General features: G+C 41.5%; 3 protein-coding genes across 13 annotated transcripts; 2 read left to right on the forward strand and 1 right to left on the reverse strand.

The window, feature by feature from the left end:
• Nucleotides 1-694: 694 nt before the first annotated feature.
• LOC136298674 (microtubule nucleation factor SSNA1-like) lies at nucleotides 695-41816 on the reverse strand. 9 transcript variants are annotated; one of them, XR_010723352.1, is made up of 4 exons: nucleotides 41708-41816; nucleotides 40309-40737; nucleotides 32567-32694; nucleotides 26502-27577 (listed from the first exon to the last, which is right to left on the reverse strand). XR_010723352.1 is itself a non-coding variant. In XM_066199630.1 (3 exons), the coding sequence occupies exon 2, from the start codon at nucleotides 40694-40696 to the stop codon at nucleotides 40352-40354; it is 345 nt and encodes a 114-aa protein (XP_066055727.1). In that variant the 5' UTR covers nucleotides 40697-40737; nucleotides 41708-41816; the 3' UTR covers nucleotides 26502-27574; nucleotides 40309-40351. The 9 variants fall into 9 exon arrangements, 6 of the variants coding, with proteins under 6 accessions (XP_066055727.1, XP_066055718.1, XP_066055682.1 ...); XR_010723351.1 differs by having other exon boundaries at nucleotides 32567-32698; XR_010723349.1 differs by lacking the exons at nucleotides 26502-27577; nucleotides 32567-32694 and adding an exon at nucleotides 695-970 and having other exon boundaries at nucleotides 40236-40737; nucleotides 41708-41815.
• A 404-nt stretch (nucleotides 41817-42220) lies between these two features.
• WAC (WW domain containing adaptor with coiled-coil) lies at nucleotides 42221-98783 on the forward strand. Of its 3 annotated transcripts, none has more exons than XM_066199555.1 (14): nucleotides 42221-42522; nucleotides 42657-42693; nucleotides 44075-44270; nucleotides 62120-62226; nucleotides 62983-63098; nucleotides 63682-63794; nucleotides 65224-65532; nucleotides 81227-81472; nucleotides 83402-83524; nucleotides 84497-84645; nucleotides 87988-88106; nucleotides 92818-93004; nucleotides 96151-96278; nucleotides 98615-98783. In XM_066199555.1, exons 1-14 carry the CDS (start codon nucleotides 42482-42484, stop codon nucleotides 98682-98684), a joined length of 1941 nt encoding a protein of 646 aa, XP_066055652.1. In that variant the 5' UTR covers nucleotides 42221-42481; the 3' UTR covers nucleotides 98685-98783. The 3 variants fall into 3 exon arrangements, with proteins under 3 accessions (XP_066055652.1, XP_066055662.1, XP_066055671.1); XM_066199565.1 differs by having other exon boundaries at nucleotides 92821-93004; XM_066199574.1 differs by lacking the exon at nucleotides 81227-81472.
• Nucleotides 98784-128354: 29571 nt separating this feature from the next.
• On the forward strand, nucleotides 128355-132937 carry BAMBI (BMP and activin membrane bound inhibitor). Its single transcript, XM_066199653.1, has 3 exons — nucleotides 128355-128651; nucleotides 131452-131742; nucleotides 132194-132937. Exons 1-3 carry the CDS (start codon nucleotides 128576-128578, stop codon nucleotides 132610-132612), a joined length of 786 nt encoding a protein of 261 aa, XP_066055750.1. The 5' UTR covers nucleotides 128355-128575; the 3' UTR covers nucleotides 132613-132937.
• The last annotated feature ends 10879 nt before the right edge of the window (nucleotides 132938-143816 follow it).

A 143816-nucleotide genomic window follows, 5' to 3' on the forward strand; every position in this document is an offset into this window, starting at 1 on the left:
TCCTACTGGGTTTTGTTTCCTCCTGTTTTGTTTCACTCTGAATCCTCAATGTTAAACCACACACGACCCCTCACGCTGGGTCCGCGTGCCTCCGCTGTGCTCCCAGCCCTGCTGTGGGACCTCCCGACGCTGCGTGGCCGGGGGACACCGCGCTGCTCCAGGAGAGAGCCAGGGCGAGGGGCTGGACAGGTAAGGCTGTCGGTATGCGGTTGAGAGATGGACAGGGCTTGGCAGCTGGCAAGCTGGGGGGCTTCCCCAGGAGAGGCTGCAGTCCTATCTGTGCGTGAAAGAAAGATACTTTACTCGTTCAGTGAGTCTATTCTTAATGAGTTTGCTTTTCATATAATAAAATATGACAAGGATTCTTTCCATCTTTTCCAAGCAAAGGAATACACTGGTATTATAAATAAGCATGTTTGCAACAGCAGTGCTGTCCAACACAATTCAGCATTTAGTGCACTGGACTGCTAGCCTGCAGCAGTACTCCCTAGAGTCTACAGCATGCTGTACTGATAGTAGTTCCTGGCTAATCTCTTCAAAATGTGTCATTACAGGTGGTTTTGGACAGCTGTAATTCTCCTGCGCTGAGAGGGGCCTTTCAGCATTGTCTTCAATCAGCGTTTTGAATGAAGTGCTTAATTGTGCCAAAAATTCATTGCAAGATGTAAGCAGTTCCAGAAGACTAGTTTCGTACAGTTTCCTCTCATGTCTTTTATTACTAGACATATGGTTCTCTAGTGTATAATGCAACTACTCTCAGTCAGCTTCCTTTGACATTTGTTCCTATTCAGTTTAAAATTGCAGTATTCAGCACACTACACGATTACAGGATTTCATTATGTTGTCAATCATTTTTTGTTTAGATGAGCAAATCATCAACAATTACTTCCTTTTATCCATATCTTCAAAGACAGGACATGGTCCTTCCTTTTGTGATCCATCAGCAGCTGAAGCATTCCTGAAAGGAAACCTGTTAAACATACATGGTTATTTTTTGAATAAGTTATTCTCAAAGTCAGTAGAGTAATTACAGTGCCTAGAAAAGCTAGACACATCAAATGTAGCTCAGTTCCTGGATGAATACATATTTTTTGTGGGTTTTGAGATCACATTTTAAATATTCATCTCACTGTCCTTTTAAAGAAATGTTTCACAAGATTAAACAAATGTCAAGCTAATAATTTCCTTCTTGTTATGCTGAGTACCACCCAAGTACTTTTTCGTATCTTAAGACTTAACCTCACTTGGAAAATTAATTTTAAAATAAATGGTTCTGAGTTTTGATACTTTATATGCAAACTTTTAGTTGCGGTCAGGCTGTTGTTGGAGAAATTTAAATTCTCCAGGATGAAAGTGCTGACAGACACTAAGCAACAAAACCCCAAAACACAGCTTCCAGCCAGAAAAATGAATTGCCATTGTGCTCATCCATGTATTTTCCTTCCTTTCCTATTGTAGGGTTTGGAGAGAGTGAGTTGAGCTCTCTGTTCATTTTGAAAAAGGGTGTATTCTCCACAAACCCAAAGCGAAGCAGCTCCTGTAAGCTGAACACTCAGTAAAAGCAAATGTGATTTAACTAAGGAGAAAATGAAGAACTTTCCACAGGTCACTGCTTTTTCCAAACCCAGGGGCTTTCCAAACCTTCTTCAAAGAACATTTTTCGGAATGACTTTGGTTAAGAGCTAAGCATCTCAAAATCGTTAAATCAGTCCAAGTCTGAAAGTCTAAGAGCCAGACTAGAAAAAAATGGTTAGGGAGGTAAATTTAGGCAGGTTGGATGACCTGCTCCTTTTAATCTCTTCCCAGAGGTTTTTCTGGTGGAAAATGGCAGGAAGAAATAAGACACTTGAGAAGCTGTTGAGACACACTTTTCCCCAAAACTCTTTAGATATGAATGATATGTCTGGGGTATTTTCTTCTGTCTTGCTGACATGGTTGGAAATCTGCAAAGGCAGCATCCTACATCTCTCTCAGGGGGCTGCAACAGTAGAAAGACATCTCAAGTGGTACCATGTCTGCTATCACTGTACACATTCCACCCACAGAATCTTCCTGGTTGCCTCTAAAGATTTAGCCCATCACAAGGTGTTGGCATCTCTCTTTTCAGTTGCTAAGTTGTTGTTACAAGGCAGTTAAAAACATATTAAATACTTTCCTAAAATTATTTTTCCATGCAGGCAGTTGCTGTATTTGGCATAAAGATATTATATGATCATTAATGGGAAGTGAAACTGAGCCAGTTTCTCTTCAAAGTGTGGCCAACCCTATGAGACAATTTGAGAACTCCTGCTTCAAATATGTTTAGCTGTGTGTGTTTAGAAACTGCTTTGGTGTTATTCACCTCCTGACACTGACACTTTTGCTCTGCATAGCTGAGATTCTTGCATAATTTAACAGAGCCATCTCAGGTGTCTCCCACTCTGTTCCCAGCGTTCAAGCTGTGTTCTCTGGATTGTGTCGCACAGTTTGTGATACATTACATTTACTGAGGAGTTTGCCAGATGTGCTTATTTAGAAAATTTTCTAGAAAACAGGTTGGGTGGGGGTTTTTTTTCAATCACATCTATTTGATTTGCTCCAAAAATACTTATGACAGCTGTCTCCAGCCAAGTTTATTTCCTTGATTTTTCTCTGAGTATAAACAGTATTATTCTATTTTTATCTTAAATTCCAACATTGTTGGTGCAAGTGAAATAAATAGTCACAGACTTTTTTTTTTCTATTGCATTTTAAATACTTGCTTATTTTTTTGTGTTACTGTTTCATCTTCATAGCATTCCAGCAGACAGGCTTGTGTATAGCAGAAAGGACTGGGTGAACAGAACTGGAACAGCAAAATATCTGTTTCAGTCATTGCAAACTGAGGATACTGGAAAATATAATGTTTCAGTCATTGCAAATCAAGGATACTGGAAAATATGTTAAAATGGTTTCATTTATTTAAGGCATATTTAGTTTGTTTTCTCACTTGTTCCTATTATAATTGCAAAACCTTCTGAATTTTTTTTTTTGTTCAGCAATACTCTGAAGTATTGCTGTCTAGGTATAGTAAATGAATTATGCAAATTATTTTACTGAAAGAGCATGCACATTCATGTGTACACATTATTTGCCTGATCTTCCTATTATAAATGCAACTTGTAGTAACATCCTAGTTTGTTAAATCAAAAAAATGCTCTAGAGATTCCAGATTTCTGACTGATACAGTAGAAATCTGTCATGCTTGTGTACAGCATGTGGAGCTTGAATACAGCAATATGAATAAATATTGAAATATGTTGAACATTATTTTTTGTTGGTTTAGGTTGAGAAATTTTTCTACCTGCTCATAAAGTAATTTTAACTTTCTTCTTTCATTATATTTATAAAAGTCTCAAAATATATCACTTTCTTCCCCTTCACCTTGTAAAGTTTTTTTGTCTATAGTGTTAGTCATGGAATACTAGGTTGGAAGGGACCTGAAAGATTATCTGGTCCAACCTTTCTTGGCAAAAGCATCGTCCAGACCAGATGGTTCAGCACCCTGCCCAGACTAATCTTAAAAACTATCCAAAGTTGGGAAATCCACCACTTTTTTTGGGAGATTATTCCAGTGGTTGGTTGTTCTTGTGAAGAATATTCCTCTTGTGTCCAATTGGAATCTCTGTGGCTGTAACTTGTACTCATTACCCTGTGTCTTTTCTATGTGTCTCATTTTAAAAATTGACTATCTTCCTTGTAGCCACCCCTTAAATACTAGAACCTTTACCTCCATCAGGTCTCCCCTGAGCCTTCTTATCTCAAGGCTGAGCAAGCCCAGTTCTCTCAGCCTTTCCTCACGTAGCAGGCTTTGAGCCCTTGGATCATCTTTGTTGCCCTTCTCTGGACCCTCTCCAGCTGCCCACCTATTTTTTGCGTAGCAGGGACAAAAACTGAATTCACCATTCCAAGTGTCATCTGGCAAGTGCTGAGTAGAGCAGGATAATGACATATTTATCTCTGCTGGTAATGCCCTTGTTGATTCAGCCCAGGATCCTGTTGGCTTATTTGCCACAGTAGCAGACTGTGGACTCATTCAACTGCTTGCCCACCCGGGCCAGGTTCCTTCCTACAGAGCTTCTCCCCAGCACCTGGTAGATCCCAACCTGTGCTGCACTCATGGATTACTTTCCCAGGTGCAAGATCTTACACTTGTCCTTGTTAACTTCGTAAGGTTCTTAGTAGCTCACTCTTCCAGCCTATCTAGGTCTTCCTGCAGAGTGGCTCTTCATCCCAAAGTGTCCAGTCTCCCACTCAGCTTAGGAGAAGCACAATTCATCAGGGTCAACTTGACCCCATCATCCAGATTGCTTTTGAAAATACTAAACAGTGCTGGGCCTAATGTTGATCCCTGGGAGGCCCGTCTTGTGGCAGGTTGCCAGTTTGAAAAGGAGCTCTTTGTCACCCTGCTCTGGGTGCAGTCTCTCAGCCAGCTCCCCACTCACCGTGTGGACTCTTGTCTAGACTGTAACACCTCAGTTCTCTAGGAGGAGCCTGATGGAAACTCTATCCAGAGCCTTGGAGAAAGGCATGTAGATGATGTACACTGCTCTTCCCACATCAACTTAGCAGGTTACTTTGTTGGAGAAGGTGATCAGGTTTATCAAATACTATTTATCTTTGGTGAGCCTGTGCTGGCTTTTCCTAACTACATGCTTCATCTGATAGGCCCAGGAGGATTCATTCCGTAATTTTCCCAGAGACTGAAGAAAGACTGATTGGCCTAGAATTTCCTGGAGCCTCCTTTAAGCTGTTTGTATAGATGGGTGTAACATTAGTCTTCTGGGTTGACCCCAGTCTCCACAACTTTTCAAAGCTTGAGGAGAGTGGCCTCTTAACAACATGGACCAGCCTCAACACCCTTGGGTGGATATTGTCAGGCTCCATTGATTTGTAGGGGTCAAGTTCCTGTAGAGTTCATCTACCAACTCTGGATTTTTGTTCCCAAGGCCTGGGGTCCAATAGTGCTGGTAAAGAGAGGAGAAGAAAACCTTGAGCCTTTAAAGTGTTGTTTGTAACTAATTCACCTCTCCTGTGTAATAATAGGCCAGTGTTTCCCTTCTGTTTCTGCTTGTTGATTACACACCTGAAGAACCCTTCCCTGTGGTTTTTGATATCTCTGGCCCATTTCAACTCAAGCTTTTGCTTTCCTGACTGCATCTCTGCAAACCCTGGTAGTTCTCAATGAGTATCCATTCACTTTTCTATCTCTGGTACATATCTCTTTTAGTTTTGAGCAGACACAGGAGCTCTCAGTTAAGCCAAGGGGGTCTCTTGCTCCACCTACTTTCCTTGCCTTTAATGGGGATGAACATTTGTGCTTTCAGGAGAGTATTCATGAAAACTTCCCAGTGCTCACTAAGTCCTTTATCCTCTAGGGAATCCCTCCCATCTGAGCTCTGAGTGAGGTAAGTTTGCTCTTCTATGATCTCAAACCTTTGTCTTAGTACTAACCTCCAGTGTACTCAGCCAGAACCCAGTGTTTTTCTGTGGACCCACCTTTAGGATTTCTAGTATATGATAGTTTCTCCTCAGAATCCAGCTATCATAGAGGTACACACATCTTCAAATCTGACCTTTTTATTTTGCATGCTTGGTGAGCTTACCATGAATGTTTTTGTTGTGCATAAGTGGTTTTAAATATTCATGGCATTTTGATAAATAATGAAGCTCAATTTTGTCCCTACTCCAAACATGTCTTGTTCTTCTTGCTCAGTGTTAAAGTTTTCCTTACTGCAAAACACGTTGATATCTTCTCTGCCATTCATACCACCAAGTTCTCACTTATGAAGTAGAAACTAAATAAGTTGAGCAGAAATACAACAGTTTGTCTCACAATAATTTACCTGTCAGGTTGAGACTTCGAATTTTGTTTTACTTTGAATCCTTTCCAGGGTGTTTTCCTCAGGAACATGCTTCCAAACCATATCAGATAAGCTGTTCTCTTTTTATATATATATATATATGTATGTATGTATATAAACTTGACCAATCATAAGACTGTCCAATTTGCTGAGCTTTGCAAAACATTGATGCTACTCCATCCAGCTTGAAAAGTTCTGTCAGAGCCTTCTTCAACTTGGAGTCTTCCTGTTGTGAAAAGTTACAGTTATTAGGTTATTACATTAATTATTAATACTATTTCAGGTTTAATGGTGGCTGGTATTCAATTCACAAAATTGAATGGTTTTTCATACAACTCCTCATTGCATGATCAGTGTCTGGCCACCTCTTGTTTTTCTTACTAGAATTTTACATGCTTTATCAGTCCTGGTTTGCAGTTAAAGTACCTTCATTATTGACATGCAGAAAGTGAACTTCTCCTCAGAGTTTTGCTGCCACCTCCTGATCCCTCACACACCTACTGGTATCTTATTTAATATTGTTTAATGGTTTGGATTTGTTTTAACTGAGCCACCTAGCACCACCAAACTGCTCTGTACCAAAAGCAGAAATGTCCTTCATACTTCCTTAATGTTAATATTATATTTTAAAAAGGTATTTGGAGAGGAGAAAATATACAGTTGTTTGCAATAGTTAAAAAACAGGGTATATTTATGAGTTAAATGCTGATGCTAAAGTTTCTTACAAAACAACTTCAGGATTTGAGGGGGAGTTGTGAAAGAATTAAAGACATAATGAATGCAAAATTTGGAATGTATCATCCCTAATTAAGCTTCCACTTTACTTTGCTGAACTCCTGGGAGGGCAAACTGTTTGCATCACAAGATAGCTAAAATGTCACTGCTTTCTTTATCTTTCCTGGCAGTTATAGAAAACTACTATTATTAATGAATTTGGATGTGGCTGCAAGCCAAGAATGTGCTGTTCCATGAGTGTGATCCTGCATCTGCATTTTAGTCTTCCCCTCACAGACTAAAGAGAAGTCTGATGCTCAGAGATCAAAGTCAGAAACTGGGGACTGGGATCCACTGTATTTTTGAATGGCAGGCAGAAGAAGTATGAAGAAAAATAGAATATAGTCAGATAAACAGTTATCGTTTAATTTTAATTTGCTATCTGATTGCCTGACCTCATTTGCCTACATTTTCTCCACAAAGTCCTATCTAATCCTCCCCAGTGCAAAAGGTAAGGAGCAGAGTTTGCTGCTCCATTCCCTTTGGGCAGTGCATGGAACTGAACAGAAAACAGATTTCCTTTTAGTATATCCTAAATTATCATCATGTATGGCTGAAGTACTGAGCTAAACTTTTAGGAAATGCAGAAGAAAAGAGGCAACTGCTCATGTACAGACATGACACCAAGACTAACAGTAAATATGCAACTGCAGTCCCACAAAAGCACATTAACTAATAAAGAGGAGGGAGCCAGATGCAATTTTTCATAAATTGGCATACACTTCTGGCATGTTTTGAGTTTAAAATTCTCTCATGGGGCAACTGATGCTGAGTGCTTCTGGCAAACAGTCTATTCCAGAGGGAAAGAGGGTTGCTGTAGAGCTAACCTTGCCCTCCCAGTTCCCAGATGTTGCTATGTATCTGGCTGCAAACTGGGGAATATCAGAACAAGAGCCACAGTGCCTGAGATCCACCACCAGCATTTGTGCATTTACTGAGTAGTAGAGAGAATTTTCTAGACTAAAAAATGAGTACCTATTACTGATAAGTAATGTAAGATGAAATATACTCATTATCTATCCAGCTATTACCAGTCATGATTAAGCATACTTACTCTCTATCAGATAGTTAAACTACTCTTTACTAGGCTTGTGTGACAAAAACTGAGAGCCATGTACTCCTCCAGATACCACTAAGGACAACAGAATTTAACATAAATTTTCCTCCAGGACACAGCAAGATCTACACCTTTCTCTTGCACCTAAAAATGTATGGTAAAACCTACCCTTAATATCAGGATTGCACCCAGCTATAATGTTCTTAGTCTTCACCAAAGTGCCTCAACAGCATAAGATTTGAAGCATCCTGATGAGTGCCAGATACTGTAGATCTGTGCTCATTCATTGTCTCTGGATGATTCAAGCACAGGCAAATTCCTTGCAGGCAGTTGTGAGATTGGTCTCAGATTTACCTCTTCCTAAGTAGAAGATGAAGCAGAGATGCTTTGAGTTCAGGCTGCAGCAAAGGTCACATCCTGAAAGAAGTGTGTCTTTTGGATAAATCCACTGGCAAACAGTTCTTCCTTTCTGGGTGAAGCAGTCGTTGCTTCTCAGCCTTCTAGAACTCCTCCTCTATGCTTGGGCACAAGTTCCTGCCTGTGAAAGGCATTTTAGACCCAACAGGACCACAAGCTGCTCAGGATCAGCAGAAATAGGGACCATGAGTCTGACCAAAGCTGGTGAATGCCATGCTCTTCTGTGCTCACACTCCTCTCTGCCTGCTCTGAAGAAGGCTGAATTGGGAGCTCTACTCTTTCTGCAAGTGCAAGATTAGTGCTTTCTGAATCTGACTGAGAGAAAGGCAAGTGGCTGCAACTTAGAGCCGTCACTTTGTCTGAGAGTGGTGGTCTTTTCAAGTCAACATTTTTACCTCCCTAGGCTGGATAACAGATTGTGGCTCTTTGGTTTCTATTTTTGCTTATCTCATCTAGAGTGAATTGTAAACAGGCTGGCTGTGCTTGTTGCCTGCCAGCACAAGCCAGCCAATCTAGTGCAAAATCTCATTATAAGTCTTTTATTTTCAACTCACTTAAACTCTAGTACTGTCCAGGTCTGCCAGAAATGCTGCTCTGTCTCTATACGGGATTGGTCTTTCCTGCCTGGAGAATACCTTTATTCTGCTCTTTTTTTTTTTTTTTTTTTGGTGTATGGATGTGCACATATAAGGGAGCTATGGGAGGAAGGAACAGCTCCCCTAAGAGACAAACATCCATTTCTCTCCCTAAGCTGGAAACCTATTTAAATCTGCTTGATGGGAATCAGCCCTTCAGCTGATTCCCAACACATGCACAAGGTAGGATGAGCAGCTCTGCTGAGTTTTTAAAGAGCCCATACAGCCTGTTAAACAGGGTTTGACATTTCCAGCTTTCAGCTGTTTGTGCCAGGCTACCCTGATTCACACTGGAAAAGTCGATACTGGTTGTCTGCATCACATGGGTATTCTTCTTGCCTGGGGAAAATACCAGCCAAAGGGTTTAGTAATTTTTGAAATTAAATTTAGGAGGGGTATATTGGTTTTCAATAGGATAAAAAATAAACCTTTTATGGAGAAAGTTTTTGTGTGGGTTTTTTTTTTTGTTTGTTTTTTTAATTGAGCAAGGGAGGCCTTTGTCAGATGCTTTTTCATGCCCCAAAGAAAATCTACTCTCATTTGCCCAAATTTTAGGATATTTCAAATCTCAGTTTATGAAGAGACTTGCTACTACTTAAGGGTTAAGGTTGTCCCCAAGCAAGCTCTTGACTCTCACAGTTACAGTCCTGTTTGTGCATCATTCCCACAGTTCAAATAAGGCTCTCCAGCCCCTCTCAGCTCCTGGCCTGGGTATGCACTCCCTGTACAAAGCCACTACACATGGTGCAGCCCAGGATTACATGATGGAGACAGAATTTCCCAATAATGGTTGTTGCCAGATGCCACATGCTGAGCTGGAGCCAAGCAAGGAATGGAGAGCAGGGACACTTTCCTGCACTTTCAGTGACCTCTCTGCTGGCATCTAGGCAATGTGAAGGAAGAAACTGTCTGATTCAGAGGCAAGCAGTGCAAGAGACAGATCTGAGGCCTTCCTGTGGAGAATCAGCAGGCTGAACTGGAAGTAGGGGCGTGTGGGGTGAAAACTGGGACTTGCAGAGAGGGCAAAAACTCAAGATTGGCAGGACAAAAATACTGTTTTGAAGCCATTAGAGAAAATGACAATTGGCAGAGACTGAAGATCCAGAAGAATATTTGGGTTGCAGGCTGAAGAGATGCAAGATGGGGGGAAAAAACTGCCCAGGAAACTGAGGCACAAGAAAAGGAAACTGATAGAGAAGTTGCTATGTAGAGGGGAGTTGTTCAGAGAATGCAGTCCCAAGAAAGACACTGGCCCTAAAAACCAATGGATGTGGGTGGGATTGGCAAGTGGACAGAGTGAGCAGTCCCTAATGAGAGAGAGCTGGGACAAAGAGTCAGGAGCGAGTTCAGAATACCTGGGCAAGGAGATGGGGTGTAAAGGCTTGGCTTGGAGTTTGAATACAAGTGCTTGTTTTTAATGAGTGTTGGGGAACAAAACAAATAAGGCAACAGTTTCAATAAAACAAAAAGTAGCTAAATTATCATCTTCTTGTCAAAGACCTGTAAATGTGCACTCCCCAGAGGACAAGAGGGAGCCCAGGACATGAGCAGCTGCCTTGTTTGGACACAGGATCCACCCTTGCACTACTTGCATGCTGAACTGGCCACTGCCAGAGGGGACCATGCCATGCCCACTCAACCAGCTGGCTCTAGCAGGGATGTGGGAGCCCATGGTGGGTAGATTTACTGACTCTGGGCATTCCTGGAAACGACACTCTTGCAGGCAGGGCAAGTCAAGAGTGTCACTTGCTATCTGCATCTTTTCCAGGGTGGACCCTCTAGATCTTTTAATGTGATTTTAACTTGCTCTCTGCTTGCCACCATTTGGTGGTCAGGCTGTTGGCTGCATTCTAACTCCAGATAATAGCAGCAAATGTTCTGGCTATCTCAAGTAACAATATGGCTTTTAATGATTTTAATCTATCAATCATATTAATTATGGTAAGATAAAAATGGTGAAATCTGCTGTAGATAAAATGTACTCTAATATTCATCAAATGAATAGCAGATAATGATTTTTGTACTTAGTGTTTCTTTCTTGAATAGACCCTTGCACTTATTTTGGAAATAGTTCCTGATCTTCCTACTCTGACCAAGGTGTAGGGGCATAAATGTGAGTGTTCAAGGTAGGTTGATCCTCATACTTGGGGCTGTGTTTAATAAAAACTCCATCTGTCCCCAGGTTTCTGTGTGCAGAAGGTTGTAATGCCACACAGATGGCACACAGGTCCATGCATTGTGCTGGTCTTAATTTCTCTCTGCAGCAACATCATCATTTGAGTTGAGCCAGAACAGACATGGGTAACACTTCTTTTCCAGTTTCTATAGCACAGCATCACATTTTAAAACCTACATACTAAGACAGATTAAAAATATCCTGTAATTTCAGTTTGTGATTTTTATGATCTTTTTCCTGGTAATACCAAATGCTATATATCACTTTGTATGTTCAAAGCACATTTTCTGCATCCTCGGCAATATTTACCTTCAGCATGTCTACAAATCAAATCCTAGGTTATCAAGTCAGCACCCAAAACAAAGGATGTGAAATTGATGAGTAGCACAATAGGAACTCCTCTACTGAAACCTTCTAGCAGAAGCAGATTCCATTCCCCAAGTATCAGAGTTCTGCCACTGTAGTTGTAAAGCAATCCTATTTCTTCATGCAATTGCCTGTGTTATCATTCACCATTCATTTTCCATCTTCTGCAACAATGGGAACAAAGGTCTGGCAGACAACAGATACTTTTGGTTCAGAAATTGTTTCATACCCACACCAGGCCCAAAAAATAAATATGCAGTGTTGTAAGTAAAAACTATGCTAAAAGTTAGAATTACAAAATTAGCTTTGTCAAATTTTAGTGGTTGATTGTGCAATATTAATACTATTGGAATGTATTTTTTTCTGAATACAGATCCATTTATGTATTCTACCTGTTTAGCAGCTAGTAGTCTTTCTCCTCACAGTGGGTGCCGAGAAAAAATCACAGAAGATAAGAAAAACAGGGAAGTTAATTTGGACTAGTCCAAGCAAGCAGCTGGAACATGCGAGTCCAAGCAAGCAGCTGGAACTTTACTGCTATTTAGAAAGAGAAAGGCCAACAGAAAGGGTTGCAGACAAACTCCTGGAAGCAATTATGTTGGGATAAGCATCAGCCTACACGTATGCTGTTTTATATGAAACCTTATAGTCCCTCTATAAAAGGCTTCTGCACCAGAAAATATTATTTGTTTTTATAAAAAATATCTGAAAAGTAGACAAAGTAAGTAATTGACTTTTATTTAACTTCATGATCCATGTGTAGTTCTGGAAATACCATATCTAATCTTGCAGCAAATAATGTGGTAGTTTCTACCACTGAACAGACCAGAGAGAAAGAGAGAAGTAGGACTATCTGGTTCCAGGTCGTTTATGCTGTACATGTGGCAGCACTTTGTGTGCAATCTGTTCCACTGTGTGCAGGGGGCCTTTAGTATATTCTGTGTAAGGGACTATCTTGGGGAGTTCCAGCTTTTTGCCCATTGATCAAGTGGGAACTCAGAACCATTCTTCCCTCTGGAGCACTCTCCAGAGACAGCACGAGAACTGCAGTGTTACTAAATACACAAATAAAATGCAAAAATATTGAGGGAAAACTTGTGGACCAAGTATGATGCTTACTAAGCCTGTTTGTCTTTCTAGACACCAGCAAAGGGTGATGAAAAGGACTCTTCTATTAAAAAAAAAAAAAAACCAACCCAGCCTGTTTGTGATATGTAATGTTATTTCCTTTCAGAATCAGATTGGTGATGTCTCTTTAATGTGCGGCACTGTGAACTTAAAAGAAATCTCATTATCAGCCTTTCTAGCCTTAAGCACTTCATTAAGTATTCCATGACTGCTGGCTTGCAGATGCTGCAGTTAAGGTGCTGGGTGGTGGGGTTTTGTTTGTGTTTCCTTAGGTCTTTTTCTTGTTTTTGTATGTGGCTATAAATATCTTACTCCTGAGAAAAGACATGAAAGTACTTATATAGACATTAATTAGACACCATATGATTTTCCCCCTCAAATTCTGGAGTCATAAAGCATAACTTTTAATTACCTGGTTTTGTTTGGGGAATAGTAGTTTCTTCTTCAGGCATATATCAAGATGATCAGAAACATGTATAATTTCTTCTCCAGAATTCTTGGTTTCCCCTGGCCAACTTTTAATAAATAAGAAAACATTCATGCCTGAATCAAAGAGTTATGCACCCCTGAGTAAAAGTTCCCGTTCTTCTGTTGTGGGTCTCAGCACAGTGCATCTATCATGTATTGTTCACAGAGATCCCTGAGATAGAGATCAAAAATGAGTATAGTTCATTTCAGTTAATTTCTTAATATCTAAATTAAAGACAGAAAACTTAATTCCAATGTAGTCCTATACAACTGGCTAGGTAAGTAACTTCTTTAATCTTTCCCTGCCCTAAAACAGTTAGTAAATGAAACCATATCACTTACTTTAGACAATATCCAGAGAATATTACATGCTCATGCTGTATATCCAGGCATGAAGAAGAAGACTCTTTTTTTTGCAAAATCCAAGCATGTGAATTTAGGTCGACTGGTGTGGTATTTTTGGGAGGTAGCTTCCATTGCAGTTGAAGCTTGTAATGATCCACTGGTGTCAGAAACAGCTACAAATTGCTGAGACAGGGCTTTCAGACAGATGATCCATTGAAGCCATGATTCACTGTTTGCAGTACTTCAGACTTCAAAACTACTTGCAGTTCCACTCCCATCAGCATGCAGGAAACAAATGCGGGGCACAGGACACACTCCACAGCTGCAGAACCTCCTCTGTGCTGAAGCTTTTGAAACAGCTATGCGGAGGAGGAGGATTTTGCAGAGACATCTGAAGGTATCCTAATGACTTTTAGCTTTTGATGTGCTTAGGTTAACCCAATTCAGACTCTCAGTACATACAAAATATTAGGAGATCTTTTAATGTTTAGTTTCTTTGGTTTCTTTTATTCCCTTTTTTTCCCCTCTGTTTTTTTTTTTTCTTTTCTTTTCTTTCTGCTTAGTTTCTAAAGAGTCAAGGCTTAGATATCTGTGTCTCCCCAATAATTAGTTGATTTGCTACCAAGTTTGAATTTGTTAAAATTTACTCAGGTCTCAAATATATTTGACTTTACTCAGAGGTGAGTTCAATTTTGTGAAAACAGGCAGCTGAAAGAAGAAAGAAATCAAAATTTGTGACCTCACACTAAAAAACTACAAGAGCTTAGCTCTTATTAGGTGTCAGGGAGTCTGTTCAGGGAAGAGAGCAATGTCTGTCAGCACCTGAACCATGATAGAAGCTTCTATCAAAATTCTGTATGGATAAAAAAGGGGCAATTACAGACATTTGGCATAGAGAGAATTGTATCATTGTCATTTCTTCGTCCAGTGTGAAAGCAGGGATGAACCATTATATATGACTTGTGCCCTTCTTTCCTTTCCATCTTGTGCTGTCCCAATGTCCCCCAAGCCACATCCCTGAAATTTAATTCCTGCCTCCCAACTAACACAACAGAAGTTTATGAATTCAGATTTGAATTTTGTGTATTTGCCATCCAAACCAGCATTTCAACTGCCTGCTCTGCCAAATACATACTGTAAAGAGACTTGTCCTGTGGTCATATGCTATTTGCTATTTTAATTTCATTGCAGATGTTCCTGCACTCCCCTAAGGGTGGCTGTGTCTCTTTCACACTTGGCTTTCATTTGCCTTTCCAGCCTGTATTCATATCAGGAAGACTTTGTCTGAATTAGTGGCACACCCATCCTATGACTGTAAATTGGCATTCTCACTAGTTCTTAGCTTAAATTAAAAGTTCTCTGTTTCTCATAAATATTCTAAACCTGCTTTTCTAAGCTTTACGTATTTATAGAAACATAACTCTGAATTGGGATGAATGGGTTTTGGAATCCTTAACACACAATGATCTGGCTGTCATAAAACCTGGAAGAAGAGTATTTATAGCAATATGTTGAAGTTAGAAACTACTACTATTAACACTCCCAGATTACTAAAGAATGTGGTTCAATCTGAAGGAACAGGTGCCTCTTGGCAGTGAACGCCACACAAATGACTCAGTTTTAGGCTGCTTTAGTGATCAGAGAATAAGCCATTGTCCTCAGAGAGAGAACTGGTGGTCACTCAGTGCGCACTCTGTTTTTCCTCTTTCTAATTTTGCAAATGATGTGAAAGTAGATATAGAATGCTGGAGAGGTATGACAAATACATGTATGATTGTGGAAGTGCTGGCTACTCTGGTCACCGATGTCTGTCTTAGGGAAAGGCCAGCATTTAAAGCCATATTAAAGGCATCTCAGTGAGTATTTGAATTTCCAAAGTATTGAGGACCAATATGTCCCACCTGTGAAGAAAGAGCAAGAACATCACTGACCAAGTGGCTGTTTTCAGGTGCAGAGTCATATTTTTATGGAACTAAAGGGCCAGTCATCCATTTCCCTTTTTTTTTTTTTTTAATATGCCTATGCCTTGAAAGTCCAACTCTTCCATGACTGAAACTGAGCTTGAGCCATGCATTCTGTGACTCTCAAAACTGTGTTATTCTAAATGCTCTGTCAGTGCTTCTGTCAGATCCTGTCAGCTGATCCCTGTCAGCAAAGAAAACTACCTCTATCTTATCCTATGGCACATGTGTTGGTCATTGACTGTGGGTACAGTGGCCACAGACCCTCTGATCACTTTCCTCTGTCCAGCATCTCTTTTGCTACACTCCTGTCTTGCACCAGCTGTCCTATATCACCGTCTTTGGCTTCTCATCCCAACCTTCTCCCTTGCCCCATGCTCTCTGACCAGACACCTCTCCCTCTAATGCTTGTTCCTTCCTTGGATGATTATTTCTTCTGGGTTTCCCAAAGCAGCAACAGGATCCAAAATAGTAAATGAGAAAGTTGCTGAAGAAAACCACCTCAGTCAGCCTTAGAGTAGCACAGAATCACTAAAGGCAGGATCTTTGAAACACCAAGCTATGAAATTCTATCAAGACTAAACTGATCTTGCTAAGGCTCATAATTTATCCAGGCTGAGCTGGATTTCCAGGGTGGCTAAAGCACTCCTGCCAAATTTCATGCTTTTCCTCCAAAGTACGGGGCCTTTGGGACTGTCTAAAGAGGAGGTTGCCGTTCTTTTTAATGTGAGGGAAACTTATACTTGTTGAAGAGCAAAAACATTTTGGCTGAAATTTTTATATGCAGTCTGAGACAATTCTTGATACAAGCACACATGCATCACACGTCCAGCCTTAGGCAGACACCTGCCATGGAAAATGTGAGCCCTGGTGGCTGAAGACTGACAATGGCATCAGCAATGGAAAATGTGGTCTAATAGCAGGAACTATCAGGCAGCATTTAACAGGTGAGTTTTCCCAATGCCACCCTAAATTATCCCTCCATTGCAAAGCTTTTAAAAGATTCAATGAAGTTATTTGTCCTTTGCAGTAATTTTCCTCTTTAAAACCTTTGGCGTGCTCTTGTTCATATAAAATAATGATTTACGGAAATAGAGGAAGTTGAAATCCCACCCATCCTTTTCTCTCCTGGTTTATTTATTTTCCATGTGAGATTAATGAGTTTCCTGCAACAGAGCTAGATCCGCTCACGCATTGTGCAGATAAGTTAATATTTATTTCCTTTTCCAAAGGCGAGTAGACACCTTCGTATTCCCTGTTTTTTAAAAGTGGACAGTACATCAAACAACACTTAAATGAACCATCCTAAATTATAAAATGCCAGCTTTACACTGCTGACTGCAGTTAAATAGACTGGTAAATCAGAGTGTGCTGTACTGCTGGATGCTAGTGTGGAAGCTTAATAACTGGCTTAATTTTTTTTACCAGCAGATACTTTGGAAAGAGCAGATCTGCCTATTTAAGGGAATTTCTTTAGTTTAGTGCCTGTCTGGTGTCAGGCTTCACTGCTGTGTGCAGTGAAGCTCACAGAAGCTGGTTTCCTATGGATTTCTCTCCCACATCCCCTATCCTCCCAGTTCCTTCCTGCACCCCAGTGCCATTGCTGCTTCCTGCGACGTCTCCAGGTGCCTGGGGGAGTCTGCCTCTGGCAGACTGGGCAGCTACACTCGATGGAGCCCCCTCTCCAGTGGATGCTGTTCCCTGTGTCCAGCTGGGGAGGTCAGGCATTCATCTCTCCCAGACACAGCCACCAGGTTTCACTTTTGAACTTTCACTGTCACACACTAGGAAGTGGACAAGTGGCAAGGGGCAGGAGGAAGGCTGGGGAGACGTGATAGGCAGATGGTGTGAATACACATGCTTCATTTCCTAGGGAAACCAGGTTAAAGAAGCCCCTTATTGCCAGGGCATTATAAAAAAGAGATGAGAAATGCTGTGCGTAAGTTGGTTCAAGAGGCAAAGGATATTTGTACCGTTATTTAATTTCTTCTTCCAGGGTCAGCTTCAGTGAGCCACTTATAGCTCCTTCCTCTCTCTCTCAAGTCACCCTTAATAGCCAAGGAGAAGAATAACCATTCTCTTCATGTATGATTTTAAATTTTCTGTTTTAAAAGGTAACCTGGACAAGTAATATGAAAAAGTTAGAGCTGTCTTAGGCCCGTGAGTTTCTGACTCCCTGCTGTTGAAGTGTGAATCGGGGCAGTGCAGCAGCAGTTGGTGGAGCTGTGCCAGGGTAAACGAGGGGAACTATTCCAACCATGTGTGCAAACTCCACCAGAGATTTACTCACCTTCTGAAACCAAAGAGCTGAAAGTTCATTCCAATTTCACTTATCTGCCAAGGCTGAAGTTCAGTAATTCATATTTTTACATTAATAAATAATGAAACAGCTATACCAGAGCAGGGAAGGCTTTGATTAAGCATTTTATAGCAAGTAAAAGAAAAACATTGAATCTTGTGCTCAGGAGCTGGCAGCTAAGAGAAGCAGGAATGCCTTGGTTCAAACATCTCTGTATATAAAAAAAAGAAGAAAAAATAAAAAAAGAAAGAAAAAGAAACCTGGGGAGTTTCTTTCATTTCTATGACTTTACAGGCAGTACAATAAGCTTGGCACTCCAATAAGGGAACTGTCATAGATACAGCTTTCATTGTCTGTGCTCCCAGTGCCACTGATAAAGTATAAGAGAGCCTCTCACTCACAGCACTGGAGCAACATGTCCCTTATCTGACACCCCAGTCTCAGCTAGAATGAATTTTTCAAGACACATGCTAACTGCAATAGAGAATTTCTGAGCAAGTAACAGGCAGGCAGTGTAACTACTACATTACCTGTAAAACTTGTACTTCAGAAGCCTGTGTTTGAAAAGCAGACCTGCTATTCTGAGCAGTATGAGGACTAAATGTTGCATTAAATGCGCACAGAGAGCATTTTGCATGTTCCAAGGGTTCCCTGGTTCTTAATCCTTGCACTCCATTAGAGGCAGTGGCAATTTTGGAGCTCACACTTTGCACCCCCCTGAAAAGGGGCCTCCTCCCTCAGAAAAAACAGGCTGGAGGAAGTCAGAACAGGACAACTCATTTCCCACTCACTGTTTTTGAAAGAAAACAAAGCATAAATGATTGCAGAAGTTCAAAGAGAGGACTGTAAAGTCTTTCAGAATTACCCTGAGGCTCCCAGGAAGAATAAGGTCTGACAGGGCTCATCATTTTTTGAAGTCAGGCAGGGACTAAAAAAGATGAAAGTCTGTTGTGCCTCCTTTTCTCTTATCCATACTCATCAGTAGCACATGAATGAGAATGAATGGAGCGGCTCAAGAATGCTGCTGCCACAGAGGTACAGGTTGGGAGAGGATTTCTCATTGAGATTGTAAGTCTTTTTTTTTTGCAATAAATACACCATCCAAATTCCAGAGATACAACAGTGCTCCATAAAGGAGGTTTTAAGTATTTTCCTCATAACAAGCCATTTAGATTTTTCCTCCTTAATTATGGTTTTTTGGGGATAAGTTCTCAGGCATTTTATTTTTAAGATTTGGGAGTTGCAAATGAAGATCAATGCAACCTAGAAAATCTATTTGCCTATTTTACATCTGGCTTCAGCCTTTGTTTTTAGTAACCTGAAAATTTTCATTAGCTGTTCTTAAAATGCTTACAGTGGACTGTGAGCAGAGCCCACAAGCAATAGGAGGGGGATGCAGTCAGTGAAAAATGAACTTAAGTCAGGAGTTGGTGAACTCTGAGCGCTGAAGACTTTATATATTCTCAAGGGACTAGTTCCCATACCTCTTTTGCCTTGAGATCACACTGCCACCTCAGTGACTACCACACGTCTTTTGCTTTGAGATTACACTTAGCTAAATTCCTAGTTTATGGACTACAGAATGGCTCCATTACATTTCCTCTCCTCCTAGCCACGTCACTCTTGGACTTGCACTGACATAGTTTCAAGAAGAGATGGACTTTGTTCCCTTCCCACCTAATTTTGTAGCCTACAGACTTACAGTCATTGGAACTGTTGACTTAGGGTTTTTTCAGTTGAGAAGGGAATTAAAGTGGTGGCTTCTTTCCAGGGCAAGAGCCCCAGCCTCTAGGCTGTTACACAAACCTGAGTGGGTTGAAATGAAAGTTACCACAGTTGCTGCTATCTTAGGTGGGAAGAAAGCATGGAAAGAAATCAGTTTGGTAAGGTGGCTGCATCTCTGCACAAGTGTGGTAATAGAAGTTTGGATAAAAAATGACGCTCAGGTGCCCATAAACTCAGGCACGTAAACAGGAGTTTTGTGATTGGTCTGTTGGGCTGAGACATTACAATTTCTCCCAGGGTTTGCTTCAAGCATGCACAGCTTTTTCTTGGACCTCTCCAACTAAGGTTGTCCTGCCACCCAAGTAGTGAGTCTGAGAGTCCTCTCTGCCACTGCAAACAAGACTGGGTAGTTCTGGCCTCAACTGCAACAACTTCCCTCTGTTGTCCTCTACTGCATGCCAATGCTCAGGGCTGGAATCCTGCTCTGCTGTGACCATCTGATGATAGTGGTGCTGGTAGCTGCTCTTTCCACATTTCCAACCGTCAGATTTGAAGACTTGTGAGAAACAGGTGTAAACATTCATTCTCCCTGAAACAATTTCTAGGAAGAAGGACTGAGAGAGGCTTTTTTCCCCTGAAAGGACAAAGCTGAAGTTACCTAATGGGAATAGAAAATAATTGCAAGGCTCCACCTTGGTATAGGATTCTGGCATCCAAAACTTCCCTGGGTCCTCTAAATGTGGGAGGCTAGGGTCTCATGCTTTTGTGTACTTGCTCTTTACAGACAAGTGGAAAAAGGAATTTTTCAAATGAGAAATTGTGAAGTTTTTTATCCTTTCTAGACCTGTGGCAATGTATATCAAGGTTCACGCAAGAAATGTTTTATCTTATGGTCAGTAGGCAAAAGTATTCCTAAGGGTATATGATGAGATTATTGTAATGTGGAGGCTGGCAGGTTTATAGCTGTAAAACATTGGCAAGGAAGTGCTAAAGGAGGACTTCAGTGTGAAATATGAAATTGATTTGGCATTCCCTGTGAACTTAGATTCCCTTAGCTACGTTCTATACTTACTGTCATGGATTCATACCACAGGAACAAAAAAAAGAAAAAATAAAGTTAAGGAGGAAACAGTGGAAGTTGAAAGAATATTATAAATGCTCAGAAGTGACCAGGAGAAGAGAAAAGAAAAAAACCCCCTCTTCCTTTCAACTGGTGCTTTTTAGAGATGCTGCTTTAGAAGTAAAATGCTTTTAACAGAAATTTGATAATTGACAATATCCCTTGAAGGTCTTTTCCACTAGCTTCAAAGCTAAAAAGTAAATTAAAGACTCATACTTGTCATGAGCTGACATTTATCTTGAGCTCATTTGACATGAACAGGCTGGAGCTCCATCAAATGCTATTCCAATGTGGCTATGCACGAGCTACAAGAGCTTTCATAACTGGCCAGGAAACATAGGCAGTTCTGAGAAGTCACTGAAGCCAATTTTTGTTCTGTTCAGACCCACCTTTCCCTGTTTCCCTGGGAAAGGGAGTAGGGAATGACACCATACCTGCCACTGGACGACACATCCCCCTCTCTCTATCCATCTCTATCAGTTCCCAAATGGTTGCACTCATCATCAAAACTTTATTCATCAGAAGTTTGCCACATCCTCAAAGCACCAAACTTCTCATTTGTAAAAAAAGAAAATTAAATACAGGTGTAATTTACCTTTATTAAAAGGAAAACAAAGGTTTACCCAAAGCAGGATCTAGCTGGGGCTTAGCTAGCCCAGGTTCCTGTTCTGCTAGGCTCTTTCCCAGGTTCCTGTACTGCCACACATTTTGCTTCTGGTGCAGTGTACAGTTGCAGGCTCTACACATCACTGAACACAATGTGCTGGGCAGCTTTTGCCAGTGGGGAGTGTGATTCACATGCTTAGAAACAGAAAGAAATATTTCCTTCTCCTAACTACTGTAATAGATTTTCCTGACTTAAGCAACAAAGAGAAAATAAACTCTGCAGCTGTCACGAGCAAATACTAACTGCTTCCTTTTTGAATTCCCATTGTCATTTTGCCCAAGTGCTGCTTTCTTGCTTCTGGTGCCAATCACACACTTACCTTAACCACTAGGTGAGTATCAGACAGGAAACCACCCACCCCAAGGGTCACATCTACACCAGCAGTGCTTCATTTTATTCTGCAGTGGGACACAATGAGATGAGCCCTTGGGACATAGGATGACTTTGGTCCCGTGGCAGGAAATTCATGTGCTACAGCTGGGAGATATGGGAGCTGCTGGGGGTCGAAGCATGCACAGCCCCTTTCTGCTGAGCAGTTTACTCTGTTACCTGATACACCACACACTGCTGATCAACACATCAGAAGACCCATCCAGTTTTGCAAGAGCGATACAGCAGAGGTGGAATCTTGTACCTTAGATGCAAACATCTGTAACGGTGTTTCACAAGTGTAAGACACAACTGGATGGGTCAGTGACAACAGGATGAGGACGTAGTACTGATTGCCCGTTGCCTTGGGAAGAAAGTTTGTGTCTGTATGTGGTACTGTGGGTCACATGCAGTATGAAGGAAGAGCTTTCTAGCAAGTGAACAATGCTATTTATATCTCCACAAAGGAGAGCTGTGCTCAGTTTTGTGTGAACATCATTGCAAAGAAGCCATGGCACTAAGGGATCAAGGCTGACATGAGAGCGCCTTGGAAGTCCCTCTTCCCCCTGGAGCTGGGCTGCTTGTAGGATGAAAGCCTGAACCTACAAGAAGGCTGCTGTGCAAATCCTCGAGAGGCCTCGAGAGCAACCATATGGAACCATGAGCTCACCATCTTGGTAGGCAGAGGACAGATGCAGCAAGTCTGGAATATTCTGTGCAAATTGAGACATGCATGTGAGTCCAGACTGACTGTTTCTGTGCAGTGGCCCTTCGCCCACGAGTTCCTGTCCTCTGGTGTGATCCCCCAAAGGTGCTTGTAGCCAAATCTGCAGTGTAGGCTCCACTAATGCAGTATTTCTGCAATAGGTCAGTATTGTGTTTACCTTCTGATGATCTGCCCCTGTTCTTGCTGGCTGGAACTGGTAGACTGTGTTCTTGCAGCCATTCTCACAGCCACTGGTTGTTGTTGATAAGTATTTGAGGGATGCCACACAGCTTCTTAATGATGCCACTAAAGATTGCTCTAAGTTAGCAGAGCTGTTCTGTTCATTTGTTCAGTAGGGAAAAGAACAAAAGAAGACAAGATATAACAGGTAGAGAAATCTCAAATGAAAAAAATCCCAGACCTGCAGAAAAAGACCATCTGTGGAGCAATACAAGATACTGCAGTCAGGCTTTCTGCAGGTTTAAAACCTGTTTTGAATTCTGCTTTTTCACTGTCATCAGTCAGCTGGAGGAATGAAACAGCTAGTGTCCAAAGCAAGGATCAGATTTTGAAAGGATTTTAGGTGCCTTCACATGCAGGTAGGCACCCATCAGGACTTTACAAGTTTCTGTGCAATAGAAACCAATTTCACTGAGCTGCTGAAGGCCTAAACCTTCAGGATTATGGCCACGAGTGATCCTAAAGACATATGCAATACTACAGGAACTGAGTTGTAAAAGATTAGCATTTAACATGTGTGTTCCCTGATCCCAGAAACAGCGAGGAAAGTGTCAGATCAGGAAGGCCAGAGGAATCCCAGACGGCAAAGGAATCTGCAGGGCGCAGAGGGAAGTTGTGCTGCTCTGCCAAACAGGAGCAGTTTGCCGCTCTGCCCTTATATTTATCTCAAACTCACCATTTGCTTATTTTAAACACAGTTCAGTCAAATGTGTCATTCAGGAGAGAAGAATTTGATCTACTTGCAATAAGAATTTTTCACTTGAGAGGTGTCTGAATTCCTCCCTAGATTCATCTGCATGTTTTACCAGTCAATCAATGACAATTCTGCCACAAGAATATTTCTCTTACTTCTTAACAGAACTTGTCACTGCCAAGTTACATCTTTAAGCCATCTTGTGTGTGTTTTAACATTGTAAGTGAAAAAGTAGTCATTTACTTCACAGTGTTCACTTTGAACGACTTAAGCATCACAATAAAGGATTCACAAAAAACATGTTGTGTTTTATTGCCTCCAAAAATCTAAATATTTTCCCCTGGGAGCAGGGGATAATGAACTGAGCGGTGTTTTTGTCAGCTGTATGTGCTAAAACGCTCTTCGGAGGAGCCAGGTCTATCCATCGACTCTAGAGGGAAGCAAAGACAAACTGGCTTCCCAGTTAGCCCCCTCCCCTGGATGCCCGTGTTTAGGTGGGACGAATGCAGGCCCTGCTGCACGCTCTGCCCTTCCATTGCCCGTTCTGTCTAAAGCTCTCAGGAATTCTGCCCTCCCGGGAGTGTCCTAAATTAAATTTCTTAAAGCATGATGGGGCTGAAAATTCCAAAAATGTACACAGTCATAAACAGGAGCTCCAGCAAAGGCTGCTATGAAATGTTTCACGCTTATTTTCCCAAATCCAGGACCGCCCTCTCCTGGCGGTCCGGGCGAGCTGCCCGTGCGGGGCCAGAGCGCACAAAGGGCGCCGGGGGATTTCTGCCTACCCGGGATGTACCGAACTGAGATTTCCCTGTCGAGCACAGAACATTCATGTCTCCCCTTACAGACATACTGAGTTTTAGAATTAAATGCCTGAGGCGGCAGAAACACAGCGCGAGTGACAAAATGAATTGTTTAATCTGCCTGCTTGGTAGCAGATAAACGGCAAATCTGATTTTATCTCTTCTTAGTGAAGTGGAAATTATGGAGATGAACAAACTCCTAAAAATAACAGAACAGCTAAAAGCACTGCTTTCTCTAGAGTAAATGTAGCCCTTTGGGGAAGTGCAACAAATACCATCTGTGTTTCCAAAACTCCAAAGTTAATTTGTTGCAGACATCTTCGTATTTACTGAAAATGGACATATTTTGTGTGGCAGAACAACATCTTGCAGTGATGAAAAATAACCCAAATGCTCCCATCCAATTAACTCCGAAGGGGGATTTACCTGAAAAAACTCAATTTCAAAGATCACTTTGTTTAAATCAGCCATCAAACCTATCTGTTGGGGGTTTTAAAGTTAGTTTCATACACATATTGACAGCTGTTCACAGAGGAAGCTGAGAGGGGAAACTGTGAAGGAGTTATGACATTTATGACAGCTATCTTTTTCTGATTATCAGACAAGAAGTGTAACTTACAAATAGCTAACACCTTGGTGAGGTTTCTTCAGAATGGCTAACTCTACAGGCTTTCCTGACAATCTGTTCTTTTCACTGTCACTTTTAAGCACTTCTGTTGCTTGTCGTTCATGTTCAGTGTAACAGAGAATTTAGAAGATATGCTTTTGCATCAAAATGTTTAACTGGAATTTAAAAAGAATTCAGAGTATAATTCTGAGATGATGTCAATGAGTATTTGCTTTAAAAGGGCATATCTGATGGGATGCCAGGGGAACCCAGTACAGTACTTCAGCTGACAGCACCTAAACATCTTTGTTTTAAACTATGGCTGGAATTGGGCCATGAAATATCGAATACAGATGGAAATGTGGATCTGAATTTCTCCAGTATTTGGTGTGCAGTTTGGGTCTGTTGCAAAGACAAATTTGGAACTAGATTTTAATCTAACTTTTTTGAAGCACAGTAGGTCCCCAAATGTTATCCAGTGAAATTCAAAAAGGGAGGCAGCACATGGGAAGCCGAGGCACTGTGGTGCTGTGATTTAATATTTGACTGCAAAGATTTAATATGTCTGTTTTCTCTTGCACTGCTTGGATTCTGAACAACTGAGAGCTCATCCAAGCATCAACTGCTCCTGTAGCAGCAAAAATCCCCTTGAAGGGTTGTTACTTCACTTTTTTCCCCATACAATTGAGTTATGAGAATGCAGAAAATGTGGAGTCATTTGGGCAAGCAGTGATGCAAACACAAAGAAGCGAGCCCTGGAAGGCAGCGCAGTGGCCGAGGGGATGACAAAGCCAGGCACTGTCACTGCTGAGACGGGTTCAGTGCAGAGAAATGTTTCTGGAATGCATATATGAGTCCTTGTCCCAGGCTCTTTGTTTGTGAGCTTGAATCAATACTGCTGCAACAAAGATTCCCAATAAGCTGAAACAAAATAAAACTGTGCATTAATGGGAGCATTGCCATTCAAGAGCACACGTTTCCCAGTTAAAATGAAGGTCAGTCATAAATTACATCTCTGATTCCCTCAGGATTTCTCTCTCTTGCTCTGTTTTGGCAGTTTAAGACCCCTTTGATATTTGAGCAAGGCCTTTCCCTTTGCACATCTGATCTTGATTACGGTTTATGGCAATGGTAATTCGTTACCTCCCCACGGCAGCAATTCTGAGAAGGAAAGCGAGTACCGTATGATTGTTTAGGAGAGAGGCACACTGTACAGTGTTTTAACAATTTCTCCATTTTATAGCTGTGTCTCTTCCCCACAGATTGCCCTTGCACACAGCAACACCATGAGCTCCTCCCATGGGAATGCCCCACCATCCGTCAGAGAAATAACTATCTGGAGGCACAAAAAATCAGGTTGCATATTTACTGATCAAAACAGTGACCTCTGAGCAATAAATTTGTGGTTTGGATACACTTTTAGATGCTGCTTTGTGGTGAACACAGACTAATGAGGTATCAATAAGCACCAAAGTTTTTCTTCCAGCTACAATGGTGGCAGGGGTTGCCCTCCCCACCTCTCTTATTTTACAAAACGAAGAGGAATGTTCTTGCTCGGTTTCAGGAATGCAAATCTGTATTTCTTCATGGATCAACTTTGTGGCAGCCAAAAATACACTGAGGCTTTGCATGAGGGAATAGGATGAATGAAACTGGGGTTTGCACTGCTTTTCTGTGTATGCAAAAGACAGAGGCAAATGTTCCAGTTGAAAGTGTATTTTGCTTTTCTGTGTATGCAAAAGACAGAGGCAAGTGTTCCAGTTGAAAGTGTATTTTGAGAGCATTTGGGACAATGTGAAGGTGGCAGAAAATGTTGGATGTTTATGCGCTTTTCCCTGTGGGTGATATGAGGCATTTTGAGGTGATTACAATTGCAGTAAGATTTTTCATGTCAGTTTATAACATACACTTCATTTTTTTACTGCTTTCACTTCTCTGGCTTGGTTCTATCGACAGTTCCTTGGGTTCATTGAGGATTTTCACAGAGTTTGCTATGTGAAAGGCTATTGAACGTGCCTTAACACTATCAAAATGCTGCTGGATAAAATACACTCTCACAGACTTCGGGGAAGATTACAGAATTATTTAATTGCCCTTCAGGCAGTATAAACACCATCCTGTTAGTGAAGACAAGTGATGGGTACATTTCTTTCATAAAGGTGACCACAAATATTGCACTGGGAAGTACAGGCACCTGGCAAGTTTTGCAAGTTTGATCCTAGTGCCTAGCAGAAACACAACAGGCAGAATTGCTAATGATACTTGTTTGTTTGTTTGCTTGTATAATACATTTTTATAAGCTTAAATGTGTTTTTAAATAGGCCCGTGTACATTTTCAATGGGACTTCCAAAGTGCAGCAGGACTTTCCAGGGACATACTGTATCTTGCCATGAAGATACCAAAGAAGTGTGATGAACTACAGATATTCATAACATTTTCCCTGGAAGAATGAAATTTTGTAGCTCATCATACATAAGCCTTTCATAAAAGTAATGCAAAACTTCCACAGAGCAGGAGAGGAACAAACCTACCAGCTCTTGCTGTTCCAGTGACACAGTAAACTTGTTTGAGGAATCCTTTGTAAGCCAAAATTTACACTTAGTTAACACTAAGGAAGGATCCCTCTCCTCTACTACTTTAATTACACTTCTAATATTAACTTGGAACATCCAACTTGTGAAGAATATCATGTGAAGTAAAGAAGTATTTATTGCATGTGTTTGTCCATTTTCACTGATATTAAAGGTTGAAGAGATGGGGGCCCTGCAGTCCGAGCTGGGGGGAGGCCCAGCACTGAACTGCCGGCAGCTGGGTGGGTGCCCAGCCTCCCGTGGGGAACACTGTATTAGAAAAGCTCTCCTCCACTGTGCACTCTCTCATAAATCAGCCTAATTACTCTAATGAGGAGAGCTGCATCCTTCTGCTGCGAGCCCTGCTGGTTTACAGAGAGGGGGAAGTAAATAAAAAGGAACAATGTTGGCTGCTGCTACAGGAGGGACACAGGAGAGAGAACAATAGTCTTCAGCCTCCTCCCTGCCACCACCCCGTTAGGAGGGAAAAAGGAGATGGCTTCGTGCATGCCCCTGGAGTTATTCCAGATCAGGACAGAAATCAGGCGCTGGGCTTGGCAGCATCTGCTGAAGGAAAAAGCACATAAAACAGAGGGCAGAGACATGTTATTTTCCAGGCTCTGAGGGAATGTTACTAAGCAAAGAAAAAGGATGGGATACAAGGCTTTGCAATGCCTGTCTGAACAACCAATGCACTATAAATACTGACCTGAGCTCTAATAACTGCATCAAGTCTTTACTCCCTTGGATTTTTTTAGAGTAAAGGTGGATTTTACTTTTTGTCTCTTAAAAAGATGTATTGGCTCCTCTTCTTGCTTTGTATATAAGGTTTTTCTTGCAATTGCAGAAATTAGAAACTTGATTTTGTGTAATGAAATCTTAGATTATTTACCACATGAATCTGAGAGCTGAGGCTTTAAGCAAACCACAAAGATCTCTATAAAAATAAGAGAGGCAAAATTATGTGCAGCTCTACTCCTTGTCTATATTTTTGTCATGTTTCCTCTATTGTCCCCTCTTTATGATGACCGAAACTAATCATTCAGTCCTAGATTGCATACTATGACACCCACAAAGCCTCCTAGCTATTGTTTGGGGCACATCAAAAGCATTTATCAAAAATAATTGTGGAATGGCATTAAAATTCATGTTCATTTTTCCAAGCATTCAATTATTTCTATTGTGATAAATTCTTCTTCATGTTAGATACTAAATGATATTAAATGTTTTAACAAAAAAGATTCAAAAATTATACAATTCTGGCAGTTCTTCTGATGTTCTCCTCTTGGAAAAATTCCTCTGGATGTTGTCAGTTGCTTATTCTCTCTTGATCAGAGTTAGTTTTATTAAAATGTTTTTGTCCTGCCCTTTACACAGCATGCTAACTTCTATCTTTAGCTGCAGTCTGATAAATTGTTCCATTTCTAAATCACATCTTCAGTCTTCAGCTAGATGTTGTGATCATAATTTTGGCCTTTCAGACTCCAAAGCAAGCTCTGCAAGTACTACAAATCCCTTCTGTTCAGTCATCTTCCCATTTACCTTTCCCGCATTCACTTGTAGGGAATAAATACATTGTGATATTAGAAGATCCCTTGGACCCTCTTTCAGCCCTGAAATTACTTTTTCCTCTAAGATTCTTGTTTCTGGGAAGCATCATGTCAGGTTGATACTTCTGACAGAAGACAGGCCACGTACTGCTGCTGCATGCTCTCTCTCCCAGGAGTCAGCAGCCCTCCTTCCCCTGCCATCCCATAGGGCTTCCAGCTTCTGCTTGCCTGGAAGCTCCAGAATTCCATCTCCAAACCACACTTTGTTCTCTGACACCTGCAGATCACATTGAGGCTGGACTAAAAGGGGCTTCCCTGACAGTTCTGAGTAACCCATAATGACTGGAAAGCTGGGTGTAGTTGCTAAAGGTACTAAGAGAGGAATTTAAATACATATTTATAGAAAGCCACTTATGTCCTACAGCCACAGATTATGGGTGCCTTTCTTAGAGCCATCACTGCATCTGACTTGACTGAAGTATAACAAGGTGTGAAATTTTCAATAGAACTTTGACCATAACCAGCTTCAGGCACTGAAAAAGACACACATCAGGCCAAGCATGAAGTGTGAGACTCCTGTTAAATCACAAAAAAGATTTAGAATTATTTATATTTGCATTTCTGAGCCTTTCTACTTGCTTTTGCACTTTCAGCCTTTTCTTTACGAGAAACAGAAATGAAACTTCAGAGGGTAGGGGGAAGAAAGACAAAAAAATGCCCTGCTTTCAGAAGCCAGCCCTTTGAGAAATGCATGCAGAATCTTGAATCTTAAAAACCAGAGCAACAGCAAGAAGAGTACAAGACCCATTAACTTTCAGTGAGTCTTGGGGCATAAAATCTTTGGGCACCTATTAAATTCTAAGTAGTATCTCAAAACTCATTCCAGAATTTTAAAATTATTTTTGTTACCTTCTTTGCTCTTATACAGGCCACAGCACAAGAATCAAAAGTCTACATTTTGAAATCCAGTAACACTGTACTTTTATTTAGTTTAAGGGGATTTGTGCTCCTGCTAATGAGATTATTTTAACTGCAAGTTATATCATAGCTTCCCAAGGTAACAATCCCAGTGTAGCAGAGGTAGCATCAAGTAGCTCAAGCACCTATTATTTAAAAGACACTTAGATGTGGCGCTTAGGGACATGGTTTAGTAGTGGGCTTGGCAGTTCTGGGTTAATGGTTGGACTTGACCATCTGGAAGGTTCTTTTCAATTTAAATGGTTCTATGGCTTTTGATACCTATTTAAAACATTTGGCTGTGCTCTCCCACCACACAACCAGATGCAGAAGTTATTTGAAATAAAGGCAAGTTCCATGTAAGGCAATATGCAAATTTTAATTTAAATCTGCAAAGTCAAGTTACACTTCTCAATGTTTGGCTACTTCTGACTTTGCCAACACCTGAAACTATAAAATTCTTACCAGCTAATCCAAGTTCAAAGGTCATCTTAATGTCTGAGAACCAAGCCTTACTCCAGCTATATCAGTGTGGTACCATATGTAGTAATACATGGCACAGTAAGCCATGGAAAAAAACTTTTACGTAAGAATTATAGGTAAATTTTATACCTATCTAAGTAACAACACACTTATATAAGCAATGTATAATATGTATATATAATATACCTACAATATAAGTAATAATGTACACTGCTTTATTAAGTTTATCTAAAATAAAACAAGGAATTTTTGACTGAACAGGTCTGAGACCAAAAATCCATGTTTTGGACAAGCAGCACTTGCAGCCAAGAAAGTGCACATAGGAGTGCAGTTACTGAAGTATAAAAAGCCTGCAATGACAAGCAAACACAACATTTTGTTGTTTCTCTTTTCCTTACAATGGCTGCTTGCTTTTAAAATTTGCATTATAAAAATTTTTTGAGGAAAAAAATAAATAAAGCTCGCATGGTGCAGCTTTAGCTGCCTCCTATGTGGAAGTAGCTTTTCTTGAAGCAAATTATCCCATTTATTATTATTCAAAAGAAAATTCTTTTCTTACTCAACCCTGTAATGATGTAGGAGGGAGCAAGATAAAAGAAAGAAAAGCCCTCTCACTTGCTACTCTTGGAGGCAACCTCATTTGATTCAGACCATGGCCAGCAGTTTTGCCTTTTTGTGATTTTCTTTGTCTTTGATGGAGGCCAATACCAGATACTGCCCTGCCCCAGGTTCTTTCACTACATTATCAGAAATTTGCCCTTTCTTTGTCAGAAATTAAATGCTGTGCTCTAATAAAACAGTGTCTGATCCAGAGGAGCCACTTTGTCACCAAGACTTTGCTATCAGTAAATAAAAATGGAAACCTTTATGGAAACCAGCAGGACTTTAGGCAGCATGAAAACAACTGAGTTACTGTCCTTGCTCAAAAGCTATTTGCGCTCAGTCACCCCAGACAGCAGGAAAACCAATTGTACCCTAAAACATTGTAAAGGTCTGTGCAGACACTGTTGGTACCCAGAGACTTCACAGCATGCAGACTTTTAATTGCCTCTCCTTCCTCTTTGCACACAAAGGCATCAGCAATGTTTATCTCTAGCACATCTTAGTGGGGAATAGATTAGGTTGTAAAATAGAGCAGGATTGCAAAGAAAATTGCTGAATACATACAATGCCTTGACATAACTTTTTCCAAGAAGTATTATTGTAACATACTCCACTCTGTCCTAGCACCTATTTATTAATTTGCAATACAGGTCACAGAGCTTTGAAGAAGACACAGGTGACCTACAACAGCTTCCTCAATGAGATCATTACCTGCAAGATCCAGCACTCTATTCCTTTTCGTCTTTCCAATTTCAAGTTAAAATCTTTTCTCAAACACAGAGCAAACATTTCTGGAACAAACTCACATCCCTCTGAACACGGCCTTAATACTCATTAAATAGTGTTTCATATAGACCTTCATCTGCAGGAGATTATATTATATATCCTCAATGACAACAAAGATAAACTTCTGGTTTTTAATCTCCATAGTATATCAGGAAAAATTCCCATCCATCCATTGCTTGGGTCTACAGCCTTTTTTTAGGATGAAACTCAGATCAGATGTCTGTTGTTTCTCTGGAATATAATATTATCACCCCATGCAACCTTAACTTTTGGGGCACTATCCAATTGAATGTAATCTGTTTATCTTTGCAAACAATTTTCCCAAGTGTGCCAGAATATGTCTGGACAGTATCAAGATACCGGAACCATCTCTGACCCACCACGTGTTAGTGCAGACGTGCAAGGGCAGTGTATTTCTGGTCAGCAGCTTGGGATAACTAAGAACATGGTAAACAAGGAGCTACAAAATAGAGGCAACAAAAGTTGTTGCAGGAGGAAGATAAGGATGGTGCTACAAAAGATGGCTTATGTGGACACAAGACTGTGGAGGCTACTGAAAAAACAGGGTACACACCATCACACAAGCTGGTAATGTCCAACGTGTTTAAATTGTCTTTTCTAAAGGCAGATAATACTGAAGCATTAGACAGCTTTCTACCAAGAGCTCTCTATACTTATGAAAATGCTGAGTATATTTATATGTACATTTCAATGTATGTGTGAGTGTATATATACATATATATATATATGTATATATGTATGTATGTGAATATATGAATACTGCAGTCAGGTGCCACCTGACCTCTAAGTTAAAGCAGTTCTTAATCTGAATTCATAGAGCCAGCTTCTTTTCACTATAGAAGAGCCCCATTCATCCAGATATCTAGAGTTCCTCACTTGCCATACTACTTCAATCCATTAACCCAAACCAAGCTGTGGTGGAATATGGCTGCCCTCACAGCCTGCTGCTGCTGTATGTGCTCTGTTTGCTGTTATGGATTGGACTAGAATTCACATCTCCCACTACCTTTATGCATCAAGGAGCCTCCATGCCTAAAAAAGTTGGTCTTAAATGGACAAGGGTAAGGTAATAAGCAGCCTGATAAAACAATAGGATCTATAAAGGCAAGGTATCTGAAAAAGGTTTGGCTTTTAAAGGTAATTAATTAGCAACTACCATTAAAAGTTCTTTCTGTTCCTCTGCTCCACCTCCTACAGTCAGGTCCCAAAGCAGGGGCTTGGAAAAAGCAGGTCTGGAAAGTCAGAGTGGGTGCTCAGGAGTTGGGATACCTTGTCATGCAGGGTCTACCTATGGAGAAAGGAGTAACACATTTAAACATCATCATCATGCTGCATGCAATGTGGAGGAAGCAACAGCAAAAAAGTGTTCCTCTAATCAGTTGTATCTATCCCTTCCCCCAGTACACAGGTTGAGAATTCATAATCCTGTCCATTTATGTCAAAACACCAAACAGGACATGAATCCCCTGGGAACCAGTCCAAGTCAGAGCATTGAATTGAGGCTGAAAAAGCAAAGCCTCCATTCCTAGATCTGTCCCTCATTTGGGGCAGATTACTACTGAGGGTCACTCTCGATCAAGGGGATAAAGATATTAACATTCTCTGTAAGGTACTATGTGATCAGTTCACTGGAAGCACTTGTTTATATATCCTATATAATGTATCAATTTATACATGCAGCATTTTTAAACACTTTTAAAAACAAAATCAGCACGGCATAAAACCAAATCTTGTTTCAGTTAAATTGCTGCTGTACAGGTAGTTTTCTTTTGACATTCTCAAAGAAAACATTCTCACATGCACACCACGAATGTGTATGGCAGAGTGCCACGGGAGGCCTCAGCGGAATACTTCATTAAAAAACAAACAGAAAACCGAAAGCACATTCCAAACCCAGAAGGCAACTTGGTGCAAATCATTTAAACTAAGAGGGGCCACAAAGTTTGCAACTTGACTGAAGGATTAAGATTGCATTAGACTAAGAACTTGGTACACTACACAGTGAATACCAACAACTTACAGGCCTGTGGGCTTCAGTGGAACTTGGACATCTGTATTTTTGGTCACAGGTATTTGAACTTGAACAACCTGAATCTAAAGCAAGAACACTTTAGGCTTCAGAGAAAAACCACTAAAGTGTACAGGATTTTAAATAAATATCCTTCTTATGATGTCATGCCACAAAGTCACATCTCACTAAGATGCAGAATTTCCTGAGTTTCAAGAACAGGAAGAGGTCACACTTTTCTAACAAGTCCAGTGACTCCTGAGTGTATCAGATTTCCTAAGTGTGTCCACAGGGCCAACTGCTTCTTGACAGGGCAAAACAACCCTCACCAAGCCCAGTTCTGCAGCTGCTACACTGCTCCCAGCTGCACCTGAGCTCCTGCATTTAAAGATAACCTGGCTGCAATCAAGTATCACATTCCTTGTGACTGACAGCATGGACTGGATTTTCTTTTTTTCAGCTTGCTTCAGTGAACCTTACAACAGAGAACTACGACGATTCTAACCGCTTTATTTGAATTGTCTCACATCACTTTACCATGGACAAGGCTAACAGGGATGCCCCTCTCTTTCCAGATGATGGTCTCTACTAGACAGGCAGCTCATCTTTCTCCCCTCGTTCCCTGGAATGGAGTATCCATTCCACTCATGCTAGCAATGATACTTGAGGAACAATCAGTATTTAACAAAAAAGTACCTTGGGTTCATGAGCTACAGCAATTAACCCCAAGGAAGTGAACAACACAAATGTCTAGCATGATTTCTATTACTGAACAACTGCAAAACTGCATATAAGAATTACTGCCAGTTTTTTGTTTTAAACACCTGACACTGTATGGGTCAGCCCTGAATACCAACTATAATAAAAAAAAAATTTCAGAAAACAAACTCTCATGCTGATATTCAACTTAAAGCACTCTTACTATATAAGGAAAAAGAAGTTTTAAAAAAGTGTAAGCTTGCAGAATATGAAGAGGACTTTGTGTCAGGAACTGACAGACATATCCAACCAGAATCAGTATCAAAGTTGTATCAACTTGTTAATAATCATATAACAACAACAAATAGTAGTTGGATCTGATTCTGAATACAGACAGAGAGATTTAAAAGCCTTTAGGAAAGAAATGTGATACTTTTTACTATGTTCAACTAAATCAACTATATGGTTTTTTAAAAAATGTAAATTATAAATCTGTCATGGACTATGATGAAAATAATTTTCTAGAAGTGTTCCCATGTATCCCATATCAATGGGAAACCTTAAGCCAATTATGGAAGCTCTGACTGAAGCAAGAAAACCTATGCATATGAAGCTCAAAAAACAACCCCTGTGAAGATTTAACTTTAAAATGCTCTGTGACCAGTCTATTAGGTTTCATAACTTTAAACATTTGTCAAAGTAGGTGTTTAAAAACTTTCAGCTTCTTGCTTTGTTTTATAGTCTCTAACACTGTTGTGGTCTTGATTTAGGCTGGCCAGGAAGCTGCATGTCTCCTTCACACAGGACAGTAAACAAGAACACTCAACACTGTGCTAAACCCTTCAGAACCAAGTACACTCACCCTGGACACAAGTGCTGCTAAGGCTGAGAGAAGCCACCCCATGAAATTTCACAGATGTGAAGTGAGGTGTGAGAGAAACAAGCCCCCATCCCAGTCAGTGGAATCATGATCAAGCCCACCTCCAGAACATGATTGCCAGGACTTTTTTCCAATGCTTTTTTCCTGAGCATGATCTCTGTCTCCATGTGCTCGTTTTCCTCTAACATGGATGAATCCTATTCTAAAAGTAAGGTTTTCCCATTTGTGACATTCAAATTAAGCATACTTACAAATATTATCAGCTTTGCATCGGGTCACAAACAATGGGTGTGCTATCATCAAAATACATGTATTTTACAGTGTTGTTTTCCACTGTGCAGCTAAATAAGATACCAAGTTTGTACTAAAATTTAAAATTTTCTGTAGAAGTTACTGCAGCATATCCATAGTCTTGCACAAATAGACAAAAAAACCCTGCAAATTTTTCCATCCCATAAGATCTCGTAAAACTATTTTTGAAACCACCACAAAATGAAAGTGTTCTACTACCCCAATTCTATTAACATCTTATTTTTGTAAATAGACTACAACACTGAACTTCTTCTCACACAAACCCTACAAGCCAGAGCTACGAATGACCATATAGCTCCCTGTTCTGCAACCTTGAACCTCTCCATGTTTTATCAACACCTAACATGCAAGTAGCTGGGTTTTACAGCTAGACAGTGAACCAAACTTCATCTGAAACCACTGAGGTAGACAACTGTCAAGGACTACTCTGGGGCATCTAATAAAATCCCTGACAGATTTATAAGTAGTTAAGGGGCAAAGAACACAAAACCCATCCCAAGTTTAAAAAAGGCATAGAACAGACACCCAAGAAGTGGCCATGGTGCCCGTCTCCTTCCCAGGAAAACAACAGACACTGACAAAACAACTGGTGCACAAATTAAATTAAAGGCTAGTCTGTCCTTTACCCAAATGAGAAAAAAAGAAAATACTTACATCTATATTTAAAAACACACGCATTCATGAAAGCTAAAACAGCACTCTGATTTTAGGACAATTTGCCTATTCATCTGTTAAGAAAACCACCAACGCATACAAATAAATCAATACTAAAGTATTTATTAATACTTCTTTGCTCGTTCCTGAAAAGGAAGAAAAAATATTATAAAAAAAAGTAACTGTTTTGTCTACTTCTTGCATAAAATCCCAAGAATCTAGGATCCACTTGAACTTAAGGCAATTGCCACAAGCTACACCTTATCACACAAATCTCTTCTAACAAGAAAAATCATCTAAGGAGTAATAGATATTGGTTTTCTGCACAAGACTCGTCTGTATATGTAGACAGTTGATCCTTTGGCTAACAATCTTCTGAATGTTCTGTTACAGAACTACCACTACTTGTTCCAGTTTAGCTTAATCCACTTAATTGATTTGGAGTGGAACACACTTGTACCCCAAGACCTAGACACAACTGATCTCAATATGAAACAGCAATCCAAGATCCAGTCACCTCTGTTTAGACTCCAGCTTGCTTCATTGTTTGAATGGATAATTCTTTGGGTATTTGAAGATGCCTAGTCTTCCTGGTTGGAAGGATTCCTAGTCCAAGGAAACAAATCTCTTGCATTCACAAAGAGCTAAAAATCTGCCAATCCTCTGCCTAAACTCTCCAAGGTCAATCTGACATAGAGAGCATATCAAGTACACACAGAACTTGAAGTTCTTTATATAACCTGAGCAGTTCATTGAGGACTGTTCATAGGAAACAACAGCACTGCATCCTGTGTGAGCCTGGCAGCACAGGAGGCCCAGAGTCCACAGCCTCCTGCTGGAACAGAAAGAAATAAAAAGACCGAGAGAGAAAACAAAACACAGGTTGCCTCTTCTGCTGTCAGTGGGCTTAAAGGAAGGGGGAGAAAGTCCAGAATTGAGATGAAGCTCAGATGATTTCTAAAATTTGATTTATTGGGTAGCAAGAACTGTACGCAGTAGCTCACTACAAGTACACTTAGAGCAGACAGAAATTAGGAGAAACTCCACCTCTCTCTCCATCATACCCTCTCATGCTCTGGTCTTCCCAAACCAGGACTTCACATCCACACCTTTTCTTTATGCCCTACCCTTAAAATTAGGGGGAATCCCCAGTTCTCACCTCCATTTCTGCAAAGTGATGAACAGAAAGTACAGGTGGGAGGTACCTGAACTGCAGGGTAAGCACCTCCAAAAAGAGACAGTAATGCGTGAAAAGCTGCTGCCATAAGCACTTCAACCCAGTGGTTCCCAGACCGCTTTCACACTGAAAATTACTTCAACATACCACCCACAAGCAGTTTCTTTGGTAACTGCCAAAATCTCTTCAGTTTACTTGCAAGGAGTCAACAGTCAAATGTTTTGAAAAAACTGTTGATCACTAGTGTTTTAAGCGCTGGGTACATTTTCAAGAGGCATTGCTATAAAAGCAGGGAATCATCTGATCTCTTCCAGTGATGTTCTGTTACTTGGAAACCAGGTAAAGGTGCCTTTACATAAATTCAGGGCTTTAGACCAATGCTCTAAATGCATTTCACTAAATCTCTGCATCAGGCACAGGTAGGAGTTTCAAAAACTGTGTCTCCTCACATACTAGATAAGATGCAGAACAAATTATCAGTTTAGATTAGCAGCCCAACTTTTGCCAGTAAAGCTCCTAGACTGTAAGCACTCCAGTAAAGCACCAGGTCAAAGTCAGAGAGTTATAACAATTCAATATAAAAATTAAGTTAGGAATAAGTATGACACTTTTAACTTATGATACTTTAAACTTATGACCTGCCTTATTCAAGGTAAACTTTCTGTTTCAGGCTATCCCTGCAGATCTGCTGCCATCTGCAAACAATCATTTCTCTTTCAGCCATGCTTTGGACCAACTTAGTCTGCATGTCTTCTGAACAAAGTGAAGTTGTTTAACAAAAGCTATTCATGTCAAACTTTACAGTGCCTGAAAAAGCAGTGGAAAAGGCTGCCACTTCAATAAAAGGGTTCATTTGGGTCAATATAGAGTATAATGCTAAACACTATTTTTGAGTAGCAACTCTACAGGTGCACACTGACTGCCACACTTGGGAGTTATTCTAAAAATAGGCAAGCCCTAGAGGTGTATTATTTCTCTCCATTTCTAAATGTGAATTTAAATAGAAATTTTAGATTGAGATCACTGAATGGAATTCCAGCAACATTTCATCTTTTTATTTGAATGTTGGGAGGCCTATAATGTGCCTAAGTACTAGCCAACAGTTACATTTTCCCTTAGTTTTGTAAAAAAACCCAAAAAAACCCCAAAAAACAAAACAAACAAACAAAAAATCCCCCAAAAAACCAACCAAGCATCTCCAGTTATTTGGTTTTGACACTGTAATAGCTACAACTAGATATAATGGCTGTGAAGTAGATTTCTTTAAAATCTTATAAGGCTTCTCTTAAAGCTTCTTTAGTTTCATCAGCTTCAGTAGAACAAGAGGCATTATTTATGATTACAGGCAAACAAACCTGTAATTATTGTGTGAGACCAACACTAGAAATTAACTATACTGTTCTCTATAATTGAGCTTTCTATTATATAAATTTTCACAGTTTCGAGTTCCAGTGCAGCTAATACGAAGCAGCAGCTTGACATTTCCAACTCCAAGTTCTTGCTCTTTAGTTAGCACTTTTCCGGAGTCTTCCTATTTTGCTGTAAATCAGTTACTGCTACCAGTCTAAGGGCAGATAGAATACCATAAAAATGTCCAAATAAATCACTTTTTTGTTACTAAATATAGCAAAATTTTTCTGTTTCACTTCAACATAAACAAGGTGGCCCTGAGTGCTGCAGTACTACAACAGCAATACCCCTGAGATGATGTAATTTTATCACCTCTGCATTACCCACTGGGAATTGAGAGAAGCCTAGAAGGGAGGGAAGAGGGAAGCCCCTTGAAGTGCCATACAAGTAAACTGTGATTAGCTCTGTCACACTCATCCCTGATGTAGCATGGCAACCAGAAGAACATAAAATTTGCTCCCTATTATTGATGAAGAGCTATTACCAAAACTATTCACATTTCCACTCTCTCTGTATGTGCACCTGAGAGACACACCACTATCAAGTATGGAGATTTCAACCGCACTTCTTTCAGTTTAATTAATTGGCATTGAATGGAGATTTGACTACAAGACACAGCTTAAAAAGCTACTGTTGTAACACACAAATAAGTGGGACAAAATGCACCTGTAGGTACACACACACTGCTGAGAGAGATTTCTGCTGAACAGAGAGGTTCAGCAGAAACAAAAATCAGCATTAAATTGAAATTTATGTCATGCTGTTATGTCATCCCTGATCTCTCAACTAAGTTCTATTTTAATGTCCTCTGTAAGAATAGCTGATAGCTGCAAACCACTTCTCATTTTCTTCTTTCACCTTTCATTTGTATTTCTTTCGCAACATTTCAGGACGTTCATTATTCTTCCCAATCTTATTACAATTATTTAATAGATCAGTATACAGCTAAAAGGCACTAATAAAAAGGCTTCCAGAAATTCTATTTCTGGCTTTTAGCCAGGATTATCTTCTTTGGTCTTGTACCCCTGTATTTTTAACTGGACCCCAGTGGTTTTTCAGACCTTCCAGTTGCTACTGACACGTTTTTCTTACCCCCAAGTGAACTCCTTGTCGAAGCATTCATGGTGTAGCTGTCTGTCCATCTGCACCAAACCTGACCTTCTCTGCAGCACGTCTCCTTTCTTAACAAGGCTTTGCAGAATAGCTTCAGAAGGTGCATGAACCACATACAGTGGTAAATTTTAAGCCTCCATGCCCTGCATTACTCCCAATTTCTGACCTTATCCCTCTATTATTCAAGTAGGCAATTACTGTAAACGGGGCTGTCTTTGTGCACGCAGCAGACAGAACTCCGAGCTCCCAGGGGAGGCTAAATAGCTCATTTCTACTTAGTCCCAACAGTAAAGCCTAAGCATTTGTAAAGTGAAAAGAAGTAGTATCTGATTGACTTGCACCCACTAGTTTTCAAAGAATAATTTACTGGAAGCCATCTGAAGTCAACCAATAAAACATGCCTTTCTTCTAAGCCTTGAAGCATCATGATGTCAAAACTGACAATCTCCCATCTGCCTCAACTACCCATTTGCTTATTTTTGTAGTGTTCAATTAAGTAGATTTTTTAAAGCAAAATGGCAACTTTATTTAACCTATTTTCTAGAAAATCACTTAAAATTAATAAAACATACAAAAAGACTGGAAGAAAATCCCTCTCTGCTTATTCTGTGGCTGTAAGGTCCCGTGGCTGACCACGCTTCTCACCTAGTGGAATTTTAGCACTGCAGAGTCCAAACATTTGACTGTTTCACGTTACATTGGTTTTCAGATCTGGTGAATGCTTTAAGCTTCCCACTTCCTTCTTCAGGACATTAAGTAAAGTTCTAGAGCTATCCAAAATTTTCATGTAAGCAGCTTCAGTTTCAGCGAGTATTTTATCAAGCTCATTCCTTGAAGCCACCTTTTGGGCCAGATTTTCACATACACACTCCAGCTGTTCACTGAGGACTTGGATTTCATGCTGGAGTTTATTCTTTTCCTCTTCTGCTTGCTGGATTTGTTTGTTCAGTTCTTCTTTTTGCATACATAAATCTTCAATGCATTTCACCAGTTCATTATTGTAACCCTGAAGAACAGCTCCCTGCTGAGTCATCCTGCACTCACTCCCTGAAGTCCCCTTTCAGCAACGGCCTTCTGCACTCCAATCAAAGGAAAACAAACAAACAAAGAAACAGAAAAAAAATCTGTAAGAGTGTTGCCATAAATAATGCTTCACTAGCAGACAGAGCCACGGCGGGAAGGTTCTCTGCTTAACGTTAACATGCCCACTCCGAGATATGCCACATCTCTTCCCTTTTCAGGAAGGGGACAGCACAAAATCTGGCATATGCTCTTAAACCTTTACTGAAAACTGCTGGCTCCTATAACACTGTCATGGCAATGGTATCAAAGTATCTAGGATATGTTTTATAATACCTTTATACAATCCTGAATATAGGATGTTCTGTACCTCAAACTTCGAGGGCCTGCTCAGAAATAAGCAAAAATTCCAGAATCACAGAGTGGTTCGGGCTGGAAGGGACTTCTGGAGATCATCCAGTCCAACCCCCTGGCAAGACAAGGTCACCTGGAGCATCCAAGTGGGTTCTGAATGTCTCCGCAGAGGGAGACTCCACGCCCTTCCCGGGCAACCCATTCCAGTGCTCTTCCACCCTCAACACGAGGAAGTTCTTCCTCATGCTGAGGTGAAACTTGTGTTTTAGTTTATGGCCATCGCTCCTCGTCCTGTCACCGGGCACCACCCTAAGGGGCTCAGCAGGCACTGACAACAGCAGGGAGTCATCCCGACACAGCGAGCGCCCGGAGCTCCCCGCACACGGGGGTGACCGGGAACGCGTGTGCCGGGGCCACGACGATGCCCTTCGCCCGCCGCTCACACCCTCTGAAGACACACCAGGGCCAAGGCCCGAGCCGCGCGGCCGCCGACCCAGGGACATTTTAACACCCTCCTAGCCGCCGAGCGCGGCCCCGCGGAACACGCGTCGCGCACAAAATGGCTCCTGCCTGTATATCGGGTGCCCGGGCGGAAGGGGAGGAGGGGGGTAGGTAAGAGGAGACCTTCCCATTTCTATCTCCCCCCCGAAATTCCCCCTGTAGCCCCCACCTGCCTGGCAGGATCGCGATTCCTCCCCACCGAGGGAGCGGCTCTGCCACCGAGGCCGCGCTGCCCTCGGCTAACCGGCCCCGTGCGCCCGCCAACGGCCGCGCCGGCCCGAGAGGGGTCACGGAAATACCCGAGCCCTTCCGAACGCGGCGCCGCCCCGACGGCCGCGCGGAAACGTCTCTCCGGAAAAACGCGATGTTTTCCGAAGACAAGTAGCGATCGGGAGAGTGGGCCGAGGCGGGAGGGCCGAGCGTTACGGAAGGAGCCGATGTTTGCCGAAGGGAGGGACTGAAGGGCGTCGTGCTCGGCGGAGGCAGCCGATGTTTGCCGAAGGGAGGGACTGAGGGGCGTCGGGTTCGGCGGAGGCAGCCGATGTTTACCGAAGGCAGAGTCGCCCGAGAGCAAAGGGGACAGAGGGGACGGAGCGCGTCGGAAAGAGCCGGAAAGAGCCGACGTTGACCGAGCGCGGCGTCGCCCGAGTTCCCCGGATGTAGTTGGAGCGGCGGCGGCGGCGGCGGGCGCGGCGGGGGGAGGCGGTGGCCGAGTCGGTGCTCCCGGTGTGTCTCAGCGCGCGCGGGGCCGAGCTGCCGGCGTCTCCCCTCTCGAGGCGATGGGCCCGTGAGCGCCGCTCCAGCCGAGCTGCCCGAGCCGCCCCCTTCCCCCGCCCCTGCCCCCGGAGCGCTGCCGCCCCCGCCTCCCCCCTCGGCGCCTGTGGCCCGGCCGCGGCCGTGCCCTCCTGGTCCCCTCACCCTCACACACACAGGCCGGGCATTGATGGTAATGTATGCGAGGAAACAGCAGAGACTCAGTGATGGGTAAATTCAGTCTCCCCCCCCCGGCCCCGCGGGGCCGCCCCCCCCCCCCCCTCCGCCATGTTCGGCCCGGCCGCGGGGCCGGTAACGGGTGCTCGCTAACGCCTCTCTCTCTCTTTCTCTCGCTCTTTCCTCAGCTGTCACGACCGCAGGGGGGACTCGCAGCCCTACCAGGTACCGCCGGGCCGGGAGGAGGAGCAGGGGAGACGGGGGGGTGCTACTCCAGCGGAGGCTCCGGCGGCCGCCGCAGGCCGCGGTGCCGCGGCCGCCCCGGTCCGGCCCCTGGCGGCGCTCTGGGCCTGGGGCCGCCGGGCCGAGAGGCGGCGGCGGCCCCGGCTCAGGGAACGGGGCCCTGGTGCTCGGCCGAGGCCTGCGGAGCCGGGGCGAGCAGGAGCGGCCTAGTGCGACCCGTGCGGGGCTCGAGTCGGGGAGGGTGCGAGGGGCGGGAGAGGGAGCCGGGGTCACCTGCGGTGGAGCGGAGACCCAGGAGACGTGAATGTTTTTCTTCTAAAAACAAAAGGAGTCTTGTTCTTCCAACCTCCTCACCCCCTTCCCAAAGTCCTTTCTTCTCCCCAAAACTGCTGTTGTGGGCTGTAACCTGAGCGGGGCACGGGTTTAGACCCTCACCAACTTGGGGTTGCATGTGAGGCTTAATTTCTGCAGTTGCCAGCTGCTAGGCATGTTCAGAAACCATCAAATCCTTCAGTTACCGACAATAGCTTCGATTTCTGTAAGGTGGATACTGCACTTCTTTGCTGTGTCTACTGAAAAAGCCCAGTTGTCGAGGTTTGAGTCTGTGGAAAGCTGTGTGTTGTCATATTACTCTCTGTGGGCCCTGAAGTCAACTGTTTTACTGCATTTCTGTGTATTTGAATCACTGAAGTGCAGTATGGCAGTCCAAGGCAGATGTCAGTGACAGTTCACGTAAACGTAAACACTTGCCGTTCAGGAGTTCACACTGCAAAATCAAGCAGGTCAAAGTGAGGCTGAGCATGTAATTTTTGGTCAAGACTTTAGAATAGTTATTATATTACACCTTTTGGCCCCCTAGAATTACTTTTTTTTTTAAATTACATCTGTTACAGGGATATTAGTACTGGAAAAACATCCCAGAAGTTCAAAGTAATGTTGAAGCCGAATGGTCTTGACTGGAGTATGGAGGACATATTCAGTGTTTACACTGGTTTGGTGTAACTTTAAATTCGTTTTCCTAATAACAGGTGGAGACTAGTTCTTCTCCCGAAAGTGTAGTAGAACTGTGGCCCATTTACTGCTAAGAGTGTGTAGTCTATCAGTGAAAAGATAGAGAAATGAGGTTCTTCTTAACTGCAAGTGTTGCATTGGATTTAATAGTGGGAGAAAGTGGTTTGAGTTCTAATTACAGAACTTGTTGCTTTAATGCAGGTAATTAAAACTAGGAAGACTAATGCTGATTTTTTTTTAATAGGAAATGAAAACTAATTAACTTTTTAAAGTACTTTTGAAAGAGAAGAAAGAAAAAATCCCCAAATTTCCTATCTAATGGGAACGCCTGTTTTCTTGTGATGTGTTCCAGGCTCTTAAGTACTCATCCAAGAGTCACCCCAGTGGTGGTGATCACCGTCATGACAAGATGCGCGACACCACAGACCCTTCGCCACCAAACAAGATGCTGCGGCGCTCTGACAGCCCTGAGAACAAATACGGTGACAACACAGGGCACAGCAAAGCCAAAAGTGTGCATACTCACAGAGTTAGAGAGAGGGATGGTGGTGAGTTATCTTTAACAAACTTTTACTTGAGCATTCACGAATTTCTCATTAAAATTAGCCGTTATCACTCAGGGGATGTCATACACTAAATGAGCCTTGTACGCAGCTAGGGTGACTGCAGTGAACCCAAAATGGGAATTTAATTGGAAGTAATCATTGAGGCATTGTAACACAGAATAATTTTCTGGTTTTTATAGGTATGGTAGTTTTCCTTATAGTCCCAAAGATTAAATGAACCCTTTTTTTCATTACTTTAACTAGTATGTCTCATTTATTCAGACATACTGCAGTGTTTGATAACATGAAATAGTTTTTTTTAAATTTTTTCATTAGCAATAAATACTGGCTGTTTTGGATCTTTTTTAATGACTTTGTCTGTTGTGATGGTGTACTGTGTAGGTACATGCTTCATAGACTTAACCCCATCAGAAATGGAAAAAGCTTCTTTGTATTTAGCTGCTATGTAGAACGCTTATTAGATGATCAAAGGTAGCACATACTAGAGCCTTTCTTGACAGAAGCTTTAAGAAGTGTGTTCACAGTCAAGTCAGCCTCCTGTGTTTTTACAGGTTTATAAACAGTAGTAATATCCCCAGTATTTTTTAACTGATCTTATTTTGTATCCCTGCTTCCTAGGAAAAGAGGAGGATTTTCCAGGTAATAAAGTGTTAGGTTACAAACAGCTGGAGTTTAGAAAATTGCAGTTACTGTCTGAATTTGGAAAAGTTCTTTTGTTTATTGGTTTTTGTGTCAAGGTACAAGGGGAAGTATTCAAGCAGAGAATTTGGAGCTTTAAATCAGTGCTTCTTTGTTCTGATGTGCATATACATTTATTGCTGCACTAGTTTTACTTGATATAATAGTTATAGTAAAATAAAAGAAGTGTCTTTCTAGTACGTTTTTAGGAAATACTAGTTCCACACCACAAATTTGTTCATGGTACCCAATTATTCTTACAAATCCTATTTGTTTTTCCTCCTTTGACTTACTGCTGGGGCTCCGTAGACCACTGTTAGTGTCATAGATGGATTATAAGAATATGCCTCTTCTGTTAATGCACTGATTTTCATTGTATCTGATAATAATTGAAAGTGTAGTAATCTCAGAATTAAATGCACGTACAATGCCCATATGCTGCTTTTCTGTGCTACCTTTTAGGATACAGAGGTGTTCTCTTTTATTGCTTCTTCACCTGTCCAAAGGTATTAGTCCCACAATTCTACTTAGTTTTGCTACAGTCAGTATTTTTTTCTGCTTGAATGGAGCTGCCTTTAGTGGAATCGTGCATCTATGGGAACATCTGGAGGATGAGGCTCTGTGTGGGGAAGTGCATCTGCTTATTTGTGTGTTGTAAGTGTTGTAAGGTAGGGAAGACATTCTGAAGTTCTTACAGGGTCCAGCTGCATTTAATAGCTGGGGAGTGGTATGAAGCATGTATGCATGCAGTCAGGGTGAAGGAAAATGAATCATATGTAATTTTGTAAATGAAAGGAACACCAGCCCACTGTACCTTCTCCTAGTTGTTAGGACAGTGGAAAGTTTCATTTATTCTGATCTGAAAGCAGGTGTTTTCACATTGTTTTAACAGACTGGAAGAAGGAAGTAGTCTTCAACAGTCTGAGAGAAATTACTAATTTTAAAAGTTGAACATTTTACTGTTTAATGCAAATAGCAGTTGTTTTTTTGTGTGTGTGTGTGTCATTAGTGAGGTTAATTTGACCACGGTTTCACCTTTGTAAAATATATTCAAAACAACCAAAATGATGTTAAATCCTGTGTACTGTATGTAGTAAACCAAAGCTGAGCAGATGTGGGCAGAAGGATATCAATTTGTCTTGGATGTACTGAATATTTCTGTCAGTATGAATTGAAGGTAGGTGTTAAAACATAGGTGAAATGGTGTAGTGTAATGGACATTTGCATATTGCTAATGTGCAAAAGACAAAATAATTTACCATTTTCTCTGTCTGTTGAATAACACTGAAGGGCTGCTATTGCTATAGTATTCCCTTAGTTTTGCAATTAGAGACATACAGTGGAAAAAAGACAAACACTACAAAAGTGCTAACGTTTTTCATTTAAGCCTTTATGTGACAGAAGAGTATTAATTTGCTTTGATACTACGGTAATTGTCTGTCATGTTTTCTTTTTGCATTCTTTGTAGAGGAGGAAAGAAGTTGAGTGGTTTTTATTTTTTGTAATTGCTGTGCATTGTTTTAAAATTGGTGCTGCTTGATTTGAAACTACTACAGGTGTTACTGCCTTCCTGTGATCTAGCTGAACTTAACAAAGCAAATCTCATTGAAACATTTCCAGTATTTATTTTTCTAAACTGAATTAAAGTCCCAAACAAACAATCTCTTCTTCTCTCATACCTTAGAAAAAAAAGAATAGGACATAAATTTGGAGTATTACTACTGAACATAAAGCAATTTAACCTGATCTCTCCCTGTCAACTCAATGTTTAGCAGGAACTCCCAAACATCTCTTAGTAATTCTAGCTGTGAAGAGAAACAGGAAGATTCAGTGGTGTAGCATGCTGATTCAGTAATGACTGGTTCATGTTTTTGTGGTAAATGCAGAATGTAATTCAAATGTCATTTCAAGATTTAAGTGTACACATTTAAAATATAAGAGCCAGAATTGATTGAAAATTAATTAGTCAAAAATGGTAGAACCACCTCCTATTAATATCCTTAGTATGTGTATAAAGGTTATTTCTTGTAACAGCTTATTTTTGTAATATTCATGGCAGAATATTTAGTAGAATAGTAATCCATGGTGAGAAATTCAATTAAGGTTTTAAAATGTGTTCCTGGTAATCCCTCCATACTGATACAGTGCAAACAAAGCATTTTCCAAAGTTGCTTACTGCATGGTTTCTGTGGAAAGAGAATGTACAGGGGCAGTCGTTCTCTGGAGAGAGACTTCCAAGTTTATCTTGGACTAAACACAGTGGAGTAATTGCAAGTTTTTGTCACATCCCTGGTTTCCTAAGAGCACTTGTACATCCAGCATGTCAAAGAACTGCCTTAACTTTGTTCTTGCTTTCAAGTCCCTGTGCATGTGGGCATTGTCTCTGTACACAAGTGTTTAAAACACAATGAGCAGCTTCCCCCCCTCAGTGCATCTCTTGTTTATAGGTCAGCTGCTATAGGCAAGTGTGGGGTTTGAAGAGATTAGGGGGTCTTATGAGACCAGCTCAAGTGTGAAGTTTCTTAACAGTAACAAATAGGGACTTAAAGCCAGCATTGTTTATGGGGAATAGAACTATGAAGGGCCTTGCAGATGTGGAAAAATGTTTCCATTAAAGAAAAAGGGAAATAAAAGATTTGAGGGCTCTCATGCTTTGAGTATTGAAGGCTGTTGCAGGTCTTTTAAAATGCATGAATGGTGAGATACTGGTGTACAGGAAAGAAAACAAAAAAGGCCAGATAACTTCTGTAGGTTTGGGAATAATGAAGGGGAGAAATATTGATATGTATAATTTAAGAGTAAAAATGTGAGATGCAGTCCTTGTTATAAAAACGGCAAAGGGTGTTTCTACTTAACTGTACGGAGCAGGATGACCCGCTAAGATACACAGTAGAACTTCCTGCAAGAAAGGTTAGTTCAGTTAAGCCACCTGTACTCAATTGTTTCTTATTGTGAAGAGAATACTGCATGTTTCGCTGCATTTATGTTTAAGAGACTTTGAAACTTTGTTTCATGCCATGATCTTACTGAATTGCTTAAAATAACAACTGGAGAGTGTAAATGTACATAGCATGAAATCTGCTGAATTGTGTGCTGTTGTGCAGTGTAGGCTCTTTTAATGAAACTTGATTATAACTTCTGATATTTAAATTCTAAAGCATGATTAAAGCTTTGTGACTCTTTCTTCTGCACGTGAGTTGTTCTTTTTTTTTAATTAGCAATTAAGAACATTTGTCAGTGAGCACTGTTCCTGACTAATACAGTTCTAAGATTAAAAACCTTACTGCTGTTAGAGGCTGAATGAAATATTTTAAGGAATGAGTTCCTATTTTTATCAAAGTGGTGGTGGGAGCTTCTGTTATTCTTTGTTGGTTTGCTTTGTTTCCACTAGTTCCTGAAGGTGTTCAGAGTCCTCATAGCAAAGGGATAGCGAGCAACCCTAAAGAGAGAGCTGTGTTAGGTTCCTGTGTTGGCAGCCTTGGCAGTGTGGGGGAACTGCTGATTAAATCAGTGTGATCATTGGCCAGTGAAACAAACAATGAACGGGGTGTTAGGGCAGCTACAAGAGAATGGAAGATGCTTGGGCAATGGGCCTTGTAAAGAGGAAATTGCAGGGGAGGTGGAAAGAGGCAAGTCTGAGAGTAATGGAACATAGTGAAGGTTTCAAGAAGAAGCTGGAGTGGATTCTATCTATGTAGTTACTATTAACTGCTGTTAATGTTAAAGTAACTATCATTACTATGAAAATAATTTCCTGACCATAACTATATGGTCAAAGCTGGGAGGAGAGAAGTCTGATCACAAAGGAAAGTGAGCTCTCCATGAAACATGCTTTGAGTACCCCTAACAGCCATGTGTAGATTTAGTGATTCACTTCACTGTTCCTCGAATGATGGCTATTTGGATACTTTAAAGGAGGTAGGGGTTGGTGGCTGGTTTGTTTTTTAAGAAAAACGGAATTGCTTCCAGGATCATTCACCTTTTAGAAGATTTTCTTTGGACTTAAAAAAAAAATTGGGAAAAGTAAGTTTCTGTTTTCTGATATTTATAAAAGCTTTTTTTTAAGTGTTACTACTGCCTTCAGACAGGGTTTTAATTTCAGGTTTGCTTTCAAGATTAGAACTTTTAGATAGAAAGTAGCTTTCCATTTACTCAGTGGATTTGGCAATATTTCTGAGGTGAGTTTTTGCAGGATCAGTTATATAACCATTTCTTTGTGTTACTCGGTTGTGAGGATCTCTAGTAGAAAAGAAATTGAGAAGTATGTGCTCATAGAATCACAGTAAAAGATACAACTTATGTTTGTACTTCTTAAATCCAGAGGTTTAGAATGTTAATATTGAAAATTGCTTTTGAAAAATACCTGCAAAGCTTGCTTTTAACTAGCACAGAATGGAAGATAAAAACCCCCTAATTTTATATTATTGATGTTAGGTAAGAATTGTGATATTAATACGGTGGTTTTAAATGCTAAGTCTTTATTCATGTAGGTGGGTGGAATCCTCTGTTTCTCTTAATGAAGTTCAAGTATCTGGTGTAGGTTGCCAGAGTAAAAAATGTATTAGTGGGAGACTTGATCTGAAATGGAGGCTGCATCAAATGTTAATAAGCAGTGCTATTTGTTTGTAACCTGTTGATGCAGCTGCTTCCCAAACTCTGTTGCTATTAGGACTTTGATATTGGGAATTTTTACTTAGTGTTTTTACTTATATGTGAGAGTATAGAATTCATATCTGTAAATAGGTGCTCTGAAGGTTTCCATTTATAGTTGTTCGGTTTAGGCAAATACTTATCTTAGTTTTAAGAATTCCTTGGATTGTAAATGTATGTAGTATGTTCAAGTCAATCTGCCTGCTAGGTCTAGTAAGCTTCTGCACATAAACATATTTTATGTTTCGGAAAAGAGAAAATAACTGACAATATACAAAATTCGTTGAATTTGATTGTTTTTGGTATGTAAGCTAATCAGAAGGGAATGACTTTTACTTAGCATCATGCTTTAACATATGCTACTTGCCTCTGACTTTACAGAACTGGAATATACAGTTTACTAAGCTACTTTAGGGCTGCTTTTCTGAAGATGAAAAGAAGTAATGGAAACTATTACTTTCTCATGAGCTGCCTGCTACTAGGCCGTAGCCAAGATAGCAGTTTGTAAATTATGTAGCATTTTGCTCTGTATTCCCCAGTGGCCCCCGATTAGAATTATTCCTGAACCATGTTTGGGGACATGGCTGCTTTCTAAGTGAAACACTTCTTATTGACAGTTTACGTTTGTTTTCCTGGCCATTTCTACCTGTGCAGTGTAAAGTGTCCAGTAAGCCAAGTATCACTGAAGCTGTGCAGAACTTGGAAGAGAATGCTGTGCGTCTGTTTTGGCTGAGAGGGGAGGTGATGCTGTAATAACTTTACTGTGAATGATAGTAATTTTATGGTGCCCAACTTGCAATGTTAACTGCATTTGTTTACAAAGTCAGGCCTTTATGCAATTTCATGGGCATTTTCAGGGAAAAACCTCCTGCTGTACAGCGAGATCATCCCCTATGTAGCTCTTCAATAAGGACTGTTTCCCTTTTTCTTCCTACTTTCATGCTTGTGAAGTGAGATGCGTATTCTAAGGCACTAATTTGTACTTGCCTGCTAACTGGAAGTAGAGTGATGGAATACTAGTCAAGAATAATCACAGAGTGGGTCAGGTTGGAAGGGGCCACAGTGGATCTGGTCCAAACTCCCTGCTCAAGCAGAGTCATCCTAGAACACATGGCGCAGGATTGTGTCCAGATGGTTCTGGACTCTCTCCATTGAGGGAGGCTCCACAACTGCCCTGGGCAACCTGCTCCAGTGCTCGGTCACTCACACAGCAAAGAAGTTCTTCTCATATTCAGTTGGAACTTCCTGCACCATAGTTTGTGCCCATTGCTTCTTGACCTGTTGTTGGGCACTGCTGAAAGGAGCCTGGATCCATCCTCTGACACTCCCTATTCAGATACTTGTAGACAGTGATGAGGGTCCCCTTGGTATGTCCAGTTGGAAACTCTGTCCTTCAGGTCACTGGAAAGGGAGAGAAAATTTTGAGCAGATGACTGACAAGAGTCTTCACTGCTTTTACCAGATGCATTAAGAGATGTCTGTTAAGCTTTTGTGGCCTTGCCTTACCTTTCCATGCATGCAGCAATGTTAGGTTATGTTTGAAATTAATGAAAAATGAGGCCTAGAGACCTATGGTTAGGCCCTGTAGTAGTTTGGGATAATCATGTGTTGTTCACTGTGACTGTTACAAAGGAGAGTTGCAGAGGAACAGTCTGTCAAAGTTAAATGGAATTTTTTCTGTTGCAGTATTGAAACATAATTTGTTTTGTTTCTGCAGCAAAGGTATGACAAAAAAATGCCGATACCCTCCTTTTGTCATCGCTCAAAGAAAGAGATGTAAAACAGTTTTCAAGTGCTTCATGACAAGGAAAAGGCAGCCAGAAATACGAACAATGAGCTAAATGAACTTATTTCCCTGTGTCTGAGGGGCAGCAGAAATCTTGGAAAGGCCTTTTTTTGGTTTAAACTTTAATCATTACTTTTCTGATACCTGTCAATATAATTTCTGTGACCTGCTATATATATTTAGGCATGTCAGGCTTTCTGAAAATACTTTTACAAAACAGATTTACAGTTCCAACCCAGCTACACAGATCAGGTCCTCTGCGATGGTTTCCCAGATCTCTTAAATGTTGTGCTTTATTGTGTCCTCCAAAGCAACAGCCTTCCTCAGTGTTTTTCTAATTTGTTACTGAGTTTGTTGGAGCAGCGGAATTTCCAATTATTCGTGTCTGTCAGTAGCAAAAACAGGGAAAGGAAATTATGGTCTGTCCTACTCATCTCATTTTTATGTTTCAAACATACCTATTCACTCCAAAATGTGAGAAAACCACAATGAATTTTTTAAAATAAGAGATATAATAAGTAATGCACATTTGTGCATAAATGCCACAATACAAGTTAGGTAATGTGCTCTACCTATTTTTTTTTCTGCTGTATTTATTTCACATAATTATGTTCTTCTGGATGCTGGTGTGTTCATGCCAGCTGTGCCCCTTGAACAACATAGGGAGGAGTTGAGATCTCATCTAGTTAAGTCGTTCGAGTAGATTCCTCATTCAGACACCTGCTGCTGACAGATTAACACAGACTTAATTTTAAAAACTGTTCATTTGAAAGAATGCTATTTTTGCCTGCTTTAATACAAGAAATAATATGATCCTCTTCAAATTCAAGTAGTATAAAGTTCATCTCATACTGGCTAGACACTGTTGATAATAATGATTGCAGTTTTTGTATAGTACTTTTGAGAGTGCTTACTTAACTAGAGAAATGTAATGAAACACTTAGGCAATCAAACAATTGTAAAATAGATTTTGAGATAGTGAACATAGCCACAGCTTTTGTGAAGAGGCTTATTTTCCTATAGTAAGGTAGTGCCAGGAAAGACCAGTTGAATTTTATGTATGCAGTAATTACTTAATGGGAAGAGGGGTGAATTGTCTTGTCACCTATTGTGCTTTAGATGCTTAAAAGCCCTGTTGCACAATACCTTTGTTAAGCTGAGGTAAACTTTGTTAAGCTGAGCTGGGCCAGCCTGAAATAAAGCTGTGAATCCGTTTTTTTTAAAACCACAACACTATATATATTAATTCTTAGGTCAATCCTTTCTTGCCATCTTTGCTTCCTCCCACAGGTGTGGGCCAGCATTCCTTTATTAGAGAAGAGCTTCTATGTGAAAGACAGTAATAAAGTAATTTTTTTTTTTTTAGTATTACTAGCATCTCTTCTTTTGAAAAACAATTCTCAGTTAAAAAATAAGTTAGCATGAAATTAAAATTATGCTTGTTGCATATTTATACTGTAATAAATACATGTGTGGCAAAGTATGTCCAGAACTGAAAATGTATTTTGCCTAAACCTAATAATTTCTCAAGTTACGTAAAAGTGTACTGACCAATTGCTGCTTTTAATACTAAGCATTTTCAAGTTAGGTTGCTCATTTGTGGTGAAGAAATAACATGTCCAGGAAAAAAAGAATAATCTTTCTGAAAACAAAACTATTCCAGAATTCTTTATAGGCAGAGCAATCAATATCTAAATTTTCGCTGAAATAATGCTTTCTCTGTTTCATTGACACATGGATACTGCTATAGTCTCAGAGGAAAGGAAAGTTCTCTTCAAATAGCAAATAAAAGTAGCGCTCAAGGAATGATCTGGTATTGAAGTAGAGGTTGGTTCTTCTATTGTGTTTGATGTATCTTCAGATACGAATTTGAGATAATCTGACTTACAGTTACTATTTTTAAGACACATTTAAGAAGGGAGATACACAGTGCCTTTTTTTCGTGCCTTATTTTAATGTGGTTAGACATTGATTCTGCCACAGGTTTCTGATGAAGGATATAGGTGTGTTATGTGCGTGACTAACTGGCTTGCAGGATTGCAGTAATGTTTTATAACACAGATTCCCTTTTTTAGTACTTCTGCAACCTCATGTACTAGTTGAATTGCTGATTCTGGATCGTGCGTGGTCAGTTTGGATGAAGGAAACTTAAGATGGGATGAAGCTCGCAAGAAAAGCATTTGTCATTGCAAGGCACTACCTGTATGCATAAAAACTTGTAGATTCACCTTCCTTATTCTACGCCTAGTAATGAAAACATTCAGTGTAAGTTCATTTGTAAGTAGTAGTGCATTCAGAGTCTTCTGTTTAAACTTTCTTGTCCTCAAGGAGCTATCCTCTAAACATCAAAAGAAATTTGAGAGTTGCTAAACCACCTGGCCTTGTACTTAATTAACCTTACTTTTGTTCAGTGGATTTTGTTAGGCAGATTATGTTGTCATATCTTAATTGTTTGGAGCTTCTGAGTGGTAGTCATAACTTGGTGCTGTTGATACATAGAAGGAGGGGAAGTAGTCTGAGAGCTGTTTGTCAATTGCTTTTGCTTCTCCTTTGTAAGGAGAAATTGTTTTACATGACCCCTGATTTTAATCAAACTAAAATTTGTGATGGCTGGGTTATGGTGTGTCAGTCTTTCACAGTCTTAGTCTGCTATTTGTAATCCAGAAATACTTAAATACTCAGTTTTTATAAAGTTTCTGCATTTGAGTAACTCCCATCTGAGGTGTGTGTTAACAAACATCAATGGGTCTTCTAATGTATAATGTTCTTTGAGAAGCTCTTTGAATGAAAAGTAAAATGTATGATGCTTGTCCCCTCCCTTCCTGCAATGTTAAAGAAATTGTTTATCATCCCTTGAGCCTAGTTTTCATGAAGCATTTGAGTATGTGCCTCTTGCCTCAGATGACTAATATATTTTTTTAGAAATGTCTCGAGTTCTCTATTTTTTCTTGGCTTTTGAGAGGGAAAAACTTCTAAAATTGGAATTATCTACTAACAATTAACGTGAATCAGAAATAGAGATTGAGTCTTCTGCTTACTCTTAGTTGATCAGTTTTGTGGAAGTGTTGTTGCTGGAAGTAGGAGTCTGTGGTGCTGTTGGACTTCCATCCCTGAGGTTGACTCTCTTAGTGCTGTATTACAGTGTGTTCATGGAAGGCTCATGTGGGTTTTGTGGGGTGTTTCTGAGGAGGGCTTGAAAGGGAGAAATTCAGTCCATTGTCCGTTTGCTGTACTGATCCATGTGGAGTTCAGATAATGTGGTTCTTAGTTTGTGGTGAGGGTTCCAGCTGTCAGTTTAACATGCCTGGTTTTGCTGTCAGAGTAATTAAAAGGTCTCTGTGAAGCTGTTACTTGACATCGGGAGAACCTCTCCTGAGCAGTCTCTGACACTGTATTAGAGATGTAAATGCTTTATGAGTCACAGTCCAGAACAAAGGCAGAGTTTGACTTTATTCTCAACCTGCTTCCTTTCTTATTGGAGCAATGTCCCACTCCTGGTACAAATAATGGTAATATTAATTAATGTTGCAAGCTTAAAAATACTTTAGACTGTCATTAGTGATGTTGAACAAGGATTTTGGTTTTTTGTTAAACACACTGAAATCTTCTGGTGTCATGAGCCAGAGAGTTCGGAATATGACTCTGTGTTGCTGAAATTTATGGTACTTACATTTTCCCTGGGTGAAAATGCTTAAGATGCCTTTTTCAAATCAATTGATCTCAAATGAAGTGTGTGTCTTAGTAGATCTTCAGCAGTGTTGAGGTTGTTGATAGCAGTTTTTTATTTTATTAGGTGACCTGAACCTAAAGTTCCCCATGGGGAGGAAATCACAAATCTTAATCTGAAAAAGTTGTCTGCTTATAGTTTTTAATATCACATAAATTCGTTTTGTAGATTATAATTTGTTTAATCTACTTTAGTAACCTTTGAGTCTTACTTGAAATGTTTAGCAGCTGATGGGAATTTGCCTTGATTACTGAGAAACAGACAAATTCTTTCAAATGATACTGTTTACCCCACTTCAAAGTAAAAAATAAATATCTTTATGGGTGATGGTAAAATTATTTGTCTAGTCTTTGTTTATTGTTATTTCAGTAGTTGAGGTATCGAGGAAACTGATGAGGTACTGATTTTCTTTGAAGAAGAAAATTGGTAGGCATTCTGTCTGGAGTGTGTTGAAAATGCATTTTATCATCCCTTAGGCTTTTTTCAGCTCTGTGATTTGTGACATTTGAGTACTGGGTCATATGGAAGCTCACTGCATTCAGTGGACCTTGTTAGTGAACGTGATAATGTTCAAAGTTGTGGCTTAAATTGAAAAGGGATTTCTCATTGCTGCTGGGAAGTGGACTGAGGGGAGAAAGAAAACAACCCCAAAATTATTTAATTATTAAGCTGTAGCTGTAACAAGGAAGGGAGCAAATGAGTGGATGGTTAGGCAAAAGTAAGTTTATCTGCTCTATCAGTGAGGAGAGCCCAAGCTGTGTTACTCATTTAGGCTGAAGTACAATCCTAGGAAAACTGCTGGAGTAGTAAAACCCTGAATTATTATTTGAAAACTCAAAGTTTGAATTTAGTTTGTGGCATTTTATTACCTTTTGCTTTCCTTTTTGGTGGGCAGGAATAACTTGGTGTTCTTTTTAGAGCAGTTTAGTCTGTTTGCCCTAAAATCGAACTTCAATTTCTGAAATAAATTGAGTAAAACTAATTAAAAAAGTAAGCTGCAAAGAGTAAAATGGATTTTACTGTACATTATGCAATGTGTAAGATTTAACGTTATATTTTTCATTTTTTAATAATCAGTAATGCATTTGCATTAGTAAAATGAGTCCTTGACTTTCATTAGTTTACTGCTTCTCACTTTTCCTTCTCAAAGTGTCTGGAGTGCACTTTACTATGATTTTAGAAAAAAATTCTATTATGAATAAAACTATATGTTAATAGTACAATTTTCATCTGCTATTGGTCATTTGTGCCGCTCCATGTATGTATAACTCCTGGTCTGTTTATAGTAATGTTTTTAGCCGATGTCTGTGAAATTCTTTGTGAATGGTAACTTGGAGAAGAAGAGAGCTTATTTACCTTGGAATGATGACCCTGTGAACTGGATATTGCAGAACAGTACAGACTTTGCTGTCCTGGATTGGCAGTGTCGCAGGAGAGAAGGGTAGGGAATGCAATAAGGCTTTGTAAGTTTTTTTGCTCAATAGAGCCACTTGTTGGCTTGTATAAAACATTGATTTGGGGGGGGCATATTGAGTATGTAGTTGAGCAGTACAGTAATCAGGCTAGATTTTCTTTTTTGGCAGAGCATTGTGCATTCAGCTTAGTAAGTTATGAATTTCTGGAAAATGTTACTGCACAGTTGGTGTATTCTCTGAGGCCACTGCTCTGCTAGGAAAATTGCAAGTTTTTATGCCTTTGGTTGCATGTGGAAGGCAGCCACATTTATTTCAGTCCACCAGGCCACATAAAAATGCAGTGAAGAAAAATTGTTTCGTCATACCACTTTTATATTTGGCAAATCAAAAAGACCATGGTAGGCTGTTCTGTTACTGCTGGCATGTTGGGTATTGTGTTCCTATTGTGTTGCTTTATTTTCTCCCATATGCAGTACTTCAGAAAGTGTTCTGCACAAAGGTTTGCACTGAAGTAACAAAGCTAGTTGAAATACACTTCAGGCATTTTAATTTAAGCATATCCTAGATAAATTTCTATAATTTTTACTGTTTGAAGAAATCTTCTTAATTAGTTATCCCCATATAATATCACCACCATAAACTATCTTGCTGTTAAAGTTTTCTCTGTTAACAACTAATCAGTATCTGTTACTTGGCAGCGTTTGTTCTTTTGAGGAAGTTCAGATTCTGATACTATGTGTAGTTTAATGAATTTGGTTGCATGTTGGCTGAGAGGTGGAACATGGAGACATAGAAAGTATGGGTGGAGTTGTCACAAATGACGTTCCTCGCTTTTCTGCTGCCCAGTGTTTCTTTCTGCATGCCGAGTATGTGGGCACAGAAATGGTAACTCTGCTAAAACCTTCCTGAAGCCCTGTTTCCTCTGGCGGGGCTGGAGGAGCAGACAGTCTTTGAGTTCCAGCTGGTGAGTACTTTAGGTAAACTTGCTTCGTTTTGTATTGACACTGACACTTTTTAGTATGGACAAAATGAGAGTTAGGATATTAGCAAGGTATTTTTGTGGCTAAAAAGAAAAACATAAATGCTCTGTCAGTGGTGAACTGTGTCAAGTTAACTGTGATGTGGTGCAACAGTACTGCAGCTCTTATGTCTCTCTGTTCCAACTTGTGCGTTTCAGTTGGAGATTTTACGATTTTGATGCTGTACAATGTTGCGAACCAAAAAGAGACTAAGATACTTGGATGCCAGAGGATGGTGGGGAATGCACAGTCATGTATTAGATTATTTTAATCAAGTGGCAGGAAAGTGTATTTTAGGTGGTTTCAGGTGGATGTTGTAAATACAAGTTTTGCAAAGGAGTTTTGGTTTGGTCTTGAAAGATGGCAGGGGAAGAGGGAAGGAAACCAGGTGCTTTATTAGAACAGTCTGATCCTTAGTTAACTCAAAATTTGAACTTCTTATACTTTCAGAATTGAAGTGGTGTTAATGGAGATGCTACTTAAATGTAATAATTGCTAGAGAAAGTTGACTGTGTTGCAGAATGGAGTATTCTTATTTCATCATGGGTTTAATCTGTGTTTCAAGTCCAGCATAGTTTTGAACCCTTGTTGCAGTTCAGAGTGTTTAGGATTCAGCAGTTGGGATATGGAAACAACTTACAAAAACATTAAAATGAGTCCTAGTATAACAGAATCTCAAATCTGTGGTAGGCATTAAGTCAGTTTCGAATTGGTTTCCAGACCCTTGCTCTTTGTGCTTTCTGGTGATTTTCATGCATTAGTAAGGAAGATGTGATTTTTGTTGGAAAGACCAGGAGGTAGCTGTGGTGTTTTAACCTTGACTCTGACCTGCCCTATGACTTGTTCATCACTAGGGGAGACTTGCTTACACAGTTGCACCACTACAGTTTTATGTAACTTGTAGGACTGATGCCCTTGTTGGCCGTCTTCCAGTTAGGAGTAGGTCTTTCCAGCTTCAGCTACTTTCAAAATAACGATTAAACTGAAGAAACTCACTGCAATTGTGCAGTAAACATTTCCATGGGGAGTTCTGAAACTGAATTGAGGGATTTCTAACATGGTATGAATTTCCTTACGGTGCATCGAAGATATGTATTAGCAATTGCTAAACCTGAAAATATGCTAATAAGGAGTGCAAAAACAAGTCTTTGTTCCTCTTTCCTGAAGAAAGTGTAGCTACTAAGGAAGTCTAACTGTAAGAGGGAAAGGTGTGAAGTGCCACAAGGATCTGTCTCAAGGAACAGTAGTATGCTCGCTACCTTATCTGGCCTGTTTCTGGGGTATGGACTAGTCTTGGTGATCGTGTTCTTGTGATCTTCTTTGCTACACATGCAGCTGGGAGATGCAGAGCTGGTGGCAAGTCACAGCCACCTTAAAATGGCTCGGGGTTAGGCTTTGTTAATTAGTGTTCCAGTGAGGGGAACCCCCTTGTTTTCTGCTTGTGAGTTGCTTTCTGGCCTTTTAAACATCTTCAGCGACTTTCCCAGACAACTTGAGCTGGCACTGCTTGCTTGGCTGGGTTGTCAGGTTCCTAGATGACTGCTGTGCACAGATTTAACCACATAGTAAAACCTTGCTGCCTCAGTATAAAAAGGTAATTTGGTAATATGGTTGTCATGTTTACATACAGTGTTTAAGTCCTTGTTTGAAGTGCCTAAAATTCTTGTTCTCCAGAGGATCATCTGCTTTGCTTCTTGTAAGCTTTCCAACAGCAAGCAGCTCGGCTGTCCTTTTGTATGCTCATTCCTGAAGTTTGGGTACAGATCGAAACATAAAGTGGTATTATGTGTAAAACAGAACGGAGGTATGGGGTGGTGAACCCTCACCTGTGGTTGCCCTGTGTAACAGTCCCAGGCACCATCAGTATGTATTTATGGCTGGCCCTGTAAATGCCCACAGCGCTTGTCCTGGTGACCCGAGGCAGTCGGCATTGCTGGAGCAGCCAAGATTAGTTTTTTTGCACCTGAGGCCAGCTCAGGTAGAACAGTATTCCTGATGGATGGAGTGTGTGGGTGGACAGTCTGGGAGGACTGCAGCTCAGAGAGGCCATGGGGCCCCTCCTGAGGAAACCTCTGCATTGTAGGTGTTCTCCTATCGGGGCCAGCTGGAGGTGGGTGTGACTTGCTGCAGCTGCTCTGATACTCTTGCAGAGCGCTTGGTGACTCAGTACTGGGGCTGGGCACAGTGTGAAATGGGGGCATTCTGCTGAGCTGATACACCATGTAAGTTCTGAAAGTCTGCAGAGTGAATTTGAGGGATTTCTTTACGGGTTGGATAGAATTGGCTTTGCAATATTTTACTGATGTAATAGGTATGTTGTTGGCTCTTTCTAATGTTTGCAAAAATACCTGGTAGATAAGATTCACGGTGGTGGTGTATTTAGGGCACTACAGTGTTTAAAAATCACCATGTACATCTTGAGCATGCTGAACAAAATGTAGTGATACTGCATCCATGGTACAGGATTACAGTAAATTAAATGCATTGGTGCTTTCTGATGTTTTGAAGGGACTGTTCAAACAAAGTCATCTGGTAAATTTTCATCTCATGTTTTTCCTTGAAAAAGGGAGATGATTTTTACCTCATAGTAGAAATTAATTAAAAGATGTCTGTGTTGAACAACCTACAAAAATACATGAAGAAATTTTAATGCTTTTTATCTCAGTAGAAGGATATAGTAAATACAGACTAAAAGAATGGCTAATACAAAAATATTAAGCGGCTATTTCACTGCATAATCAGTGTCCAAAAATCATTTGAGACTGTTGGTTTAACTAAAGCATACAGTTTTGTAATTATACTACTTACATCTGGGGGAATCAAATGCATCTGTAAATGGTTTCTTGTATTTGTCATTATGCCTGCACATCACAAGTGTGTGATGGTTGTAAGTATTACTTTGACAAGCCTAACTTGCCAACGTGCTGTCATTCTGCTGGGCTGTGAGCATGCAAGATACTTTTGGTGTAGGATTTTGGTATAGCTTTTGAAAGACTGTATTTGAGTATGAGACTTACTCTGTTTTCCTTATTTTTCCCCCCTTCTATCTTTACAGAGAATAACATACAGTTTTAGCCAACATGGTGTAGGGAAAGGTTTTGAGGTAGTGCTGGTTCAGGTTGCAGTAATTCATGTTTGTGCAAATTGACCTTTAACCTTTGTAGGGTACTAAACAGTTTGGTGGTGGTGTACCTCTTTGCTTTTGTGGTGGGCTGTTTTTCTAACCGGCAGGGTTAAAGGTGGAGAGAAAGAAGTTTGAAACAGTAATTTTTTCGCTGCTTGTGTAGTTAGAAAGCTCAGAAGACAGAATTTGCATTCTAATGGCTCTCATTTTGCACCATACTGTGTCATTCAGTCGTGTTCTGTATGTGTTGCTCTTGGAAGACTTTGAAACAATTGTGTTATTTTTTTATGACTCCATTCACTCCTACCTATCAGTCCTTTACTTTAATTGCCCATAAGTTAAAGTCTCTGCCATTTTCAAATCACTTTGACTTCATGTTTAGATTGCTATACAACTTGTGAAGCTAATGGTACTTCATGTAGTACCCCTGGGTATTGAGAAATTTCTGAGTAGGAAAAGGGAAAATAAAGGCTGGGAGAGTGTTATATTTGCCATATCTAGGTTTTTCCCTGAAATGTGTAAGAAAATTATTTTTCTTAGTTTGGTGTGATTTACGTGAACATTTAAATCTCATCAAGGATAATGAAGAGTTTTTACTTGCTTAGAGATTTTAGAGAAAGGAGGCTTTAAGAGCAGGAAATTTAAAAGAAGATTGCAGAGTGGAGTGGGTGTCCTTGTTTAATTGTAGATGGAACTGTTCAGGAGACTTGAGCTTATGCACAAAAACAGATTTAAAAGATGTTTAGAGTTATCTCCTATCTCATTTCAGCTGTTGAAGTATTTTCACATTGAGGAAAACCAAGTTGCCTTGAGGAGTAGTTGGTAGGGGGCCAGAAGCAGATGGTGGTTTGGGAAGTGCTGCTTTTGGTGTTCTAGATGTCAGTACCTTTATTGCAGACACTGAGGTGCAGGAAAATTTAGTCTGCTTGGTATGCATAAACAGAAATAGTTACCTGGAACTAATAACAAATAGTCTCAGAAGAAAACAATAGTTTTAAGAAAACAACATTATTTCAGTAAACTTGAAACCTGATTTTATGCAACCATGTAGGCTGTTGATAAACGTATTTAAATTTTCTGATCTAATGTTGAGGAGAAAACAGCTGTTAATATCTGAATTGGGATGTTAGGGCTCTTACAAGCATCAAAATTATAAAGGCTATTTGTTCGCTAGTAATGGAATAAAGTTTGAGAGTTAGACCGGTGAAGGGACAAACTACATTAATTGTAAAATCAAAGTGAGTTTTGTGTTATGTGAAAAAGAAATGTGCATGTGGTTTCTTGAAATACTTCTGCATCTGAACTATGATGTGATCCAGGTTTTGGGCAACTTGCCTTCTCCCCTCTTCTTTCCCCTTCCACCTCCTTAGAATGCAGATGGTTGATTTCTTTGAAAGCATACATGGCGAATAGTCTTTCTCTTTCCTTTCAGGGACCAGTTACTCTCCACAAGAAAATTCACATAACCACAGTGCTCTTCATAGTTCAAATTCACATTCTTCTAATCCCAGCAATAATCCAAGCAAAACTTCAGATGCAGTGAGTATTTGTGATTGATTTTAATCCCTGTGTTGCCCTGTTCATACCCACCATATTTTATAATTTTGTCTAAGGCAGCATGTACATTGTTCTTGAGTTTTCCAACATCAGTCTTTATTTTATAAACACACTGTAAACCCAACCTGAAGTTGTCATATGTTTTAAAACTATTCTAATGGGGTAATCATTAGAGCTTTTAGTTACCTGTCATTAATTTTAAAATACTAGATGATTTAAATGGCATAGATTCAGAAATATTTTCCATGAATTTGTGGTAAATCTAGAGTAGACAGTATGATTTAACCTATTTGAAATACATTACATATTGTGAATTTTTGTCACTTCAGTATCAAAGATTTAGTAGTCAGAGTGGCGTTTGTAAAAAATTGCCCAAAACCAAAATCGGTAAATTTGTGATCGGTAGAAAAATTTTGAAAATACAGTAATTTTGAGGCTGTTGTAAAGTGAAGGAAACTAATGTTAACATTATTGACCTTACTGTATCCCACTAAATATACTATGAGATTTTTAAGGGGTTTGATGGGAATAAACCAGAGAAAACTATTGCAGAATGCAGCAGGAGGCTCCTGGTCATGTGTCAAAGCTGTCAGTGAAATGGGCATTTAGAGGTGGTGGAAAGTAATGATATGGGTACGTTAAAGGGTGCCATGTAGTTGTAAAAGCAGTGAAAGCTATTGAATTTGTATGTTTAAGCTCTCAAGTAGTCTTTTGTCCAACACTGTTTGTATTTTAAAGGCTTATGATTCTGCGGATGATTGGTCTGAACACATCAGCTCTTCAGGCAAAAAATACTACTACAACTGCCGAACAGAAGTTTCCCAATGGGAAAAACCAAAAGAGTGGCTGGAAAGGTATGTGTTTGTATTGGTTTTAATTGTGTAAAGAACAAATATTCTTAAGCACATTTCAGAGCAGTTGAGCTTATCTAATAGATTACTGCTGTAGAAGATTGTGCTCTAAGTCTGCTGTGTTCCTACCCTTACCATGACCCCTGGCACCTCTTTTATCCCTTGGCAGTCCAGAGCCTGAGAGGGAAGTATGGTTGGTTTGTGTGGCGATGATTTTTTGGGTGATGGTGGTGGTGTTTGGGGGCGGGGGGAGTTGGTTGGTTTGGTTTTTGTTTTGTTTTGAGGTTTGTTTGCTTGTTTTGGGGTTTGGTTTGGGGTTTTTTTGGTGAGTGTTGCTTTTAGTGTTTTGTTTTGGGGTGGGTTTTTTTTGGGTGCTTTTTTTTTTTTTTTTACAAGATTAGATAGCTGAACTGGTATATTGTGAGCTTCAACAAGCACAGATGTAAGGAAGCAGTGGCTGGAGTTTGCTAACCCCACCTGTAGCAGCAAGCCCTTAACAGTTTAATTAATCTGATATAAGTTACAGAAACTGTTACATTGTTAGATAATGCAAGTTCTTACCTGACTTTTGTTCTCTTTTCTTCAGAGAGCAGAGACAAAAAGAAGCAAGCAAAATGTCAGTTAACAGTTTTCCAAAAGATAGGGATTACAGAAGAGAGGTGATGCAGGCGACAGCTGCCAGTGGGTTTGCCAGTGGAAGTATGTGGTTTTTTTACAGCAATACATTCTTGCCTTGTTTGCATTACTGTTTTCTTTTCCAAACTTCAAAAATTGTAAAAAATCCCTTTCCTTAGCTCTTTTTCTCATCTTTTCCTGTATAAAAGCCAAAGTGGATAGCACAGTTAACTCTCCCAAATGTTGTTTCTTTAAATAACTTTACTGGTGCAACACTTGCTTAATGCTTTTTATGGTGCTCCTCCTTTTTGTGGCTTTTACGGTCGAGTTTAATTATCTTCATGGGTAGTTACTTAAACAGCTTGCATAATCTGTAGTTTAGTTGGAGTGTCGTGATCATTGAGATCTGCTACTGTCATATTCTGACCTTAAAAATAAAGATTCCACATCTAAAAATAATAACCTAATTCAATGGATTTTGATACCAGGGTTTTCAGAGGCTTGTGTGTGTTATTGAGAGCTTATTTTTACCTCACCAATACTCTTAGCAAAACTTTTCCTGGACTATAAATTTCTGCAACTTGGAGATTTTTGTCCTGATACCTAGCTTTTATCTTTGTCAGTTTTCTTCTGGAAAGTAGTTGTACTGAGGGATTCTGTCTGTGTGCTGATGTAGTTAGGGTAAATTTGTAGCATAGTTCTCAGTGTAGTTTAAAAGTAGAAGCCAAAGTATTCTTCACCCACGCTCTTTGGGTTTGACAAGGTGGAGATGTATAAAGGGGTATTTTTCTGTGTACACTGAAACTTACTGCATATGCTAAAATATACTGGATGCTGCAAAAAGATAGCAGTCATGCATAATGCAGTGAGTATTTGTTTTGTGACAGGTGAAAATGTAAGAATCTATAAAAAGAATTACTCTGTGTTTACTTGGTATGTTCAACGAGTAGCATATTATAAAGTCTATGATCATGTAACCAGTGCAGATTAGTCATTCATTTAATATATATAAATGTCTTGAATTAGCTGTAAGTTTTTGTTTTAGTAGTACTCAGGTGACTTGAAGAGGAATTCTTTGAAGGCTATAATGTGAAACCATTAAATTATACTTGATGTTCAGGGTTTTTGATGAACGAAAGAAAAATGGCACAAATTATCTCTTCACACTAAATACAAGATGGAAATAATAGATCTTGATTTAGATCTTTTTAGGGGACTTCAAAAGTTAACTTGACTGTAACACTCGTTATAAAGCAGCCTTGCATCAAAACACAGTGCTTAACCGGAACTCTAAATCAAGCAAAGGTCAGAGAAAATGCATTTTGCCAGTGAGTAGAATTAAATTTTGCCCTTTTTATGCTGATCTACTTGAGGCTTTTTTTAATCATAAATTCAATCAGCTCTAGTTGTTGGTGTGCAGCTGTTATTAATCAGTCACTGCAATCTTAGACTTGTTTCTAATTTAATCTTTTTTTTTCTTATTGCAACATTACTTGGGGAATCCTGTAAAAAGTGGAAGACAAGCATTCCAGTGACACCAGCAGTATGCTCCCACAGAATATTTTATCTCAAACAAGCAGGCACAATGACAGAGACTACAGACTGCCAAGAGCAGAGACTCACAGTAGTTCTACTCCAGTACAGCATCCCATCAAACCAGTGGTTCATCCAACTGCTACCCCAAGCACTGTTCCTCCTAGTCCATTTTCTCTACAATCTGATCACCAGCCAAAGAAATCCTTTGATGCTAATGGAGCATCTACTTTATCAAAACTGTCTACATCCACATCTTCCATCCCTGCACAGAAAACAGAGAGAAAAGGTATGTCTGATGAAATTCCCTCTGGTATTCAAAATGATGCTTTGCATTACATTGCTTGTTTGAAGTATGTTAGTACTAGAATTCAAAGATTTTTTTCCTGTTTGATTGTATGTGCTTAGAACCTGATTACTGTTTTTATGTGTTTATTTTCCCCTAAACCTCGTTTGCTCTATCTTATACAACTTCAAATTGACACTGTGATATTTACTATTTACTGGCTTATTCTGCAAATTAACATTTCAAATGATAATTTGAAAGATGTGTTTTTGTAGAACATATTTTAATTCTTGTCTTCTCTGTTGTTTTGGATCTTTGCCATTTATTTGAGTTGTAATGTAGTTACACAATTTGAAAGTCATTTTGGACCATTATGTTTTATGAACTGCTGTTATTGTTTGGAATGCCAGTGTCAAACCTTTCAATCAACACAAGCACAGTTCTTACAGAAAGCAAGAGTTCTCTACATGTTTGTAAGAGCTGATCTGTTTTGATCTGTTTGTTGAGAAATGTTGGACTTCAGTTCTAAATCTCTGATAGGATGTGTTTCTGTTACCTGATAATACCTGTTAGATACAGTTAGAGTCAAGCGAAGATTAGGACTTCACTGTGCATTGTTTGTGACCTTTCAGACTTGTCTTTTAGTTAGATTTACTTCATTATTAGGGATGAAGAGCTCAAGAAGATTGTGAGAATGAGATGTGTGTCATTAATGATAGTGAGTTACTTCAGTGTAGTTGAGTTTTAAGACACTGGTATTGTCTAAGAAAATTCTATTTTGAGGGCTTTGGGAGGGAGAAAAGTAATTTTTGATAATCATGTTGTGTTTTAATTTAAAATACTGTATAATTACTATGTAATTGAATTCTTTTTTTGAAAGATGGCTTTTTGCCCTGTCCATACTGGCGACTTGCCCTGGTTAAATAGTTCTAAGAAGAAGACCAAAACAGACTCTGGTCTGACACTGGTCTAGTACTCTGTGTTTGTTTTCGAGTCTTCCAATTCTGTTTATTGAAGAGTTCCAACTTCTGCACAGACTTAAGAACAGCTGGCCACCCAAAATACTTAAACAATAGCATACACTGACAAATACTATAAGACAATTGTGCGTGTAAAGAAAATTTTTAAGATTTTTTTCTTGACACTTTGTGCAATTTTTGCATAACCTGGGTCATGAATACTGACTGTAAACTACAGAGGAACAGGTTATGTTCAGCAAGCCTTTTCCTATTCAACACATTAAAGCACAAAGTCAGGTGTAGTAGTTCAAGCATGGTTCTTTTACTGAGTGTTGTAGTTACCTGCTTCAGTTAAGCCTCTATTTTCTAATTGCAGTTTGATGCACTTGTACACGTTGTAGCACAAAACATCCATGTCAAGTGTTCTTTCCTGTAGTGCATCTACTCCATTTCCATTTCTATATTTAAAATACACTTTAAAACCCCCCTTTATTATTATTCAGTTCTGGCACATTCTTGATTCCAGTTTGGTGTGTGATCAGATTTCATACTGGATATTCTTTTGCTGCTTTACTGCACATCTTCATTGATTGAATAGCTGACTCTTACAGCAATTGAAGGAACTTCCCATTCCGACAACTGCTACAGATGTTGGCAAAGAGTTCCAGCACTTCTTACATACAACATTAATTTGAGAATGTACAGCTGGGTATAATACTGAAAACAATCACACTGGGCAGTCTTAATACTGTAAATCTTACTTTAGAATCCATATTACCATGGATGGTTCCATATTAAATAATTCACTGAATTTCTGTATTCTTAGATAGTTGTTTTTTTTTTAATTTTATGTGGGTGAAATGCATAGATTCTCTGTAATAATCATGCCTCATTGGTTTGTGTCATGGCACTTGATTGTGAGCCAATATTGTACTTACTGAGCTTCAGAAAAAGGTGGATTACAGAAAGTTAGTAAATACTTGAAGAGTTAGAATAGGTGAATGGTGGGTTTGAAATTATTACTCTAGAAAATGTGAGATTTTACATGTTGCTTTAGCTCTTGTACAGAAACAGAAGAATTCAGTGCCAGTGCTTTCATGATAAAAGGTCATCAAAGAGTACATTCAGTTGACTTTCCTTTTTCTGGGGAATGTCAGACTGTCTTTTTAAGGAAATTAAACCAGTAAATTTTCTGTAGCATTTTGCATATTTAAGTTTTTTAAAAGGGAAGAAGCAGTGCTTTGGATGATTTACTGTTACTTATTCTCTCAGAGGTGACTGTGAACCTGCAGTACTAGAAGTATGCAGTTTATAAGGTATTTTTTGTAGCTGTTATAAAAATTGAAAATACAACTATTGTCCTGAGACACTTGGTTCAAACAATCTTCTAAAAGTGTCTTTGCAGAACTGAAAAATAGTTTGAGAGGTTTATGTTTACAGTAGTAAAGCAGATAGCCTTTAATCTTCTTTTTCTGTTCACTGACCGTGCCATCCCTCTCTTTCTAAAAAGAGATAAAACTGTATTTTTTTGCCTATAAAAATAGGTTGGTCCAAATGACTGAATAATATGTGCAGTAGTCCTTCCTTAAATGAATTCTTGCTTCATGTGGATGTGTTTCTGGCTGCCTTATGCCAGCATATATATACCACTGTTTTATTAGATCTGATTTCAGTGTGTTTTTTTTTTTTTTAAGCAGTAATAGTTTTGAACAGCAGAACAACAGAAAAACACAAAACACAACAACAGTGCTTTTTTCAGCTCAATCTCTTTTGCTGCAGGGATATGTTGTAGTCCCACAAGGAGATTGAATAAAATCCCTGGCTGAACTATAGCTCAGCTGTTAGCAGTAGTCCTCTGCCCTCAATGGCTGGCAGTAGTGGAGAGTTCCTGGGGAACTATTTGACCTCTACCCTTTGGTTTGAATGTTCCAGTCAGAATCTGCTGCTTCTGTTTGTGCTCACTGTGAGTGCTTTATGCAGGTAAAGTGTGGGGTTGCTTTTCCTACTTTTTGGCTGCTTTATCTGTAGGGCACATCACATTTTCCTATTTCTGATTCGGAATGAAATGTTGTATTGTCCATATCTTAACAGTGTGTGTGTCTGTAGGATCCTGCTTCTCACACCTTTCCTCCAAGTCCCATCAGGCAGCACTTTTGTTTCTAGTGCAGCAGTGCTCTAAAACTTCTCTGAGAATACAGCAAGCTAGCCAGTGCAATGCTGGGTGGGTTGTGGCTCTGATGCTTCTTATCCTTTTCTCATCCCTGTGGTTTTCTTGTAACACTCACTAGTCTTTAGTGGTCAGTTATTAACATTGCTTCTGGTATTGTTGCATCTTCTTTGGCTGACTTTTACAGTTTCAAGTACATTACTCAATTCATATGTCAGTTAGAAAAAGTTACGCGTGAGACTGTTAGTTTCTTCCAATACCTTATAATTGTTTGCTGAACATTGCTACTACATTTATTCTGACAGCAAAGGTAAAATACAAAAATTTCAGTTTTAAGACTGGAGAAATCCAAATGTGAGAAATTTGGGATTTTTTTGAATTTTAGATAATTTGAGTATTTTTGAGAATCTAGTTATTGTTACTGTAGTTTCATTGGTCAAATGTGTTTACAGAATGCATTGCTTATAATATTTGTGTAATTTTTTGTGGCTTCTGGTCCCCTAGTAGATCAGAACTGAACTATGTACAGCAGATAAATGTGACTGTCAGTGCTCAGAGAGCTTAGTTGATGGGCTGTACATTCCAGGTGCTTCAGCGTAGAAAATGTGTTATGGTTCTTAGTCATCAGCAGAAAGTGAAGCAATTCAGTTAGCTGTTCTGTAGTAGATTTCTAATCAGCAGAGATGAGGTTTATAGGGCAACAAGATACATATTTCTGAAAATTTTGTAATGCAGTTTTCCTCCTGCAGAGAGCACATGTACCTAATGGTGGCTAGCAGGGCAAAGATAACAGCTCAAGCTCATAATAGAGTGGTTGGGTAATATTGTAGTGTTGACTCCAAAGGACTTTGGATGCATTTGTTTTGTTTTAAATGGGATTAAAATTACATCAGTAGTAAAAGTTATTGGAACACTCAGAGGGTCATTTTAATAATTTAGGAATCATCTAGTCAACAGCAGTCAGTAATTTCCACGTCATTAAAAATAAATCTTTGTTGCTATAAATCAGAATAAGAGCATGCTAATATAGAGCACTAATTTAAACCTAGTCATGCAGGGAGTCCTTGCATGTGAGCTGTCAGAAAGAGGGCTGTGAAGGAAAGTCCTTCCTTCACAAAGAAGGCATTTCCCAATTTTGTTCTTTTTTCCCTGTCCGTTTCTCTGTCATGCTGACGTGCCTGAGGAGCTCAGCACAGTCTGGTCAGGAGGAGCAAGTTACAGCCACTCACAGGACTCTAGCAGACAGCAGGGTGGCAGAGGCACGGCAGAGGTGTGGGCTATCAGTGTCAAACCTCTTCATTGAAGCAGAGTACCTGAACAGTCAGAAGGCTTCATTGCCATGCCCTTGCATTCAAGCTTGTAGGCTCAGGGTTGCCTTTCAGAACGTCAGTCCTGGCAGGAGCAAAAATTCTTGTTACGGGGGCAGAGATTGAGTCAGTACATAAACATGCTACTGACTCTTGCTATCACCAAACTGAGAAGCTAAGGGTGCTTAGAAAAAACTGAAGATCATTTTGGCACAACTGCTGAAAATGATCTGTTATTTTTTTTCTGAAAGGATCGTTTGGCCCCGTTATTAAAAAATTCCCACTGCTTGGAAGCATCACATCAGAATGTTCCCATTCTTATTTGACCTGGTGTTTCTACTTAAGCAAAAACTTCAGCGAACCACTTCACAAAATTTATACTGCATCTTGTTTCATACAGGTTCTTGTCATATGAAATTCAGACTGAGAATTTGGATTTTTTTCCTTTTTGTCCAAAAGATATGATTGTGGGTCACACTCCTAGCAGAGAGGGTTATTAATAGAAAGCTCTTTCCTAATCATTGTGGTCCTCAAAAATTATTTTCATTTTAAAAAGTTTTTTTCCTGCTCCATTTTAATGTTAAACCAATTTAAAATTCTTCCCATTAAGTTAATCTCCACATCTAATGGTGTTTCTTTTTGCCATCCACTTACTTTGTTTTCCTCCTTTTTTTTGTTTTGTTTTAGATGGCTTTATTTTTTGGTCATTTTTTTTTTCCATGTGAATAAAGTTGATGGTCCAGAAAGTTGTTTAGTTCTATAATATAGTTCTGTATGGAGGCTGTGTCTAATAAACTTGTTTGCATAATTGTCAGAAAGCAAACTCTATTTTCATGTTATTGCCACAAAGTGAATGGATTTTTAAAGTTTTTTTTAAAGCTCCAGATATTGAAACTTCATTGTGCATAGCTTATAATGGAGAAATATGTGCAAAGTCATATTTTTAAAATCACAAGTAATTTAAAAAATAATCTAATTTTCTTTTTTTTTTTTTTTAAGTTATTCAGAGGAAGAGATAAAACAGATTTCATTTAATGAAGTTCTTAAAACTTGAAGAGATCAAAACATCCTGTGTTCTAATTTTAGTTTTTGGGGGTTTTTTTAATTATTAAAAAAGCTTTCCTTGGGACTTCCATGATAAAAGGTGGGGTTTCAGGTGAGGTTAGTCATTTGCATAGCATTAGTTTTGAAATTTATGTTGACAATGAAGAGGCTGCAGCCTTGCCCTGTTCCACGTCTTCAGCCATAGTCTGTGCTGTAAAGCCTGCAAAAGTCTTAAGTTGTTACAAAAAAAAAATTTATAACATATGGGTTAATTTGCATTTTCTATTGGTAAAATTCCAGTTGTCATTTCAAAATCAGTCTGATGCTTAATGATTCAGATTAGGTTTTTGAATGACTGCCATGTAAATCCAAATACTTATGCTGCAATAATAGTGTAGATTGCTTGTTAAGGAACGTGAATTGATGTTGACCCAGATGTAGGGACAGAATATTTTGGTGTATCAGAATTGTAAAACTACAGGATTTAAATTTCTGGAGATATTTAACTTTTCTCGGCTTGCTGTGTTGATCTTGACTGTGTTTCATGATGTTTGAGGGTTTCAAGTGCACTTAAGAACTACAGGATTGTATTATTAATAAGTATTTGTAAAAACTCTAATAAACTAGAAAATAGTGTTTAGATGGTGGAAAGTAAAAATAATTCTGTGGCAAAATAAACAGTGAAACAGTCAGAAAAAGGGAATTAGGCAGGAAAAGAAAGGTGTGAGGAGTTTCTGCTTCTCTTTGTGGAAAAAGCAGTGGAAATGCATACACTGCAGTGAGTGATATCTGAGGGTTTCTGTCAAGCAAATATTTCATCTTGAGGAGTTCTGCCTGGTTAAATTAACTTCAAAAAGCCAAACTTACAGGCTCTGTACAGCATCGTAAATTAAACCAGGTTTTAACCTTTGTAGTTACATTATTCAGAAATGGATGTGAAAATATTTGGAGGATTTGTTTTGTTGACGGTATTTCTAGGATTTAGTATACTCTCTGAGCCATGAAGTAAGATAGATGGGTGTGAATTAAGCTAAAGAAAGTTGTGACTATATACAACTAATTCATAGTCTTTTTTTAAACATGTGAGTTTCCATCATAGGGAAGTTTCCCTTTGTGGAGAAGAGGTAAAGATCATGGCTTGAGATAAGAACAATTTACTGGGAACAGCAATCAAATAAGAAGTGAACCGTAAAAGCAACAATATAATTCGAAGGGTGTACAAGAGATGTGAAAAATTGCCGTGTGAACAGAAGCTCACCACAGGGGAACTGCAAAATGGGAACTGCTGCTGCCTTCCCCAACTGGAGAAAGACTCCCTTCCCCAACCCTGGCGGTGAAGTGGGGTGGTACAAAATAACTGCCCTTCCTGGCTGCTGCAGAACTTAACCCTGTGCTGGCCAGAACCAGGATGTTACTCACCCCTTACTCTATACCACCTACATCATGCCCAGATCCTACACCTTCCAGCTGGTGTCCTCCTGGCTAATTGCAAGATGTATCCAAAGCTCCTGACTGGTATATCTGAAGCTGTCCATGCTCACTGTCCATGGTAGTCACAGCATACATTGACAGTGCCATTCAGCAGCCAGTGTTTTAAAATTCAACATTACAGACTGTTCTCATATAAGAATCAAATCCCTTTGAGGTACCCAGTGTTTCCCCATCCCTCTGCATTACCCACCAAGTCCACCCAGGTCCTTGGGCAAAAACATGGGTGGGTTTGCCTACCCTTATGGGACAGGTTTTGCCTTTGCTTGAGGAAGGACTAATCCAAACTGTCTTCCCTAACACATTCTTCATATGTACCACAGGGACTTAATCTTCTTCTATGGTACGTGGAAGTTTTGTTTGGACAGGGCCAGCTCGCTTGGTAGTGCTTCTGGTGTTAACTGTGTGGCCTTTGCTAAATGCATCTTCCAGTGTTTGAATGTCCTACCACTTACTGCTTTCAATGCGGTTTTTAACAGTCTGTTGTATAATTCAGTTTTCCCAGTGGCTGGTGCATGATAGGGAGTGTTATATACCCACTCAGTAGTGTGACCACGTGTCTATGAGGCCATTTTTGAAATGAGTCCCATTGTCTGATTCAGTTCTTTTAGGGTACCATGTAGCTACGGGACTTGCTTTTCAAGGCCTGAGGTGGTGTTCCAGGCAGTGGTGTGAGGCACAGGATATGTCTTCAGCCATCCATTGATTGTTCCTGTCGTTGTAAGCATGTGGAGCTTGCCATGGTGGGTTTGTGGAAGGGATATAATCAATCTGCCAGGCTTCCCTGTACTTACTTTTCACCATCGTCCACTGTACAACAGGGGCTTTACGCTCTAGGTCCGCTTGATTGCAGTGCATGTTTCACTGTTGTGGATATCCTGTGAGATACTGTCCCTGGTGAAATCGAGCCCTAAATCATGAGCCCATCACTACGTTGCATCTCTTTCCTGATGATGTGAGGTGCCGTAAGCCCACTGAGCCAGAAATAATTCACCTTTTTGTTGCCAGTCCAGATGCATCTGAGACACTTTAATCTTGGCACCTTGGTCCACCCATCTGTTGTTGCAGTGTTCTTCAGTAGCCCAGCTCTTGGGTGCAGAGAGCATCTGCATGAATGACAGACTTTCACAGTCAACTTCCCTTCCCCAGCAGTGATGTCGTGCCACAATACAGCAGCTCAGATGGTTTCCCCTCTCCAGTGCCACTTGGTCTTTTCCCATCAGTCCAGCTACCCCTGCAGAGCATTTGCTACTGTCCATGACTCATTGTAGAGGTAGAGTGTTGGCCATTTTGTCTCATTCAGTGATACCTAAAGCCAGCTGGATGACTGTCAGCTGTTCAACCTGACCTGATCCACCTTGTCCCTCAATAGCTTCTGTGGCTTGCCTCAGAACAGGATTCCATATGGCAGCTTTCCATTTTCAATGTGTCCCTACAATACAGCAGGAATCATCAGTGAGGAGACTATTACTTTTCATTTGGTAGTAGCTGATAATATGGTATAGTGTCCTCAGCACGTGTCACCTTTTCCACCTCTGATGATGATGATAGTTCAAAATTTTCATCTTTGGGCCAGTTTGTGGTGGCTTCCAAGATCCAGGGGTATTGGGGTTTCCTGTTTGAGTTTGCTGTGTAACCAGCATGACCCACTTGCTCCACATAGCGTCAGTGGCATCACATGTGGAAGGGATGTCTCCCTTGCAGATCCAGCCCAGCAGTGGCAATCAGGATGCCAGGAGTAGCTGTGCTTTGGTGCTGATCACTTCCAAAGCAGCTCAAACCCCTTCATAAGTTGCCAGTGTCTTTTTTTTTTTTCCGTTGGGGCATAGCAGGCCTCGGATCTTTTGTATCCCCACTCCAGAACTCCGAGGCTTGTCTTTGAATCTCCCCAGGTGCTTTTTACCAGAGGACCCCAGGAAGGACCATTCTCCCTGACTGCAGCGTAGAGGACATTTTTCACATCTTCTGTCTTGCCTGGCCCAGGGGCTTCTGCATGATCCTGTTTGTTTAAAAGCTTGTTGTTCAGAACCCCACTTGAAATCATTCTTCCATGTCACATGATAGAGAGGCCTGACAGTCTGACTGTAATCTGGAATATGCATTCTCAAAAGACCCATAGCACCTAGGAAAGCTTGTGTTTACTCTTTGCTCATTATTGGGGACATAGCTGCTGTTTTGTTGGCCACATCCATTGGAATCTGATTATGTCCATCTTGCCATTTTACTTCTAAAAACTGTATTTCCTGGACAGGACCCTTGACCCTACTTTGCTTTATGGCAAAATTGGCCTTCTAGAGGATTTGAATTATCTTCTCCCTTTCCTCAACAACTTCCTCTGCTGTGTTCCTTTGTTCAGTGATGTCATCAAAGTACTGCAAGTGTTCTGGAGCCTCACCCTTCACCAGTGCTTTGTGGATTAGTCCACGGCAAACGGCGAAACTGTGTTTGCACCCTCGGGACAGTCGGTTCCAAGTGTACTGCACGCTCCTCGGGTGAAAACAAACAGTGGCCTGCACTGTCTGGCCAGGGGAATGGAGAAAAATGTATTGGCAGTGTCAGTGGTGGCATGACTTCCCTGCTTTGGACTCCAGTTCATATGGAAATTCAAGCGTGTCTGGCACAGCAGCACTCAATGTTGGTGTGACTTCATTCAGGCCACACAGACCACTGTCAATCTCCACTCTCCATGGAACTTACACAATGGCCATATGAGTCATTAAAGTATGAGTTGAGTCGTGCTGACATTCCCTGGCTCTCCAGTTCACAAATCATCTCGTGATGGGGTCGTGGAGTCCCAGCTGGTCTGGTATTGTCAAGAGTTACTGTTGGGGTAGCAGTTGGGTACCTGTTGTTCTTCAGCTCTCAGCAATCCCAGAACAGAAGGGTCCTCTGATAGACCAGGCAAGGTATTCAGTTGTCTTAATTTCCTCTGTCTCTAGAGCATCTATCCCAAATGGCCAACACTGCCCTTTTTGGGTCCTTGAAATACTCTCTCCTCAAGTAATCTATATCAAGGATGCATGGTGCTTCTGGGTCAGTTACAGTGGCGTAGCTTTGCCATTCATTCCCAGTCCGATTCACTTAGCTTCCAGTACAGTCTTCTGTTGGGATCCTCATGTTACCCCAGAAATAAAGATGGATTCTGCCCCTACGTATCTTGATGGCATCTTCTACATTGTGGGCTGGTATCAGCTAAAGCCTTACACTCTTGCGGGTCTGATGTACCAGGCCATTGGATCCACAAAGTCCAATAGATCTGGTTATCCCTTTCCTGCATTTGGCTGGGGGCAGGCTCCTTTAGTCCTGGTCATAGCTCTCATAACTCACTCCTTGTAAATAGAACTGGAGGTCCCTTCTAGAGGATCAGAAGTAACAATCAGCTCTTCTGTTTGAGGACTTGCCCACTGAAAACTGGAGTGGCATTTGTCCTTGAAGATTTTCCTGTCATGGTTGTTCTTCCACACATTCAGCTCACATACCCGTACTGCTAGGGCAGAGGCAGATTTTTGCACCCCACTTCCTCATGTCCTCTGTTTTGCTCACAGAAGAAACACAGGTTACTTCGTCGTGTGTGTCTTCTCTCCTGAGCAGGGGGGTGCTTGCTCCCAATACCAGAGACTCTGGTCCATACTGGTAGGGCATGGGACATTTCCTCACTGACTTTTTCAAGTCTGTCCAAAGTCTTGGACAGTCTCCACAGCTGAAATGTGGGTCGAGATGATCTTTATATTGCTGGAGTTGGGTAGTCACATGAAGCACTGTTTGTTCTTGTTTCATTGACATTAATGCCAGTGAGTTGGTGTACGAGTGGCATGCTCTGTACAAACTTCTGCCTCGTGGATTGTGTGCACTGCACCTGATCTGAATCTACAGGCATCTGCTCGTTATTTGAGTCTGTAGATTACCTCCAGCACAACTGATTCATGTACTGGATACCTTTTTTTCATGGCATTCTGCCTGCTGGGGTGAACTACTGGATTGTCCTTGAGTCAATATCTTCCCTCCTGCATGACAGGAGTCACCTCCAAAGGTTGAGAGTTTGTCTTCTTCCCAATAGCATTTTCGATGCCCATGTCGCAGCACAGGGATCCCAGTTGCTTGACTTCACTACCATCTAGTTTTGTATCATGGGCCATGATACCCCAGCATTGCAGCAGCTACTTCACCAGGGGTTCATTTGACACTGGCAGCTGAAATCTTTCTGCATATCTCACAACTTACTCATGGACAGGGATTGGGTGATTATCTTTGGCCCTTCCTCTTCCTGCCTTTGTGAGGGTTCTACTTCCTCTTCATCCCTCACCAACTGAGCTGATTTGATCTTGGATTTCTTCTTCTGTATATGGTCAACTGCTACTGGCACAGGTTCTTCCTCTAGTTCAGCTGCTGTTTGAGTTGTCTCAGTGCCTGTTTGTTTTCCTCCTGTTCTCCCTGAGGAACTGTCTAGTATTGAACTACGCGTGGTAAAGAGTGGTCAGTGCCCAACACACTGCAATGATTTGCTCCCCTCTGGAGATGTCACACCATCCTCCTTGAAGATACTCTGTTGCTTTATCGGGATCCTGTAGTTGTTCAGGGGTGAACTTCCAAACCACCGAAGCAGAGAATTTCCCCCCAAACTGGCCCATTTTCTCCCACATTCCATGCCACTCATGACAATCCACCCACAGGGCAGACCTTAGAAATCTCTCTTCTGACTCTAAACATGGTGTGGGCCACACTGACTCTAAATGTGATATAGACTATGTCACGAGACATAGCAACAGGACCACACTTTCCTTAACAACCAGAGGAAGTCCAAAATTCTCAGAAGCTGCTTTAGCAGGCCTGAAAGAGACAAAGGGCATAAAAAGCTGGGGAAAATTAGACTAGGAATAGACTAGGAACAATTTAATGGACTCCCAGAGGTAGGCCCCAAAGGAAGGGTAAAACAGCATTACTGAACACGCATCCCAAATCACCCTCATTGCTCCGCATGTCAAATTGATTCCCCACAATACAGCACTACAGCAACACAAGCAATCCTGATTCCTCTCTCTCCCAGCTCTGAAAAAAGTACCATGGTGGGCCCACAGGGCTTATACAGGGGCATATACAGGATTAGGTGCCACAACCATATGAACAGACCAAGCAACATTGTGACCATTGACTCCCTGCTTTGTACAAGAAATGCTTAAATTTGTTTCAAACCGCTTTGGTCAGATCTGATTGTCACAACCCTTTGTACCCCATTGGGCACCAAATAAGGCTGTTGAGGTTTATGAGTGGTGTTCCCCTTGCACTGTTCATTCACTGCTTCCTCCCTTTTCCCTGTGGCAGGCTAGAGAGGAGAATTGGAGGCACAAAAGGAAAAGATTGCGGGTTGAGATAAGAAAAATTTACTGGGATCAACAGTGAAATAAGAAATGAACACTAACAGCAACAATATTAATAAAAGGGTGTACAAGTGAGACAATTCACACTACACTGACTGGAAAATAACTCCCTTACCCCTGCTCCTGAAAGTGAAGAGAGGTGGTATAGAATAACCAACCCTTCTGGCTACTCCAAAAATTAACCTTGTCCTGGCCAGAACCAGCACAGCTACTTAATAGAAACAAGAAATACTTGAAATTTACCAATATTTTTACAGATTTGTTGGGTTTTTTTGGCACAAACAGGTTTATAGCTTGAATTTCAGTAATAATGAATTAATTTGTGTAATGCAGTGATGGTCTGAACAGTTGTTTTACTCTGCATCCTCTATGATGTTAAATACCAGCTCAAATGTGATGTGCATGTAGGTAGTCATAATCATAGAGATGTATTTTTTTATAGCATTTAATGTTTTGCTTTTGAGTTGTTAAGCATCTCAGAAGATTGGAATGTTAGCCTTAGGAGTTATCCTTGCTTTGTATCTTTTCTCTAGGTTTAATAGGGTGATTGTACAAAAATACCTTTCACAGATACATTTTAACACATACTTAAAATACCTGCAGTAATACAGTTATGAAATAGTGTCTCCATATTGTCTGAATAAATAACTTGGCTGTATTGTGTCGATACAATTCAGTGTGCATTTTTATAGCATAAAGGCTCAAGTATTTTTACAGACCTCATGGAATTCAGTGGTTTTGAGTGACATGTTTTGAGTTCTGTTATTCAAGAAATAAGTGAATACTCAGGTCTGGGTGGGTATAAGGTTATTTTAACTGCATTGTTAGCTTGAGTTTGCCTTTGATTCAGTGTGTTTTCTGGTCAGAACTGCAGCATGGGTGAAACGCACTTCCAGCTGTTTGGTATGGTGGTGGTGTTTGAGGGTCAGGTATTTGCTTACATGAATAAATAGTGCGGTAGTGAGTTGCTTCTTTACTTCGAATAACTAAATATTTAACTGTGAAGACAAGCCTGAATACATTAAATATGTTTTGAAATTAGTGCTGGCAGTTGCTCAACATTCTTTTTTCATTTTGAAATGAGGGTATTTTGTGATTTGGGGTTTTTTAAATGATTGTTTTTCTGGTAAGATAAACTGTAGGTAGCAGGCTTGTACATATAAGTACTAACATGCCCCACTGTGCTTATTTCCCTTGCTTTTGTCTGCCAGTGTATCTTGATCTTTTTGGACTATGACAGATCTAAGTTCAATTTAGACTTCACATGTTTTTGTTTAGTATGATGAGATTTTTGTTTGTTAGATGTGTCTTGACCTGCAATTGTCTCAACGTTTACTTTGAGCACTATAACATAAGATTTTATATGCAATACTTAATAACAAAAACGTTTTTGTTATTAACGTATTATAAACGTATACCCATAAAACAAATCATGTTTTATGGGTAACTAATACCTCATCAGCTGTCCTAGTTCACCTTACTGAAAACCATACAGAAATTTTATAACTGGTTTTTCTTTTTTTCCCTGTCTTCAATCTTTGTAACCCTTTTTGTCCCTTTTAAAGTTGTTTTTACGAAAGCTCCTGGCCAAATGACTAGGTCCCTTCACAGATACATTGCAACCTACCCTGAGGAGACTGTAACTAGATATGGACACATCTTTTTCAGAAGTTCGCCTGAAACTCCAAAATGTGTATTTGTGTCCTGGCTGTTGCATCCTTGCAAGCTTTCAAATTTGGATTCTTCAGTGGTTTTTTTCCTGGTTCAGATTTCTCAGCTACTTGTCTGGAAAAAGTTTTCTGGAGTATTTGTGACCTTTATAAGCTATATATACTGTAACAGCATGGAAGCAGAAATCCTCTTTCCAGTGAGATTAGAAATTCTAGTGAAAAGATTTACACATTGTTACTCCCTTCCGTGATTTTTTATGTTTGTTTTTTTAGGGTTCTTCTCCAACTTATCCTTGAAAGTTGCAGTTCAGGTTATTGGACTCCAAAAGCTGTTAGAAATTCTGTAACATTTTATTCTTCATTAGTAAAACAAAACAAGACCTTTTCACTTCTTTACTGATAAAGTCAGCATCATTTTACTTTGACCATTTCTCCAAATAAAAAAAAACAAACAAGCACACCCTTAAAGTCCCAGCCCATTTCATTTAGACTTCTGCCTGAAATGTGGAATATCCAGATTGATTTTCTCGGCCCAGTGTGAGGTGGGTTTAAAATCCAGATCTTCATTACTGTGGGCAAACATCCTGCATGAGATTTTGGATCCATAGCTTTATGCTCTGCATCCAACTTCTTTGGTGTTATAAAGGTGTTAGTCTTGACTGAATTTGGAGGCAGAGATCTCTGAGGGTTTAATGAGGATGAGAGAAGGGGGAGCTAAGGTTGAAATACGATAGTCCAGGTTTCTTAAAGGAAGGATATTTGAAGTGACTGATGGTACACCTGTAGTAAGTTGAAATACTTTCATTGCAGAGATTTCTCATGGTATTGAAATGGAGGAACAGCTTTCTGTTAAGTGGAAGTCATATTTAAAATTAATTAAATAACTCATATTAATTAGAGCAAGTTGCCATGCAGTAGAATTGAATTTAAGTACTGTGTATTTTTGTGGATAGTAAGTGATAGTATTTCCTAAAGTGGAATTAATGAAATAAAGGATATAGGTCTTAATGCTTCAGAAGAATCTGACAAGTTAAAATTAATTGTGGGCAGATAAATTTTTAGATATTTTTCCACTCTGCTGTGGGGATGTTAATAGCACTGTTTTTATATTTCTAGTAAAGCTCATTAGCCTTTCTAAATCCTCAGCAAAATAGCTGGATTTTGTATGATGGACTTCCTTTATATGTGTGGCTTCTTGTACTGGTCTCTTCATAAATGAAGCATGGCTTATACCCTCCCCTCAAATTTGGCACAGTAGCCTTTATGCAAAATCCATGGGCTATAAGGTTTTTGTTCATAGTATATTTTCCAAAGAAAGATTGAAATCATACGTAAAAATGTAGAATATGAGTGTAGGCACAGTAAAAGAAAAGATCAGTAAGGAATTTTTGCTCCACATTTGCTGTAAAAGCTAAGGGAAAAAATGTCCCTTTTGTAGTACTGGCTGCTTTTCATCCAGTATCTTGAAGTGGAAAAGTTGCGTGTGTGTGCTCATAGTAAATACTAGGTTTGGTAGCGTAAATTGCATTAGAAATCACCTCTCTTCAATTTTTGTTCTATTAATGTTGTGAGGTTTTTTTTCTTAAAATGGTAGTTAGGCATTTGATCTTCTGAATTTGAGTATTGTACTAGTGAGTTGTCAGGTTATATTGGGGAAAATGAAAAATACTCTCTGTCTTCTGTTCAGAGTCTGCATCTGTGGACAAGTCTGTATCCCATTCTTGCACAACTCCTTCTACATCTTCTGCTTCTGGACTGAATCCAACTTCTGCGCCTGCTTCATCTGCTCCTACAGTTCCTGTTTCACCTATCCCACAATCACCAATTCCTCCATTACTTCAGGACCCAAATCTCCTTCGACAGCTGCTGCCTGCTCTGCAAGCCACCTTGCAGCTTAATAATTCTAGCGTAGATATATCCAAAATCAATGAAGGTAAGGATTCTTTAAAGTTCATATAATCTCTCATTTACATACATTAGTATGTTATTGGTTACCAGGCTGTAGTAAATGAAAGCCTTATTTTAAATGAAAAGTGAATAAATAAATCCCTAGATAAAGTGGAGATTTTTGTGGTTTTTTTCCCTTAAACCTTCTCAACATTTAAGGTTTTCAAATTAATAAAGGTTGATGTACATGAGCAGTCTAATTGAGACTGGTGACTTAATCGCTGTATCAGCATTTGTGTGTTGCACAAAATTTTGTTAGAGCTCTTTGTTCTTTTGTTTCGTGCACCGTTCTTTGTTTTCTGTAGTTTGTGCTGCTGTTCTATTAATGTTTGTTGCAAATAGTGAAACTTCTAGGGTTAAATCTTGTTGCCTACCAACTTTTTTCTTCAGCATAGTGAGTTAGCCTCTCTGAATACAGGTAGTATATCAGTAACTTAGCTAGCCAGTGGAATTTTGTACATTTTATCAGCGTGTCCCTTAGATTTTTGTCACATTGGTGTAGTTTGTTAGAAGTCAGTTTATCGCTTACCTATAGTGCCTTTTGCTACAAGAGCAGGTAGAGTTGATGCATTTTGAATGCTGTTTTATCTAATGTGTCTGCACGTGACAAGTTACTGATAAAGTAGTGTAGGATTTTTTGTTTGCTTCTTGTGCACAGATGACCAATTTGAATAGGAAGTAAAACATTTATATGTAGTGCCAAGAGTTAATTGCCTTTAACTTTCTGAAAGTGCAAATCAAGTGAAAATACATACAAAATATTCTATACCTTGCAATTATTTATCCAAAAATAGCTGTCAGTTGCTTCTTTTTAATCAGCAAATATTCTGTCTTCATTAAGTACTAATAGGTGAGTAGGTCACTGGCTTCTTTTTCCTGTGCAGGGAGATACCTTTAAAACTGCAGTGCACTAGGTTGGACTTAAACAAGGAGTGTTATGGTTGTGCTGAAAAATGAAAGGTCCACTCAACTCCAGTTGTATTTTATTTAAAAGCTGCTCAGTGAAATTTCTAGTTATTTTCTCTTGCCATATCTGAGCAGGAACTGTGTCTTGGAACAAGAGTGTTCAGAATTATTCTGATGGCAAGAGGGCCTGGCTGTGTGTCCGTGTGGGCAGAGTGACTTCACCCTCTTGCACAGCAAGGCTGCCCTTACTGTGCACACAGTTATTCTGTGCCTGTGCTGGAGAGTCAGTTTTTTCAGGAGTGTGCATGGGTGGGATGCATGTTCGGGAAGTATCCCACAAAGCCTGTAGACTTTTTTGGAAGGGTTATTCAGAAGCTCATAGTTCAGGGTCTTGTCATCTCATACTGCAAGATCCTCTTCCTGTATTGTGCAGTTTTAAAATGGTTAAAAGTGATTTTTTTTTTCTTGGGAGGGATGACATGGGACAGCTAAACCAGGAACAGGTACGGGTTTTTTAATAGTAAGGAGAAACACAGATTTTTAACTTGAAAGATACTTGTTTTCCTCTTGAACATGAAGTCTGCCCCTCATCTCTTTTATTGAGTTAAAATGATTCTGCTTTTTTGCTTTTTAAAAAATTATTGTAGTGTAAAAACACTTCACACACATTCTGCTTACTACAGTAGCAAGTTGATCAAGTTTTCTCTTGCTGTTTACAAGAATTATTGCTGATCCATATTCAAGTGGAAGACTTGAAGTTATTTTTTTAAAGAATTTTTTAAGCGTATGTCTTAAAGTTAAAACTGCCATAAAAAAGGACTTGCTAGGCATTTAAAATGAACTTGATATCAAGTAACTGAAAAATTAGATCCAGTTCAGGTGGACCTTTGGTCATGGTAGATATGGGAAATAAATCTGAAAGAAAATGTTCCTTAAATGTAATTAGCCAGTCTGAACAGTTTCAAGTGGTGTTCTAGAATTGTCAGTAAAACAGAATGTTTGTTTTCAGTTCTAACAGCAGCTGTGACACAAGCCTCTCTGCAGTCTATACTCCATAAAATTCTTACTGCTGGACCATCTGCTTTCAATATCACCTCCCTAATTTCTCAAGCTGCACAACTGTCTACGCAAGGTATTGACTCTTTTTTTCGCTTACGTAAATTTGTTGCGCAACGTTTTAAATAGGCTGATACAGTTGTAGAATCTCTCTTGTCTTATCTTGGCCCACACTGTGGAGAATGTTGAATGACTTCTTTTTACAAAGACAGGATAAAAAATTGTTATTGAGGAGCAGGACCTTGACACGCACCCAAGTTAAAATGCTTCTCTGTATCACCTTTTGGGATTTTATTTGTGTGTTAAATAATTCTGTATGAGTAATGTGAAACTTGGTGAGACCCTTTCAATTTATTCTAGATCGGAATTAAGTGTTATTTAATAGTATAAAACACAACTCGTCCTTACTGCAACACTCATCTTGTAGTACTGTGCAACTGTAACTCTTGGGGGAGGCTTTAAATTCTTAAAAGAAAATTTCCTCTGTCTGGTGGGGAGCCTTTTTTTTCATCTTCCAGGCAGGATACTCTTTCAGGTATTTTCAGTATGTTCTGGCTTGTAATTTAATAAAAATACTTTAGAACTTAAGTTTAGAAACTTAAACCAAAACAATAAATGCAGTCATCTTACTGAGTAGGTAAGCAGTACTAATGGTAATTTTTAACTATGGATGAGGAACTGTTGGTATATGCCTGGAATGGGTTCATCAGTGGAATGGGTTCATGCTTTTTTTTGGTTAAATCAAGCTGAGCAGTCTAAAATAGGAGTCACAAATGATTTAGTCTCTTCATATGTAAAAGGCATTTCCTAATAGCTTCTTCTCTTGCCCTGTTCCCTGAAATTTTAGAAGTGGGGAGTTTGGGGGAAATAAAACTCCTTAGCTAGAGTTTTTGTGGAATATTTGATTATTCTAGTTGTTCACAGTGAATGTGTTTGTATATCATCTAATATAGCATACTCCGAAGTACCAAAAAGTACCAAAAGAAAATTGAATTCAGATTTAAGATAGGACGTGGTTTTATTAAAAGCAATGTTTTTTCCTTTACAGCTCAGCCATCTAATCAGTCTCCAATGTCTTTAACATCGGATGCCTCATCGCCAAGATCATACGTGTCTCCAAGGATAAGCACGCCGCAGACTAACACTGTTCCACTCAAACCTTTGATGACTACGCCACCAGTATCATCGCAGCAGAAGGTAAGCTCCTTGTGATTTATGCCATATTGTGGTGAACCACTACACATAATACTATGTATTGCTCCTATATATCCCTGTGCTAACAGTTGGATATAGGATTATAAAATATGTATATTATCTTGCCCAATAGAAACAAACAGCTGGAAGCAACTACTTGACTGTATATTGGCATTGCAGCTCCAACATGAAATCTAGTTACTTTTCTTGAAGAAATTTCTATGTTGGCTTCAGATGCTGTCTGGAGATATTACCAAGGCATCACTATTCTAGCATATTTAAGCAGAAATAAAAACATTCTTTAGACTTAGCCGATAAAAGATGCTTAGAATGGGAGAGAACTTCTTGGAGAAATTAACTTGACGTAGTCTCAGATTTGGTTTAGAAATGTTCTAGGTGTTTAAAGATCAATAACATAATGACCCTTTCCCTTCCTGCCCCCTCACCTCTCGTCATTCGGAATTCCTTCATTGGAGCAGTGGCCACGAAATGTAAATTGAAGCTAACAGATAAGCTGCTGAGGTTCTTCCTGAGAAGCATGACTGTAGACTTTGGGGTGAGAGACCCCCACCTTCCTAAAATCTGTGTTCTCTATCACTAGCCCTGCTTAGCTAAGGAGTCTTTCTCAATTTTCTGCTCACAAGTGAACCTCTAATGTCTTGGATGCCTTTGAGGAATACTTTTCTCTTCAGAACATACTGCATTCCTCATGGTATTCAAAATGCCTTATTGTCTTTCATGAGATTTTTTTCATGGGTACAAGGAAAACCAAGTGATTCACACAGTTTCTTGTGATCAGCAATGACACAATGAATTGCTAAAGCTTCATATGTGTACCAGTACTGGTTATTACCTTGGTTTCTGCCCCTGGATTGCATCCTCAGTGTGTCTTCACATCCCATAGCTAGGTGGCAAGTAATAAAATTGTCAAATAGCAAAGTTAAGATATTTGACGCTTCCAAATCCTGAGATATGAAAAAGAATCTTCTTGTGTACTGTCAATAACAGGAAGTAGATCTCTTCTGGTCTCTACAACCCAGAGACTGTTTGTTAGGCCCAGAAGTAACAAATTTTGATTCACCAACAGATACTTTACCGGTTCAGTAGGGAAAGAACTGTCTTGATAGTTGTTGTATTTATGTACTCAGTTCCATGAGATGGGAACTTAAGTGTTGATAGCTCCAGTGTGAGCATGTCTGTTTTAGTAGCCTGTCAGATATGTCAGTCAGGCTAGATTGTCCAGTTGTACAGTTTGAGGTAAATTAGGCCTAATCAACTTGTGGTGCTGTGCCAGGATGCTTGGTTTTAGAGGATATGGGCTTAAGGCAGACAAAGCTGAAATGGCCCTGTGCAAGAAGAGCCCAGTGCCAGATGCACAGGTATTTGATGACTGTGGGACTACAGCAGTGCCATTGGCACAGTCCTGTTGCACAGGACTCCTTGACCATGTCAGCACTGCTTTCACACTGAAGCTGGTGTGTCTGCCTGCAGGTGTGCTGTGTGCATGTGGCAGCTTAGGGGTCACAGACTGCAGGAGCTTGGGTGTCACTTTCTGCCTTTTAGCTGTGCCTGTATTGTGTGATCAGAAACTGTTCTGAATTTCTGCAAAATAGCTGTGTAAAGCACTTTACACAGACTTCTCAAGCTCAGTGAGAATGTTGCTGTTGGTTGGTTTTTTGAATTTATTTAGCCCTTACTGTTTTTGGTATATGTATATACAGTCTTTGAAACACTTGGTTTTGTGGTTCCTTTATCTTAAAATCCAGCTTCTTGGCAATCCTTTTTCCTTGGTTATTTTTACCAGCCAAGGAGTTGGTTACTTTACCAGTTTGGATCTACAGTGTGATTCCATTATTGCTGGTGGACTTCCCTTTTGAAATTGTTCTGTTTGAGCAGTCTTGATGGTTTAATGTCTGCTCACAGGCTGAGCAAAATGCAGGCATTAATAGCAAAGTTCTTCATGTCCTACATTTCATAAAGGTACTTGTATAGTCTGTTCTCATAAATCAGTTTACAAACTACTACTGTTTCAGCCCCCTCAAGTATATAGTTCTATTTATTTCAACAGCAGAGTGATCATACAATTATCTTGCTTTTTCCTTTCAGTACCATGGGCTTTTCATGTGCTGCTCAGACTTTTTTAGCATATGCCTATTAATCTAAAAACCAGAAAGAACACATTTTCGTTTTGATGATAATTTTAAAAGGTGACTTTTCCTCTTAGATATGTAAAAGTTTGAATTTGCATTAAAACTCCCCCCTGTGTATTTAAATGAATCAAGTTATGTCTTGAGTTTGCTTTAGAAGATGGTGTCTGACTTACCATCTGTAGTTTGTTTCACAGAAATCTGTTACTGAAATAGAGAATTTCTGGAGGTTCAGGTGACCACTGGTTAATAATCCACACTATTGTGAAGTCGGCAAATGCCAGACAGGCCAGACAGTTTGTGGGTTTTGTCTTTATGGACCCCTAGAAACCATTTTTTCTTTGCTCCCCGCTTTTCTTTTAAATTTTTAGCTTGATTTTGCAGAGTGGAGGATAGATTTTGAAGCTGAACCTCTCTTGTACGTACTTTAAAATTGACTGAGGTATGCAAAGCGTTGGGCAAGATGCAGTATCTTGAACTTCATTTGCTGTAAATTAGACGTTACTATATTCCCAAACTTCTTATCCTGACACAGTTCAGAAATTCACATAGAACACTGTATCTTACTGCTGGTGTCTTAATACCTTTCATTGCATGTATACTACGAAGGAAAAGCAAGAGGGTACTGATGGCTATTTCTGTAGTCACCCATGAGTTTACAACTTAGAATAAAGGGAGCAGCAAACTGATAAATATGCTTTAGATTTTCTTCACCATTTTTAATAGAGATGTTTTTAATATGCTGTGATGTAATTACGTGCTTGACACTGTCTAATGTATTTTCAAGTAGGGAACTCTTAAGATTGTACATGAAGATTTTACTTGGGTAATGAACAACTCTTTTGAGGTTGAAAATGAATTCAGCTCAGATGGAAGATAGAGTCAAAAATAATACTAAGTTGAACTGTTTTGCCTAATAAGCTTGCAATATTTTGACAAGTCACGTGGGTCTAAATTTGCTTGTTATGTCTATTAATAATCCCTTCTTAGTAAAAAATAATCTTTCTGTCACAGCTGTGAAATTAGAACTTTTTTTTTAAAGAACACCTTGTGAAGAAAATAAAAATTGTGTCAACAAAAGGCCTTATCAAAAAAAAAAACCCCACAGGTGTTGAAACTGTAATTCGCTTGGTTTTTTCTGTTTCTTGCACTTGCTCTTTACTGTGGAGGAATTCTAATGAAATTTTGAATTTTCCAGGTTGCTACTCCAGGTGTTAAACAAGGACCAGCTTCCCAGGCAGCACCTCAGCAGCCAGTAATAGCTGACAAGCAGGCTGGTCATGAACCTGCCTCTCCACGAAGTCTTCAGCGCTCAAGGTATACTGAAATGCTTCTCTGTTCTGTCATTACTTTTTTATCTGCATTCAGTGTGTGTTCTGTGTGCTGCAGTTAGTGAACCCTTCTGTGGCCCATTTATTGAACATAAAATTTCACTGCTGCTACTGACACGATGCATATGAGTACCTTTGTTACGTAGTTAATGTTGTAGATTCTCCATTTTTGGGGTAATCATTAGACCATTCTCACAGAAGCAAAATGGAACTCATAGTTGTGTTCTCTCACTCTGGTGTCATTTTTTACGTGATTCCTTGGATTGTGATTTCAGAGTTTAGAGTTTCTGTCTCTGTGTGGTTGTGGAATCTGTGATGTGTTTAGTGTTAGATGTTGGTAGGGTCTTGCTGTAGTGTAATTTGATTCGGAAATTCGCGTGATCTTTTGGTTTGTCCAGTGATTTTGCTGCTGTAATGAAAAACATCAAAAATTAAGTAAGTTTCACAAATACCTTTCCCTGGCCAGACTTTTTTGTCAACATTGCAACGTATTTAGATGTTGCATTGATTTACAAGGTAGGTTTAGAATCTGTATCTTGTTTGAAATTCTTCTTCTGGGAAGATGGACTCTTCACAGTGTCAGATGCTTTGCTTTTTGTCGTATTGGTTCCGGGGGCTGTAAGCAAAGATGTATCATGAGGTCATTTTGAGATGGAGTCATGGTATTGAACTGTGGCAGGAAAAGGTTGACTTTTATAGAGGTTCTGTAAATCTACAATTCTTAATAGCTGGATTTTTAGAGTGGTTGAATAATGTGTGTGGTGTGGTGTGGTATGGTATTAAAAAAACAAGCTAAAAACCCAAACCCAGTACGCTTTCATTGTCAGCATACCTGAAGCTACATGTGCTGGTGCTTTCCGGATCATAAAATACTGAGGTCCTTTTATCTGCCTTTCTGGGGCTAATAGCAAAGGGGACCTTTGTTTTATTTGTTGGTTTTGGCTGTTTTTGTGGGGAGAAGGGATTATTTTGTGGTTTGAGGTTTTCTGGGGGACTGGGTTGTCTGTTGTGTGGTTGACAGTCCTGTCCCAGAAGCTGGCTTTACTGGAGACCCTTCAGTATTGACCAGTTTGAGGGTACAAACACAAGCAAGTCAGAAATTTTGAGTTTTTAGTGTAGGCTATTTTACAAACACTTCATTTTAATCTTTGTCAGATTATAAGCCTATAAGTCATTTATCTCTTTTAGGAGAATAAAAGCAGAGTGTCCAGCTCCAGTCCCTAGTAATTATGAATAGTGCTATTTAAATCTCTTTGAATTACAGTACCAAAGATAAAATTACACTGTGCAGCAAGCTAAGCTTTTTTATGAGGAGTGATGAGGTTCTGGGAGACAGCTCTCAGTTACAGGCCCTTTTCTTCTTTGTTCATCACCCTTTCCCCATGGGAAATTTTCTTAAGAAAGACAGTCTTATTCTTGGGAACCTTTACCATGGCTTGGAGTCTGTGTGAGTTGATACTGGTGGGCCTTTGGCCTGCTAGTTCACACCTCACCCTCCCTTTGGGTTGCATGACTCTGGCATGACCCTTACTACAGTGAGTTTAGGGATCTGCTGTCCCTCTGCAAACCATTGCTCCATTTGGCATCAGTGTTTCGGTGGAGGGAGCTGAGTTTGCCCCAGCGCTGCTGAAGCAGGGGCATTGTGCAGGTAGCACAGTCCTGTGGCTGAGCAGGAGGCAGCACTGGAGTCAGTGTGCAGGCCAGAATGAAAGATACTGAGACAGTGTTAGTATTGTTCAACGTCCCATAGCTCTCAGATTAATACATGTTTGTGATTCTGCTGTAATGTGTGTTGTGAGTTCATGTGATTGTTTGCTTTGGAAGTGTCTCATTCACAACAAGTGCAAGATAAAGGAGTAGGTGACTTGGAAAAACCTGTGTGACTGGTATTTTCTTCTGTTGAGTGCAGTGGAGTTGAATCAAGGTGGACCAGCTCAGATACTGATTTACTTACCTGCAAAAGATATGCTGCATCCAGGCAGTATGTCTGAATTGATACAAAACAGATGATTTCTTCGTAGGTGAAAGCAATTGGTTGGATTGGGAATTGCTTTTGGGAGCTAATGTCCTTTACTTTTATAGGAGTGAACACCAATTTAGCAAACTGTACTGTGGACAGATGGTCCAAAATCTTTTTAGCTCTGTGAATTAAGGTTACATTTTTCTCCAGCTTAAATACAGATTAATTGAGCAGAAGTTAATCACTACTACATTTCCTTGGCTTATTAAAAGTTTTAATGAATGGAGATAAAATTTCTTGACTTGTTGGGGTGGAAGCACTGTGTAAGAAGACGTGAGTATCTATTGCTTACTTTAAAGAAGTGAACGTTTCAGCCATTTAAATTGGGAAATTAACACAGTGCAGGCATGCAGTGAGTCTGTCTGTTAGAGATTATTCCAAAGATACACCATGAATTATGGATGCTTTAAAAATGAAACTAAACGTGTGCGTCCATAATTAATAGTTTCATCAGGTTTGTAGTTTCTTTTTGTTTTCAGAGAGGACTGACAAAATTTTTCCTTTACCTTGGGAAAGTGCTATGAAGGGAGGTATTTCATTCTGTTTTTTGTAGGTTGTAAAATTCTGATGTTTGTAGTGGTGTATTTCAGAACCATCGTGTTCTCATACCCTAGTTACTGATATTTTTGCTTCTCTGGAGGCATTCTGTTGCTTGTGGCATAGTCTTTAACTCAGCTAAGGCAAGTATTTGCCTTTAGTGAAGCATTTAAAAATATTGTGGCAGTTTGGAACACTCATAGCTGCATTCGTAGCTCCCCCTGCTGCTAACGTAGCAGTGCTTAGGATATTTTGTGACAGTATGCTCTAGTCATAATTAAGATACAATTTCATTTTTGAGAAGCCCACAGATTTTATTTATTTATTTTCTTGAATAATTTCTGATGTGTTAGAGTGATTTTTACTGATGAAATAGGAGTAGGAGAAGGCAGGCTGATAAACGAAGAGGAGGCTAGTCATAGGGGGAAGTTCAGTACTGGTAGAACGTTAGGTTAAATAAAGTTATGCCTGAATTCTACTTACTTAAATTCTGCTTAATAAAAGTAGCCTTTCTCTGCACCATCACTATACTGATGCTAAATGAGTACATTGAAACTTAGAATAATTTACTTTGGAACAGAATTCTAGCTACAGTCTACTTTAGTCCCAACTTAGAGTAGGACTGGCAAGTCTGAATTGCTAAGGGCATTATTTAGGTGATTTTTTTTATTATCTCAGAATATCTTCTGATGTTTGACTGCCCTTATGGTGATTTTTTTTTCTCATGCCTAATGAGAATTCCCCTTGTTGCAGCTTGTCTCTGCCTCTTGTACTATCACACTGCATCTCTGAAAAGAGCCTGTTCTCCCCAAAAGTAGTAAAAATCTATAAAAAGATCCCTCAATCCCCTTTCCCTCAGCCTTCTGTTTTCCAGACTGAATAAACTTTAAGCTGCTCCTGATACAGCGTGTGTTTTAGTCCCTTAGTCACCTCTGTCACCTCTGCCACATTCATTTGATATAGCAGTTTAATTCTTGTCTGGTTTTAGGCTTCCCACTACACAGTGCTCCAGATACTGTGATTCTCATAAGCTCTGAGAAGAGGGGAGGAATTGCTTTTTTTAATAGGGGAAGTGCTTCATCCCTCTTGTCGACTTGGTGACTCTCTGGCTTTGTTCCAGCAGGTCCGTGTCAGACATCCAGTTTGTTGACTGTAATACTTCATGCTGTAATTCTTTGCAAGCGTGAATTGATTAGGATAATTGTCTGGGCATTGGAATAGAAAGATAGTTGCATTTTGTAAGGAAGTTTCCAAGGGGACTGACAGATTGGGTGATGAATCTAAAGCCCTTCAAAATTTGGTTCCCTTTCATAATATTTTCTGCTTGCCTGCAAGTGATACAAAGTTTTAAGAAATAGACTGAAATTATGGCCTGTGCTGAAAAGTTTCTGCCAGTGGGAGAGTTGTACTTACACAATTAGTACTACAGTTTCTCAGTATATGTAGTGCCAAAGAACATTTAATGGTGCGGTACCATCACTGTTATGCTGAGTATGTTCCAGTAAAGCAGTCAAGTTTAGTGGCTACAAACACACTGCTCCTGTGATACTTCTGTTCTCCTGAGTTCACTAAATGAAGATGTACAATGTCACAAAACCATCTAGGTTGTGTTTTGACATGAGTAGTAAACTCCTCAAATCCCATATGGCTGCATTTTCAGATCAGGCGTTGTTCTTAATGATTATTGTGGCAAACCTCTGTTGAATAAACCTGTTTGACTCCCATCTTACACATCATGACTGAAAATCTCAGGTTTGCAGCTGTTTGAAGGAAGAACATGCATGTATATATTTTCTGTCCAACACCATCTAGGCACAGCTTACATCTCTTGAACAGCTCTCAAAAGTTTAAAAAAACCCCCAGTTTTTAAAAACGGGTTTTTTTGAGTTAAAAAAACGGACAAACACAAAACCCTACCAAACAACAAAAACCTTCTCTTATATTGTAGCACTCAATTCCAATAAAAGTTAGAGGCTTATAGAAAGGTGGCACTGGTTTGGTCTACCAACAGTATTTATTTGTGGTTTGAACACTTAATGGATTTTTGTGCCTGGAAGCAATGAATTTTCAGTGTTCATTTCTCTATAGATTCACATATGTTTTTAAATGCTCACTTGCTTTTATTAATTCTTTCTTCTAGTAGTCAAAGAAGTCCATCACCAGGTCCAAATCATACCTCTAGCAGTAGTGCATCAAACTCAACACCTGCACCACAAAACACATCTGTACGACCCACATGTTCATTAACACCTACGCTAGCAGCACACTTCAATGAAAACCTTATAAAGCATGTTCAAGGCTGGCCTGCAGATCATGCAGAGAAGCAGGTGAGTACTCCTTTGCTTTGTTACCTGTGAGAGTCCATAATGTGTAGCTTAAAATTTGGGTTTCTTACTCAGGTTGCTTTTTCTAGGAATTAAAGAATTAAAACCCTATGCTTGTCCTTAGCCAGAAGAGAGGAGAGGAAAGAGAAATTAGGCCAGACCTGGAGGTTTTACATGTGTTAACCTTTCAGTGGTTGGGTGTTCTCAGTCTCACTTGAAATGTCAATGCTTTTGAAATTCCCTCAGATGAGTAGCTATCCTCATAACTATTTTCTTACTGCCGAAGTTCTCTTGAAATTTGCAGAGAACATAGAGTTAATATTTTTTTCATAATGATAATGATTTGTTTATGTGGAAAATGCTATAAATTTGGTAGAGAGTTAAACTATTTGAGACTGCTCCACAGTTTGTTGCTGACTTGTTAGTTCTGCACAGTGAAACAGGAACTCCACCTTTTTTGTAAATTGATGTAGAGTACTCAGACTGAATTTGGGCAATTTTTATAATGGGAAATCCAGTAGGACTGCCATCCATATGTTATAGCTAATTGCATGGAACCTGTTCTGTTGTAGTAGTACAAGGAAACTGGATGCATGTCAGCTGCTTGAAATGTATTACTCAAAGGAACCGTATCGGTTATTGAATCTAGTTCAGTTCTTTCCACAGGCAGCCCTATCTCATGCAGTCACTTTGGGGTAATAAGCTTACCTAGCCCAGTTGACTTTGGTCTTTTGAAGAGTTGTTGCATGCTGGCACAAGTCTGCACTGGAGACTTCTGGGTAGTAGCTTGCAAGATGACTCTTACCAGCACAGTCTAAACTGAGACCCTGTTAGGATTCTTGCTTCTTTTCATTGATTTTTTTAAAATCAGTTTTAAGACATTAAGTACAAACCTGTACTGAGTCAAACACTGAGCCATTGCTGTGGAGTGTCTTCAACGAAATGCTGTAGCACAGACACCTATCTATGGCCTTGATCCTTAGTTTTGAAAGTATTATTTTCACTGTGTACTGAATTCACAAGTATCTTAATAAAGAAAATAGATTTATGCCGTGCATAGGTTTTGGGGTCTTTTTCCCTTGTTGGTAATAAAGAGAGCAGATAACTCAGCTAATGCTATACAGTCATGTACTCAGTTGGATACTTTTCCCTTTGTGTTACATGCTGTGTTATCCTGTCCACTTTTCAGATGATTTCACATGGCAGTGTTGTTTATAGACCAGTTTTGAATAGTAACACTTGAGACACTTAAGTGAGATATTTGATATAAAAGTGAATGAAAGTATAGGTGCAGTACGTAGTGAAGAAGATAAGATTCATCAAAGTGGAGAGACTAAAAATGCAGTGCCTTGGTTTCTTCAGATAGCTGCCAGATATATAGTGTGATTTGAACTTAGGGTAGAAGAGCACATGCCAGAGTAAACTGAAAAATAAATTAGAAGAGTCAGGACAGGTATGTTCTGAAGCAGTTAGACTTGAAGAAATGTGCTGTGCCATAGTTAATAGCTAAAACATTCTTCTTCAAGTACAGCATTTATCTCACAGAACTCATAAAAAGCACATAACATAGAAAACTGAAAAACAGTTCAGTAACTGGAGTTGTGCAGAGAAGACATGGGCAATTGTATCCTACTGGAGACTGGGATATTCCTGGATGTTAACAAACTCCAGAAAAGAAAACTTTTAATGTAGGGAATTAGAACACAAAATGCTGCTTTGAGCTGAAGAAATGCCAAAAACTGATGAAGACCTCTGCTAAATAACATTATTTTTTGGGAAGGAAAATTAAGCATATGAGCCCTTAAGCAGATGTGGATGAATCCCAGTTGGCAGCTAAGCACCACACAGCCACTTGCTTGCTCTGCCACAGCTGGATTAGGGAAACAATTAGGCAAAAGTGAGAAAATTCAGGAGTTGAAGTAAAAGCAGGTTACAGAGTAAAAGAGGGTGGGGGGAAAGCGATACAAAAGCAGTCACTTCCAGCCAGCCAGTGCACAGCCAGTCCCCAAGCTGTGGTTACCCTGGAACACTGTCCCCCAGTTTTACTGCTGAGCATGACACATGGTATGGTGTGGAATATCCCTGAGGTCACTAGAGGTCAGCTGTCCCAGTTTTGTTGCCTCCCTGCCTATTGCCCACCCACAACGTATTTGCTGGGTGGTGAGGGGGTCTGAGGGAGAAAGGGGGAAACCCTTGATGCTGTGTAGGGTCTGCTTAGAAATAGCTAAAATGTGATTGTGTTGTCAGCATTGGCTTGGTCCTAGATTCAGAACATGGCACCACCTGGACTGCTGTGAAGAGAATTAGTTCCATCCCAGCCAGACCCAGTGTAGCGGAGGATAAGATAACATTGCTAAATAGTAATGCTCCAAGCAAGGCTGTTTTTTGAAACCATTTTTCCATGTGCCACTTGAAAGAAGTCCTGTTCCTTATTGCAGTGTAATACACAGGGCCTCCATGTAATTCTACTGGTCTCCTTGGTGCTGTTGAGGAGTTCTCTGGAGTCATATTCAGTTCAGTGATGACACTTCAAGAAATGCACAAATTGGGAATTGGAGAGGTCATGCTCTTTAAATTTACTCTTCTCCTTCTCTCCAGCCGACTAGGTGGGAATATTAAAGTAATGGAGTTGGTCTATTAGAGAGCACCTGAGGAGGGTTGCAAAGTTTTTTTGGTCAGGTAGAGGGTAGCTGGAAGATGGCATTCAGTTTTTTTTGTCACTTAGTCTTAATTAGATGGGGGGTTTTAAGTCTGCCATTGGAATTATAGTTGGAGGCTTTGAAAGCCTGCCATTGGAATAATGGTTGGAGACTTTGAACTACTTGAAAAAATCATTTTAGAAACTGCAAGCCCTGTCACGTACTGTCTTTCAAGATGGTCGGGTAAACATTTGTTAGGATCAAGAAAGTCTAAACTATCCCTGCTTTAGCATAGGCGTGGGTTAGACAGTTTCTGGGCAGCAGTGTTGTTTATTTGTGATTCAGAATAGGCTTTTGTAGAGAACTTAATGTGCTTCTGATTTAATACTCCCTTTTGAAATTAGAGTGCTTTGCTGTTTCAAGAGACACTCATCCAGCAATTCTCTGAGTATTGCCAGTTGTTTCCAATGCAGGATTCAAAATCCTAACCTTTATGTTTAACCCCTGCAGGCATCAAGATTACGTGAGGAAGCCCATAACATGGGAAGTGTGCATATGTCAGAAATTTGTACTGAATTAAAGAATTTAAGGTCTTTAGTTCGAGTATGTGAAATTCAAGCAACTTTGCGTGAGCAAAGGTAAGTGTGTGCTCTGTGCTTATTTTCAGTTTCTAGGTTGTTATTAGAACTTCCATTCTGGCATTATTTTGCATGAGTTCTGTTTGCTGATGACTTTTTAAGTACACCAGTACTTGCCATGTTTGCAAACTGTCTTCCCTGTGTACATTCAGCCTATTTCTCTCCACTAAACAGAACCAGGTATGCAGTTTCTATATCTGTTATTACTTGGATAGAAAAGAAATATCTTTGCCGAAATCCTAGGGCATTACAAAAACCAATTAACTCACAGTATTTCAGCATGCTTCTAGACTATCAGCCCATATGTAATGCACAGATCACATAGGTACACATCTGCACAGTTTATCCTGATCTGAAGCACTACAGTTTATATGAGAGATTCAATAGGTCTAAAGCCAGAGCAAGTTTGAAGAGGTGTAATATACATCATAAGCTAAGGAAAAATTAATGTTTGCTTATAGCAAAATAGATTCTGCTTCTTAAGTCAGTGATAGCAGGTGTCATATGTATCACTGAAGTGATACACAGCTAAGCATTTGAGTACTTCTGTGCAGGATTGGAAACTGTAATCACAAAATACATGCTCAAAATATTCACCAGTGGTCATGATTTTGTATCTGTTTTCATACTCAGTTTCGTCTTTCAATGATGTTATCCCAGCTATTAAGTCACACTACAGTGTGAATACAGTGCTTCTAATTTACTATTTGAAGCCACCCTAATTGTATTGCATGCTGTTAAAATAGCTGCATTTATTTTAGAAGCTCTAGCATTTTGGCAGTTAGTGAAACAGTCCTTTAGAAGCAAGCTATATTTGTAAACCTTTCCTGATTAAGAATTGAAAATACCCATTCTTTCTGAAGCTTTATTGCGTAACTTCACTACATGAATTATGATTTCTGTAGTATATTTAATGAACTGCTTGGTTTCTTACAGTTTTAATTTCCTACGGTGTCATTTGTCTCTGACTGCACATTTGATCTGAAATAACATGTCAAATGTCATTGTTCAGCTCATTAAGTAGCCCCTTCTTTCTTGTACACTTTGTATCCTTAAACTGTCAATGGATAAATTACTATTATGACTTTGAGCCTATAGTAACATGTATCTCTTATTTTTGCTGCAATCCCAAAGATGTGGAATACAAGGCATAAGTAACCAAGTTGATGGGGGAGGCTTTTGGAAAGGGTGGGATTAGGAAAATCAATACATTTAAATGATAATACTATCTCTGTACTTTGGCACAGAAGATTACTACTTAAGTTTCTTGTAAGAAGGAACTTCATCTCTAGACAAAGCACGTACATTGTTTGGATCATAACTGACAGCATGTGAAAAGGCACTTTCCATTGACTGATATATTTTATATGCCCATGCCTTGAAGCTAAATGTTACCTTTTCGGTGTGTCTATATTAATATATTATTTTCCACCTACTTTTCAGTAGAGAATTCATTTTTAATGAACTGGGCACATATTTGTAAAGTGTTCCACAAAAGTGTTGAATTGATGCTTTTTCTGCATTAATTGAAGTTGCTTCAGACTTCATAGAATATTTATATAAAACCTAAACTCTCCCTGAGTATTTTCTTACTTCACTGACATGTTTGCATTACACTTCAGCATCATGAAAAGTGGTTTCAAAGTGTTAATTAAAAATTCTGGGAAGCAGTCCTGTGAAACAGATGTTCGTTAGTCGCAGTAATTGCTTATGTCAGTTCAGAAAAAGAAGAAAAAATGTATAAAAAGTTGTGAGCAATATAATTTATTTCTAAGCAAGGTGTAGTTCCAACTTTTTTTTCTTAGATGCCCTTAAATGATGCCTTAAATGTTTTTGAGATTGGAGCTTACCATAACTAGAGACTACCATTAGCCACAGAGCCAAATACTTTTAAAAAAGTGAGCGAGAAGGAAATGCACTTTCTTTTTTTTTTTAATGAGCACTTCAGGTTGTCTTATAGTCTGGAAAACTGCATGACACAGGCATAATGCTGTTCTCCAGATTACTCAGTTACCTGGCTTGCTTGCCAGTGTCCTGCTTTTTCTGGAAGCCACATTCAAGTGAAGAGCGGATGTAAGCATAACTGTGTATCAGTCATAATTGAAATAGAGCAACTTAGTTTTTTTGAACCGAAGTGTCAAACGCACCAAGCCTTTGCGCATCTGCATATGGCTGTAGATTATTGAAGAGATTCAGAATTAACTTGATATCTTAATTTTTTAATGGGGCTAAAGAACTTGGTATCTTTCACTGAAATTGTAGAATTACTTGCGTACTTATGTAATACATCTGTATAATCGAAATGTTTATACTAATTTGTTTCTTTTCTCTTGCAGGATACTATTTTTGAGGCAACAAATTAAAGAACTTGAAAAGCTAAAGAATCAGAATTCCTTCATGGTGTGAAAAGTTTTAAACAATTGCACATGGTTTTGAGTACAAGAACTATTAAACTGATGCCCAGTCTTAACACTTTTGAGCTGCATTTGAGTAGACTTTGGACCGTTGAGCTGGGCAGAAAAAAAGTTGACATGGGGAAGGGGACAGGAGGGAGTCAAATTCAGGGGAAAGATACAAGAATGATTTGTAAAACCCTTGAAATGTAGATTTCTTGTAGATGTATTCTTCACGTTGTAAATATATTTTGTAGAGTGAAGCCATGGGAAGCCATGTGTATCAGAGCTTAGACATCCAAAACTAATCAGTGCTGAGGTGGCTAAATACCTAGCCTCTTACATGTAAACCTGTCTGCAAAATTAGCTTTCTTTTTTTTTTTCTTTCTTCTTTTATTTCTTTTTTTTTTTTTCCTTTTTTTTTAGTTAATTTATCATTCAGAAATTTTTCATTTCCTAAAATTCAATGCAAGCGCCAGGCGATTTGTGTCTAAGGCTGCAACAGTTTGGGCAATGTACAAAATACCACGAAACAACTGTTTCCACACTTGCACCGAGTCGAGAGCAGTGCTTCTCCATTTCTGTTTTACAGAGAAATGTTTTTCATCTTCTGTGTTCCATTTCCCTGTGAAATCCTAAATCTGATTTTATCAGCTTTTTAATGCTTCTAATTTTCTCTTTTCTTAAGGCACTGTTGCTATGGCACTTTTTCTATAATCTTTTCATTCCTGTGTACAGTAGCTTAAAATTGCAGTGATTGAGCATAACCCACTTGTTTGTATAAATTATTGAAACGTATTTCCATTTGCACCCTGTAAGAATGGACTTAGAGTACTGCTGGGCATGTGTGCTGAAAGTACATTACTTGCTCAAATATAAGGAAATAGCCCAATGAACATGTTAACATGGTTGTGGGAGGGGAAAGAGGAAAAAAAAAAGCTAGTCAGATGTGAATTGTATCTGTTGTAATAAACATGTTAAAGCAAAGAAACACTGGTTTTCATTTCCTTTGGTCAACACATTAAAATTTGGTCTTTTTGGGGATTCTTTATTAGAACTGTTCTTGTTGAACATTTTTGTACTTCAGAAATTCCTCAAGGGAGGTTTTGTTTAAAACTTGTAAACAGGAAAATATGTATAAAATATTTAAGGAAATATAAAATTCAACAAGGATGATTTAAGACACCTCCCCAACAGTTGTCCTATGTTAACTCCTGGTTTACCTGTCTTGATATTATGACATTTCATTTCGAAGGATGTTTGTGTTGTAGCTAACTGTTTAAGTCTGGTGCTGACTGCTGTTCTTAACCATCACAAAACGCTGAATTTGTGTAATTGGAGCAACTCACCGTTTGAAAATGGTGGAAAAGCTCAGCTTTGTATATTGTTTCCTAAAGTATATTAAAAATAAAAAAGAAACTATTGCTACTACAAAATAAACGTGACTTTTTCTTTGCTTAAAAATGACAAATCGTGATGGCAGTACTAGTTTAATATTTGTAGAGGTGTATATGTCACAGCAGTCTGTTAAGTAGGAAGGACAGTAGGAGATGGATGGAAAAAAAAAACAACGATACAGGTGTTAATGATACATGTGAACATGTCATGCTTTGTGTTTGGTTCCTAAAAAATACTTTCAGCACCAGAAATGGTACTTGATTTTTGTGTTGAGTGAGCTTGGACTGATTTTTAAAATCAGATTTTCATCAGTGGAAGCTGAATGCTCTGACATAACAAAACATTGCAAATGGGGCAAGTTGAAATACCTAACAACAACAACGGGAAGTTGGGACAGATGAACTTGTAATTTTTCCTCACTTTTTAACTCACTGTGTTCTGTTGTATTTCGTATCATGCAAATGTTTGATTTTTCTCAGAAAATAGGAGTGATCTTGAATGAATTAATTGGAACATACATTGTTTCTGCATTTTTAGAGACCCAAGGTTGAGTGACAAAATTCTTCGTGAGACTTTCATATTTGCCTTGCATCCTATTTTTGGAAGTTGCCCAAGTGTAGGGAGATGGCATGTGAAATGCATAGGTGTACAAGGGGTCTCTCACCTGTGGCTGTCCTTAGTTTAGGTATTTTGCTGTCTTGTTACTTGCTGAAACAAAGGTGGCTTCTATCTTAATAGATATACTGGGTCTATTTTCCATGAGCCTATTTTGTTTCCTTTTGCTTGTTATGTTGCCCTCTGTAACATCCTGTATCAATGAGCTTCAAAAGTTAATTTTATTTGTAGAAAATTACTTTGCATAATTTTTTTATATCTCTGTTTTGAATTAATTTTCTTACGTTTAACTACTGCCTGTTGATCTTGCAGTTTTGCAGAATAGTATCCTTTCCAGCCTAAAAAATGCTAGTCTGTTTATCACTTGAAAACTTTCATGATGTACGAATGGTCACAGATAATTTGGGAGTCACAAGGATTAATGTGCCACTTTAACCCCCTCAAACCACCTGCATGAATACCCGTCACACAGAGACATGCTCTTTCTTCAGGTGATGCTCTTCTTAACTGCTGTAGAGGTGGCTGCTTTGTCACCATCTGATGACATGTCCTCACCTTGTTGGGTTCTGTATTTGCACACCATGCAATAGTTTTCCTCCCCATCCTCCACACCCTTCCATGACCTGGAGCTGTTAGCTGAGGAGGGGCAGTCTGCCAACTTTTAGCAGTATTAGGATGGGGAAGAGGATTGTAGGCCCTACTTTAAAGTTGGCTCTAACCAAGAGTAGGTTAGGTTAAGTCCTTCAAAATGGCTTCACTAAGATGCAAATACAATCCTGCCCTTACTGTGTGATCTGGAGACCCTCTTCAGCTTCTGTAGTGGTGTGCCGAAGCCAGCATTCTGTAAACTCCTTGGGGAAAAAACCACTGGTTTTTCTCCTCCCTATCAAATCTTGTATCTGAAGCTGGACAAAAATGAGCAGGTGCACTGAGACCTGTTACTAGATTACCTGCTTTTCATTAATTATCCATCCTGAAACTGATGCTATCCTTCACAATGGTTAATTAAAGGGTCTTTACTGAATTGCTCTACACCTGTAAGTCAAATCCAGTGAAATTCCCCTGGATCAAACCTTGTATTTTTCCTAGGCAGGTGTCCAGAAGGTGTTGATTGGAGCTGTGGGGTTGTGTTTTCTGTATTAATTACTTAATAGAGGTTGTCAAGGAAAAGTGATGAGAATCTGGGGAGAGAACTGTTGTTGCATATGTTGCTCTTGATTTTCTTGTTACGCATTTGCTAAGCAACTATTTAGTGTAATAGAGAAACAGCCTTTAGAATAGGAGATTGTCTGAGCTGATGCAGTCATACTGCAAGCAATGCCATTGGGGTAGTACTTTATCAGATGTTGAGGCATGCTCAAGGACTGCAGCAGGAGCAGCTTAATATGATTATAAAATGACGTGACTGATCAAAGGAATTCCTATTTTCACTTTATTGTTAAGGGACTCTAATAATACTGCAGGTGAATGCATTCTTTTCACTGACCGTGGTCTGAAGGTTCTGTGGTCAACTGCTCAATTTGCATCAACTTCCCCTGCCTACACTGATCTTCTGTAGTAATGCAGTTTTCTTTTCAGACTTGTTTTGTTAGTTGCATCTCTTTTGGTAGGAACATTTTATCTTTTGATGGATACTGGTGCTGTCTTTGCTGTTGCAATTAAAAATAAATTCAGAAAGAGCGTATAATTGAGGCCAGGAGGAATTTTCAAAATATCCATTCTTTTTTGGAGCAGCCTCATTGCAGGATTATCCCCAAAGATACACGAGAAAATACTGGGTAGTTGTGCCATGTCTCCTAAGTCAGTGGGTCAAAGAAGGCAATGTCTTACTGTCACCCTTTTATTCCAGTGTCACCTTGCCTGTGATGACAACCTGAGGACTTAGCAAAGCAGAGTCCTCTGCTGCTGTGAGTTTAGCTGCTGTGGCCAGTACTGTGTTTAAGGAAGGAAGGAAGGACCCTGAGCGTCACTGCCATGGTGCCTGAGGGTACTCATGAGTCAGTTGTGCGTAAGGGGCAATCACTTCAACTCTGTATCAACACACAACTGTTTTATGTATAGTTAAATACCAAGTCCATTCTTGGAATTAACTGGATGTTTTTGTAAATACATCATCCTTACTGCTGATCCTTGAATAATATTCTGTCCTCACCAAATCAGTCTCATTTACAGGTACAAGATGATAATGAGGCAAATCTGGATGTTTTAAAAATAATGCCTCAACTGTTGGAAGTTTCCAGCAGAGGAACGTTTTGAGTTAAAGTGCCATCTCATTGACATCAGCACTATTCTGCCCATCATTGCTGATTAATGATATGTGGAAGTTTCTTTTGTTCTGGTTTTCTTATTTGTTTTATATTATTTCTTAGGAATTGGAGTTTTTGATGTTGGAGGAATCTCTTTTGTTGCCTAGCAAAAGGAAAACCCACCTTTTTTGACAGTTGTTTTCCTGTAGTCAGTCAAGCGAAAACTATAATTTCCAACTGAGATCCATATAGATGTTGACTTCTGCAAAGAAAATATTTTCAGCATTGTTAGTTTTGGATTCCAGTTACACATCACTCTTTTTAGGTATATGTTGTTTATCTTTGTCTCTGGTCTACAAAAGATGCTCAGAAAGATCCAGTCTTTCATAGCTGTAGGTGTCAGCTTTATCCTAAGCTCCATGGATGCTGCTTCTGTGCTAACCCATCTGGAACTGTTTCCTAGATGCTCCTTGATACAGATTTCTGCATTTTACATCTATGGCTTTTTTGTTTGGGGAGCCTGTCTGAGGGAAAGGAGTGATGTAGGCTTTACCTCTCAGGGCTCCAGCTAGCTGAGAATCTGGAAGTCACAAAGCACTTTTCTCCTCCTTTAAATAAAGGCCCTAACCCACCTGATCTAGGACTTTCTAGAGAATGAACTGTCAGGTTTTGTCTCCCATGGGAACTAGGAACATCCTAGGAAAGTCATGTTGCATCCTGGACGGGTCCTAGCTGGAGCTGATGGGCTGTGTGCAGCTGTACTGCATGGCTCCATTTACCGGAGCACAGCAGGTTTGCAAACATGGCTTGAACAACCTGATCTTTCCAGCAGTTACTCAATATGTGTGACAGTATTTTGTCACCTTCTGTTAGTCACACATGACAGAGAGCATTTGCAAAGGAATGCTACCTACTCTGCATGCAGCACCATGCTCTTAAGACAAATCCCTGTGCTCCAGTTTGAAGTCTCAGAATCTGAGCTGTGTAAGTCTGTTAATACAGTGATGCTCAAAATGTTTAATTAGGCTCATCTTCCTTTTCACTGTATATTATAAGAAAATCATTAATGGAAAATACAGTCCTCTGTATCACCAGCTAGAATTTAAGTGCAAATCACAATTTACTCTCCTCATTCTCCCAAATTTCTAAAGTTGGCACATGGAGGTCGGTTAGTGTGTTGCCTCAGAGTTCTGAATAGCCTGGACAGCTTTCTTCTGCCTGGCCAGGCAGATTTGCTGACAAGGTCTTACATACTTCTCTGGAGAACAATCTGTGATTGGATCATTTTTTCAGTGTGATTGGGATGCTGTCAGAATTTGGTTGGGGCTCCTGTTCTGCTGGATGCATCCTCGTTAGTAGCAGAAAACTTGTCCTGGGAAGAGTTACTTGGTAAAATGACCAAAGCCCATGGCAGATGGTGCTACAGAAGGTGAATGTGATGTCAGCAAGCCTGGACTACGTGATAGTGCCAAGGGGCTCTGATGTCCATCAATTCCACACAGGTTCCTTTAGCTGTTGTTCTGTAGTAAAGTAAATGCTTTTCCTTCCACATTCTGGAAGGTTTATGAAACTTTTTGTTCGTGTTGGAGATTCAATTTCACAGTTTTCTGTATTTTTTTAAATGGAAAAGCTATTAAACCACTGACAGCCTTTCCCTGTCTTCACTTGCTAAATAAAACTGCCTTTCTGCTTACAGTAACATTTCCAGTAGAAGAATGGATAACTGAACCTCTTGATACTGCCCTGGTTTTAGGGTAAAAATTCCCAGGGTTCACTTTGACCTAGGGTGATATCTGAATTTCATGTAATTAAAAGAAGAGGATTAATTTGTTATGTATTTGATTCTTATATCCCCTGGCACCTCCTCACCTGAACAATTAGTGACAGGGGTGTGGGGGTGTGTAGAGTGGAATATATGTATTACATTGATAGGACAAGATCTTTCAGAACTCTGGTTTGCCTCACAGGTTGTTTCACTGAAGGAATTGCTCAGTGGGGGTGAGGCTTTACACAGCTTATCTGACACCCAGCTTCCTGCAGAAAGAGCAGACCCTTGCTTACTCCTTCCCTACTCCTGGTGATGTGCTCCTGCTGAGTCCTTTTTGCCAGCCCTGAAGTGGTCCAGGGAGTAAAGCCCCAGCAGAAACCTGCCCGGTAAATATGTCACTGACTTCAGAGGCTGACAGTAGCCAAGTAGCCAAGCAAGGGCAGGACTGGCACCTTCTGGCATTGAAGGGCAATTCAGAGTAATGCTTGGGGTCAGCTGTAAGCTCAAATGGCAAATGCTCTTAAAACTCGGAGCTACATGGGCAGAGAGCAGGGGCTTGGGACATGGAGACTGCTCCAAGTCAAGCATGTTTTTCTGGGGTTTGGATGCATGTATGCTTTCAACTGAAAATTTCATCCCTGAATTTGTACCTGCTGTGCATCTGAACAAAATTCTAGCAATCAAACCACTCTATTAACATGAGCTTTCAGGTAAGCATAATTCAAGGTCTAATTATCAAGCATGTTCTTCAGATATATTTTAAACAAAGCACCCATCCCAAAGTAAACAGCACGTCTTCGATAGGTTTGGTACATAAAAGGAGGCAGTGTCTCCAAGGAAATGCTGTTCATCTTCAACTACTACTCCTTGTTAAACTAACACTGAACTGCTATTCTGGTCCTGGATTGTCTCATCAGATACCAAACCTCTCTCTAGAGAGAGAAAATCTGCTTGGCTGTCCTCATCTGCCATCTGATGAGTTTGGAGCATTTCCTGAACTCCTTAGTTGTTGTGTGAGGATCTTGCAGACTCCCCTGTGGGAGCCTTGTGAGTAAATACATGCCCTGACTGCAGCTCCTGAGCAGCCAGCCAGGCTGGGGATCTGCCACGGTTCCTGGGCCAGCTCGGGTGCTTGGCAGACCTCTGTCCTTGTGCTGGTACCTGGAGAGACACAGGCTCCATCTCTGCATGTGTTTTCTCTCACTCTCCAGACAATCTGCCTCATTTCTGTGGCAGCTGAAACTGGTGCCAGGTTGGGGTGTGAGGGGGTGTGCAGAACATGATATCTGAGCTGGTCCGGTGCTGTCTCTGGCTCAGCAGAGACAGACCTAGTGCATGGCCTGATAAAAAGCCTCTGCTTCAGCTGGCATTTCTTCACCTAACTGGAGTTTTTAGTGCAGTAGTAGCTGAGGAAACTCCAAAGTGCCGGAATCTCTCTGGCACATGCAAGGCATCCAGCTCTGGAGGGTCAGAGCAAGAGAACCACCAAAATGAGGGTTCAGAAAACCACATCAGGGCCAGCACTCACCTGAACTGCATTGAGCTATTATGGCCAACTCAGATCTAATTTTGGTAATGCTAGGCCAGAGCACTGTTCCTCTGGAAACTGGCTTCCTTTTGCTTTAAAATCAATGTCACCAATTTTGCGGCTCTGATACCCCACCTAGAATAATCTTTTGTACAAGTCCCTAAATCTCTGTATTTTTTTCCTAGATAATATTTGTGGCTTTCTCTGCTAATTTGAATTTGTTTATATTTGAATTATATATATGTATAATTTGAGTTTGTTTACATTCTCTAGTACCCAGAGTCAGTACTGACTGTCCTTGATCAATGTAAGCAGAGTTTATATGTTAGGTGTAGTTTTGTGACTGACTTATTTTAATCTGAAATGTCAGCAATTGTTTCAAGCAACTTGAGATTAAAGGTTCAATTTAGAATAGTTCATTGATCAGAAGGCAACATTTTGATAGGTGGTTCATGGGAGTTTGTTCCATGCTTTTGCAGTTTCACATGACTGCCCTCCATGGCATTGGTAAAGCTTGATGCTGGTCTGAGTTTCACAAGAATCTGCCTTTTGCAGTCGGGAGTGGGAGTGGTACACACCATTCCTGGATAGTACTTAGTAAGAGACTTTACTTCAGGCATGCTATAGATTTATAATTCAACATTTAGTAGTCTGAAAACAAATTTTCATTATCATGCATTGACCCAAATAGCTGCTACTATTTTTAGGTAAACTACTCCTATCACAATATTACTTCTGCTCACATCCTGTGTGCCGACCCATGGGCATTAGGTTTTGTAAGATCTAGTGTGAAAACACTAAGATGCCTCAAGCTTTTGTGGTGATACAAAGTTTTAGATGGGGACCACCTAAAAAAAGACCTGCTGTTAACTTTTACATTGTTGTTTAGAAAAAAAATCCTATCTATTTGATGACATTCTGTTCTTTTTACTGCCTTGTTCAGCTCCAGTGGGATTTGGATTATTGCAGGAGTTTTCACAAGAAAATTTTGTTCATCACATTTTTTCAGCAATGGCATTCCAGGCTGACAAGTAGAAATATTGAAATAACCTCGTATTTTGTACCTCTTTCTGGTAGAGTTTATAAGATTTTCTCTTTAGAGCTGGAGGGATTAATTCACTTACACAGAGTTATTCAAGGAACAGAATTTCTACCTGGTATTCTAGCAGAGCTGTGAGGCTTTTGATGTACTTTTTAAATACCTTAATCTTTTTTTTTTTTTTCAAGCAAATTGTACATAAATGAGAAGTGTTGTCATAAACAATGTACCCTAAAACCCCTGAATTAAAAAAAAGGAGGTGAGAGTGAGAGTCTAGTACTTTGCTAAAGGGAGGAAAAAAGTAAAAGTTGAATCAGATTTGCCTGATTTGTAATGAAAAATTTGTTCATTTTGTTACACACTTTAGTTCTGTACAGATTGGAAATTTTCAATGAAGTTGGATTCAATATCATTAAATGCCTATTCTGTGTGCTTTTGCATTTTGTGAAGTTTCCTGGGATGAGTGACACGACTGTTGTGAACCATGGGAAATATTTTAACTGTATCTGCTTTTCAATATTAATCTAAAACTAGAGATTATTAATGCATTTTAATCAATGCAGAAGTAGGCTATAGGGGCTTTAGAGACTTCCCTGAACTGAGAAATCAGCCTGATTTTTTTTTTTCCATTTTGAGCCATCGGGGCCATTTTATTTGAAATGTTACTCTTCCTTTTAATTATTTGAGGCTTGTTTTTCTTCTCAGCACACTTTTATATCTCTTAAACTGCTTGCTACATCCTGTCAGTGATCTTATTTTTGGTCAGGGATTGTGTCCCCTCTTCATGCCTGCACCAAAATGTCTTGCTGGGATATTCCAGTCATGCAATTTCTCTTTTTCTAGGTAGGATTTTGTTCTCCATTGCATTTTTATTATCTTGATGCTGAAGTTCTTGCTATCATGGCCTCTTTTTCCTCTGCCTAGTTCAGTCTCCCGGCTGCTCTTCACCTCCTTTTGTCAGTTTCCTTCTACTGTAAAAGGGCAATTCCCTCATCCCTCCCACAGAGTCCTCAGTGGACAGCACATGTAGAAATACAGAATCATAAGGGAAAAGACCTCCAGGATCACTGCATCCAACTGTTAACTGAGCACTGCCGTGTTCACCACTAAACCATGGCCCCAAGTGCCCCATCTACCCATCTTTTGAACACTTTCAGGGTGGTGATTTCACTGGGCAGTCTGTTCCCGTGTTTGACCATCCTTTTCATGAAGGATTTTTTTCTAATATCCAGTCTAAACCTCTCCGGGTGCAACTTGAGATGATTTCTGCTCATCCTGTCACTTCCCGTGTGTGAAAAGAGACTGACCACCACCTTGCCACAGCCTCCTGTCAGGCAGTTGTAGAGAGTGGAAAGGTCTCCCCTGACATTGGTTTACTCCAGGCTAAACAGCCCCAGCTCCTTCAGCCATTTTTCATCAGACTTATGCTCTGGACCCTACCCCAGCTTCATTGTCCTTCTCTGGACATGCTCCAGTGCTGTGGTTCTTGTGCTGAGGAGCCTGAAACTGAGCCCAGTACTCGAGGTGCAACCACACCACTGCCGAGTACAGGGGGACAATCGCTGCCCTAGCCCTGCTGGCTGCACTGTCGCTGGTACAAGCCAAAATGTCATTGGCCATCTTGGCCAAATAGTGTAACATGTCGCTGGCCATTTTCTCTTGGATTATGAGGGCTTCATTCTGCTCCCCATCCTCGTCTTCCACCTTAGGGGCTGAGTACCATGAGAACAACCGTTCTGTGGAAACCTGCGCCAGTAGAGCGTTAAGTAGCTCAGCCTTTTCCTCATCCCTTGTCGCTTTGTTTCGCCCCGCACCCAGCGGAGAGCCGGGAACTCCTTTTGCTGCTGATGTGGGTCGGTCTCCCGGGAGCGCCCCGGCTCCCGCCGGGACATCCCCGTGCGGCGAGAGCGGCCTGCCGCCGCTTGGTGGCGCTGCGGGCACGGGCTCCGTCCCCTCCCGCCCGGAGCGGAGGCGGCTCCGCTGTTTCCTCCGCATCCATCTCATCCACCGCTTCCACCGCATCCATCGCATCCATCGCATCCACCGCATCCACCGTATTCATCGTATCCACCGCACTGACCGCTTCCATCGCATCCACTGTATCCACTGCATCCATCGCCTCCATTGGTTCCCTCTGCCTCTGCAGCTTCCACCGCATCCACCGCATCCATCGCATCTACCGCATCCACTGCATCCACCTCATCCATTGTATCCATCGTATTCACCACTTCCACCACATCCACTGCATCCACTGCATCCACCGCATCCATCGCTTCCCTGCACCTCCACCATATCCGCCTCATCCATCGCCTCCATCGCCCCAGCTCCCCCCCAGCTTCCCTCCACCCCCACTGTCCCAGCAAGGTGAGACTGGGCTGTGGGGATTCCACCGGGCTCAGGACAAAATTCGCCTTATCCAGTGTTTTCCCCAAAGTGGCGGCAGCAGCAGCAGCGCAGAGCGGAGGCACACACTGGCGGATGAAGGTGACAGGATTCCAGCCTTGTGTGACACATCCTAGGCTGCTTTACGTACTCATGTGCTGTTCCCCCAGCTCTTGACCACCCACACCTTAACCGTGTCTCTATGGTGTTTCCCAGAAGAGAGTGCAGAATAGAGCTCAATCTGAAGCCAGTCTGAACTTTTTAGTACTTCACCAGGCACAAATCCCACCAGCTCCCTCTGGAAAAGCTCTGTCTCCTTCCAGCACTACAGCTGGTTTCCTGTAATCAAACCCCCAAGGGACCCAGATTTTTCCCTGATTAAAGATGGACTGAAGACACAAGGCTGGGTGAAAAACTGAATGTATTTCATAATTATTTTGGTGCATCTTACTGTTACCTAAGCTGCCTTTGTACCTTTCTGCCGAAGGTGTTATGCCAAATGGAATTTCTAAAGGGCACTTCTTAAAAGAAAGCATTTAAAAGGTCGGCATTTGGTCTGTGTAAGTGTTGCAGATCTGTGTAAACCTTGGGATCTCCTCTGTGCACAGGGCTTCCAGCACCTGAAGGGGAGGGCAACACACAGCCTGCTGATGGCGTTCAGCCTCACCTTTCCTCTTCCCTCACAGTGCCCATCCAAATCTGCCCCTGAAGATCCTGGCCTAAGCTACTATAATGTAATGGCAAGCAAAAGCCTGTTAGGAAGAGCAGGGTTTTGAGTAGTCCTATGTCATCCTGGAAAAAAAGCTTGATTTCAAAGCCTGTGTTTGAACTGGTTTTGCCGGTTAGTGCACTTCTTTGTTTTTCCCCTTTGAGTCCCTCCTTTCTTAGCTGAAATCATCAGAGTTTTATTGTAAAATAAAAGTATATTAACACAGCATTTGCTAAAACAATAAAAGGATCCAGCCATGAAGGCTTTGCTCTCTCAACTGGTAATTAATTGAAGTGGGTTATGCCATTTTGCAACGACTGCAGCTTTCACCAGGGCTTCTCCAGTGGTGTGGCTCAGTCCTCTGTCTGGTCTGTCTGGATGTTCTTTCTTTCAAGAATTTTAAATACTTGGGAACAGAACTGGGAAATTACTGGGGAAAACATTGCTTTCATACTGGTTGTTTTTTACTTTTAGTGTTGGCACATTCTGTCCCTCCAAATCACTGTGATTAAATGAGGAGGCTTTTGACCCTGGAGATGACAAGTAAATTCTCTTGATTTGCCAAACTAGAAATGAAGTGTCTTCTGATGAGGGACTGGTGATGATTTTTTCTGCCTCTGCTACCCTGTTCTTCCTCTCTGCACACATCCTACTTCCCCACTCTCATATGCAGCAGATCTGCTTCAGTCCCTTGATGGGTGATGCTAAATTTCAACATACACGACTGCAGGATCACTGTGTTTGGGTGTGCATACCTAGCCCCAAACCTCAGCCAGCCTGGAAGTCACCAGGTGATTTTAAGACTTGCTCCTTCCTAGAGGGACATGGTTTAAAATTGCTTGTCTTTTCACTCCATGGTCCTGGCAGTGTCAAGTCCAGGGAAGGGGAAACATCAGCTTGTTTCCCCCAAATGACCAAACTGAGATATTCACTCTGAGTCACTGCTGATCAAAGGTGGAGCTGAGCTGACCTGGAATGGGCAAGGTCCTTTGGTACCGGCTCCCCTTTGGCCACACACCCTTGTGCTCTGTTTGCTCCCCTGTGGTGGGAATAAGGCAGAAGACTCCCTCCAGGCACGATGCTTGCCCTTCAGAAACCTTAGAGGAGGAGGCAAAAGGACAGGAACTGGTCACCCGGGATTGGCCTGCCCTCTTTCCAAAGAAATGCAGCTTGACTTCCAGCTGACCTTCAGGCTTTTACAAGCTAAGAGAGAGAGAGTTACAGAATTGTTAACAGCTATTTTATTGCACTTACAGATTGTGTGAGTTGCGTTTTATTGGAACGCAGCACTTGGCAGGTTCTGAGTTTGGCTGCAAGGGGAAGTTGAAGGGCTGTGGTTACTCCAACATATTAACCCCCTGCTTCCAGCATCTCCTGCTGCGCTGAGCCAAGCCAAATGCTTGGGCACAGCTGCAGCCTGTTTCTTTACAGAGGTGCCATGCCAAAAATCTGTGATGTGAATCTAATAGTTTCTGACCATGAGAGAATATACCAGAGGGTTGGGGGTATCTAGAGACAGAGGAATAGTTTTTGATCAAAGTTCCATTTACTAAGGTTATGGCTTGACAAAAGGCCTGGGCCAAAAACATTCTGTGCATTGAGAACTTGAATCCTTAGGTGCTTAGAACCTAGATCTTGGAAGCAGATTGTGGCAGTGTTCAGCCTCTGCTGGGGAGGCTCTGGCTCCTGCTGGCACTTGCTGAAGGTGCCTTCCCAGTGCAAAGCTGGTGAGAGAGGGAAACTGCAAGCTGTGACATTTTCACAGGGTGCTTCTGTTCATGGAGGAGAGCCATTATATGGGGATTCCCTGTTTCTTGAAGGAAGGTTAATATGTGCTTTTGAAACTGTTTAAGGTTAATATCCATACTGGGTACAAAGCAAGATAGTCCCCCTGGACCTTGCCAGGCAGCTTTGTTTTCCTGGATGCATCTTCTCCTTTAGCACAGCTTGTTGCTCCATGACATCAGCTCTCCTCTGCATTTCTGCCTCAATGTTCCTTGCTTCTTAGAGGGTTACAGAAATTCATTTTACTTCTAGCTTTTGCAATCTGGGAGGCAGACAATTTGGACAAGAGACTGGGAATGGTGTGACTGCCCTTTCTTTTTTGCTCTGCTCTCTGCCCTGATTTGTCATCTTTCTGCCTTCACAAAGGAAGAGACCCTGGCAGCTCCCACAAGATGTGAGATTTCCTAGCCTGTTATGCTCATCCTGGGGTGTACTGGAGACAAAACAAATTCTGTTGACCAGCCCAGCTTGGCAGCATAAACAGAATGTTGAAATGAGATGATTATGAACGTAACTGATTGATTTTAATGTGAGAACTGAGACTTGGCTCCTGTATATTTGACTTCCCAAATATGCTTGGACACAGGCTGGTTTTGCAGCCAAAATACCTCCTCTGTACCACAAAGCCATATCTCAAATTAAGAATTCATTTCCCTGGGAGTGACCTGGATGGAGTTCCTGTCCCTCACTTGCTCATTCATGGGTCAAATGTAGCCCTGAAGCTGAAAGGGTCACAATGTCTTCTGCGAGTTTGTGCTGTGCCAACAGTTGAACAGTGCTCAGACTGAGTGAAAACTCGCCTAGATTTGGGAGAAATTACGGGAATGGCCCTCATGATTTTAGTTGAGGATAGGAAATAGTTGCTTCTGAATCCCAAAAAGGATTTGGAGCATTTCAGAAACTAGGAAATAACGCTCACACTGCAGAGCCAGTAGGTTTTAAAACAAGATGCAATGACAGCCACTAAAAGTAGTGAGGAAAGAAAGAGGATGCTGGGTATCCTAACTTGATTATTAACGAGTTTGAACCCCTATCTGCAACAGTTTAGTGTATTAGGTGAATTAGCTTGCTTCTAACATTTGCATGCATCTAAGCAATGAATTTTGGGAAAGATTTTCTAACTTAGGCATGATTATCCACCCATGCTTACATTGCCTTATCGAAGTTACCCATCAGTGACAAATCTACGAACTTGCTTCCCTTTCCTATCACATCCCCATTCCCCAGCATTCCCTGCCTCTGAGAGCTCAGTCTTTCCAACATCCTGTAGTTAAGGTACCATGGTAGAGATGCCTAGTGCAAAGTGTTACAAGTTTAAAAACACCCCAAAATATCCAAGCCCCTAAGTGTTTCTGGAGATGTCAAAAAATATGTAGACTTGCAGAAATCTCTTGACTTCAATACATACGAACACTTCTTTCAACATTGAGAGGGAACACAAACTTGAGTTATTTATTCCTGATTCTTTGGAAAAGGATTTAAGGCATTAGCTCATAAACAGTTTGGAAATGGCCCTGTTTTGGTAGCCACATGTCCACATTTGGGCTAGAAAGGTATAACCTTGATCTTAACCCAGTCCTTCTGAGTCTGGAAAAACCTGGTGGCCTGGAGTAGGTTAAAACATAACCTGTCAGGAGAATAGACTAAAAAGAAGTAGGGGGACAGTTACCATTTCTTTCGTAATGTTCAACACAGAAAGAACAAACCCCATTATGTTTTCAGAGATATTGATGATAAATGGTGAGAAAAATAGCTAAAATAACACAAGTGAAAACTTTCACCTGACTCCTTTCGAATATTAGGGGTTTTAACGCCTAACACACATACTGATCTCTAACAAAGCCAATGGTACCTCTGCACACTGCGGAAAAATAGGTCTCTCAAATGTTGGGCTTCTCTTACATAATGCAGGTAGCTACTTAAAGGAGACAGCAGCTCACCTAGGTGAATCTTGGCTTTCCTTCTGACAAGGTAATCTTGTGAAAAGAGCTGATATCTAGAATTGGTGCAACCAGCCCCATTTCTGCTGTTGTGAGACAAGCTGCACTGGCAGCCAGAAGCAATACCCTTGTTCAGGAGCTAATGTAGGATTTGTTGTGGCTCTAAGGCTGCTCCTACCCCTCAGCTACTTTAGGAGACTTTTTCATTTAGCCTTTTCAGATTATGGGAAAACTGGTTCCGATTGAGATGAAGTATGGGGAATCCCAGCACAGCCACATAATCCCTCCAGCCAGAGCCATCTGCTGCAGCTTCCCCATCAGTTTAATGAGAAGTAGCTACATCAGTTTAATGAGAAGTAGCATCTCTGCCCTCTTTTTGCAACCAAATAAGAGAGCGGGAGGCAGCTGGGCTAGGAGAGAGCCTGTGAACCCCCAGCCCCAGCATCTGTGAGTGAATAGGGGTAACAAAGGAGAATTTCACATGGCTAACAAGTGGGCTGGGACACAGCCTGAAAGGCAGGAATGGTGGAACACAATGCTGCTGGAGCCCAGACCTACCTTGACCTGACTCTCTGAGGGCCAGGCCCACATGGTCACAACAAACATGCTGTGTTTCAGCCTGGATCCTGGGCTGTTACCAAGGACTGAACTCCACTTTTTTTTCCTGGTGAGGAGACCAACATCCTCCAGTGTGGAGAATAGTTCTGGGGAAACTTCTGCAGAAGTAGATTGCAAGAGCTGGGTGAGGAGAAGTCAGGTAGAGAAAGGATCATCATTCCACAGACCCAGACAGAGTGGAGGCTGAAAACGCAAAAGCTGGGAAACTGAGGGTTTGCAGCATCATTGCCAATGAGAGAGGGAATGCTGTTCTGCAAAGGGAAGTCAGAACTTGTTCCTTAGCAGGAAAAAATTGACTAGATCCTTGCCCAAACATGAAATGGGGACTGAACACCATCAGTGCAGAAGGAAACACCATATGCCTCAATGGCTGTGAGATCTGTGGCTGCTGCACCAAAGAAGAGGTGAAGGCTTTCACAGGAGTTACTGGCTCTGTCAGTGAGGATGACAGGGAAAGAAGGAGCACTATGGCTGCACATGTTCCTGCAGGCTTCTGTAGCAGGAAAATCAGGTGGACCAGGCTGCTTTTCAGCACCAACAATGTCATCCAAAGCGCAGAGTATGGTGGGCAGTCAGGGAGGGCTATAATCATCTGCACATCTGCTGGGAAAGGATGAGTGGGATGCAGCCTGGCAAGAAATTCCAGCACTTGTCGCCATAATGTGTTTCATAAATATATGTGCCTATTCCTACCTATATGAATGAGAGGGAAAATTTTTTTCACCTTCTTTATATATATAATAAGTGATTTAAAAAGGTAAATTGTAGGTTTGATTCTAACCAGTAAAACAAAACATGTTGACTATGAAGATAAAAGGTATTTACCATCCAGGGATACAAAATGAGAGAAGAGCAAACTATAGACAAAAGTCTTGAGTAAAATCAGAATTAGTAGGTGATTTCAGGGAGGAAGCCTGAAGGAAAAAGGAGTTAACCAGAACTGGCAATTCCTTTAAGTAATAATTAAAATATGAGTCCCAAGAATGCCAAAAGAAGTTTCACCAGCATGGAACAAGGAAAGAAAAAGCAGTAAGGGCTAACACTATCTGCAATGTGGTCTCCTCTTTCACAAGGTAAGTGTACAAAAAATGAGAAGTGTTTTTTTCTGAAACAACATGGAATGAAACTCCTTGGTGAAAAGAAGATCTGTGCACAGAGGAGAGCCCACCACAGGAACATGGCTGGGGAGCAGCTGCTGGGGAGCAGCCCTTTGGAAGGTGTCTGAGAGTCCATCTGTGTCTCACAAGCTGAACGTGACACTGGTGGTGTATCTGTCAGACACACCTCGGCTGATACCAGCTTTCCCAAACTCCCTTCCTAGGCAGCAGTTACCTCCTACATTGAAATTTGGACTGCCTTAGCTAGACAACTCTTCAGGAATATCCTCTAGAGTAGACTTAAAATTTGCAACAGGGAGATTTACTTCTTCCTTTTGGAGATCATTTCAGGATATGTCTCAGTGTGTTGCTGTTGTAGAAAAACAGCAAATTCAGACGTATATGCCGTGTTCCAGTCTGCAAAATCAGGCAAAAAGGGTCTGAGGTGTAGGTGGAGTCTGCATTTCTAGACTGCACTTTGGAAAGAATCTGGATGAGAAGGAGGACAATGATCTCCAAAACATGGTGTGACAGAGAGGGCTGAAAAAACAGGTGTAGCTTAGCCTGGGGCAGTCTCAGGGTGAAAGAGGGGAACATGCAATATGCAAATCTTCAAATATATACAGGGTTGTTGCAAGAAGCATAAGTGTTTCTGTGTCCTTGGCAGGTAGGACAAAGAATAAGCAGCTCTGACTGTACTATGTTGGATTTTTTTTTTTAGTCAACTGTTACTTTTATTTTATATTGGTTCTGAAGTGATTATGTATGCCATGATACTTTATAGCTGCCAGCAGCTCTTTCCTTGTCATTTCTGGATGATTGTAGATGAATTTTCAACATCTGTAGAACTTGATGACTTCAATTTTGGATGCTGAGCAAATCTCACACATTATTTTATGTACTGGAGCAAGAGTCTAGCATGGGGTAGGGCAGCACTTTGCATAACTTAATTATTTCTGCTGCTCAATTGAGAAATATGGTTCATTTCTGTTCTTTTCATCTACTTTTACAGGGTCAAACAGGATGGTTTCTGATGATTTCTGCAGGGATATCCCTAGTATTTCCTAAAGTTTTTCTGTAAGGGCACTGTTCAAGGGAAAGCCAGGGGAAGAGGTCTTTTGTATGGAGGTCCTGGACCCCTGTAGTGGAGCACTGTCCACAGGACACTGCCTTCTGCTGAGGGAGGACTATCTGTTGAAGCAAGTGTGGTGTTTTCCAGTGGGGATACTTGAATGGGTGTTTACTGCTGGGTGTGCAATTCACCCACTCATTCTGGCTGTATGTGCTGCACGGCTCTTACTGACAATTTGCTCTGCTTCCCATGTCCACCACATTCAGACCTGGTTTGTAACCACCACCCTGTGGTAATATATGAGTGTTTCTGTGCCAAATGGAAGCTTAACACCATTAAATTCCCCTGAAGGATCCCACTCTTAATCATTGAGTTTGGAGGAAATAAGAAGCTCATGAACAAGTTATTGTGCTTTCTGAATCAGCTTGTTTGGATTCAGGATTGGTTTTGGTAATGGTCCAGTGAAGTTTAATATTGTGATAAGAGCCATGGGGGCTGGTGACAGAATTAAGTATTTCTCAATTTACAGTGAATCAATTAACATTTCTTTCTCTTGCTTCAGAATTGGCATGTGCGTTTTTATTTAGGATCATCACCTGTACCACAGTTGAGAAAACGCAGGTCTTTTAATCAAATATCATGAGAATTAATCATTTTTGCTGACTGTTTTTAATACTGGGCTTTAGGGACCTTCTAGAAAAAACATGCTTTATAAGCTGAAGGTATCTCCTGACACACTATCTGCCAGTTCCTGCTGGTTGATGATGGTAAGTCATTGCATACCACCACATTTTTAAGCAATCTGTGTGAGGGAGTCTGAGGCAGCTGTGTAGTTTTAAGGATTAAGGTAGGACCCTGGCTCAGTTTCCATTTTCAGATTTCTGACAACTCCTTCTTTCAACACAAATGAAGTAAATCTCTGACACAAACGTAGCGAGAAGGACTGTTATAGATGTGCCAGCAAAGAGGGAAGGAGCATGCCTTTTCAAAAAACCACGTCATTTATGCTTTCCTAATTATGTCACTGAAATCAGAAAGGAAAAAGTCAGCCATGGTGAGATATTCCTCACCAAAGTGTTCCTGCTGGACTGTCAGGGATGGAGTAGGCCATGGGGAGACTCATTTTCTGGGCACAGTGAAAAATTCTGAGCTTGGCACGCTGGAAATAATGATCTGTTTCTGGAGCATGGTACTGGATTTTAGGAATGAAAGATTTGCCAAGATGGATGCAGAGGGGCCCTCTCAGCTGAGAGAGGGATCCTGGCAGCACTGTCCTACACAGAGTCCATGAATGCTTCTCTCTTCCTGCCAAATATCTGCTCCTTGAACTTCAGGTGCACCTCATCTTTGTGCTCTCCCTGTACCTACTCCATGTTCCCAGCTCTTCCACGCACCTCCTCAGTGCCAACGGGGCTCCTAGGTTTGTCAAGTTACAAACCAGTAGAGAGGACAATGAGGACAATTTTTCACACATCACTGTTTGGCAGTGCCAGTGCCTGTCAGTCACTATGTCCTTAGCCTTCATTACCACATCTCTTTTTCCTGGCATATCACCCCTTTTTCCCTCAGCAGAGTGCCAGGACCAGCTTTTCTCACTGTGGGGTTTGTGCTCAGATCCACTCACTGCTTTTCACTCGGGTGGCTCATTCCTCATCCTTTTTCCCTGCTAGCTTTTTGGACTCATCTCCATTTTGGCCAGTTTGCACTCCACTTCACTTTGTTCAACAGCTCAGTTCTTCTTGCTCTTGCTACTTTCTAGCTTCATGTGTAAACACAGTGTGAGCGACAGAGGTAAAGGGAAGTTCAGGTTTTTGGGCAGAGTCTTGAAGAGCATGTCACTAGGGATGATCTTGAGCAACTTTAGTTCTAGCAATAAGCGGGGAGCAGAGACGCACATGGGTGCCCAGCAGCCCAACAAAGCTGGTGGGTGGTTATTCTCATCTCCTTGCCATTTGGACAGGCAGAGCTGGCAGTGGATAGGCAGAGAAACCCTGCACCAGCCTCTTCAGAGATGAATTAAGTGTTATCTCCTGCTATTGGAAATGGATGGGTTTCAGTTGGCATTTGTGTCATGAATTCACCAATGTTGTTTTAACCTGAGGGTTTCGGGAAAGGCAAAGAGATTTGGTTAAATGAAATGGTCCTGGCTGGACATAGCACAGGGACACAGTTGCTGCCAGTGTCCCCCTCTGCCAGCCCTGCTCTGAAAACAGCATGCCTCAGGGTCCTCCTTTCTTTGGCACAGAGCTTGAGTCCAGCTTTATTCATGGGAATGCAATTCAGATGAATATTACCTGTATTTATTTAGAAATGCATGTATCTAGGGTTAACAACAGGGGTACTAATTAATGCAGATTGTTGTGTCTGATTTCTATCATGCTAATAGCCATTCAGCTGTTAAGTGTTCAGTAGCAGTTTCCCTTAATTGGGCTCCTCATGTCAGTCCTTATGTTATTCCCATGGTTAGAACAAGATGAGTTTAAAATCTGCCCTTAGAAGGAAAAGGGACATTCTGTGCTTTATCAACCTTCCTGCCAGGCTCTCCATGGGGACTTAAGAGACACACTTAATATCAGTCTGAATGTATCTTTAGAGAGATTGATAGAATTTTGTTTCATTAGGACTCAATAGTGAAGATGAAAGTGAAAACCAGGTTATCACAGAATTGATTAAAAGAGGAAGTAACCATAGATGGGCTGCTGGGAGAGGGGGGTGTGCCAGACAGGGCTGCAGGAGCCACAGGCAGCACGGTGCTGCCATGAGCATCAAAGGCAACAAAGACAAGACAAAGCGGTTGGCCAGCCTGTTCAGAGTCTATGGGCAGACTGGTATGTTTGCTGAAGGCCATAATTTAGCCCCTTCATTAGTTTCGGTTTTCCATCTCTGAAGCTCTCTTTGGGTTTCAAATGGCAACACTCACTACCTCCTTTTTTAACTTCTTTCTGTCAAGCTGAAGGAAAAAGTACTCTTCCATAAACATGTAACAGTATTGAACACACAAAAGTGGAAGAGCAGCAGCAGGTTGGAGGTATGGCAGAGGAAGAGGATGGCAGCCTGGTGGAGGCAGAACCATTTCTGTTCTGCAGTGCAGAGACATGAATGTGGGGGGAGGGTTGGGGGTGGCTGCCCAGTAGCTCTGGCTTTGGGGCTCTGGGCAGCACTCTCCTGCTCCCCACCTGCAGTGTGTTCAACTCTCATGTTTCACTACTGCCTTGGAGAAGACCTTGGTTTAATATCCTATTCTGCTATATAATACTCTTCGTTACAAAAGGTGCTTTGAGAATTGTCAGGATGGCTTTCTCTCTCTGAGGCTTCTTAATTTTGTTCTAGTCATGTGTAATTTCAATGTCTTGCACTTGTGGTTATGAAAACATAGGGGCCACACTTCTGCCCCTTTCCAGAACTTTCAGAATGCTCTCTGAACTCAGCATTCTTGCCCCCTCGCTGCCTCTGAGGCCTGGACTGTGAAGAATCTGAATTACTGTTGCACTTGGTATCCACTTTCTGCCAACACTGCTCTCTCCACCCATCCTTTCCTTTGCCTGATCTGCCTTTGATCTCACAGTGTTCCTACAGATGAACCCTTGTGGCTTCGTGAGGTGTTACTGGCAACAAGCTGCATATCCTCCTCCTCTGCCTGAGATTATCCTCTCAGTCAGAGGGTGCTCAAACCTGTTCCTTGGATGCTTCAGCGCCAGGCTGCAGATGATAGGGATGGGTGATCCCAACTGTCACAAGGTTGGGAGTGCCTCAAGGAGGGCTAGCAGAAAGCTGAGGGTATCACTACCTTCACCCTCCCTGGTTAAACCCACCGGAGGTGGTGGGCTTGGGTCTTCAGATGTTGCCCTGCCTGGCATCCTGGATATTGAATGCCTTCAGCTTCTTATATATTTGTCAAAGATCACTGCAGCTCCCCTTGCCCTGTTATTTGTCCTTTTTACAATTATTCTGACTCAGAGTTATCAGAATTGCAAGCTGGATTCGACGTACTTACTGATCCTGCCCTACAGCCAGGGCAGGGAAGTGTCCACACTCTCCCTTTGGAGCACACCATCACATGCTGTTAGAATTTAAGTGGGTCCACAGCCTTTATTGACTTATCTCGTCATGTCTCCTCTCACAAATACTTTTTTTCCTTCTCAATTTCATGGTAAAGTGAGAATTATGGTTTTATTCTTATTGCACATCTATGCTTAGATGTCCTGCTCCTTCTATTTCAAACAGCAACTTTGTGGGGCTGAACTATTAAAATCTTATTAAGATACATATCCATCTTCTTGAAACTGCTGGTCCTTGCTCTGAGATCTAGCTCTGTGTTCAGTTTTTTCTACCGTATTTGCAAATGTCTGTCAGAACTGGAGCTTGGTGTCATCAGGCAGAGTGCCGCCTATTTTAGTAGCTGAGACTCCAGTCTGTTACAATGTGTAAAGGCTTTCCTGACTCGCATTGACTGCCTTGTCTCTGGAATTTGGCCCTGAAATATCCGACTCAGAAAACAGAGCTTGAGCAATAAATATTGACTAACATGAAGTAATGTATCTCTGGAGAGTTTCTTTATCTGCATCAAAAGTTTTAGAGCAGCTGTTGCGAAGGGGCTGCTGACAGTAGATTTGCAAGAGTGTAGAACAGTCTCACATTGCCCCCAGGCCCTGCAGAGCACCCAGGGTTTGACTGCTTGGAGTAAGTCTTCCAAGGATTAGGATAAGTCCTCCAAGGAAAGGGTGTTTGTATTCGGACTCATGGACAGTCTGTCTTGCATGTGCAAATGTAAGCCTGAGACTCTTGCTTAGGCAATAAGCTCTTATTCAAAAGGCTCTGGTTTCACAGGCAAACATGACTGTTTTTGCTACATGTCCTATATCCAAACTATAGCTTTCTGTAAGAAATCTTACTTGATCTGTATGTTCTGCGCTGCTACAGTGATGCTCTATTTCCAAGGTTTTTTGGCCATGTCCAGTGTTAGCTCTCCTCCCCCATGAGCACATTATGCTGTGACAGGGCGTATCCAATGGTTTCTCCTGCTTGGGATCTAAAGCAAATTCCTAATATTTGCCATACCTTATCTCTAGACACCTGATAACTCAGATCTGATAGGTGGTGCTTGACTTTTTAGGTACCGTTTATAAATTCTGACACGTAACACCTTTACAGGGATGTTTCAGAAGGTGATGGCTGAATACTGGATGCTAACTCCTGTGTGCAGGATGTGGCTGGGGGTAGATGCTGATGTGAGCCCCGGTGTATCCGCACTGCTCTTACTCTTCTGGCCATGGGATTACTCATCTCTACGCATGCAGGCAGCCGCATCCTCCCGTACCTCCACCCGGCACTCCTTCGCCCTGACCTAGCAGGGGCCAGGTTCCTCGCTGCGGGAGGGGCCCCGCTGTCGCTGCTAGGGCGGGCTCTGCCGGCAGAGGGCAAGAGGTGCCCGCGCTGAGCCGCCGCCGGCCCGGGGAGCGCGGCCGGGAGCGCCGCCCGCCCGCAGCCGCCCCCTCCGGGCTCCGGCCGCCTCTGCGGCTCTCACCCCGTGCCGGCCTCGGCTGCCTTAATCTCAAGGAGGGTCCAGTAAGCCTGCCCCGGTGTTGGTGACTCCTCGATGGCCCCGGCGGCCGAGGAGGGCTCTGTGCCCAAGGAATCCAAGGCGAAGGCGCAGCTGAGCGGGTCCAGTGCAGACCCCTCGCCTCAAGCCGGTGTGAGCTCTGCTCTGAGGTCAGCGAACGTGCCGGCCGGGCACAGGGATAGAGATACCGAAGCCCGTGCACCGTGCCCCGGCAGAGCCGCAGGGAGAGCCGCAGGGCAGGTGGAGCTCCTCTCCAGCATCCCCTCGCTCCTCCCGGGGAGTGGCACCCCATACCGGGGAGCCGCGGGGAACAGGCCGCGGTGGCAGAGGGTGTCTGCAGGCATGGGCTGAAGGTTAAGGGGTTGGGGCTGAGCTTTTCCTGCCTCGGGACAGGACGGCGTTTGGCCCTGGCCGAGGGATTTGGGTCTCTGCGAGCGACTCTCAACGCACCCTGACAATGAACGCACCGAGAATTTTACAGACGCGAGAGTCCCCCAGGGAAAGGGAAAAGAGGCCTCTGGGACCCTGGCAGCAGTCAGATCCAGAGTCGCTCCCCGAAATGCCCCAACGCAAGAGACAGGCCTGTCCCGGGAGCATCCGTGCTGCTGCCGGCGGGGAGCCGGCCAGGCGGCGGCTGCGGGGCTGGGAGCGGGGCTGCGGGAGCCGGGCCGGGCTCGGGCCGTCTCCTTCATGTGTGTCTCACTTTGTATTGAATGATGTTAAGCAGAGCTGGAGCTGGCGCCTCGGCCTCATTACCTTCAATTACAATAATTGTTGCCTCTCTCCAGTGTTTTGCATTTCTCCCTGGGGGAAATCTCTCTGCTGCTTCTTTTCCAGTCTTGCTCCAGCTTTCTCCTATCGATTGGATCGCTCTGGCCCCGATTCTGCCTCCAGGAGGATAAATGCAAATCGCCCTATTGATTGGGAGGAGTAGGAGTGCAGCTCGTTTGGGGGAGGGAGGATTAGTTTTAAATGAAAAAAAAAAAAAAAAACAAACCAGTAAAGTGATGAGCACGGCAGGAAATGCTTCACTTTCTGGGCCTCTTAAGTAGTGTCTCTTTATCATGTCCTGTGTCTGAGGAGGATGCAGATTCGTGCCATCTGGATAATGTATCATGTGTATGGAGAGGTGGATCCTGCGACATAGACACTACTCTGGTTTCCTACTTATTTTAGGTGAGCATGTATCACTGATCATCCCTGGAACGAAGCTCCCCTCCTCCTGTTTGGAGGTAACTGGGTTTCACTGGGGGCACGCTAATTGCTGCTGAAAATGAGCAGGGACTAAGGTGCACCTCCTTGAATTACCCCAGTTACAGGGGTAAAGCTCCTTGGGAGTTATTAACCTTGAGGGAACCTGCTCAGCAGCCTGTCTGTCACGGGGGAGCGGCTGGAGGAGCCAGCCGTTGGGCTCTGCATAGCCTTAGATCCTGAAATGGCTACTTGCTTCAGTAAATCCATGGCCAGACGTAGAAGTAGGAAGAAAAAAAAATTGCAGTCACATTATGTTCCCTGCCCCCTGGGCTTTATGCCAAGCAAAACTAGCTTAAGCCTTAATTATTTTTTTAAAGGCAATAATCAGCATAACTAAATGTAATTCAGTAGAATTAGCCCGTGTGCATCATATCCCGAATGCTAACAAAGTAAGTCAAAAAGCAATGTTTGTTTGTTGGCTAGTGTTGAGCAGTTAACAAAAAACCCCCGAACTACCTTGATTAATGTTGCTTCAAAGATGCTTTAAACAGTCTCAATGTTTTTAACTTCACATAATTTCCAAATGAGAAATTCCCTGCTGAATCATAATTGCAAGGTGCAAAAAGGAATGGATATGGTGTGCAAATGTTGCTCTTGACACCAATTTGAAATTACTCCAAAGTAGCAGTACTAACCTTTCCTTGCTAGTGCAATGACCATCTGATGTGGCAGTACTGACAATGCTGGTGTGTGCATGCAGATCCAGCAGTATGCAAATCCTCATCTCCCTGAGGAATGTGGGTCTCCCCAGGACAGTGATGCCTCGACTAGAGAGGTGTTTGTAAAAAGAATTTCCAAATTGCAGCTGTAATCTTCTTCTTTTTTTTTTTTTTTTTTTTTTTTTTTTGACGAGGAGAGGATGCACTCGTTGTTGAAAGGATCAAACAAGTGAATAATACTGTGGAAACACCGGGGGGTTTTGCTAGAAATCGACAGAAGGGTTACATCCAATCATTTGGGGGAAATGGTGGTGAGTTGCCAGCATGCCATGAAAATTTATAGAGGGGTGAGGAATTCATGATAGTGTTCAAAGCTGGTAGATGAAAAAATTACTTTTGATTCCAAACTGTTTTTCTGTGGTGAGTTACCTAAATCAGGGGCACCTGCAGGCTGAAGCTGTAACTTTGTTTTGTACACAGGCTGCTGTGGTGGCACATAAACAGTACACAGTAGCAGCAGGGACAGATATTAATGCCAGTTCATGTGAAAAAGAGAAAGAGAATACTTGAAAGAAGCAAAACAATGGGAGGAAGTTGAATTTTCTGAAGCTGGGTTGCCATAGCCAGAGAAGAGCTTTTTTGTTGTTCAGTGTTCTGTACTTATAAAATGCTGCATGGTTGGCCTCTGTCTTGGCTTGTTTTAATTTCCTCTTTGACACAAGAAAGGCCTAAACCCCTCATGGCAGCCAGCCTCTCATGCCTGTGCTGGGACTCTCAGGCACATGGAGATTCTGGAGAAGGTGATGGATGTGATTTGGCTCTTCACTGGAGGGATTTCACCCTGACATTTGGAAGGAGACTCTTGCATGGTTGCACTGCTCACACACTCCTGGTGGAAAATAGTGAGCCTCTTCTGGAATGTCATTGTAGAGGAGAGCAGGTACTGTCCTGAGATGTTGCTTGCCTGACAGGAGAAATCCTGGTCTGGAACAGTACAGGACACTGGGTGCTCATCTGATTTGGTGTTTTAGAAGGACTTGTCAGTTCTAAAGTCCTCCTGCCAGAAACTTGGCGCTGCAAGTATTGGCTTGTGAAATGAAGTAAAAGAATCAAACCACCATTTGTGTGGCCTGCAAAGACTCGTTGGATGGATCTCGTTTTAGTTGGCAATTTCTTCTTAAAGACAAGATTTTGCATCTGTGACAGAGCTTTGAGCTGATGCAAAGGATGTACTCCTATAGATGCTGCCCAAAGCAGTCCCTTTCCATGAGGTGCTCAGAGGCTGATTTTGCAACCAGGTCCTTCTGTTCATGTTGGCTTCAAAGGCCTTCACGTATCTGGTAGGAAGGAGCAGCGCTGTGCTCTGTAGGCTCTCACTACAGGCTCTGTAGTCCCTTCAAGTGGAGGCTTTAGGCTGTTCTCCCATGGCTGCTGGAGTCATGTAATGCGACCTCAGGCTCCTGACGCTTTCCTTGATGGTTCCTTGTAGTCGTTACCCCACATTCCTTCTGGTTGCAGAACATGTTGTTATTATTGCTTTGTGCTGAGTCTGTCTCTTGTCCCTTTTTTAGAGGCCAATCTGGCTCTGTTAGCTCTTGTCTGTAAAACAAAAGCAAATTAGCACTGCAGAAGCTGAATTATCTTGTTTATGTTATAGTCTGTCAGAGGACCCCACACAATCCATGTCTCTCTGAGCAGTGTACCAGAGAGTGAAGAGACACAGTAAGTCAGTCAAACCGTCCTGACACTGACTCTATCCATAGGTTTCCACAAGGATCTTTAGTTGCTTTGGGGAAACTAAGGCTTGGCAGTGATCCAAGCTCTCCTTCCCTCAGTTTCAGTATTTCATGCATGTCGCATACAGAATTAGATTTTTTTTTTTTTACAGTAAATTGTGCCTCGCAATTCAAATTTGACAGCTGTCAATGAAATTTGCTGTTCAAAACTGATCTCAAGCACATTGCCCTCTGGTTAGTCTGTCTGTGCTCCTTTGGCCAGGATGTTTATAATACTCAGGGAGTCTCTCATGTTACTTAGTGCAGTAATGTGGCTCCATGAATAAAAGCCATTTCCAGTCTGTCGGTACTGCATGTAACAAATGAGATCTGTTAAATGCACTTGTCACCTTTGATAGGAACAGGAGAAGCAGAATTGCACATGTTGCTGTAATGATTCTAAGTTATAATGAATGATATTTCGTATGTTTGCAAATGAGTGTGTGATAGCTGGTGCCAGACTAGGAGATATGGCTTGGCTGTTCTTGCTGTTTTTGCAATTTCTAAACAGAAACAAGAATTAGAAAATTACTTTGTGGTGGAGTGCAAATATATCTAACATAAGTGTAAAGACTGCAGCACAGCACACGTATATCTATCTTATACATATGCAAATAACAAGACTCACAGTAAAACCATTATAACATGTGATGGCATCAGCACTAATTAGCCGGGGATCCAGCCTGTCCCTCTCTGCCAAAGTAAACTGGAGTTATCTCAATCTCAGATTTCATATTTCCTCCTTTCTCTTTCAGGGAGGAATGTCTCCGACATGAGGTACTATGTCCCCTATTGAAAATGTCTTTAAAGACTCACAAAAAAATTTCAAATTAAAATTCTCAAGTAATTTTTTTATTATTATCTACACATTATCCATTAGCTTTAATACTAGTAGTGGACCCAAATATGTAAAGCATTTTGCCCATAAATGGGTAACAGTCTGTGCTGAAGAAATCAAGGCTTGTAAAATGTAATGAGCAAAGAAAGAAGAAAACTAAGTTAGCAAAGAAATTTTAATTAAGGAGCACATTTTTTTCAGGACGAACACGTGAAGGAAAACTGTCCAAGCTAAGCAGGACCCACGGGAGCTGTATCGGAGCTCAGTGGTAGAACACCAGCTCGTGCTTCCATCCCTGACAGCTGCTCTTGGAAAGGAAATATTGGAAGGGGAATAGTTACTGCAGGGTATATTTGATACTAGTTCTGTACCACGGGACTGCCTTTGCTGCACGGATGTGACAGCAGCGGGTGAGACCCTGCGGGGCTGAGTGCGAGGTGCAGGAGCCCCCGAGCCGCAGGGTGAACCCCAGGCCGGGACACCGGCGTGGGGCCGGGGATGGACACCCCAGCTGCACCGCGGCTCCAGCCGATGGCTGTCAGCTCCGCGCTGCGCCAAGCCCAGGATTTCCATAACCTTGGGAAAAAAGCCCCAGCTGCCGTGAAACTGCCGCTGTTCCCGCTCGGGCAGCATCTCTGCACCCTCGTGCAGCCCTGCGGGTCGGGAGCGGACAGAGAGGGGCCGGAATGGCGGCACCGCCGGGACAGCGGGCACGGGCGGGAGGGCTCGGCCGCCGCCTCGTTCCGCTCCAGCGCTGCCCGTCACCGCGACCGGGGGCTGAGGGCTGCTCATCCATCCATCCATCCATCCATCCATCCATCCATCCATCCATCCATCCATCCATCCATCCATCGCGGCTCCGCCGAACTCGCAGTCAGAACATGATGGTTTTTCGTGGAAACCCGCACTGCTGCCTCCGTAGGGAACTATCTCGGGGATCCGGCGGAGCCCGTTCCCCCGCCCCCGGAGAGCCCCGAACGTAAGGCGGCGAGCGAGGGCGCTCGGTGCCGCCAGCGGCCGCTCTCCCGGCGGCACTCCGGGGCTCCGGGCGGGGCTCCGGGCGGCACTCCGGGGCTCCGGGCGGGGCTCCGGGCGGCACTCCGGGGCTCCGGGCGGTCGGAGCCCGTGTCCGAACCGAGCGCGCTCCCAGCCCGCCCGGCGCCGCCGCCGCCGCCCGGGGGCGCCGCGGGTGGGGCTCGGGTCGCGCCGAGGGGCCGGGCGGGGCGAACTGAGTCTCCGCCCACCGCGGCAGGCGCAGCCAATGGCCAGACGGGGCGGGGGAGAGGGCGTGGATGGACGGGAGGCGGGGCGGGGCGGCCCGGTCCGCGCCCGGCGCCGGCCGTATTTACGGGGCGGGCGGCGTCGCCGCCGTGTCAGTGAGGCAGCGTCCGCCGGGCTCCGCTACCGCGCCGCCGCTGCTCCTGGTGCTGCTCCTGCGGCCGCGGCGGGGCAGCGAGGGAAAGGCAGAGAGCCGCGGCCGTCTCCTCGGCGCAGCGGTGGCCGCACCACGGCTCTGCCCGCAGGCGAGCGGCTCTTGGGCGCTCCGGCGGGGCAGGCGCGGGCGGGCGACGGCGGCTCGGCCGTGCCTGCGCTGCGGGCTGTGGCGAGCGGCGCCGGGTAAATGGATCGCCATTCCAGCTACATCTTCATCTGGCTGCAACTGGAGCTGTGCGCCATGGCCGTCCTGCTCACCAGAGGTGAGGGGCCGCGGCGGGGCACCCGGGGCGCCTGCGGGGCTCGTGGTCTGCGGGGGCCGCGGCGGCGGGAGCGGGGTGCCCGGGGCTGCTCCCCGAGGGCCGCCGCGCCCGGCGCTGTCTCGGACCCCGCGCCGAGCGGTGCTAGCGGCCGAGCCGCCCGGTCTGTGCCTCCCGCCCCTCCGTTCCTCCCCTCCCACCTGGCCGCCGGTGCCCGGCAGTCACGGCCCCGCGGGTGTCCCGGCGGCGGCGGCCGCGCCCGGCCCCGTCTCCGCCCGCTGGGAAGCGGGGGGCCGTGGTCTGTGGGGGCTCGGGGGCTGTGGTCTGTGGTCTGGCCGCCCGGGGAGCGCCCTCCGGGGCAGAGGCGACCCGCTGGCTGCCGGTAATCGTCGTGCTCCGGGGAGGAGGGTAAAGGATAAGTTAGCGTGGGGGTGATGTGCGACGGTATTTATTTATTTTGGAAGGAAGGCTGTAATTAACCCTAAATAACAGCCTTGCAGCGTGCAGGGGGGAGTCTGCTGGCCCCATCAAAGCGGGCAGAACAGGGAGTGACTGAGTGATGTGAAGTCGTAGATACTGAAACTATGTGCCTGATAATGATATAATTAGGGGATCACAGACTTCTGGCTGCTGTTGACTTCAAAAGCTTTAAGCGAAGCCTGCAGTCTCTCCTGTAGCCATCTTGACTAAAAGCAGACATTTTTCTTTAATAGCTACATACAGTAACAAGAAAGAGGAGGGAACAGAAGGGCATTGTTCACTGTTTCAAAATACTAAATACCCTTTCTGGCCTTTTGCATAGCACAGGAAGAAACTTTATGAATTGACAGAAATACAGTAATACAAAGTCCATTCTGTTTCACTGAAAACGTGGCTTTAATTAAAAAGCAGTTGAAATAACCTGATGACTAGCATGTCAAATTTTGTTTGTAAGATTGTCTTAGGGCAATAAAATTTAGGTTTTTGAACGTCGTTGTATAAGCAGTTAAAATGAAAGTACGTGAATTGTTTCACTTTATTCCTGTAGTGTGCTGAGACTCATGAAAGAACTGTCAGCTCTGATACTGTGTGCCATGTTTGCATCTTACATTTAACAGTGCAAAAATTATGAAATCTTATTTTTTTTCGGGAGGGGGAAGACCGCATATAGAATGCTTAGAAAATGATTGAGTGTTTTTTTCTGTAACATACTGGATGACAGTGAGTGTGAATTAATGAAAAATTAGGTTACTTGGTCTGAAAGCCCAAGGGAATTGGACTGGAGACAGTGAGACACTCCATCATTTGGCTTCTATTAAGTAGAGTTATTAAAGAGCAGCGGGAACTTCAAGGCCTGGAGCCTGCAGTAGCATTTTGGGGAAACTATTAAGGTAGCCCGACAAGGGGAAGCTAACTTGTTTGGGATGATTTTTAACGTCTTGCAGAATAGTTTTTTTAGATATAGGTAGTAGGTCACATCACAGGAAGGAGTGGCAGCAGGGAAGTCTTTGGATTGATTTTTGAAGCACAGACTGTAGGAGGAAGACATCTGACTATTCAGTCAGCTTTGAAAACCTTGGTGCTACTATGCCACCAGCAAGTACAGTAGGCACACCAGAGGTAGTTTTAAGTCCATTCTTCCAAGGACGCCTCCAAAATCTGGCCTCCTCTTAAACCTTGGCTCGATGGCACATTGAATTATGTTTGAGTTGCAACTTGCCTAGAAAGAGTAAGTTCTGCTACAGCGCAGGTCATGTTTAATTTATACCAGAGGAGTTTGGAGAGCACAAAATGAAGAATTTTATGAAGGGAACTTTTTTATCGCTTCCTTCAGAAATTTTTGAGGTTTCCTGAGATTTTTCATAGAGCCGGTAGAGGATTTTCAATCTTAAGTGTTTCCTCTTTTCCACTGCATGCTGGATTGCATGTGAAACTGGGGAGAGACTCCATTAAAAAACTTCACATTTGAGTTGAGAGTCATTGTCTCTGGTGAACAGAATAATTATAAACTGGAACTTTTTGTTTTATGATATTGATTAAAAAGTCTTTTTGCATGAATAACTAGTTAAAAGATTTTCTCTTTCTGTAGAAATTACAAATAGTTGCTCAGTTTCACACAGTAAAACCTTCCTGACTGAGACTTGGATGGTAATGGTTCTAGCTAATAGCTTTATAAGGTGTTAGTTAAACCTTTTAAATTTTAGCGCAGTATTGAGAGGTAATAAACAATTCAGCTGTTCCAATTTTTTCTTTTTCATTTTTCACATAAATATTTAAGCCTGGTATTTTTGTTGTGTACTTTTGAGCAATTAAAAGAAACGTTATTTTTATAAAAATAGAACGCTGTTCCTGGAGCAATGGTTAAAACATAGATGTGACTTTCTTCTAGGACTGAAAGCGTGTGTTGCTTTTAGAACTGGTATTTCACTTTAAATGTGGTTAAATGCAACTGCTGACAGCAAGTGGAAGTAGGTGTAAAATGGTCTTGTTAGTTATTTACCTTGGGGGAAAAAAGCCACTGTGACCTTCCTCCCCCAGTCCCTGTTTTAGCGAAATGCTCTTGCTTTAATTCAAAGGACTACAGTACTGGTCATTAAAGCAAGTGCCCCAAGGCCTCTACAGGGACTGAGGTTACAAGGAGGTGGGCGCTGTACAGTGATGGGACACAGAAACAACCCCAACTCTTGTGGATCTACAGTCTAGGGAAGTACATCAAAACTGGCACCAAGTTTGGTTGTGTGATGCGTGGCTAATAAGGATATATGATGAGTTGTCCTTAGGGGACCAAATTCTTACCTTTCTTGGATGATTTTTGTTGTTTTAGGTGAAATCAGATGCTACTGTGATGCTGCACACTGTGTTGCAACTGGCTATATGTGCAAATCTGAGCTTAGCGCCTGCTTCTCCAGACTGCTTGATCCTCAGAATTCACATTCCCCACTTACTCATGGCTGCTTGGACTCTATTGCAAGCACAGCTGAGATCTGCCAAGCCAAACAAGCACAAAACCACTCTGGCACCACCATCATGTCCACATTGGAATGCTGTCATGAGGATATGTGCAATTACAGAGGACTACATGATGTTTTGTCTCCTTCCAGGGGCGATGCTTCAGGTAGGGCAATAAAGCTTCAGTGAAACCGTTCTTCTGGCCATCAGGCCAGCAGCAGTTAAAACCTTGTGCATCTGCTGTTATTGATTTAGTTGTTAATGTAAGTAGAAACACCAGAGGGAGGAGCGGGTGGCTGGATGCAGGGGAACATCTCAGGCCATTAGCTTTTTGTCTGCATTAGTATTGGAAGTTTCTCTTGCCATCTTGACATGACTTCTAAGAATCAGTGGCACTGGTGTTCCTAGTTAAACTGGCTACTGGGGTAAGAAATTCCATATTATAAGCAGACTTAGAAACTAATTTTTTTCTTTACTCAGGGGTATTTTCTGTAGATACCGCAGAGTGTAGCAGTTGCTTCTTAAACTTGTCAGTGTGGGATTTAAGGGAGCTGCTTATGTGTAAGTCAGTGTATATATAAATCCTGAAATAAGCTGCACATCTTTCCCCTTTGCAGGACAAGGGAGCAGATACCAACATGACAGCAGCAGGAATCTCATCACCAAAGTGCAAGAACTGACTTCTTCGAAAGAGTTATGGTTCAGGGCAGCTGTAATTGCTGTTCCAATAGCTGGTGGGCTAATCTTGGTGCTCCTTATAATGCTGGCCTTGAGGATGCTCAGGAGTGAAAACAAGAGACTGCAAGATCAGCGACAGCAAATGCTCTCTCGTTTGCACTACAGTTTTCATGGACATCATTCGAAAAAAGGGCAGGTGGCAAAATTGGACTTGGAATGCATGGTGCCTGTGACTGGTCACGAGAACTGCTGCATGACCTGTGATAAAATGAGACATTCAGACCTCAGCAATGATAAAATTCTTTCACTAGTCCACTGGGGAATGTACAGCGGACATGGGAAGCTGGAATTTGTATGACCAATTATTTTTTTAATCTGAGCTAAACTTACTCTCTGAACTCATGAAGGCCTTTGGGTTCTACTGGACAGGAGCACTTTATCTTAAAAACTCTCATAAATCATCTTTGAGAAACAAAGGACCTCTGCAAACAGAATCTTGGATATTTCTTCTGAAGGATTCCAAAAGTTGTCTTATTTGCACAGAGTAAAATACACTCAAATGTATTGTTTGCTTCAGAGTTGTGAAAGCAAAAGTTAGAAGTTGTAAACACTGTCACCAGGGTTATCTGAACTGTAGGGAGCTGAGAAGTGAGTTATTATAATAAACTGTATGCAAGCTCCTATGTTTCCTGACTTATTGTAAAGATTTTTTAAAATATATATATTTTGTCTGAAACTTGCTTGTGACTTTTGTTTTGGAAAATGGGTTTTCTTGTGGGTTATAGTGGAAAACAAATCAAGGTGTGCATGGTAATGCCATGCATAACAATTAGGTTTTGAAAGCAGGTTCTTTTCCTACTCTGCCAAGAAATTTAGGTGGTTATTTAAAAATTAAGGTGGCAGCTTTGTTTTATACTTCAAGTAGCAGTGAACCCACATCCTCGATTCATGGCTGTAGCATTTTTTTCATAACCTCAATGAACTCTTCCAAAGCTTTGTGTGATAACTTTTTCTTCCTCTGTTAATGAAGAAAGACTTCCTCTGTGCAAAAGATGTCAGAAAGTAACTCCTAATTCTTTATAGCTGTTTTTTCCTCCCTTGTCTCACAATTCTTGTTTCTATGATCTGTTTTCCTTTTGCACCTTTTATACCCAAACTTTTTTTTTGGGAGAGGAGAGGGAAACCCCAAAACTGCACTGCATATTAGGTTTGGTTGTTTTTTTCTGTTTATAACCCCTCTGGGAACAGTGGAAAACATCTGCCTTGCTCTTCTATCATGTACCTAAGTGTCATATGCTCCTAGGTTTGTGTGGGACTGAAGAAACAACACTTCTTTAATCTCTGGCTCCTCCTTCATGCTATTCTTGCACAGGTAGCTTTTCTTCCTGGCCAATATTTGTGCACTTAGTTGTTTCTTACTCCTTCGGCTAGTTGGCTGCACTTGATCATTCCATTTATTCAATGCTTAGTTGCTAAAAACAACCAACCTCTGGATTATTCAAGGAATTTATTGTATTTATTTTTCTTGCTATATTAGACTTTGCAATAATTAAAGTATACTTGCTTAAAAGGCTGAAACCACAGCATGGTGAAAGAAGCATCCAAAATGCTGCTTCAGAAAATAAAACCTTTCCAGAGTCAAGTATTCATCTGTGTTTAAGACACTTCAGAAGTGCTTCTGCCTCTTGTTCTGGCTGTGAAGTTGAGGGCCCACTGTTCCAGCGGTGAGAAGGGGATGGCACACAGAGGGTTACAGCAACCTTGCAGCAATGCTCTGATCCCGTGTGCTGTTTGCTGTGGTAGATTGCTTCGGGATGTGCAGGCTGAAATGCGAAGGGCTGTAAGCAAAGAGAACCTGTCCCTCTTAAGTCACAGGCCCACGTTCCTGAAAGTGCACTTAAAATGATGCGGTAGGGTTGTTGTTGGAGATTAAGTCGGTCACTTTGCTGTGCAAACAGAGGTACTGATATTGCAAACTTAGGCCTCCACTCATCTGGGCCGAGTGCAGTGAGAGCCTTGGGAATGCAAAGGTCTCACTGTGCCCATGTTTGCAATATTAAAGTGCAGTTTAGAAGGATTAGTTTCATCTCTACCTTAATCTGCTGACCCTTCTCACTACTTCACTGTGCCTTGAGTGTTGCTTTTAATGCAGAGAATTACATCTGATTTCTACCTCTTTCTGCTGCTGAAGTTTAAGAAATTACGTGGTCACAACTTCTCTTGGAATCTGGCCTGTGGTCTTCTGGCTGACCTTTCAAAGTGCTGCTTTCCTATAAGAGCTCTGCCCTTCCTTTGCGCTGATCTGAAAATCTAGGGCAGTTGTCTGCTCTGCCAAGTGTATTATTTTTTGGGAATGGCTGACTGGGAACTTGATGCTGATAGAGACAGACCTGAAATACCGTTTGTAGCTGCACCAGTGCTTACTGTGACTAGACAAGTTAGAAAATCTGATGGCTAAACCTTTTAAGCGCCTTCTCCAGCAATCAGAGGGAGCATGTTGTATAGTCATTTAAGCATCCTGTGACCTTCACCACTTGTTTGCCACTGATTTGAATACATAAGGGCCTATTTATGCTTGCCATTAAAAGGCTAGTAAGAGCAGGATGCTCTAATTGGCCCCTTGCTGTGGAGATGTTCTAAAGAAGAAAAGAGCTTGTTTGCCATCCCCTGCAGTCATGGCAGCAGAGCCACAGAGCGCTGGGGCTTGGGTTAGCCGCGGCCATCTCCTGGGGTTCTGTTACCTGGTGTGGTACTTAAGAGTTTAGGTGTGGCAGCTGATATGGCCTAGGAGTTTCTGGGCCATGAGTCTTCTAAGAAGAAAATTAATTCTATCCCAGCCAAAACCAGGACAGTATGAAATCTGGATTTCCAATTTATTTTAAAGCCTTTATATTCAGGAAATGGTGTTATGAGCTCTGGTGTCTGTCTGGCAGCAGCTACGTGAGTTATGGAATGAGCCCCAAATCTTTTCACTGAAGCCACTGACTGCAGAGTCCAAAGGGCGTTGGAGTAAGCAGTGGCCAGCTTCATCGCTAGGATTTCTGTAGTGGCTGTTTATACAGCCTGCAGGCCTCCGCACTATTTAGAAAACTTATACTCCTGTGACAAAGAGAGTCCTCAGTGATGTTCCTTGGGCTTCCCGGCTGCTGGGTGCTGTACCAGCATGAAACAAAGTCCTAGACAACCACTTCACCCAACCTACTGAGGCAGGCAACAAATATTAATAGCTAAAGAGCTGGCCAGAGGCTGGAGGCTGAAGAGGTGAGACAGTAATCGAAGGCTATCCTTTTAAATGCATTTGAGTTAAGAGCCTGGATTTGCCATTGTGCTAAGCACTCTCAGGTTTCCCCTGCAGACAATAACAAACACTCCTTTCTTTGAAACCCCTGCAAGCCTGGGAGCGTAAGAAGGACAGCCCTTCTGTTTCCAACTGAGAAAGTCTCTCGGAATGGAATAAATGAAATCAAATGTCCAAGATTTAATTTAGCATACCCCGTGCCTCTCTCTGGTTCTTTCCTCTAAACAATAATGGTTGTAGCTTTTCTTATGTCTCTGCCGCTCCTGACTTTGCGAGCCGCTGAGTTGGTATGTCTCCTCTTAACTCCTGCTGAACTGATTCTATTAAAAACCCCTTACTCCACAGGGGGCTTGACCTTTTTCTGAAATACCAAATGCGTCTGCTTTGGAAATCACAAACTTCTCCTCTAAAGAGCTTGTAAATCTGGTTTCAATATTGAGTGATTACAGGCGGTGCGGAGAGCTTGAAAGTAAGCAGCCACTTCTGGTAGCCGAGCGCTGGAGCTGGGCTGCCGGAGCTGAGCGCCACTCTCATTTTTCACCCCGGTGTGTGTTTAGCATAAAACCACTGACGTCAGCTGATTCAGCCAGATTAGCGGTGGGGAGACTGGTCAGGCTCTGGTCGCAGGACGCTTGTCTTCTCTTATCAGGACCCCGGAATCCAGTTTTTGTTGTACAACCGCTAGCTCTGTTGTAAATCCAGGGATCTCATTGCAAATGAATGATGCCCTAGAGGCTAAACACCAAAAAAAGCCTGGGGAAAGAGCAAGGCTTTCTCTTAGGTGTAATGGATGCATCTGCACCTTCACTTACTGCTCTTGTGATAATTTTAACAAGGTATGAAGAAGGGAAAATATATGACCAGGCTCTCTGTGTGAGATGGGATGTGCCTGTTAGCTACCAGTCAGTGGGGTTCCACAGTGAATAAATGAAAGCAAAATTTGGCCTTTTCATTGAAAAGGGGGAGGGATAAGAAGGCAATCTACCAAGAAAAAGAATCTATAGTCACAAGGCACAAGTTGAGTGAATAAAAAAAGAAAGTCTCTGAAGGAGGCAAAGTTGCCTTTATTTCTTTTTTCACTTAACTTTCCCACATGGAGATCACTGGAAGCATATTTGTATTGTTCCAGTGTCTGGTCACTTGGCAGAAAAAAAATTCTTCCTTGTTTTGGTTCTAGCAGCTACTTGGGGAAGTAGTATTTTGCATCGGTTACTGTGTTTTATTTCTGGGGAAAAACAAGTCGTAGAAAGGTGCTGGTAAAGTATGATTATCTCTTGGGAGGGGCCCGGTGTCTCCAACATTATGAATTCTGTCTCCCTCTAAATAAACACCCAACCTCATTTTCTTTGTTTCACCTCTAACCCCTCATCTGCATCCTTTACAGTCCCAGGGGGTGAATCCTGAAGTAAAACAAACTGCAAGGGAAGGAAGCCAGGAGGGAGCCGCAGTGCCTGCAGATTAACAGAGCCTTCTGCTCTCCAGCCAACCTTGACAAAAGGATTCAATCCTGAACTGACCTTGAGGGGGAAAAGCAAAACAAAAACCACCTTGACTTGAACTTTCAAGACCGCAGGAGTTTTAATGCTCGGTTTGATGTCTCCTAAAGGGAGCAGGGAGTTAGAAATGCCAAACACCTGTCTTCAAACCCAAATCCTAACAACTTATCGTGAAATTTGAGCCACAAATCACATGGATTTGAAAAATTTAGGATTTGCTCATCGCTGTTTCTAAGTCATCCAGTGTTGCTAAAAGGGCGTAAAAATGTGCTTTTTATTCCCCATTGTGATTGTCTAGGCAAATCTATAAAGTTTGGCCAAGCAAATAGTAAGTTCTGTTCAAACATCAATATTTAAATGCAACCTTTCATTGAATAAATATTTCTACCTGGAAGCAGGTCCTGCCTCCCAGCCGAGCCCTGCTCTTTTCCCTGCAGGCAGAAAGGAAGAGACCAAGTCAGGCCTGACTTCATAAAAAAACACACTGGCATGAATATAGGGTGACTCAATTTTTAAAGAAGTTTTTTATTAAAACTGAAATGTTAGAATATTTTTCTCTTTCTAGTTATCACACTACTTAAATATATCAAAGGCCGTGCAGTTGGGAAAAGTGAGTGAAATGTATTGTTTCACTCCCCTTGGCTATGGGCTGTGTTTAAAAAATACTGACTTGTGACAGCATGTAAAGAATGGAGCCTTTCCTGTAACTGCTTTTTTACCTATTAGATTAAAATTTCAGGACAGTGTCTGTGGAGCAGCAAGGTGATGAGCCTTTCTCTTAACGTTATTTTTTATCTGTTTTCCAACAAAAAAAAAAGGCAGAAGTGGCACTATGATGAACTAGCATCTGTCTGGAAATGGCTCGGAGAGGCAGGGGACTGTCAGCCTGGCAGTGTCAGTGGTGTAGCCAGTGTGGCTGCTGAGTGCCAGGCTAGTCTCTGCTTTTGGGATCTTTTCACTCCAAAGGCCTGCGGGTTACAGATGTAAATCCCCTTCTTGTCACTCGGAAGGAAAATATTGGTGCACTAAATCTCCTCCTGGCACTTGGCTGTGACAATGGGAAGGGAGGAACAGTACAGGCTCAGGGTCCTGCACAGGCTGGGGATGCTTGTATTGGTGTGCAAATCAGGGCTTGTGTCAAGCAGGTTGCTTTGAAATGCTCAATTTGTTGAGTTCTGGCTGTGAAGTAGCTATTTCATCAGTGGAAGATTTATTAACCAATTTTTTATGGCTATCGACAATGGCTTAGCTCCAGCAGGGTCCCAGGCATTTTTATGAAGTGCAGTGGGCTCCAGAGGTAGAGGTGTTTTATATTGCTCTGGCATTTTAACCCAGTGAGCTAAGGCCCCTATCCTACAAATACTTTAGGGTGTGCATAATTCATTCCGGACCCAGGGGCTGTTTTGTCCCTGCTGCTGGCAGGGCTTTGCTGAGCTCTACACTGGGTACCTGCTCTCTCTTGTTGTTGAGGAACTGCAGCAGGCTCTGGGGGAGTCCCTCCTGGCCATGGCATTTGCTTTACTCAAGCATGGAGGGGAATTGAGAGTTAAGGCCAGTGTTCTGCCACAGTCATACCATTGGTGGCCATCGAGTCCATGTTCTCCCTTGAGCAGTGACCCGGCGTCCTTGGCTGCGGCTGGTGATGGGGGGGCAAAAGCCCATGCTGGACACAACTCAGGGGCCAAATTAGTGTGGATGTGTGTTTGTCAGGGCAGCATCTCACCTGGCTCTAGAGCCTTGTCCTAGGCTGCAGCAGGCCCTTTCGGCAGGCGGTGTAGGGAGGAGCAGCCTGACAGTTTCCGTCACCTACAACTTCTTATGCTTTTGAGCACAAGAAATCATGGCTCCCAAGCCTGCAGAAGATCAGCTCTCTAAGTCTACCCAGTGCCCAAAGCTGTGCTCTCAGCCATCATCCCCCTCTGTCACACACAGTGTGTGATGGTCAGGGTTTTAATTACGTGAATGTATGAAACTTTTTTTTCACAGAACCTCCTTATTTAATCTCCCTCCCAGCCATCTGGGTCCCAGTCTGGCTGGCTGCAATCTCTCTGCAGGTCTTCATCTCATGTCCTTGCTCTGGCTCTCCCTCCCCTGGATGCCTTCCTCTGCTCTTCTCAGAGGGCCGGAGGTGCAGAGCGCCCTGCCTGCGCTGGAGCAAACTCTCCCTGGCAACAGGTACTGTTCCCAGCCTCCCTGGCTGTTATCAGTCCACAATAACCTTTCCCTTATTTGATTTTTTTTCCCCTGGGGGACTCTAGGGGACAGCTACAATTATGTTTCTCCCAACCCAATTCCAGCTGACTGTTAGGTAGTGGGAGAGCAGAGCCAGGCTCTGCCAGCCTCCACTGATTAGCTGTCTCCTCTCAGGATGGGACAGGCCCAAACACGGGGGATCTTCCTCTTCATAAATAAAAAGTACAAAACACTCTCTTGTGATTTTTTTTTTTTGTGAAACTTTTGTATCAAGCTGGAAACACTTCCTTTTTCTGCATCAACAGATGACAAAAATAAATTTTTGTTGTTCTTGTTGTTTGTAAAAAATGCACCAAATTTTGGACCTGCTCAGACATTCATTTATCATAATGCAAATGAAACTTGCCATATTTTTTTAAAAAACATCTTGTACCAAAGCAACACATTTCTAATTGTGTTTATAGGCTGGGTTAAAATAGCTTTACAGCAGCTTTTTGCTATGGGATGGATTGGTTGTGGAGTTTTGTAATCTCTGCCTTCATTACTCGCTCTGTTATCTGTCCCGATTGCTGCTGTGCTTTACTAACTGTGGGATAATTTTGTCTGTAGAAAGGTTGTCACCCTTTAGTTCTTTGAACTGAACTTTGTCTCCATATATCTGCTGGTGGCAATTGGCACTCCTGTCTTTCTCCTGCAAGGGAGAGGGAACCCCATGGCCCCAGGGACCTGTGAAGCCTTCTGAGTCTCTGACCCATTCCTCAGTGCCCCCCCTGCTGCCCCCACTATGTGAAGCAAAACCCTGGTGGTTCTGCTGGCATCTTGCAGCTTCCAGGAGAGCTGCAAGCTCCAGGAAGAATTTTATGGCAAGCATCTTATCATAGTTATGGCTGAGCATACACAAGCACTCCCAGTGACCAGAGTAATCCACTCTTTACTAGCATAATTTGACTTTATTTTTTATTTACACAGGGAGGCTTGGGTGGAGTGTTATGTACATGGTATCAGAAAAACAGTCTGCTCCACCTCGGGGCTGCACACGTGCTGGAGCCTGCGCACCCTCCGCCCCGAGGGCTCCAGCAGCCCTTTGTACGGAGAGAATCCACACGTGGGAAGCATTCGACTTTCTCCTATGAGTGTCTGAGCAAGCAGGTTATAGTGCCCCAGCAATCTTCAGTACATGGCCAAACATTCAGTGCCATTCCCCGTTTTACAGTGGCAATCGACGAGTCTCTCCAGGAGTCCTGAGTACAGCAGCGAGCCCGCTGAGCTCGGCTAATCTCTTATCAAAGCGGTGGATCCCTGCTGGGACTGCACCCTATCTACATATTAATATTTGATCATTCGTGAGCAATTTGCAAATTTGTAATGAGTAATGAAATATCCTGGGAACTATTTGCTCACAAATAGTTTCCAGAGTATTTCATTACATATGACAAATTGGTAAGTATGTAGTTGCCAGTATTGGGATTCCTGAGTTGTCTGCTCCTGAGGAAAGTGCTGCTGCAGGACAGATGGGCTGGTATCTGCTTGATCACAGCTGGGGATGCTGTCAGTGGGTTTTTGTCACAGTGGATAAAAGCATCCAACAGCAAGATTACAGGGATCTGCTACATATATTATTGAGTGAAAATTAATCAGAAATACAATATACAGGGATAGTTTTCAATCTTCACTTGAGTATCTTACCTCGCTGGTTTCTTCCACAGCCAGACATCTTCCTCAGTTGCCCACCTGGACTCATAGATACTAAATCCACTTTTCCTTGGTCTTTGCTAGTGTTTTGCTGACAGCTTTCTAGAAGTCTGGTACAGTTGAACAGCAGTAGCAGCAGTGAAATATGGGTTCCAGAACAGAATGGTGGAGTACAAACAGAAAAAGTCACTGGGAGTTTTTGCCCAGACCAAGGCGGAAGAATTTAGCACAAAGGGAAGATTAGAGCATGCAAAAACCTATTTTCTCCCTGAAAATATCCATGTATGCTATACAAAATTAACAGAAATAGCAACAGATGAACTTTTCCCAGCACTGTAATACAACATGGATGAGTTGGCTTTTAGCCTTCAGTGCTCCCATGGCATATGGAGGTTTTTGTTGCAGCCTGTGGATGACTGCTGGGCAAGGATCTGATGGGCTGGCTGCAGCCAGCATGAGGAAGAAATTGCATATAGCTCTTTGCTGCTCCTGTATTACACGGCATGTGGATCGGGTGAGTTTGGGCCTTGTGGTGCTGTGTTTCCTGGGCACTGCATCAGGCATCACCTCCAAAGCTCACAGCCCCCACAGAGGGGTGAATCCTTCAGCAGAGCCAGCAGCAGTGGGAGCTGCTGGGGGCACAGAACAGGCAGGTGTCTGGTAGCAACTTATCAGCTCCTGAAACGGGCTAGCTTGCTGAGAGAGCACAGATATAACACCATACCTTGAATTTAACACCTAACTGCAGGCTGCAAAGGCTGACAGACTGGGTCCAGCCTGGGTCAGATTGCCTTGCAGGGGCACTGTCACTGTCATTGCTGTCACTATGGGTATTGCATAAGTGAAACCTGGACCAAAGGTCTCCTGTCTCTCAGGAAGGTGTCTGGCTTGGTAAGCTTTGGGTTAAACATATTCTAAAATACATTGAAATATGTGTTTATAAAATTTATAAATAAAATCATCTTAGTCTTCTGGCTGAGGATGAGGATTATGTGATTAATTTTTATATTGTAGTAAACAAATTAATTTATAATTGTGTAATGTTTTTGTATAATTAACAACATATCCAATAGAACCTGATTGGAGTGCCCTGTCCAGCTGACCACGCACTCATTCTTTGCTCTTCTCCCTACTTCCTCTGGCCAATCTCCAATGTCCTCCATATATGTTCTCCAGCTAGGAAGAAGACTTCAGTGCTCAGGAACTTTTCAAGTCCATTCCAGATATGAGCTACAGATTCCCATCAAATATGGGATGTGGGAATGGGATCCCAAATATAGGATCACCATGTGCAGTGATACCTGTATTTTCACAAGCATGTGTGAGAAACCATGGGTCTGCAGGTATGTACTTCCCAGGCCAGAATGTGTGGCATCAGCCACAGTTCTCCAGATCAGCCTTTGGGATGACCAATGCTCCTCCCAGGAGACCTCTTTCCAGGGACACCATGTTTCTGGGCCATGTCCTTAGAGAAGTCATCCTTACAGCTAATCTTTCCAGGGCTCATGTGGACTTCTTCTGGGTGCTGGTAAGCAATCTGCTTTGTGTTGTGGCAAAGCTCTCTGCCCAGAGCAGACCAGCCCTCTTCTGTAGACAGGTTAGAGCAACTCTTCCCCCAGAGTCTGCACAAAATCAGAAATTATTCTTTGAAGTTTCCTTCCTACTTTTCCCACCAGTCAGGAAATGTTCACACTATTTCTTAAAAATAAGAAAAAGTACTGAAAATGCTGCTCTAAAATTGTGTGTGGGAAAGTCCGTACTTAGCCAGAGGAGGAAAGAGTAGAGACATAGCAACAATTACTGCTGAGTCTGTTTATGTTTGTTCTCCCCAAAACAAGAATGAAGAATGGGACTAAACACAATTAGTCACCAGCCGCTGGTGAGGGAGAGGATGCAGCTGAGTCACAGCTACAATCAACTCTCTCCCCAGAAAGGTCAGTGCCAGCTCAGGGTGGAGGAGCCAGACTGCAATGGCTCCTGCACCCCCTCTCCTTAGGGACAGTGACCCCAGGTTTGGGGTGCTGCAGGGGCAGCTACCACCTACTGCCCTGTCTGTGCCAGGGATGATCACCCCTACAAAGGGACAGGATTGCGGATCCTCTGTGGGATTTCTCTGCTCCCTCTGGGTGTAGCCACACTGGTGTTTCTGTTCCAGCTTCAGCAGAGTGCAGGAACAAGCCACTTCCTCCCTGCTGTCCGAAAAATTGCAGCTGCAGATGGCACAGGTCTAGAGAGGCAGACACTCTGGAGAAAGGGACCTCAAGGAATTTTTCTAGTCTGCTGTGCATAAAGTGAATTTTTAAGAACCTGTTCCTGTTGGTGACTGGGATGACTCCCACGAAAATACTGTCTTACCTGAGACTTTCCTGCCTAGTGAGTGTGAAACGTTATCACATAAGCATCTCTTGAAACCTCTCTCTGAATTCTCTGCTTTGCCCCCTCAAGGCAAACAGATGGAAGTTTAATCCTCTCCCCTTAGTGTCTCTGGATTGCAAAGCCTTTGTCAAAAGGGAGCCTGAGATCTTAAAACCTAATGCTTTTTCCTAGATATTGAGATAATTGCTATGGGATAGACACAAGGAGAATAAAGAAGCCAGGCTAGGCAAACGGGAAATGGCAGGAAGTGAGAACTAGATAATGGAAAAAGTAGTTTAAAATTATTTTCTTCATGTCTCCATATACTGATTTGTTGCTAGAACAAATGGAAATGAGCTTAATGGATTCTTCTCTGCTCTGAAGGTTTGAGAATAGGTGCATTGAATTTATGCCAAATTAGGGGAGAGTCTGGCCATTTCCTAGCCAGTAAGATGAGAGAAAAGCCAACCAGAAGACATAAGAAGTTTTTCCCACTCCACATTTCTAGCAGGGTAGGAAGCAATGCAG

This window comes from Chamaea fasciata, unplaced genomic scaffold, assembly GCF_029207755.1.
Source record: "Chamaea fasciata isolate MVZ Bird 193981 ecotype frontalis unplaced genomic scaffold, bChaFas1.0.hap1 SCAF_1, whole genome shotgun sequence".
Taxonomy (NCBI): domain Eukaryota; kingdom Metazoa; phylum Chordata; class Aves; order Passeriformes; family Sylviidae; genus Chamaea; species Chamaea fasciata.

What these genes read in the sequence shown, in the direction of transcription:
- LOC136298674 (XM_066199630.1), bottom strand. Translation starts at nt 40,696, where the DNA reads ATGACTCAGCAGGGAGCTGTTCTTCAGGGTTACAATAATGAACTGGTG.
- WAC (XM_066199555.1), top strand. Translation starts at nt 42,482, where the DNA reads ATGGTAATGTATGCGAGGAAACAGCAGAGACTCAGTGATGG. An exon ending in ACAGAAAACAGAGAGAAAAG is followed by an intron (nt 65,533 to 81,226) that starts GTATGTCTGATG and finishes TCTTCTGTTCAG; the next exon opens with AGTCTGCATCTGTGGACAAG. An exon ending in GCAACTTTGCGTGAGCAAAG is followed by an intron (nt 96,279 to 98,614) that starts GTAAGTGTGTGC and finishes TTTCTCTTGCAG; the next exon opens with GATACTATTTTTGAGGCAAC.
- BAMBI (XM_066199653.1), top strand. Translation starts at nt 128,576, where the DNA reads ATGGATCGCCATTCCAGCTACATCTTCATCTGGCTGCAACTGGAGCTG. An exon ending in GGCCGTCCTGCTCACCAGAG is followed by an intron (nt 128,652 to 131,451) that starts GTGAGGGGCCGC and finishes TTGTTGTTTTAG; the next exon opens with GTGAAATCAGATGCTACTGT. An exon ending in TTCCAGGGGCGATGCTTCAG is followed by an intron (nt 131,743 to 132,193) that starts GTAGGGCAATAA and finishes TCCCCTTTGCAG; the next exon opens with GACAAGGGAGCAGATACCAA.